We start from the raw sequence: 144,179 nt of genomic DNA on the forward strand, positions 1-144,179 counted from the left end.
GATAGACTCAAGAAAATGCATTTCAATCTGTATTCAAGAAAAGACAACAAAGGAGTGTTAAGCTACGGGGGAAAAAGATGCTCAACCCAACTCTGTAATTTGTTTTATCACAGAAACATCTATCCAAATCTGCATTTAAATAAGATTGTTTCATTGTTTGTTTTAAATGCTTAAAGATTAACATAGGGTTAGTTCAATTCCATTATATTCAATTTCTTAATGCAATTGCATTGTAGACAAATATTGGGAGTGAGAAATGCACTGAAGTAGCACAATGGGGCTGGTGTTGAGTGTGTGCAAAGGTGAGAGGGTGGTGGGTGGTGCAAGAGTTTCTGCTGCAGTGCCTTCACCCCAGTCTGCAGGGTGGGTTGCCAATTAGAGCCAACAAATATGACACACTTGACTCTCCCGCTTGAACCATGGCTGGAGATAATAGGCCTCTTCCTGCTGCACGATCGATGACATTGTGTCCCAGGGTGCAAGTCTGCCTTGGCGCGCACAAAAAAAAAAAAAACCTGGGCGAGCGCACACACTTCCCTCACTCTTCTCTTACCTGTCAGAGAGTAAAATGTCAGCTTTCTGTTTCTTTCAAGGAAATATACAAGAACGAGACACACTCTCAAAAATGGCTTTCTGCCCTCTTTCCATCACTATTTTTCAAACAATGAATTTCAACAAGAAAAAAATAGACCTTTTCATCCAACATGTTAAAAAAAAGTAACGTGAGAAGCCGAGATGCATTGTATAGCTCCAAAGTTAATCCATCATCTGAGTGTGTTCTCAGCCTCACTAACACCGCAGGGGACGTCTGGCTGTGGGAGGACACCTGAGTCATGGGGATTACACATATTACAGTAATGGATATCTGCTCTGCTTAGAGAAAAAAAAAAAATCAGAAAATTTGTTGTTACACTTATGGCTGGGGTCATTGCGGCTTAGGGGAAATATACAAGCTACAATTGAAAAGCTCTGTGTGATGCAAAGCCACTCATGAAATGCCATACCCTTCAGCTCTGAGCTCTTAAGAGTACAACAGTTTCTGTGGGCCCATCAGGAGGAGGGATAGGGAGAAAGATATTTAAAAGGAGTTTGTATGGCTTTTTTGGTAGTCGGAATGTGGGGTGGGGTTGGTTGTGGTGGACGGGGGGGGGGGGGGGGGGGTTGCAGCAAAGGAGAGGAAGGGGGTGGGTTTCAGGGTAGAGTTGACAGTTGTATGCATGTGTGAGGCTAATTTGCCTCCATCAGCTGTCACAATCGGCGATGTCAGGGCTAGTTTGGCTCTTGGTCTTCATCTCTCTCTTGCCTCCTCTTTCCTGGCAATGTCATGTTGTCAGCCCACATATGCTTGTCTGTGGTAGGGGGGAGGGAAGTTCAGATGGGGGAGGCTCCGTCTTTTTCCTGTCGCTGTCGACACTTGTCTTCTTGTTTCTGTGCCACTAACAGTGGTCACTTTTAACCCCATCAACTGTCTCTGTTAGGCCACCCTGCTGCTTATCCCTCTGTGCACATGATAATATACCATAAGAGCGGCCTCGCAACGTAAATATATCACAAATACAAGTGACATACATATAGTCTTATTAGTGTTTTCTTATTCTGTTGCATTTAAACATTACAAAACATTGTAATGTTACACTCTCTTCACTTAATACACCTGTAAAAATGTAAAAGTAAAGTAAAAAAATTACTAAACAAATGTTAATTGATGCTCACACAAAGACTATTTCTGGATAATAATTTAAAAAAAACACACACACACACACACTGTACAGATCCGATGACTGTAAAATCTCAGGAATATCAAGCGCTCAAGAATATAACATACACGAATAATAAGTTGTCACACCAAGATGATGTCACATGCTGTACATTTCTTTTTTATAAATACAGTACACTCACTCATCACAACAGTATATAACTAAACAATTATATGTAATACAAGAGTTGAATTAAATATTCTGCTCTCAAGAAAACAATGCTCAGTTGTGATGCTTTTGGTACTGTGGAAGAGATTTCATATCAAATTGTGTTGCAGTGGCGTAGAACTGCACTCAGTAAATGTATCTGTCATTAAATTGTGACTCGGTTGGTCTGCATGGTCTTTTCATTAACTTTTCATTGTGTGCCAGTGTTTTGTGTACTGCCCATGTTATGGAGCAGATAAAAAGATAAATAAAAGACAATGTTATTAAAAAACAAAACAATCATCATATCATTTTGAAGTATGTAAATGTTCTTTCCTCGTTCTACAAAGTAGAAACCAGTGGCCTTTTGTGTCCCGAGCAACATGGCAAAGACATCAGTCAAGTGTTGTGTATGTACTGTATGTAGTATATACAATCTACCTGCCGATCAAAAATTGCTTAAACCCCTCCTCCAGGTCCAATCTGAGGACTGATAGGGAATGTCTTGGATTGGCCATTTACACACCATCCCCCCTATCTTTCCATCCTCCGCATGAGGACCATAGGCTCTATTTTCATGACTGGCATAAATCCAGCGCCGCGCCTGGTGTAACGCTGCGAAGAGGCGGGTTAGACTCGGTGATGGCAATTTTGTGGACCGGCATAAGGTGGCGCATTTAAAAGTGGGACGTCTGTGCTGATCTGGGTGTGTTCACAGCCGAATTCAATCTTTTCCAATAGAAGCGGCTCCTCTCATTCCCTTTAAATGCAGCGCGCTATTTGTGCACTGACAGTCTTTGACATGGCGGAAGAAGAAACTGATTTGCTGAAGCACGCAAAGTACGTTCATAACTGCAAGCAGACCTGCACGGGCGCATGATGTAAAGTTGGATTGGGAGGAGATAAGCTATGATAAGATATGCGCCGTGAAGTGGGCACTTGGAGACCACCCCCCACCCCGATCTTTTGTGTCCGTATGCCACCCTGCCCCATTGCTGTGCTGCGGCCAGTGAGATGATTTTTAAAAAGATTATGTTGATAAGAATAATAAAGCGTTCAATGGATTGATTTGTAGAATTATTCAGAGGGTTCGATGCACACTGTTCATCTATTTATGAAGGGAATACTTCTGATCCACCACACGTCTGCAGAGCTTTTGTATCTAATTCACCAATATTACTTTAGACCAGTGGTCTACCCTGCACCGAAAGTTAGACGTGGTCTGAACAGTAAGTTTAGACCTACTTTCAGCCATCATATTGTCACATGCGCCAGACTCCGAAACGTACTTTCCAAAGTGTTTAATGAATCTATAAAATGTATGAGTACTGAAATAAATTGACTTTTCAACCATATTCTAATTTATTCATATGTACCTACTGTATATTAAAAAAATAAATCATTAAATATTTCACTGAGGGTCTGTAGTCTGTAGTGCATCTTTATTACACAAGTTTCACTTTTTGAATTGAACCTCCTAACTAAATTAAGCTTTTGACACTAATTCATTGAGATGTAACTGTTTGTAATTACTTATTTGATTAAGACAATCCATATTAATCAACACATCAGCAAAAAGGCATTTATATAATAGGATTATATAATCCGATCACCGATCACCGATTCGGTCACAAGATTGATCAATGTGTCACAAGATTGATCAATGTGTCAATTTAAATGACTTGTTCATTTACTGTATATACTTGTGTACTTAATTGCTCAAAACATTATATTTACAATAAATAATGTATCTTTGTTCATATATATATGCCAGTGAGGCTACATAACGTTATGGTGCCTGCTTAAAAGCTGATTCATATTAAACGTAAGTGAACATACCTCAAGCAAGCCTTCAACCAACGTCGTCTCCCGAGCACCGGTGACCACCAACACACGTTGTTCCCCATTTTGTTCTTACAACCCCAATTCCAATGAAGTTGGGACGTTGTGTTAAACATAAATAAAAACAGAATACAATGATTTGCAAATCATGTTCAACCTATATTAAATTGAATACAAAACAAAGACCAGGTATTTAATGTTCAAACTGACAAACGTTATTGTTTTTAGCAAATAATCATTAACTTAGAATTCTATGGCTGCAACATGATCCAAAAAAGCTGGGACAGGTGGCAAAAAAGAGAAAGTTGAGGAATGCTCATCAAACACTTGTTTGGAACATCCCACAGATGAACAGGCTAATTGGGAACAAGTGGGTCCCATGATTGGGTATAAAAGTAGCTTCCCTGAATTGCTCAGTCATTCACAAGCAAAGATGGGGCGAGGTTCACCTCTTTGTGAATAAGGGCTTGAGAAAATAGTCGAACAGTTTAAGTACAATGTTCCTCAACGTACAATTGCAAGGAATTTAGGGATTTCATCATCTACGGTCCATAATAACATCAAAAGGTTCAGAGAATCTGGATAAATTACTGCCTGTAAGTGGCAAGGCCGAAAACCAACATTGAATGCCCGTGACCTGCGATCCCTGAGGTGACACTGCATCAAAAATCCGACATCAATGTGTAAAGGATATCACCACATGGTCTCAGGAACACTTCAGAAAACCAATGTCAGTAAATAACAGTTCGGCGCTACATCCGTAAGTGCAACTTGAAACTCTACTATGCAAAGCAAAAGCAATTTATCAACAACATCCAGAAATGCAACCAGCTTCTCTGGGCCCGAGCTCATCTAAGATGGACTGATGCAAAGTGGAAAAGTGTTATGTGGTCCGACGAGTCCACATTTCAAATTGTTTTTGGAAATTGTGGACGTCGTGTCCTCCGGGCCAAAGAGGAAAAGAACCATCTGGACTGTTATGAACGCAAAGTTCAAAAGCCAGCATCTGTAATGGTATGGGGTTGTGTTAGTGCCAATGGCATGGGCAACTTACACGTCTGTGAAGGCACCATTGATGCTGAAAGGTACATACAGGTTTTGGAGAAACACATGCTGCCATCCAAGCAACGTCTTTTTCATGGACGCCCCTGCTTATTTTAGCAAGACAATGCCAAACCACATTCTGCACGTGTTACAACAGCGTGGCTTCGTAGTAAAGAGTGCAGGTACTAGACTGGCCTGCCTGCAGTCCAGACCTGTCTCCCATTGAAAATGTGTGGCGCAATATGAAGCGTAAAATACGACAACGGAGACCCCGGACTGTTGAACAGCTGAAGCTGTACATAAAGCAAGAAAGGGAAAGAATTCCACCTACAAAGCTTGAACAATTAGTGTCCTCAGTTCCCAAACATTTATTGAATGTTTTTAAAGAAAAGGTGATGTAACACAGTGGTAAACATGACCCTGTCCCAGCTTTTTTGGAATGTATTGCAACCATAAAATTCTAAGTTAATGATTATTTGCTAAAAACAATAAAGTTTATCAGTTTGAACATTAAAAATCTTGTCTTTGTAGTATATTCAATTAAATATAGGTTGAACATGATTTGCAAATCATTGTACTTTGTTTTTATGTATGTTTAACACAACATCCCAACGGCGGCACGGTGGACGACTGGTTAGAGCGTCAGCCTCACAGTTCTGAGGACCGGGGTTCAATCCCCGCCCCCGCCTGTGTGGAGTTTGCATGTTCTCCCCGTGCCTGGGTGGGTTTTCTCCGGGCACTCCGGTTTCCTCCAACATCCCAAAAAAAAACATGCATGAATTGGAGACTCTAAATTGCCCGTAGGTGTGACTGTGAGTGTGAATGGTTGTTTGGTTGTATGTGCCCTGCGATTGGCTGGCAACCAGTCCAGGGTGTACCCCACCCCCTGCCCGATGATAGCTGGGATAGGCTCCAGCACGCCCACGACCCTAGTGAGGAGAAGCGGCTCAGAAAATGGATGGATGGACAACGTCCCAACTTTATTGGAATTGGGGTTGGTGCGATCCATTTTATAGCAGTAGTCTGACATAGTCAATCATGAAAGATCAAATTTGTCTTGTAGTCTGTTCCAAGAATTGCGTGTTTTCTGTCCCACACCGCCGACATGTTTTTTAAAATAACTTTATTGGTGGTCAGATATTTACAGTACCACGTCAAAAGACACGCAAGGCTAAAACTGAACTAGCTTTTGGATTCAAATATATTGTACACGATGGCGACACGGAGTAAATGTCTTTTGTCTGCACTAAGTAGCTCATTGAATGTGGTGTAGCGTATATTGGTTTGGATAAAAGCTTAATTAATCTCCTCTGCTCTTCTCTCTCTACACGAACGGCTGCACCTCAGCGCACCCGACTGTCAAACTCCTGAAGATTGCAGATGACACCACTGACCATCGGCCTCATCAAGGATGGTGACGAGTCTGCATATCGAGTGGAGCGGCTGGAGCTGTGGTGCGGCCGACACAACCTGGGGCTGAACACACTCAAGACTGTAGAGATGATCGTGGACTTCAGGAGGCATCCTTCGCCACAGCTGCCCCTCACGTTATCCAGCTGCCTTGTGTCAACCGTCGAGAGCTTCAAGTTCCTGGGAATTACAGTCTCTCAGGACCTGAAGTGGGCGATCAACATCAACTCCGTCCTAAAAAAGGCCCAGCAGAGGATGTACTTCCTGCGGCTTCTGAGAAAGCACGGCCTGCCACCGGAGCTGCTGAGACAGTTCTACACAGCGGTCATCGAATCAGTCCTGTGTTCTTCCATCACAGTCTGGTTTGGTGCTGCTACAAAAAAGGACAAACTCCGACTGCAACGGACAATCAAAACTGCTGAAAGGATTGTCGGTACCCTCCTACCCACCATTGAGGACTTGCACGCTGCCAGAACTAAGACAAGGGCGTGCAAAATCCTCTCGGACCGTCTGCACCCCGGTCACCAGCTCTTCCAGCTCCTTCCCTCAGGTAGGCGCTACCGATCAACGCAAACTAGAACTAGTAGACGTTCCAACAGCTTCTTCCCTCTTGCGATCAACTTCTTAAACACCTAACCTATAATTTCATTACAATAAGCTGGCAGTTTTTGACTTGAGTTCGTTGTCACATTTCTGTGGGGCCAATTATGTATTACTCGTGCACTCACTGTAGTTGTCTCGCCATGCTGCACTATTTGCATATACTGGCCACTCATGCCAGAGTAGCATCTGCCCCCTTTGCACACTGATTGAGGAGTATCTGTAACATTTGCACAACCAACATTGTCCCAGATGATCGCACTACTCGTCACTTTAAACCGCATACACTCCTTGAAGTCTCAGCGCCCTTTGCACTATGGTCATTGCACCGGACTATCGGAATATTAGTCATTCGAACTGCCCTAAGTGCTAGAGGACTCTGCATCTTTTTGCACAATTGTTTTTTGTCAATGTCTTTCTGTCTCCAAAGTGTTCTGTAAATTGACTGTCTGTTGTACTGGAGCGGCTCCAACTACCGGAGACAAATTCCTTGTGTGTTTTGGACATACTTGGCAAATAAAGATGATTCTGATTCTGATTCTGATTCTGAGAAAGACAAAAGGACTCGGTCTTTTGTACTTCGAGGGAGTTGTCCAAAAGACCTGAGCGGGAGAACAGACCACACCTCTGATATTTAATTTCACCATAAATTTATCTATGGGCTACAACCCAATGTATCTCAATTAAGAAAATTAATTCCCATCTTTTGCATTGTCTCACACACCATGGTTAACATATGCAATGTGTGTTTCAACCTTGTTTGGTGGCAAAGAGTTCGTTGTCACATTTCAGTGTCAGTGATGTAACATTTCGTGTCGTCTGAGGTAAAACACAATCATATTATTTTTTCCAAACAGATTTAACAACAGACGTGTATAAGAAAATAAATGGTAAATGGTCTGCACTTATATAGAGCTTTATCTACACCATCACAGTGCCCAAAGCGCTTTACAAAGCCTCACATTCACCCATTCACACACCAATGGGCGGCTGCTGCCACACCCACTAGGAGCAATTAGGGTTCAGTGTCTTGCCCAAGGACACTTCGACATGCGGACAGTTGGACCCGGGATTCGAACTGGCGACCCTTTGGTCAATGGATGAATCGTTCTACCAATTGATCCACAGCAACCCGTGTCATTGGTGACAATGGTGACATTGGTATCACAATATACACTTGGAGCATGCAGGGTTCGTAAACAGACATTTAACACGCTAAATCTGTAGTTAGGAACATTCAGCTTGCAGTGACTCTTAAGCGCCAGCGGGCGTCGCCCGTACTCCACCAATGATCCCAGAGAGTCCATTGTAATTCCTTTGTTAAGTTCATGCAAAGGTCGGTGACTAATAAATCCTTTGGGGCCTGTCTAACTAATAAATCCATTGTCGTCAATTATTCCGAACTGTCAAATTTAATCAGGGGGTTTCCAATATTCTTGGTCATTGAGTCAAGTCCGCAGAAAAAGGTCTTTGTTGGGGGAAACATTAAAATGGCTGGGAGGATGACTTTTAACCAGTTTATGGGCTCAATTGAGATAGACCAGGTTTCCTGTGTCCTGCAAAAACTTATCGGCTGGCCGAGGGTCAGGAGGCAGGAATGAAAAGGTCATTAGCTCTTGGGGGTGCCATCGACAAATGTATTTTATAGGGGGTATTCGTTACAGTGGCTTCAACTATACTAATATTTACGTTAGTGGTTCATGTTGATGATGTCATTCTGTAACCTGTGCTGCGTATATTACCAAGTAATGGGTATGGTTAAGCTAATGCTCTTTTTGTACTGTGGATAAGTGATATTCCTGCCACTTGACAGCTGATGAAAGTAAGTTAAAAGTTACTTGTAATTAACTTAGTTACTTTTGAAATCAAGTAATCAATAAAGTAACGAGGTTACTTTTTCAAGGTTACTGTGGGAACACTGGTTGACATGACCATAAAATTCCTTGAATCTCTAGAATATAAACTCAATGGTCACGCACGTCCATTGCGCATTTGCGCCCCCAAAAGGCACATTTATTTGGCGGCATCCGCATTCAGTTAATGGCATCTAGATCTGGGTAGACAAGCCTTGCCCTGCGTCATACACGACACGGCTTCTAATTGGCCAACCACAGCGTCATAGCCTACAGAACTTACAAATTAAAAGCAACAATATTAATGTTGATCAATGAGGAAAAGCGCTATTGTAACACAATAATCAACAAGTGTATGACACACTGTATATACATTAGGATGTATAATATATATATAATATATGTACAAGTATGTAACAAAATTAAGATTGACAGTATTCTTGCATGAGTGTGGTTATGTTATTGACATGCGTACGTGTGCGTCAGTGACATGCGTACGTGAACATGTTTGACATGCATGTGAGAGCGATAGTGACACGCGTGAGTTTTATGAGAGCAAGACTTTTCAGTTGTGTGTATGAAAGTGTTAGACTAGTGTTTATAAGAGCATTTGACAAGTGTTCATGTGTGTTTGACTCGTATTTATGAGAGCCTTTTAGTAGTGTGTGTGTGTGTGTGTGTGTGAGAGAGAGAGAGCGAGAGAGAGAGAGAGAGAGAGAGAGAGAGAGAGCGAGAGAGAGAGACAGTTTGAATAGTAAGTGTGAGAGCTAATCCTGAATAATGTCCCTAACGGCCCCTCATAAGAATACATAGTACACATAGTATAAATAGTCACTCTGTTTCTGTCTCACACACACACACACACACACACACACACAGTTACACGCACACGCTCACACACCCCTCACGCCTCAGAGTATTCTTGCCTCAAGTGCTCCCTTGCTGAAGTCTCCACAGCAGGCAGGCTGGGAGACAGTCTGAGTGCTTTACTGTAACACACACAGTCATCACTGTCAGAGCCATTGATTTGTCAACAACAACGATGTGATACACTGTAGATAGATTTTAGCTCATCTTGTGTACAGTTGCTGCATGTTGCTGAACAGCCAAAAAGCATCTGTTGTTGTTTTTCCTCCTCTCTTTCTTTCCTCTACCTCAAAAACCTCCTTCTGAACACCCCTACCACACGCACACACACACACACACACACACACACACACACACACACACACACACACACACACACACACACACACACACACACACACACACACATCCATGCAGTTTGAAAACAATAAAAGAAAAGCAATGTGTCGTGCTCTGCTACTAAATAGCTTTCTGCTTTGTCTCTGCAGGTAGCTGCACATCAGCGACTCGTTCATCTATCACACGCAGCATGGCTTACAAACATCCTGCTATACGGATGATAGATACTCCAGCTTCAGAAAAGGCCAGACAGCGAGATGGATGGATATGAAGCGAAAGGAAAAGCTTGAGGTATTAAAATAGAGAGGTGGAGAGAGAGGCAGAACTGGACAGAGACAATATAAAATTGAAGGTGAAATAAAGTCAGGAAATTGTAAAAGGATGCAGAAAATAGATACAAATTTAAATGCACCTGATTGTCGACATATATTTCACTACCAATCCACTATTTGACTAACAACTAAATCCCTTCCTATTCCCACTTTATCTGGGTTGTGGCTGCATAAAGGAGTTGTCCGCTGTGACTTATAGACTACTGCCTGCTGCCTCTGATAGCATTCCACTTTGCGTTGGTAAATAAGAACTTAACTAAACTGAGACAATTTAAACAGTCTAAAAGTAAGAAGATTAAAGCTGGCCAAACACTGGCAGTGGACAGTAATGCGTGATTGCAATAGTTATGCACTGCTGCAAGGATCAGAGACACACGCACGCATGCACGCACACACACACAGCGTTGTGCACATAGCAAATGGACATTCCAGAAAGTCAGAGAGAAAGACAAGCATCGAGGACACACAGAGAATGAGAGGTCAGCGAGAGGCAGCCTTTTGTTTTTTTTTGCTGCTACTGTGCCCTCTGACCTACAAAGAAACCGTCTGCAAAATGTCGTACAAAACCAAGTGCGCGGCTACAAATGGCACGAGACAGACAAGCAGGATGGACCCGGGGACACGTTTCCGCATGGACGCGCTCGTGTGTGCAGCCGGTCCAGCCCCGTTCTGCCCACAGGCCCTCCCCGACAGGCCGCTCGAGTGAGTGACCCACCCTGACTCTAACACTGTGTGGCAGGGGGACCTCGAGACAGATGTTCCCTGCCACCGGCACGGTGCTGAGGAGAAGACGCTCTCACTATGTGTCGATGCGACAAAGAGAGAAATGGAGTGCTTGACTGGTAACGCTGAGAAAGAAAAAGGAGGAGCAGTGGTGGCGGTGCTGTAAATGGAGAAATAAATCAACAAAGAGCCATTCGTGGCGATGGCTACTTCAGTGCCATTAGGAATCCAGTCATGCGGCCGCTCGTTTGAACAGTCAGCAGGTGCCGAGTGACACCAAGAAGAAGAGGAGGACTTTGAATTTTCACCCCTTAATCACTGTTTTACCTCCCCTCCGTTTTTAATGACCACACTCATCCTACCAATGCATGTAACCTCCAAACTATGGTTAACCCACTGGCCTTGCCTACTTTCAACGGCTATCATGAGATACTGCTGAGTAAATGTCTTGAATACTAATTTTAGTCTAAAAAGTTTGCAAAATGGCAAATCTGATTAAAAATATACCATCTTTTGTTTTAGCGTTAATTTCGATTTAATAGTAATTTGTGATTTACTTGCTTTGAAATGGAAACGCCACTACCCGCCCCCACAAGTTTCCAATTTTTTTTTTTTTTTTTAATTTTACACTTTTAAATGTGTACAAGTGCTTTCTCTGGGTAGCCTACTCCATCTGGCCTCCTCCAACATTTCACACATTTACATGCATGTTAAGTTCATTGAATACTCTAAATTGGTCTTCGTGAGGCGGCACGGTGGACGACTGGTTAGAGCGTCAGCCTCACAGTTCTGAGGACCCGGGTTCAATCCCCGTCCCCGCCTGTGTGGAGTTTGCATGTTCTCCCCGTGCCTGCGTGGGTTTTCTCCGGGCACTCCGGTTTCCTCCCACATCCCAAAAACATGCATAAATTGGATACTCTAAATTGCCCGTAGGTGTGCATGTGAGTGCGGATGGTTGTCTGTCTGTTTGTATGTGCCCTGGGATTGGCTGGCAACCAGTTCAGGGTGTACCCCGCCTCCTGCCCGATGACAGCTGGGATAGGCTCCAGCATGCCCGCGACCCTAGTGAGGAGAAGCGGCTCAGAAAATGGATGGATGGATGGATGGATGGATGGATGGATGGTCTTCGTCAATATGAGTGAATGGTTGTTTATCAGTCACTGATGGTGTAGTGGTACACTCGCCTGCCTTTGATGCGGGCAGCGTGGGTTCAGTTCCCACTCAGTGACAGTGCGAATGATTGTCAGTGTCTATATGTGCCCTGCGACTGACTGGCGACCAGTGAAGGGTATAGTCCGCTTTTCGGCCGAAGTCAGTTGGGATAGGCCCCTGTGACCCTAACCAGGATAAGTGGTAATAATAAGTTGAAAATGGATGGGTGGATGGTTGTTTATCAATATGTGCCCTGCGATTGGCTGGCGACCAGTCCAAGGTGTGCCCCCCTTCAGCCCAAAAGTCAGCTAAGACTTTAAAATACAAAAATAAATCCGTAGCTGTTGTTGAAATAATGTCAAGTAAAAAGTTAAGTTAACGTGAGTGTGGTGTTGTAGCAACAACTATACATGAATGAATGTAATCAAATCAACTAACAGCGTTAGTTGACTTGTTTTGTACATGCAGTTGTACAAAAAGATGAAAGTGTGAGCACTACATGGAGGATAATGCAGCACATTTCTCCTCGCAGCTGCCACTTTAATGAGCAGTCAAAATGGCCACACTTGAATAATTAATATGCGGGTCCATTAACAAGGCATTAGAATGCATTCTATTTCCTATTGATTTTTTCCTTCCTCCTCCTTCCATCCCTTTTTTTCATCAGTGGAAAACTTTTACTCCGCCCGTAGACCACTGTGCATCCAACGCGGAGAGTGAAATATGGCTGCTGCTGTTTAAATGTCAGCTTTGTAATTACACATGGAGCCACGAGCCGGGCAATCCCCCGGCCTGGGGGCCTCTGATTTATGGTTGGCCACTGAAGGCAACAGCACAGACACATACAGACAAATGCATCCACACATCAAAACCACTTCACCAAATGCACACATACACACTTACACACACACACACACACACACACGACACGCACCTGTAGATGTACACACACAAGCAATACTTTTTATTGGCTGCGTGAGCTGTATCCAATAGGTTTATGCCTTGGCATAGTAACAATAAACACAGCAGCAAAACATATTTGTGTTATTTTTAGAGGACACTTGACATAATTTGAAGTTTCTTAGAACAACATATTTACACTGTACTGAAAGATGATGGCTGGCACGGTGAAAGACTGGTTAGCACATCTGCCTCACAGTTTTGGGGACCGGGGTTCAAACCCCGCCCCCGCCTGTGTGGAGTTTGCATGTTCTTCCCGTGCCTGGGTGGGTTTTCTCGGGGCACTCCGGTTTCCTCCCACATCCCAAAAACATGTATGGTAGGTTGATTGAGCACTCTAAAGTGCCCGTAGGTGTGAATGTGAGTGCGAATGGTTGTTTGTGCCCTGCGATTGGCTGCTGACTGGTTCAGGGTGTACCCCGCCTCCCGCCCGAAGATAGCTGGGATAGGCTCCAGCAGCCCGCGACCCTAGTGAGGAGAAAGCGGTAAAGAAAATGGATGGACGGATGGATGACAGATGATGATGATGCTCTTCAGGTACGGTAAAACATGACATATACTTATTTGGTGTAAAATGATGAAGTGTTGCTTTGCACTAAACACAAGCACCTACAGCAAAATTATTCATATGGTGGTTGGAGTTTGGGTGAAATATTTGTTGAATTTTCTGGCTATATATACACATCTATTGCTATCTTAAATGACCCTGGTTACTTCCAATCAAAGGCATTTAAATTTTTTGAAAAACTAATATGCACGTAAATACTTCTCAGGTTATTGTTCAGCAATAACATAATGTAGAAGTGATCAGCAGCATCTGTAATCAAAAGAGAATCACATTCGCACAGTCAACATTTGTCTCCAAAACTTAGTTTACAATACAAATTAACTTGACTGAAATTAGATATAGAAAATAGCCTTAGCACAGTCCTTAACACAATGTCTTGCAGCCTTGTTTGTGTGTCATTCCCAAAACATACCCATTTGGCAAATAAGAAACCCTCAAAGGTCTTTATTTCCAAAAATGTAACTCACTCATGACAAAAATCCAGAACTGCTAAATCAAACACAACGTAGAAAAAAAGAGACTAACCTGTGCTCACAGAGACCACACAAGCCACGACAAGGATTTGTCAAGAGTTGAAAAAAGTAAGGAGCTAAAATTAATACATTCAGACACGATGATATACAGGTGAGCAGGACACGAGGGGTGGGAAGAGCTGATACAAGGTAAAAGGAGCACTGCAGACACAGGAGAGAACGGAAAAACAAGTGAACCGACAGATAGTAATGACACAGGAAAGTATGCACAATTAATGTATCAATTTAACAATACTGTATATGTTTATTATTGATATTTACATTGCATATGGTACCTTTGCAGTGGGTACCTACCAAAATTAATCCACCACTACCACATCGCAATTATAGAAATAATCAATAATATACACAAACACAATATAACAGCACACAACTGTGCCACTTGCATCTGGAACTCTTCACAATCAATATTTATCTAATAACATGACAGAAATATAAAAATGGAAATAAAATACATCGTTCTCACCACAGATGCTAATAGTTTAATGTACTTAATGTGGGCATATCGCTGCAGATGTGTTTTGCTCGTCAAACTAACCAATAAGAAGGGGCGGGGAATGCTGACATTATATTAGGCCGGCGAGCTGGACAGCTGAGGCGAATTTGAAATCTCATTGGTTAAAGAAACAGTACCATTTGTAATATAGTTTAAGTTACCTCAGCCAACACTACTAATTTGGAAGGCCTTGGGCCTATTAGACGGACATGGCAGTACATAGAAAAAGAACTACAGCTTGCATTCGCATGCTTCTGATAGTGTGTTTTTTTTTTTAGAGAAGGCCATTAATGGTTACTTAGTAGTGCTGAACCGCATGCATATTTTGCGATTGTCGTTTAGCTACAATTTAGCTAAAACACCTAACTCAAGAGAGAAAATAGACCAAAAGTTCCAAGATCCAGAAATTCCAGTTAGGTGTAAGTATCAGCTCCATAAAGGTTTATCTGAAGCTTAACGCACACATTCATTATCTGGCATGTATAGATTGTATTTAGTTAGAATCCTCTCAAATGGAGTTAAGTCAGCAATTATGCACCTCTTTACTATTGCAAGCTGTCAAAACATACTCCACAAATGTGAGTATTTCAGAATCAGAATCAGAATCATCTTTATTTTGCCAAGCATGTCAAAAAACACACAAGGGATTTGTCTCCAGTAGTCGGAGTACGACAACAGATCATGTTGCAATGGAATTGTAAGTTAGCTGTTTCAGAAGTTGATGGCAAGAGGGAAGAAGCTGTTGGAATGTCTTCTAGTTTTAGTTTGCATTGTTCGGTAGCGCCTACCTGAGGGAAGGAGCTGGAAGAGCTGGTGACCGGGATGCGGAGTGTCCGAGAGGATTTTGCACGCTGCTGCGTGTGGATGAGGTGGCCTTCCCCAGCCTCACCTGCTGCGTGCTGCCCGTCAGGAAGCTGTAAATCCACTGGCAGATGGCAGGTGAGACGCTGAGCTGGAGAAGCTTGGAGGAAAGGAGTTCAGGGATGATGGTGTTGAACGCTGAGCTGAAGTCCACGAACAGGATCCTCGCGTAGGTCCCCGCGCTGTTGAGGTGTTCTAGGATGAAGTGCAGTCCCATGTTGACTGCATCATCCGCAGACCTGTTCGCTCGGTAGGCAAACTGCAGGGGGTCCAGCGGGGGACCTGTGACGCTCTTGAGGTGGTCCAGCACAAGGCGTTCAAAGGATTTCACAGGCGTCAGGGCGATAAACCTGTAGTCAATCAGACCCGAGATTGCAGGTTTCTTGGGGACTGGGATGATGGTGGAGCGTTTGAAACAGGATGGTATTTTGCACAGTTCCAGAGATCTATGTGAAGACTGGAGCGAGCTGGTCCGCGCAGACTTTGAGGCAGGATGGCGACACATGGTCTGGGCCTGCCGCTTTGTTAATCTTTTGTTGTTTGAAGATGCGTCTCACATCCTGTTCGTGGATGGTCAATGCAGAAGTCAGAGGTGTGATTGTGGTCGGTGGTGCGGTTGGGTGGGTGTGGGGTGTGAAAGTGTCCTTTTCGAATCTGCAGTCGAAGCTGTTTAAGTCGTTGGCTAGTCTACTATTGTTCTCAGCTTGGGGGGGGGGATCGTCGCTTGTAATTGGTTAGCTATTGTAATGCATGCCAGACTGATTTAGAGTCGTTAGCGCTAAAGTGTTTTTCCAACTTTGCTGCATAGTTTCTTTTTGCATTGTTATTTTCTTTAGTCAGCTGGTTTCTAGTCCAATTATGCGGGGCCCTGTCCCCACTTCGATGTGCGTCCTCTTTAGTTTGGCGAAGTTGCTCAAATTTGGCAGTGAACCACGGCTTGTTGTTATTGTATGTGCGAAATGACTTTGTTGGTACACACACATCTTCACAGAAACTGATGTAGGATGTGACAGTGTCCGTATATTCATCCAGGCTGCCAGCTGAATTTTCAAAGACACTCCAGTCTGTGCAGTCTAAACAGTTTTGAAGTTTTTTCTTTGCTTCATTGGTCCACTTTTTCACTTCTTTTGGTATCTTTCGGTTTAATTGTTGTATGGTTTGTTTATTCCTGACAATTCAAATGTCCAAAACGTTTCACTGCATTGCTACAAAACTCATCTTTGTTTGTGTGTCACAATTTTGTAGCCGTTTTTGCTCAGTGATCTAACTCATTGCAGTGGCACGTGTAATGCTGTGGTTCAATACAGCCCCCCCGCCACACACACACACGCCGTCCATCAGCCAGATTGTAGGCACAGATACCTGCTGGGAAAACCAATCTATATGTGCACAAATGGAGGAGGAGAGGCGAGGCTCAGATCAATGGGCAGATATTGATACACGCAGCCACGCGAGGAGAGTACAGTCCTTCTCAAGTCATTCTCCCTCTAAGTGAAAAGATTAGGAATCTAGATGAGATGCTGAGTAAGATATATTTGTGCGTGCGGGGGTGGTCTGATGTGAAAGGCTGCAAGACACATACGAGATCAGGTCAGATAAGAAGAAGGAGGCGGCAGCTCATTGTTGAAATGGACTCCCCACTGTTGAGCTCAGTGGAATTGTGAGCGCTGAGCGTCGATAATAAATACCTCCATTACACTTGAGCGAGGCGACTTCTCGACCCCTGCCAATTTCCCCTCGTCTACCTTCAATTACGCTGCATCCAACGCACCACTTGCACCAAATTACACATGCTGCCGCACAGTCCATTTTGAGGAGGAGAATTGGATCGCTTTAGAATTCCAGATTTTGCTTTTGTAAGCTGCAAGCCTCTCTTCAAAAAAGACATGGCTGGACATCCAGGTGTTTTATAGAATATGTGCCTCTGATCATTCATCGAGCTGATCGATCACTCTCCCAGCAGCTCTTATTAATGATCTTGTCAGGCGGCCTGCTCTTGGGTGCAGTCGCTTGTCCACAATGATCGATCACGAGCGAGTCTGCCTACTATTTATTCTCTCGTGACCTTGTCTCTCCATTGTGGAGTAGGCCAACTTATGAGAGCTCACGCGTGATAAAATCCACTATTGATTCTCTGTTTTTTGGGACTGTTCAACTGTGAAAAAGTGGTGCTTTAATGCTGTCCTTTTCTCTCCATACTGAATCAAAGATGAGTGGAAGAAAAGAAAAACATCGGCCTTCATATTCTAATGGGATCCAAAACAAGAACTGTAACTAAAAAATGAGCCTACAACGAAAACAGTCCTCAATTTTTGACATTTTCAGAGTGGGATTCATTCAACAATAGACTGTTGTGGAGTGTATTTCTCCAGTGTTGTAGGTGTACTATAGGTGTACTACTACTCACAGCACAACTAGAAAAGACGACTTTTAAAGGTGGTAGTCTCACAGTTCGTTAATTTGGCCTATAAATGTGGAATGAATGCTCTGCCTTTTGAGCTAAGCGTTGCCTTTTCAGTGGACATTTTTGAGAAAACACATTTGTTTTGGCAGACATTCCGGTAAGACGAGATTGTTTTGATTCAGCATTTATTTGGATTTGATTGATTTGTGTTGTTTTTCTGGTGCGCCAGCTTCCTCCATTTCAAAAACATGCATGTTAGGGTATTTGCAAACTATTTTCCTTCATGTCAATATGAGTGCGAATGGTTGATGATGGATTTACTGTAAAATGTTGCGATTGTCTGTTTTACATATATATGAAAATATTTGAACTATGTGAAACACGTTGTAAGCCCTGTCTGGGAAAGGTGCTATGTAAATAAAATGTACTTACCTACTAGTACTAATAACAGAAAACACACCCCTCTCATGTACACACACACACATGTACACACACTCACAACTACTGTACCCTGCCCACATTTTGAGATGTAAATTGTCATGCTCTGTGTTTTGGTTTGGGTTGTGGTTAGTTTTGTTTTTAATGTTTTACTGCGTTCCATGTTGTTCATGTCGTGTGCTCATTTCGTTATTGTGTCCATCTGTTCTCGTCAACCTTCTACCTTGTGTCGACCAATCAGCTCCCTCCAGCCACTCGTGTCTTGTCCAGGTGTTCCTCGTTGTCTCGTCCATCTGTCTGTATTTAGTTCCCTGGTTTCCTTCCGTTCTTGTCGGTTCATTTCCAGGTGTCGTTGTCTCTGTCTGTGCCACATCATAGTCGCCAGCTGTCGCTCAATCATTTCACCAGTTATGTTTTATTATAGGTTTATTCAAGTGTTTCTTTGTTACTTTGGTTATCAGTTGGGGGACTTTGTCGTGTTTGGTTTTTCCATGTTCGCCTTTTTTTTTTAAAATTAAATATATTTTTTTAAGACTCCTGCAATCCCGCCTTGCCTCCCTGCATCCCTGCACTTGGGTCCTCCACGTTTTTGCCTTGCCTTCCTCACCTAACCGTGACATAAATGACACAGTGGCAAAATTCCATAAGGTGTCATGTTATGAGAGATGAACAAATATTAAAATATTTTTTTACATTTTAATTATTCATAGCCTCGTGAGGATAGGCAGTACAGAAATTAAAAATGTCCCGGGCAGCATGCTGAATAGTGGTTTGCATGCCTGCCTCTTACTTTTGAGGTTAAGTGTTTGAATCTCAGCTCTGGCTTTCCTGTGTGGAGTTTGTGTGTTCTCTCTGTGCTTATGTGGGTTCTCCAGAGTGTGTTTTTAAATTAATATTGCTTAACACAACACCTCGCAATTTCCCCCCCCTCACTTTCTTGTCATTTCCAGCCAGAAGGTACAATTCATTTAAACTGAAGAAAGTCCATCAAAACCGAGCATGATTATCTTTGGTAAGGCAGAATTGTTTTTACACTTCTTGTACTGGGTCTCATTTGATGGTAGGGTTACAGTTGTCCTAAAAGAAGTGTATGCAGAGCAATGAGTCAGAGATTGAAAGTTCACAAGACTGGAGTGGGAAAAGGTCAACAGCGGTGGAGGAGGAAATATATATATATATATATATATATATATATATATATATAGAGAGAGAGAGAGAGAGAGCACGAGGCTGAGCCAGCGATGTGAATGCAGCTTTAGAATAAACATGAGCAGCGTGTAAACAACAAGAGGCCACCTACAAGCATCTACCAGGCACCCACACAGGCGTGCTGGGGGTCTGGCTTCACGATTTGTGTATATACAAACTGTGAGTGTCCCTGAGGCTTGTCATGCTCTCATCCCTCCTCCTCATCCTATACACACCTCCAAACATAAAACCCCTTGTGGTCAAGTAGCTGCAGGAATAGAGCCTTTTGTGAATGTCAAAAGTGTGCATGTGTTTTGACTGTTTCTTTGTGTGTGTGTGTGGTATATAATGGGTCAGCAGGATGTGGGTGCTCTGCTGTGAATCCAGAGGCTTTTCTTTGTGTTGTTTGTTAGTCTGTGTTTGAAGAGGAGTGATGCGAGCAACTTCATGACAGATTTTTGCAGCCCATTGCCTTCAGCCACAAAGTAAAACAATGCACTAAATTAGGTGCCGTGCTGAAAAACTGCACTGAATCATCCAGAGTAGTGTTTCTCAATACTTTACACATTAGTGAGGGAAATGCAGCACAGCTCTCAGCATGATGCAGTGCAGTGCTACACCATTGCAAATGACGACCACGACAATAAACGTTGTTAAATCAGTACCTCTCTGACGGTCTTCAGTCTATAGCGAGCATTGTGTCTCTAAGACAAATTCTAAAGCGCACATCTCACTGGCCTCAAAAAGCAGTTAAATAAGAAAATAACTTTTCTAATGTTTTTAATTTTGAGAGCTATAATAATAATAAATACGGACCATGTGAAACATTGACAGCGGCAATGTTACCGTACGTAAAATGCAGAATTGTATTACAACAGGAAATGTTGAAATCCCACACAGTGAAGAATTTAGAACACAATTCAGTCTTTAATTAACTTATCATATATTTCTGAATATGAGATGAAGTCAGAGTATCAGGAGAAAACAAACTCTGAATCTCAGAACTCTTGAGGCAGAGGTGCTAACCAGCCGTTCACTATGGCACCACTGAATAAAATATGTTAAAAAATGAAAATAAATAATAGGCTCAACAGTTTTAAAGATAATCAAAAAAATTATAATTATGTGTACAAGTCCCTGCAGTCTGCTCAATGACACACTATCGGATGAACCAGTGAGGAACATAATATAGTGCTTAATTTATTTTTCTCTCATGAAAATACTATGTTTCCTGCACATGCTTTCATGTTTTTGTGTGTGTGTAAGACAATAGACAATATATTTGAAGCCTATTTAAAGGATAACATGTTAACTGTTGTGCATATGTTTGTGTCAGCAGATTTGTCTTAACCAATATGAATTTGGAAAAATGGCCGCAACAGATGAGTCCACTCAGGGATCCAAGGAAGTGTCATTTAAACACTGTGAACAACAAAATACCATTTGTAAATGTAATGCTGTTTCCATTTTTGGCGCATTTGTGAAGCCAGCAGGTTTTCTGTTCAGGCCTAATGTGTCCCTCATAAAATCAGCACACAGGCACACTGCTATAAAAAGCAGAATATTGGCAAAGGAGCACCAAAACATCTCAATGTGAGCTATTTATGTATAACACCACCCGCATGTGACCAAACTCTGTGCGTGTCCCCCATAAGCCATCCTCTTGGACCCTGGGGTCCAATAAGCAGCCATCTGCAGACAACATCTTCCACCATCCACCAGCAAACACAGGAAGAGGTGTGTGTGTGTGTGTGTGTGTGTGTGTGTGTGAGGTGGAGTATAGTTCAAGGGCACGAGTACTCGATCAAGCTTCAGTCAAGGGAATAAACAGGCTCCCCTCCTCAATGTGAACATTGTAACAGGTCCTGAGCATAGCCCCCCCCCCCCCTCCACACACACAACACACACGGCTATAATGCTCCTAAACGTGAAAGGCGATGCCTTGCTGCCTGTGGCCCTGGCTCACTTCCAGCTGCAGCGTGGGTGGTTGGGTGGGGCAGCGGGGTGGGATTTGGGGGCACGGACGCCGTCCTCTGGTGCTCCTGTTTGCTCATCCATCCTAGTCTGCCAGCCCACAGATCGATAGCTCTGCTCTCTTAATCAGGTCTCTGGTGGCTGAGGCCAGACCAGTGTGTGTGTGTGTGTGCATGTGTGTAGACAGGAGCTTGTTCCAAGTGATGGTTGCACTTGTATGTCTTTCCATCTTGGAATTTTCTGACTGTTCGTTAGGTATGTTTATCTTGACTGGATCGTCTTTCATCCCCCTTTCTTCTGCCAATATTTCTGATCGTCGCGCCTTCTCATAACTCCTCTGTGTCTTTTCTTTGGTGCCTTCGCACACCAGGGCTCACTCAAAAAGGCATCTTAAGTCAAGTCGGGCCCCCTACAATCTGTTCGGAGTCGTGAAGAAGACGGAGGAGGCCAAGTGTTTGGGAAATTGAGATGAGAAAGGATGAGAGGTGAGAAGAGCCTGCAGTGCAAGAGTTGAGATGAAGTGTTGGGCATCCAGCTGTGGGTGCTGAAGAATCTGCCTCAAGGCTTTCGTCGCACCTGCGTCACCACAGCTGTGTGCGTGCGCGCGCACACACACACACACACACACACACACACACATACACGCACACTTGTATAAAACATTCATCCATCCATTTTCTGAGCCGCTTCTCCTCACTAGGGTCGCGGGCGTGCTGGAGCCTATCCCAGCTGTCATCGGGCAGGAGGCAGGGTACTCCCTGAACTGGTTGCCAGCCAATCGCAGGGCACATAGAAACAAACAACCATTTGCACTCACATTCACAACTATAAGCAATTTAGAGTCTTCAATTATCCCATTAAAATAAAATTAAATGTGTTTCGCCTGGTCCTTCATGTTTTCTTAAAAGACATTTTTTTACAAATTCTGCCTGGTTAATCAAACATATGAGCACAACTGTGTGCTTTCTCATTTACTAAATAAAAGTAGGGCTGTGAATTTCAAAGTAAGAGCAAGTACATAAAAAAGTAAGTGTTCAAATAAAGTGCTTAACTTCAGAATAATTCTTTGAAAAAACGGACAAAATACAGATAATACTTCATGTTTTGATCGTATGGGTAGAAGCAAAATCATGGATTGTAAAAATGCATTATACATAGGTTGAAGGGTTTTCCAGAATTTTGAGGTCAACTTCGGGGTTGCGCATTATACATGAGAAATTACGGTAAGTAAGGGCAAGGTTTCATTTGAAAGGTCTTCAGTCTTGCTTCATTTGATTTGGAAAGCTGTGATTTTTCCAGCTTGCTATTCAAGTTTGCAATTTAGCATGAACTTGTAATCACAAGCACACATTTGACCTCTTCAGCAATCCGTTTACTGCATATACAGTACAACAGTTAGGTGGAAGGGACTTTTTATTTGCAACATGCTCTCATTTAATGAGAATGCATCAATTTTACAGTCCTCATTAGGGTCGCAGGTGAGCTGGAGCCTTTGGGCTAAAGGCAAAGTACAGAAAAAAAGGTTACAAAAGTTACCTCTTTTTTTTTTAAGCCAACATACCTCATTAGAGGAGGCCATGTTCTCGTGCTGTGAGGTATAAACATATAGTACATGTAAAATATGTCATACAGTTGATTGTGGTGCCTTCATGGGAAAAATAGTCTGAGGAGGTCCTTCTTGTTGACCTTGCCCATTTGGTTCCTTGGTATCTCGTCCACTAGAAGCAGGCCTGTGGGGATGGTGTAGGGCGCCATGTGCTCTCTGCAAAGACATCGTCAATACACACGGACGTTAATGCACTTGTTTACTGCTCACTGCCGAGAGGAGATGCACAAAAACAAACACACACAGGCTCAGGATGGCAACACACAAGAGTGGCGCGTGCACACCGGTGTCAATAATTGTGTGCGCACAAATGCAACAACAAAGACAACAAGAATAGAAAACAATTGCACAACAAAGGCGAGGCCTGTGGCAGAGTAATTGAGATAAGAAATGTCCTTCATCCCTCGCTGTAGCTTTCCTCACTAATAACCCAAATTTACCTTCCAGACACAGACAAGTCCCTCCCAACAAAACAATATAATCGTTATGAAATTATAAAACAAAACCCCCAAAAATAAATAAAAGTCAAAGGCAAAACAGTAGGCTCGGCTAATTAAAAGTGTATATAAGTGTAAGTATTCAGTGCATGGTTGTTATGTTGAGTCAAGTTGGAGCCTGGAGCTTTTCTATTATCTCTTAACCTACTTTGTGTGCATGTGCGACATGTTGTGTTGTGTTGTGCTGCAAGTGAAAAGAATGACTCACACACTGCGCTCTCAGCACGTCTGAGCAAAGTGTCACTGGGTACATGCGCATGCCTACACATCTGTAATGGCGTTAGCTTGTGTTGCCAACTTCTTTGGGGCAGTGTGCATGTGCTCGTGCGTGTATACATGCATGGTGAAGCCTGGGCACGTGTGACAGAGATTCAGACTGACAGATGCAGCCAGGGCACTGAAGAGTGAGCATCCATCTACTTGTTTATGTCCCATCTTATCTCCTTCTTCCTCCCTGTTAGTATGAACTCACTGGCTGGCGGCAAGTGTGCTTGTGCTGCCCATCCGTTGGCTGCACCCCTGGCTGAAGTGTGTGTGTGTGTGTGTGTGTTTTAGCCTTATGGGTCAGCACAAAAGCAGTATTGCAGCAAGTTGGACGAGTAAGCCATAACGTTGAACACACCACCATATGGACCACAGCTATGACACGCACGCACGCACGCGCACACACGCGCACACACACACACACACACACACACACACACACACACACACACACACACACACACACACACACAGGAGGGGCCTGCAAGGATAGGATATAATTCAGGATTACCTCTCATACACACAACTGAAATCAATCAATCAAGCTAAACTTTCTGGGCACCCATAAATAAGCATTATGGGTACCCAGAATTAATTGTGATGTTTTGACCTACAGTACTGTAGTGTACATTGCCTATGAGGGGCCGTTAGGGACATTATTCTGGATTAACTCTCACACTTACTATTCAAATGCTTTCACACACACACACAAACTACTGAAAAGCTCTCATAAACACTACCCAAACCCTCTCATAAACACTACTCAAACACTCTCATACGCACAAGTTTTGCTCTCATAAACACAAATTTGCACTGCTCCTCATACTCACGGTCCCGGCAGTGTAGTCAGCAAAAAGTATACCCAGGACCCAGAATTATTTGCGGTGATGTTTTTAACTACAGGACAGTAGCTGTAGAATATCAAGCTAAAGTTTGCTCTTCACTTGCATCTGTTCCTGTTGTTATTGTTACGAGTGAGAGCATTAGCCATTCATCAGGTTAAGGTTGGTATTTGTGAATTTATTTCATAAAACTCTGGCGGTGGCTTGTGTTTTAAACGGATAGGTTAGTAAGGTTTCTTTATCTGCTAAGGACATTAGCCCAATTCACTCTCTGTGAGTCACTGCTGCCTCATTTAAATCAATTGGCATATAAAGCTGACCGTATCGGAGATGTGCAGGTGAGTAATTGCACTACATTGACCTTTGAAAAAATCTGCGATGAAATGAACTGCGATAGAATAAGGGGTTACTGAACTGCATACTACTGAACTGCAACTATACGTGTCACATCTTAAAAGAAAGATTACGTTTAAAGGAACAATACCTTGCCCATGTCTTCAACTCCGGCAAGGTCAAACTCTGACCCTCCTTCAGCTGAACCACTGCAGTGACCTTTTGCCCCCATGTATCATCTGGTGCCCCGATCACAGCGATGTCTTTACATTGGAAAGTGGCGATGTCACATGAAAAAAAAAAAAATTTTTGTCACTCCACTGCTGATATTTAATAATGCTGTTGGTGTTTATTTCATTGTCAACTGCTTTTCTTTTTTCTATTTCTTTTTACTTGTTTCTTTGAAGCATGAAATGTTGCTGACTATCATTGTTACATACAATATCTATTCCTGCATATTTGCCACTGACGCTGTTGACTTTGCTCAGTCTCATCTCCCGGTGTTGTAAACATAGACAAAGATATTTTAAGCTCCTGTTGTATGCTGCTAATGTCCACTTTGTTGCTGTAAAGGTGGAATTTTCCCTGTGTGGAACTAATCAAGGCTTATTTTTTATTGTGAGCAGAGTTGAGAGCATTGTTCAGACTTTCACTTGTCAGTGACATAGTTTGGATACAAAGGCTCACAAAAGCATTCTGGTTGTTTTTATGTTTTTACCTATGATGTCTGGATGGGCCAGGAGGTGGCGCTCCACTTCGAGGGCGCTGATCTTGTAGCCGCCACTCTTGATGATGTCAACTTTGGTGCGGCCCATGATCCAATATGCACCATCTTTAAATACTGCTGTATCACCTGTACGTCAAATCAAATGAATGTTAATGTATGTTCAGGTCACAAAATGGAAAGATATTATCATAACACTCCAATAAGTCCTTCATGAACCAAAAGAGGTAAATAATTGAAACAGAAATGTTGATTTTTGGTTGATATTACTCAAACAAGTAAAGTACAAATAGAGGTTAGTTTCGAAAAACAATGGCGACCATTGATGTAAATCCCCATTAACTCTCATTTGAATGACTCATAGCGTTCCATTACAATATTATATTGATTACTTGGACACATTTAAATTAGCCAACGTCAATAAGTCTGCATTGATTTGGATTCCATGCAGTCATCAGGAATCAATACAGAATGATTTATGACCGTTGTGATAAAATGGCATAGCCAATAAAATAAATCGTAATAGTAATCTAGTAACGTAAAATGAACAGTGGTGCATGAACATTAGTTAAAATTATATGACCTAGAGTGCCCTGAAGGCAGCACAGTGGGGACAGTCTCCCTCACAGTCGAGAGATCTCTGGTTCAAATCTCAATGTGTGTTCTCACTGTTCTTGCGTGGATTTTCTACATGTATTGCAATTCCTTGTGTTTTTTTTGGACATACTTGGCAAATAAAGATGATTCTGATGTACTTTGGCTTTCCCCAAGATTCCCCAAAAAAATGCATGGTAGGTTAATGATTATAAAGATTCAAAATTGTTCATGGGTGCGAATGCGACTCTGATGATGTGGTTTGTTCGTCCATGTGTCCTGTGATTGTCACAAGACCAGTCCAGGGTGAACCCCGCCCCTCATCCAAAGCCAGCTGGGATGGACTCCAGCTCACCCGTGACACCAATGAGGACAAGCCTGGCAGAAAATGGAAGGATGAATGGATAAAATTGCTTTTGACTATGTGATGAAATTAAAAAAAAAAAAAAAAAAAAATTGGCTAACTTGGCTAAATCGACCACAAAAATTGGTTAATCTAATATTTGCGCCGCCCGAACCCAGTTTGCATCGCCTGGAACATTTGGCCACTGTCCCTGTACTCGACAATATATGTATAGGTTAATCGATTCTAAAAAGATTCAATAGTGATAGCCCTAGATGACATGTACATTTAATAAGATTTCTTTCTAAAAGTGGATATTACCTCGTTCATGATTTGTTCTACTGTTTATATCCTGTTTGTTATGGTTGAGCTGGAGCCTATGCCAGCTGACTTTGGGCAAGAGGTACGCATCCCTTCACATTCAAATTCACACCTATGGGCAATTCAGAATTAATTTCGCATATTTTTTGAATGTGGGAAGAAGGCGGTGTACCCGGATATAACCCAATGCAAGTTAGGGGAGAAGATGCTGGAACAGGAAGGCCTGTGAGGTAGACACGCTCACAATACGCACCACATGCCACTTTTAGAAGAGATGCCAATTTGCTGATTATTTGTGACATAGATAACAACAATACAATAATAAACAACACAAATGGGACACACAGTAGACTGAGGGATATATTTTCAGACCTGACCTAGTAGTAAAATAAAAAGCACCTAAAAAGTAAAATTCTGGTGTAAATACTCCATTAGGGCGGCACAGTGAACGACTGGTTAGCACATCTGCCTCACAGTTCTGAGGATCCGGGTTCAAATCCGGCCTCGCCTGTGTGGAGTCTGCATGTTCTACCCGTGCCTGCGTGGGTTTTCTTGGGTATTCCGGTTTCCTCCCACATCCCAAAAACATGCACGGTAGGTTAATTGAAGACCCTAAATTGCCCGTAGGTGTGAATGTGAGTGCAAGTGGTTGTTTGCTTATATGTGCTCTGCGATTGGATGGCGACCAGTTCAGGGTGTACGCCGCCTCTCGCCCGAAGATAACTGGGATAGGCTCCAGCACGCCTGCAACCCTGCTGAGGACAAGCAGTATGGAAAGTGAATGAATGAAATACTCCATTAGCAAATTATTGTGTTACAATAGAGGATATAATTAGTGCATTTACAAGCAGACAGAATGCATCCACTTTCTATAGCACTTGTCCTTATTAGGGTCATAGGTGAGCAGCAGCCTGTCCTAGCTGACTTTGAGGAAGCGGTGGAGTACACCCTGAACTGGTTGCCATCCAATCGCAGGGCACATAATTACATATAGGCAAACAGCCATTTGCCTGGGGACTATTTAGTCTTCAAAGAACCTAATACACGTTTTTGGAATTTTAAACGAAGACCGCGTACTCGGTAAAACTATTCTCAATGCTGCAACAGATAACATGTACATAATGAAAAGTACATCCTTAAAGCAAGTTTTAAGTTCAACAGTCGTTTCACTTCGACCTGCCTAAAGACCAATTCAGAGTGCTGCATCCACACACACACACAGACACACACGCAGACACACGCACACATCGGGGACAGGTGTGGGGACAACACGTACAGTTTGGAAGATCTCAGCTGGGCTAGGGGACAGCAAGCAAAGAAAATGGGACATTACTGGAAGATGTTCCTTTGGCTTATTACAGGTGGTGCATTCACAGCTGGGACTGAGGAGGGGAGGGGGAGAGGTGCAAAATGAGTCACGATTGAGCTTGGGTGGTGGAATGAGAGGTCAGCAAAATACACCACACACGTACTACTGCGACACCGTGCAGCATTGTTCTGTATTGAGGAAAAACTTACTAATGGGATAACAATGTGGGGCACGCAAACATTGCAGCGATACCAGAAAGTGACTGGGACCAGCTAATAAATAATACGCTTCACTTTCTAGCCCCCCCCCCCCCCCCCCCCCCAAAAAGAAAAATAAATTACGTTTTCACGCTCCAAGGATAAAAATAGTTGGGTCTCTGCAGTGCCTGCCCACCAACAAAGAGTAAAATTAAACAACTAAGTGAACCCTTTTGTTATCTGCTTATTTTCTGAAAATGCAAGCTTTTCTGTACTTGGGTAACAGTGGGGCTAATTTACATAACAACAACTCCCACACAGAGGGGTTATGGTTAAATCAGCCAACAGTGGCTATGTGTTTGAAAATGCGCCACATACACAGTATTTTGAATGAAATTTTGCCTCCAAGAGTTACATTGTTTCGAGGGCTCTCACTTTTTTTAGCCCCCACACAGGGCTTTGCTTCTGCCAGTAGAAGCAAGCAAACTGCTGCATTGCAAACTGCTGCTAAGCGACGCGGAAGAGACGGCGGCGAAATGTTAACACTCAACTGCCGCGATCCAGCGCACTGAATGTCACTGTAACGAAAGTCGGACTCGCCTTCGGTCCAGGGGAGTATTCCAGCAAGCAGGTTTTGTGAAAACCCTGAGATGAGCCAAAGCCTGATCTATCCCATTCCACTCTGGAGTTTCCCACGGTGCGGGGCGTCGAGCAGGTGTGGGCATACTGATTGCCCCCCCGGCTCGGCGCCTTTACGGTGGGGTTCATCCCGGTAGATGAGAGGGTAGCATCCCTCTGCCTTGAGGTGGGGGGACAGGTCCTGACTGTTGTTTGTGTCTATGCACCTAACAGCAGTTCAGAGTACCCATCCTTCTTGGAATCCTTGCAGGGGGTTCTGAAGAGCGCCCCTACTGGCGACTGCCTCATTCTTCTGGGGGATTTCAACACTCACATGGGTAATGACAACGACGATAACAGCCTCCCCGTTCGGAACCCGAGTGGTGTTTTGTTATTGGACTTCAGTGCTCAGATGGGTACCAGCTGGTCAAGCGGAATGCAGCTTTGGTGGTCGCTGAGGCAAAAAGTAGGGTGTGGGAGGAGTTCGCTGAGGCCATGAAGAACGACTTACGGATGGCTTAGAGGAAATTTGTGTCCACCATCCGGCGTCTTATGAGGGGGAAGCAGTGCACCGTCACCACTGTGTATAATGGAGACGGGGTGCTGCTGACCTCAACTCGGGACGTTTCGAATCGATGGGCCGAGTACTCCCCCCCAAATCCACCGACATGCTTTCCTATGAAGAAGCAGACGCTGTGGACTCTGAGGCCGGTTGTCCTATTTCCTCTGTGAAGGGCCGCGGGGGTGAATGAGATCCGCCCAGAGTTCCTGGAGGATTTGGATGTTGTGGGGTTCTCTTGGCTGACACGCCTCTGCAACATTGTGTGGACATTGGGGACAGTGCTTCTGGATTGGCAGACCAGGGTGGTGGTCCCCCTTTTTAAGAAGGGGGACTGGAGGGTGCGTTCCAACTATAGAGGGAATCACACTATTCAGCCTCCCTAGCAAGGTCTATTTTGGAGTGCTGGAGTGGAGGGTCCATCGGGAAGTTGAACCTCAGATTCAGGAGGTGCAGTGTGGTTTTTATCCTGAGTGTGGAACAGTGGACCAGCTCTTCACGCTCCCCAGGGTCCTCGAGGGTGCATGGGAGTTCACCAAACCAGTCTACATGTGTTTTGTGGACTTGGAGAAGGCGTTCGACGGTGTCCTTTGGAGGGTCTTGTGTTTGGTGCTCTGGGAGTATGGAGTACCGGAACCCTTGATAAGGGCTGTTCAGTCCCTGTATGACCAGTGTCAGAGTTTGGTTCGCATTGCAGTAAGTCGGACTCATTTCTGGTGAGGCTTAGACTCCGCCAAGGCTGCTCTTTGTCACTGATTATGTTCATTACTTTTATGGACAGAATTTCTAGGCACAGCCGAGGCGTAGATGGGGTCTGGTTTGGTGGCCTCAGTATCACATCGCTGCTTTTTGCAGATGATGCGGTTCTGATGGCTTCATCAAGCCGTGATCTCCAACTCTCGCTGGAACGGTTCGCAGCCGAGTGTGAAATGGCTGGAATGAAAATCAGCACCTACAAATCTGAGGCTATGGTCCTCATTCACAAAAAGGTTGAGTGCCCTCTCTGGGTCAGGGAGGGAGTGAGGGAAGAAAGGCGCAGGAGATTGACAGGTGCATCAGTGCAGTGTTTACAGTGATGCGGACTCTGTATCAGTCTGTTGCGGTGAAGAAGGAGCTGAGCTGAAAGGTAAAGCTCCCAATTTACTGGTCGATCTACGTTCCTACCCTCACTTATAGTCCCAAGCTGTGGGTCGTGACCGAAAGAACAAGATCGCGGATACAAGCAGCCGCAATGTGCTTACCGTGCAGGGTGTCTGGTCTCATTTAGAGATTGGGTAAGAAGCTTGGTAATCCGGCAGGGGCTCAGAGTCGAGCCACTGCTCCTCCGCATTGAGAGGAGCCCGATGAGCTCTTATTAGGATGCCCCCGAACGCCTTCCTGGTGAGGTGTTCCGGGCACGTTCCACCAGGAAGAGGCCCAGGGGATGATCCAGGACACCATGGAGAGACTACGTCTCCCGGCTGGGCTGGTAGCGCCTCGGGATACACCTAGAAGAGCTGGACGAGAGGGAACTCTGAGCTTCCCTGCTTAAACTGCTGCCGCTGCGACTCAATTCTGGATACGTGGAAGAAAATGGATGGATGGTTATTTAAGTTAACTTAAGTACATTTTAAAATGAAAATAAATGATAAACTGTTGCATTTTTATTCATAATTATTTACTTTTTATTCATCTAGTTATAACATTGGTTCATTGATTTATTGTCAAAAAAGGTAGTAGTATTTTATTTTTAGTATTTTAATAACATTACAATAATAATGTTGTTTATTCATTCTTTTTATTCATGTATCTAATAAATAATTGGTGAATTGATTTATTGTAAATAAAATCAACCAATGCAGCACAGTGCACGACTGGTTAGAACATCTGCGTCACAGTTCTGAGGAGCCGGTATCAAATCCGGCCTTGCCTTGATTGGGTTTTCTCCGGGTACTCCGGTTTTCTGCCACATTCCAAAAACATGCATGGTAGTGCAGTGATGCCGGTAATGTGTTACAAATGAACGCGTTACTCCAAAAAACACACCATTTCGATTCAAGAGCAAACTAACGCATTACTTTTCTCAAGAAAGTAATTAGACTACAGTTACTTCATCTGACCAGCAATAGTTACATTTACATCATCAATGTCTCTCACAAAGTACTACTTTACAGCTGGTGTTTCGAACAAAGAGCAGTCCAGCTATGCAGAAGCATTTAACAGAGAGACCGCTTTTTTTTTTTTTTTTTTTTTGTCAACAAATCAAGGAAAGCGATTGGGAAGTGATTGTTTATTACACAATGCAGAGTGCAGTACCATAAATGTGCAAAGAAATGCACAATTTCACGGTCGCCACACTATGTTTTGTGATTTTTCTTGGTAAAAGGTGTATTTGATTGTTCTTACTTTTTTATTTACACATTAAGAATAGAGTTTAACTGGCGTGTTAAACGTGCAATGCATTGTGGGCTAATTATTCATATCAAAGTGCATGGTCATAAATCGGTCATGGAGGGTAAGGACTGACTCATTGAAGGACTTACCTTACTTAGCTATTACTAAGTAGACTAATTCATTAATACTTAATATTTACAATGAAAAGGGAGAACTTTCAACTTCGTCTGGAGTCCTGACTGTGAGCTGGTTTAACGCACTGCACGGCTGATGTCACGTAGTAAGTGCTCCCCCTGTCAATCACCCACAGCTTTGCTAGTTAAACAGCTGGTTAAGCTTGTCACTGGGAGTGAAAAAGTTTTCTCGCACTTCCCATCACAATTACTGTGGTGGGAGTAATGGTGTGTGTGTGTGTGTGTGTGTCATTCACTTTCACATTTACGGACACGCGCGCACAAACGCACCCACGCACACATACACAGTTGCCTTCATGGACCACAATCGGCATCTATCTATCCATCAGTTAAGAGTCTTTATAGAAGTGTACTGAGAACGGTGTACTTGTTTACGTTTAGTTACTTACTGTACTATGTGGGCAGTTGCTGATTTAATGTGGCTTCAACTTCACTAATATTTAAGTTATTGGATCATGTTGATGACATCATTCTATAACTTGGGTGGAGTAAATTACCAATGGGTACGGTTAAGCTAATTCCTTTTTTTATTCTGTGGATAAGTGATGTTCCTGCCCCTTGGCAGCTGCTGAAAGTAACTAATAAGTTACTTTGTTCTAACATAGTTACGTTTGAAATCAAGTCATCAGCAAAGTAACTAAGTTACTTTTAAGCTCAAGTAATCAGTAAAGTAACTAAATGACCTTTTCAAGGTAACTGTGGCAACAGTAGGTTAATTGAAGACTAAATTATGAATAGGTGTGAATGTGAGTATGAATGATTGTCTATATGTACCCTGTGATTGGCTGGCAACCAGTTCAGGATGTACCCCACCTCTCGCCCAGTGTTAGCTGAGATGGACGCTTAGTGAAGATAATTGGTACAGAAAATAGATGGATGGAAAATAAAACAATATTTTTAAAGAACCCGACATTATTTTATCCATCCATCCATTTTCTGATCTGCTTCTCCTCACTAGGGTCGCGGGCGTGCTGGAGCCTATCCCAGCTGTCATCGGACAGGAGGCGGGGTACACCCTGAACTGGTTGCCAGCCAATCGCAGGGCACATACAAACAGACAACCATTCGCACTCACATGCAATCATTATAGTAAATCATTTTTAACTCTTTCATTTGATTTCATCGACAAATGACCTGGCCCATCTGTCCACTTTCAAAATCCAATTTAGCCCTTGAGCATAAAAAGTTTGCTCCACCCGTGCAGCCTAATTGGATGTCTTTTTGGCTTCCACATGTGACGTGTCAGGGTCACGTCATTCATATCCCATTTAATTTACTGTGTATTCATATAGACTGTTTTGGGTCTACAAATCAATGACACAAATATGTAAAAAAATTGCGTTAATATAAATATGTTGAATATTAAATCAATATTTACTTTATTCATAAATGTAAATTAGTATGAATACAATTAATGCATTGAAACTTCCACTCATGCATCAATTGCTTCACTTTCCTTCACTTTTGCAGCAGTGTTACTTGTTTTATTTTTTTTAATGGAATATATTGTCATACCACTAAACAAACCGGCATGAGCACCTCAAATTCCAAATGGGAAGTAAGTAACTTGACGTTTCTATTGGTTTCCATGGTGAATCGACATCGCGGCTCCATTGATGATGTCTTTTGGTTGTGGCCGTGAACGAGCTTAGCTCAAGGTGAGTGCACTTAGACTTGATTGAACTAATTCAGATCAGCTGTTCTGGACCTGAATGATCCCAGTTTTTGAGTTCAGGGGAGGTCAACTCAGAACTGCATCCGCCATTACAAGGTTGATGCAGTAAAACATTAAAATAACAAATACTAAAACTATAATTTTTTAATGATTACGATTATAGAGTAATGATTGTTGTGCAATTGAATAGTTTGCAGAAATCTTTTTATCCTATTACATAAAATAGTGCAACAACTGTTCTGCGGTAATGTTCTTAACATAATTTTAAAAATATGGAAATTCGGACAATATAGATCTATAGATTGACAGCTCGACATAATAATAATTGGCGCAGTCATTTCTTACTGTGTTTTGGTTTTCGGCCTTGATTTCCTCATTTTCAGTTTTGGCCAAGAATTTTCATTTCAGTCCATCACTACTTTCAACATTACCTTATTCCATGCGTATACTTACTGTACCTTACAAATGTGCCTGCTTTTATCAACTGAGAATAAAAGAATGCTATTATTCAGTGCATTGATAAGGTATACTTTTCAAATGTACTAGTTGTACCGGTACTCTGTATCGGAAAGTACTCAAGAGCGGATAGCTGTACAGGTACTGGTCGGAAAAAAAGGTGGTATCCGACATCCCTCGTCAAGACAATACCACTGTAGGGTATTTAGATTCTCCTGGTGTACTTAATGTTGTGGCCGCTGCCTTTATCAGACTCTCCTGTTCCCGACAAATGCACCTCTTTTTTTTTTTTTTTCCTCACATCATTCATCCTTTCCTCCGACCTCTCCAAAGCATCTCTCATCACATCATCTGTTTCCTTCTCTCCAACTATCATCCCATCTCCTCCTTCCACTTGCCTATATGCCTCCGCATCAATAGAGGGCCCATCTGCTCCCATACATCATGCACTTCATTTCAGTTTATTAGCTGGGATAAATCATAAATATTTCATTATACATCACGGGCGGCTGTCGCCTGCACACCGACAATTTATCACCGCTCCTCTCTCTGCTGGCTTGCCACGGTGGCTATAAGCTTTCCAGTCTATTAAACAAGATTGATACAGAGTGTAAATTTAGATATAGGGAATTTCTTCACAGACCACTGCTTTGCACTGATAGGCCAGGATAACCGGGGAGGGGAGGGAAGATGGGAGTAAACCAAGGGGGGGATGTGGGTGTTAACAGCAGTAAAGGGGTTGTTACACTTTCTCCTTTTCTGTCTTCCACTTGCTTTCAGATGAGGAAGGAAATCAAAAGATAGAAATAAGTTGCTCCAAGCCTTGTAGCTATCGTCTCTGACTGTGGTTGTCTGGGTTGATAGGTGTTTGCAGGCCTCTTTGTTTGCAAGCTGAGGCTGACAAATTTTATAACCTTCACTTTGTGTCAAAAATGAATAATGCTTTTAAGTAATCACAAAAACTAACGCTCACAACATACTTGTGTTGAGTTTGAAGTTCTTCACCAGGACTCTCTGACCTTGTCTCTTTAAGGAGGGGATAACTTGTGCGGGAACAGCATGTTCAGGGAGTGGCACAAGTGGGAATTGTGATTGGAGAACACTGGCTGATAAAAATAATAGGTAATTAAAAAAAAAAACCAAGCAAGACAGAGATGTTGGTAACTGTGTTACTGGGCCACACAAACACCAATACATCATATACACAGTATTTACACAGGCAGTAAACACACACACACACACACAAACACACACACACACACACACACACACTACTTCAGGCATCAGAGACGCTGCACCATTTATGCGCTGTGGCGTCAGAGGAAGATATGGCCGAATGGCTTTCTTAATTAAAACGATAAGAAGCCTAATTGCACTGGGCTTTCATCTCATTCAGAGGCATTAAAGAAAGTGAAGGCAAAGAAGAAAAAGAAATAAAAACTGATTAAGACCAACTGAAAATGGAGGGCAGAGAAAGTTTCCCTTTTTCAAGAAAACTTAATTCAATCAACAACTAGAAAATGAGAGACGTGGGGAACGCAGGTTATGAAAAAACAGGTGTATAATTACGCAGTGAAACTAGTCGCTGTCTAAATAAAAAGAAGCATCTCCAGTGCTTGCAATTTTTCTTGGTGTTGGGATAAAAAGTTAAATAACAGTAGAGGCAGCCCAGTGAAACAGTGGCCCATAGGTGAGAGTGGGAGTGGTTATTTGTCTATATACTGTATGTCCTGCGATTGACTGGCAAACAGTCAATTGTACCAGGTGTACCCTGTCTCTCACCCAAAGTCAGCACAGCTGGCCTCCAGCAAAACCACAATTCACATGAGGACAAACGGTACAAAAAAGGATGGCTGGAATAACAGTAACAGCAGCGACACATTGAGTCGACAGCGTCTATTGAGAATGCGTTTGAACAAGCCTATAGTGCCACTTACAGTAAAATAAGCACAAAAAATTACCTGAGCAGCTAAAGGTTTGCAGCCCTTCTCTGTGGTTGAAGATGTGTGGTTTGGTCACTTCAAGAAAACGCTCGACCCACATTATGTTGTGTCTGTGCACATTTCAGTGACATGTTAAATCCCAACCTGTGCATTTTAGTGTAACAGTTGGATTAGGCGTGGGGATGGGGACCCATGCCTTTGTGTATTGTTATTAAGGGTGTCCCGACTGTCCGATATCAGCAAAAAAAAACGAGTATCGGATTATATCGTACCATTCTCGGCGCCATGACTCGGGAGAAGTCGGCGTTCCCAACACACAAAGCATTTTGGTCGTAAATATTGAACAGGTTAATTATTTAAGATTGTCGGCCCGACCTGTTTCGGACCCTATAATGGGGACGAATTCACTCTTAACACAAGTCAGACCTAAGGACAATCTTATAGGATAGTCTTATAAGACTTAAGATTGTTTGGCGTTTGACATGCTTGGTCGGGAAGGAGCAAAATCAACACAAAAACAGACCAATTGTCTTTATCAGTGGCCGGGCCTAAGTCCAAAAAAGATGTTGCAGATGAGTGCAAAACTTGTCATGGACAAATTTCCTGTGGAGGCACAGAACAGGGGACCAACTTCATTGCGTATTTGAAGCAGTCACAATAAACAACATGAGATTTTTCGCAAGACCACAGAGGTGAAGACACTAACCTCTCGCTCTCTCAAACAACCAACGCTGACCTAAACATTTGCAAAACGTTGCAAACACCCGTGGGACGGCAAGAAGGCACTTGTGAGCAATGTCGGGTTTAAATACCTAATTGAGCTCCTTGAGCCTCGCTACATTATTTCTATCCACCAATACATTGTTGACAAAACAATGCTCCAGATGCATAAAGTGTGTTGCTGCAAGAGGAGAACGCAAATGCTGTTCCCATCATATACTGACTGTTTAAAAAAAAAAAAAAAAAAAAAAATCACTTAAGTGAACTTATTTTGCACTTTAATTGAAAACCGATTCCTTATAATGACCATACATTTTTTAAACACCTTTTTTGTTATCAATCATAATGTTGCTTGGGTTCTGTTACCACTCAGAATGTGGGTGCAAGTGGTTGTCTGTGTCTATATGTGCCCTGCGACTGACAAGCGACCAGTTCAGGGTGTAGTCTGCCTTTCACCCAAAGTCAGCTGGGATAGGCTCCAGTGCACCGCGAACTTGAACTGGATAAGCGTTATTGAGAATGGATGGATGGATGGATAATTTACAGACCACCAAAACCAAACAATGTTTTATCCAAATATTTTCAGCATGTATGACACATTTAATCTTAAAATATGACAAAGTTCTCATTTTGGCTGATTTTAACATTCATCTATGTTGTCCATCGCAGCCTCTTCTCCGCTGACTTTTTAGACATGGTGGAATCTGTTAATCTTACCCAGGCAATACAGGAACGTACCCATTCAAAAGGCCACACTCTGGATCTTGTTTTACACTGTGGCCTGGACCCCTATAATGTATTAACTAAGGATATCTGTGTGTCAGACCACAAACTGGTTTTCTTTAAAATGGGTTTATCCCAGCCAGTTTCTATCAATAACACACCTTTCATCGTGTTTTGAATTCAACGTCTGCTAGCAGGTTTTTGGAGCTTTTTAAAACTGCGTCTTTAACTGCCTACAACCCAGATCTTAACACAGAAGAGTTCACCTCTCTTTTTAATGACTTATCCACACAGTTGGTCACTAACTGTGCCTTGGACTATCTTTTAAAATAAAGCAAGCATCTAAAACACAGCAGCCCCGGTTCACAGAAGCCAGACACTCATTCAAGAGAATCTAAAGAAGAAATGAAAGAAAACGGAAGAAAACAGGGCTGCAGGTATCTTACAATAACTGGAAAGAATCACTGAAAAATTACCAGAAGGTAGTTAAAGACGCAAGGGCAGAATTTTATTCAAATTTAATTTTATAACACCACTCAGACCCTAGAATTTTATTTCAAGTTTTACATTCTTTTACTACCCCCCGCCCCCAATTCCTCATTTTAATGACCCCTCCATGGAACTATGTGACAAGTTTTTGTCCTTTGTGCAGCTTTCGACAGTCCACCACACTATTTTGATACTCTGCATCTTTTGCACAACAAAAAAAAAAAATTGTACTGGCATTACCAGACAACTATTAACCCTTTATTGCTCAGTGACTGTTTTTTGTCAATGTCTTTATGTCTCAAAAGTGTTCTCTGTCAATTGACTGTCTGTTGTCGTACTAGAGCGGCTCCAACTACCGGAGACAAATTACTTTTGTGTTTTTTTGGACATACTTGGCAAATAAAGATGATTCTGATTTAATAAATCGGATTAGACACTGGTGGGGTTTAGGGTTACTCCACTAAATTGGTTTTATTCTTATCTTTTACAGCGAATATTTGCGGTCACCATAGTTAACTACTGCTCAATTACCTCGACCATTGCTTGTGGTGTACCGCAAGGTTCGGTTGTAGGCTCAATTTTATTCTCTGTCTACGGAATATGTTGCCACTTGGCCAAATAATTGAGTGCCATAAAGTATCCTTTCACTGCTATGCAGACGACACAGATATATACCTTCCCCTGTGACCAGAGAACCCGAGAAGCCTAGCTGCTGTTAATGAATGCCTCTCTGACATAAGTTTCTGGATGGCGCAAAATTCCTACATCCTAATAACTCCAAATCCGAAATAATTCTATTGAACTCCGAAAGTACCACTGAAATGATCAAATCCAGCCTTAGTTCCTTTTCCGACAACATCACCTACACAGCCAGAAACTTAGAAGTCATTTTTGATTCAGATTTCACTATCACAACGCATAATAAAGTTGTCCAGTCATGTTTCTTTCACCTACGTACCATAGCCAGGATAAAATCAACACTTATCAAACAAGATCTTGAACATCTGAAGATTTCACTGATCACTTGTAAAGCACGGTTGGGCCTAGCTCTGAGCTACATAACTGAACTTTAAACGACGTATGAACCAGCCCGCAGTCTCACATCCTCAGGTCTCACATCCTCCCTTCTGGTTGTTCCAAAGTCGAGGCTTAAAACTAAAGGTGATAGAGCATTTTCCATCAGGAGCTGGACACTCAGTGGCGTCTTTTAAATCACTTCTTAGAACACACTTTTTTTAGACTGGCTTTTACATGATGTCATCTTCTTCCCGATTTTTATAATTTTTATCTACTAATTTCTTGACTCATTTGTTTATTTTTTTTTTATGATGATCGCTATTTTTTAATATACCGCACCATTTTAGGTCTTTGTGAGTTCTAAAATGTAACTTCCACATAAACCCCCTTGTTCTCAGTTGGTGTCCACCAACGGGTTCGGGGATTGCCGCCACGACAGGCACCGGCACTACCTTACGCCCACAGCTCTGGTCGGCCGCCTCGACAATACCCCAGGAGGTGATTTGTTAACAGCTCCGCCCCTCTTTTCACCTGAGTGTCCAAGACATGGAGCCGCAAGTCTGATGACACGACCACAAAGTCAATCATCGAACTGCATAAGCACAAACAACAGTCAGGACCTTTCCCCCCACCCGAAGGCGGACGGAGGATTTTAGGAGTCGTGCTTTGGTCCCTCACCAAGGAACTGTTTGCCATGGGTGAAGCCCCAGACATCTTAGCTCCTAGGATCATTGGGACACAAAACCCACCACCACGAGGGGGTCTCTGGGTCTCTCTCTCTCTCTCTCTCTCTCTCTCTCTCTCTCTCTCTCTCTCTCTCTCTCTCTCTCTCTCTCTCTCTCTCTCTCTCTCTCTCTCTCTCTCTCTCTCTCTCTCTCTCTCTCTCTCTCTCTCTCTCTATATATATATATATATATATATATATATATACACACACACACACACATATATATATATATATATACATACACACATACATACATACAGTTGGTCACTAACTGTGGCACTGGTCATTTTCACAGTAGGGAAAATGCATACAAACACAACAGTTGAAACTACAAGTGATATTTGTGGAGGAGTGTTGTGCTCGTTGACACTGGTGAAGTGTGAGCTGCATGACTTTCCTCTTAGACGGCGTACAAGTGGAGTCATGGTTGCTCACAATATTCAGCAGAATCTACGGCAGCAGGTTCAAGCCGAGTGCCCTCCATTACTGAGAGGAGGAAACCCTTATCTGCTCAAAGACTAGCAGTGTAAATGTGAGTCCTGCCTCTTTTCAGAGGGACTGTAAACACTTAGCATACATGAATATTAATGTCCTACATTAACGCCCCAAAGCCAAGATGGAGGAGTTAATGAGGATAAATAACAGACAGCCAAAGCGCTGAAATCTTAGCTCTGACATTATTTATCATCCTTAACTTTTGTCACAGCTCCTTTTTTGGTAATTAATATCACACAAAACAGCACTTTGCACTTGGATGACTGATCTAATTTGTTTAATATAATGCAATTAAAGGAGCTTGAATTGCTTTATGGTAATGTTTCTGATGAGATTGCTTGCTCTCTGCCTCTTCACAAGCCGATAACAAGCTGAACTTGAGGATTGATGTCTGTCTCAGATCTGCAACGCCCATCGAGAAAACTACTTAACTACAATTGACATGCTTCTGTTCTACAGTCAAACACACAAATCTGAAGGTGGAAAACATGACGATGACATCCGAAAGCTGAGACACACTGATTACAGTCCTCACTTTGGGCTAGTAGTTCTTTATCGACTATGTGGATATACATAAGAAGAGCACTCAGACAGTGAAGACCTCCACCAAGGCCAATGTTTGCCACCGAGTTGCACACAAACAAACAAACCCATGCCGATGAAAACAAAAAATGCCACACAGTAATATACTGTATTCTTAGAAAGAATAGAAACAGAGCAGTATACCGCTGATGTGGAAGACAGCCAGTCAAGTCAAGTCAAGTTTATTTTTATAGCCCTTAATCACAAGTCTGTCAAAGGGCTTCCCAGGCCCAGGGTTGCCAATAATTGACGACATCCCCTGATCTGAACCCCCCCAATTGGGGGTGGAGGTGGTGGGGGGCTGAGCAGGTTGCAATGGCTGCAAATGTTTGGAAAGTTGGAAATCAACCAATAGGAAACAAAGACTGCCATCTGTGGATCAGTGTTTTTACAATGGATCATATTTATGAATCATTTAAAAAGTCCTGGATATGCAGTAGAATTAAATTCCTCGGTTCTTGCCATACCCCTTCACACAGTAGACTAGTAGTACACGGACAGGGACAAAGCAGGAAGTTGCACAATCACACACACACACACACACACACACACACAAAACACATCTGGTCACACGTTTTCAGAGGCATGTGTTTATAAGGACATTGCTTAAGTTGTTGGAAACAGAAAATGACTGGTGCCTCAACTGTTATTCAGATGGAGTACAAGAGTCACCTACTATTGAACAGGACAAACGGTAGGAAAATGGATGAGTGGATAAAACAAGAGAAGTAAAGGAACACAGACCTCCGCCAAGGCTTGACATCTAAAAAAAAAATAGGAATTAACAGCTTCAACCCTGGTTCTTAATAGCTAAAAGAAGCCACTGCTTCATCCAGATCCAGAAGAAATTCTAGATCCAAGGGAACAAAATGTAATTAGATCCTAAAACATTGACAAATTAAATCTGATCTGATGAAATGAAGGTATAACTGCATGAACATGATTAATTTATTTGCTGCCACATTTGCAATTTGGATCTGATCCTGATGGAACTTGGTTTGACATACATCTTACGCTGCATTGACATTTAAGTGCTATATGCAGTTTTTTATGATCAAATCACTTCTCACCAAAATATAACAAGAGCATCTTGGGAAGAGAAAAGCCCCAAACTGTAGAATGCAGCCAATGTAAACTCTTGGGTAAAATGGTAAATGGTAAAGAGTGTACTTATATAGCGCTTTTATCTAAGCCATCATGGGGCCCAAAGCGCTTTACAGAAGCTCACATTCATACACCAGTGGGCGGCTGCTGCCATGCGAGGTGCTGCCAGGCCCACTGGGAGAAATTTATGGTTTAGTGTATTCTCGCCCGAGGACACTTTGACACATAAAGTCGGAGCTGGGATTCGAACTGCTGACCCTCTACCACCTGAACCACAATTAACAAAACTCCATCTGTAAAATAGTTGACTTGCTTGACTTGATGGAGAGTAAAACCAAGATTAAACAGCTTTTTTTTTTTAGGCCACTGTAAACATTTGGCGCCCAAATATTATGTAAGTAAACATATCAAACTTCTCATTTTGAACGCCTGCTAGAACCAACCAGATGTTATTTGACAATGAACTCCAAAATTGAGATAATTGTTCATACTCCCTCTCCATGGCTTATTTACAAGTTAATCAATTTATTTATGGCTCCATTAGCAGTGTTTTCTGGAGATGGGACTGGCGTACGTCCATGCGCAACAACAACAGATGAGCTGCCACTGGAAGCGCTGCGTAACTCTGGAAAGGATGGACAGACGCGAGCAAAGAGCACAAAAGGGGTGTTAAAAAAAGTACAAAAAAATCAATGTGCTTAGAGATGTTTGTGAGGTTGAGTGGAACGAGCGAGCACTTGGGGGAAGGCGACAGCTTCCCTATAGAGCTGCCAGTCAAGTTCTACAGGCCCACTCACACTGGTGGAGACACCTCTAGCCTGCTGAGGAGCTATTGATTTGAATTCTCAAACTTCTTTTCTTCTTAAATTCCATGTTACTTTGGCCAGTTCATCTTTTTTTGCGCTTGTCAGCGTCTTCAATGAAGCGCCTTTCGACGAAGACTTAATCTTGCTCGCTGGGTTTTGGCACAAAAACAATGATTTTTCATTTTCTATGGCCAATGAGTTCTTTTCTTTGAACTCAACAATTCTGCTGGTTTATCTAATACAATGCACATTTGCTTGGCTCAGAAAGAAGGAGCCAGCAAAGTTTCATATTGTGTGTGTGTGCTGAATGAAGATTACGGTACACTCATGGAGCAGTGCTAAGAGTAGCAAGAGTACAAATGATAAGGATGAATGTAATGATATTTATAGCTAGAGCTATTTATAGCAGATGCGGTGCACTTAATTATATGAGCAAATCATTCTCCAGAAATTGGATCTGTAGACCATCTCCACAGTACTCCACAGACAATTATTCGACCTAATATTCAGTCGGCCTACATACATCTGTAATGTAATTCTGTAACAGTTAATTATTCTTTTGAACTGATAGCATGAAAAAAAAGTGAAAATAAGAACATTAGATGAATGTAACTAATAGGATACATACATTTGATTTATTGATTTTATTTTTTTAACTAAGACATGCAAGTATGCCTTAAGACCCATAAAGTAAAGAATGGCCTATCCAGTTACAGAATTTTCGTCAGGATAAAAAAAAAGTATCTCTCTCACCAAACCATTAAATCTGTTAAATGCTTATGTAGAGCAATCCAATTACAAAATCTCTTTGAGGGTGCAACAAAGGCTCCCGGCTCTTGTTACAATCATCACATTGATGGAGGGGTTGCTTGAAAGCAAATGATGCATAAGATACATAAAAACACAACTTAATCAGATATCTGGAAAGCAGTGGAGTGCTGTGCGTCACTCAATTCTCTGCGATCTTACGGCAAGCAAATCCTAGATGACTTCGAAAAGGCAAAATAAAAAGCTCAAGCTGAGAAGCGATCAGCTGAGAGTCAGAGAAGTGTGAGGACCAGACAGAGAAAGCCTTGCCTGTGAACTATGGAGCAGGTGTGAGAGTAAAGAGTGTGGGGGTGAAGTGAGGCATAAGCAAAGAACAGTGCAAAGTGTAAGATGCCGAACTCCAAATGACCCATGTAACCAGTTTAGCAATTTTACACGATGATTTGCCTGCACACCATACAATGTACAGTATATCTACAAATTCTGACGCCAGGCTGTTCAGCAATTCATAGTGAGTAATAAACTAAAAGCTATCAATTTTTTTTATAATCACTGGATTCAATTGTGGCGGCACGGTGGACGACTGGTTAGGGAATCTGCCACACAGTTCTGAGGACCGGGGATCAATCCCCGGCCCCGCCTGTGTGGAGTTTGCATGTTCTCCCCGTGCCTGCGTGGCTTTTCTCTCCGGGCACTCCGGTTTCCTTGCTCATCCCAAAAACATGCATGGGAGGTTAATAGCAGACTCTAAATTGCCCGTAGGTGTGAATGTGAGTGTGAATGGTTGTTTGTTTGTATGTGCCCAGCGATTTGCTGGCAACCAGTTCAGGGTGTACCCTGCCTCCTGCCCGATGATAGCTGGGATAGGCTCCAGCACGCCCGCGACCCTAGTGAGGAGAAGCGGCTCAGAAAATGGATGGATGGATAGTCACTAGTAGTAGAGCTATTATCTTAAAGGTCCCGCATTTTGGCTATTTAGACCTCCATAGAGTGACCCTCTAACATGGACTTTGTATAAAAGTGTCAATTTCATAAAAAAAAAAAAAAAAAAAAACACCTTTGTTTTGTCATACGAGTGTCCAGAAAAGGCCCTATGACAGCTAATTCTGTTTGACCCAGTTTTGTATCAGCTTTGTCCGTATTTGACTAAGACGCCCCCTTTTTGGCAACATTGGTTGCCTCCATGTAGAAGACCGACTTGTGAGAGTACACACGTTTGTTATGTTGACAGCGCTGGCTCGGGAGCAGAGAGGTTAGCGGAGAGCTTTGCTAGTTGACGTGGATAAGCTCGAGAAATTGGAATGACCTGATTTCAGGCCTCTCGGCAGAAAAAATTCTAGAAATCAGGAATTCATGGCCGATTTTAATTCATATTTCACATTTACTGAGGCACCATAGAGACAATAATACTTCCCAAATACTAGAAAGTTGGTCTGGCAAAATATGTCCCCTTTAAAGGTGTGCTTAAAATAGGGAAAGAGATAACTCTATACTTTCAGAGTGAGGCTTGATATACGTAGCTTGGGTGAAAATGAGGGCTTAATGTTGAAATCCAACTGTGATGTATCCCAACTGAAAGGTCAAAATCCTATCCCGACACAGGGGTCATTTGTTTAATGGACCAATAATACAGTCTACACTTTCAATCATGTGTTGAAGTTTCTTTTGTGTATAACCTTATCTAATGTATCAGATGTAAAAATAAATCGGCATTCTGCTCAATTGCAAAATCATAAGCGTTAATAAATTATTAACTTTGTGACTTCATGTCATGATAGCTTAGCAATTAGCAGGTTTGGCGACTGTTCAGTTTGGATATGCGTTTTTTTATTTTTTGCAATATAGTGTACACGACTCCACATTGGCCACAGTTTTTGCTTGCGTCATAACAACATCGTCGACAGAGGTGGGGGTGGGGGCTAACTGTAAATGTTTTGGGCCCAAAACTGCAATCGTCGAGCGGGTGTGGGGTGGTGGCGATTGAATTTTTTTTTGCTCCAAAACGGAATCGTTGATAGGGTGAGTGGGGCAGGTGGGGATTCTGTATCACATTTTTGTTGTGCATATTTTGTTGTAGCACTAGCTGTATTTTAGCGTCTTGTGTTACTTTGTGCTATTTCCACAGTTTTTGTTTCCTCTCTATTCTCCCCTCCGTGAACGAGCAGTGTTTAGTTAGGCAGATAGATATCAGCTCTCCAAAGGAGAGGCAGTGTTCTTTCAACACAGCATCAGTACCTCGAGTATAATATACAGCAAGTCCGCTATCATAATGCTAAAACAGACTATGGGAAACGCCATAGATGGGCTAAACGAACAACTGACGCATGCAATAACCCGCTTCAACAACTGACAGTCAACTACTCGGATCAACTCTACCCGTGTGCACACCAGAGGGGGCAGAACACTATGTGTAATACGTGTGGCTTATGTGTGAACAAAACGTTTTTTTTGTATTTTATTTAGTGGGTGAGGCTTATAAACCGATGCACTCTATACAGTGGGAGGAAAAAGGATGTTAACCCTTTTTTTTTCTTAGATTTCTGCTTAAATGGGTCATAAAATGTAGTTTGATAATCTAAATCACAAGAATAAACACAGTCACTCAAACAATATGTTTTCATATTTTTATTGAAAACACCATGTAAACATTTACAGCACAGGGAGGAAAAAGTAAGTGAACCCTTAGAGTGAATAACTGGTTGACCCTCCTCATGCAACAAAAACCTCAAGCAAATGTTTCCTGTCGTCGCAGATCAGACATGCACAATGATCAGGATGAATGTTGGCCTATTCCTCTTTACAAAACTGTTGCAGTTCAGCAAGATTCCTAGGATTTCTGGTGTAAAATAGCTTTCTTGAGGTCAAGCCACAGCATCTCAATCGGGTTGGGGTTATATACACGTATCTAGTAACTAAAGCTGGAAAAGGTTACAAATGTATCTCTAAGCGTCTTGACGTTCATCAGTCCACAGTTAAAAAAAAATTCTATATCATAAACGGAGAAACTTCAGCAGTGTTGCTTTTCTTCCAAGGAGATGCTGTCCTGTTAAGATGGCTGTAATAGCACAGTGCAGAATGCTCAAAGAAAGAAAGAAAAAAAAAACTCGAGTGTCAGCTGAAGATTTACAGAAATCACTGGCACATGTCAACATCTCTGTTGACAAATCTACCATACCCAAAACAATAAACAAGGATGGAGTGCATCGGAGAACATCAAGGAGGAAGCTGTTCCTAAAAAAACCCAAAAACAAGCAAAAAAAAAAAAAAAAACATTGGTGCACATTTGAAATTAGGCAACGAGCACTTGGATGTTCCACAGCACTACTGGAAAAATATTTGGAAAACAAGGTTACATTGTTTGGGAGCAACACGCAATGCCATGTGTGGAGGAAACCAGCACACCAACATCACAACCTTATTCCAACTCTGAAGCGTGGTGGAGGGACCATCATGGTATGAGCATGCTTTTTGCTAACTCAGGGCGTGGTCAATGGAAAAATGTATTGAAAATGAAAATGAAAGAGGATGTGTGTTGCAACACGACAATGATCCAAAACACAAAAGCAAATCAACAACAGAACGGCTTCAGAACAAGAAAATATGTGTCCTGGAGTGGCCCAGTTAAAGTCCTGACCTCAACCCGATTGAGATGATGTGGCGTGACCTCAAGAAAGCTATTCACACCAGACATCCCAGGAATCTTGCTGAACTGCAACAGTTTTGGAAAGAGGAATTGTCAAAAATTCAACCTCATCGTTGTGCATGTCTGGTTATTTCTGTCAAAGCAGGGTCAACCAGTTAAGCCCAAGGGTTCACTGACTTTTTCCTCCCTGTCCTGTGAATGTTTACATGTAAGGTTTTATAAAAATATGAAAACATAGTTGTGTGGTATTAGTTTAAGCAAACTGTTTATTATTGTGATTTGGATGATCAGACTACATTTTATAAGCAATTTATCCAGAAATTTAAGAAATTACAAAGGGCTGAAATACCTTTCCACCAACTGTAGACCTCAATTTACATATAAGTAAATGCCTTTTATTCTCATCTTCACGGCTATATAACGTAGTCATCTGGATCTCTGAATAACCAAAACTCACGTTTTTAAACAGACTATAAGGCAACACAGAAGCATTGACTTGTTGTAGCTTAATTCCAAGTTTGTTCTACCAAAATGCTCAGACTTCTTAATGACCTGTTTTTGCTTATATTCTTGGTTAACTGACATTCTCAGTAAACTTTAGACCGTACACAGTAAACAGACTCTTTTAGGACTTTTTGCTGTGTTTGATTCCACCTTTGACATTATATAGTGTGTGTGTGTGTGTGTGCGTGTGTGTCTGTGTGTGTGTGTGTGTGTGTGTGCGTGCGTGCAAGTGTTTGCGCATGGGTGGCTTGAGGTACTGACCAGTCTGTGGGGAACTGATTGCTCAGGCACTTATTATGTGGCCAGTGGCTTAAATGGAGTGTGACAACAGCGTGCTGTGCTCTGGGGATCTCTGTCCTTCCAAGGTGCAAGGCCAATTAAACACACTCTGCCCTCCTAACTTTGCTCTCCATCACTGCATTGCTGCTTTCCAGCTCCTACCATCCACTAGTCATCCGCACCTTGTCCGAGCGGACTCTTTCTAACTCCTCCTCCATAAACCCTTCTCCAAGCTCATCTTCCAGCTCGCTATTTTCCTCCTTTTGTGACTCCTTCTAACAAGAGAGAATTTATGCAATTCGTGTCAGAATTCACTTTATCCAAGGAAATGTATGTGTTTCTGTGTGTACATGTGTTTGTGTATGTATCCAGTTCAAGAGTAAAGTACATACATAATATGAAGGAAGACAGTGATAGAATGAGAGGAGACATCTCGGGCTCTATAGTCGTAGACGTGTGCTGGAGTGCAAATGGAGTATATCTTGATATTCATGCCAACGCAAGGGTCACGGCACGTGTTTGCCTATTTTGGAGACCGCTCTCCGCCAAACTGGGCGGTGTCGGCGCCGCGAGGGTGTGTTCTATGGCCTCTGCACAGAGACAAATTTGGTGACTGAGGGTTCTATTTTCAGTGATGAATTTTTTGTGCAAGCACAAGACTGTGTACATGCAGACGTACAGACACGCAAGGTCATCAGATGTGTGTGGTGTATGATAGACTTATTCCAACGGTGGGCATCCAAATCTATTAATCATTATAGAAATCAATGCATTATTATTGTCATCATCATTACATATTTTTTTTAAATCGAGGTACTGGCTGGTACGCCGCTATTGGGGGGCCGGGGTACACGATCATCAGAAGGGATGTAGCTCAATGAGGTCCATGAACACATTTACATTGCCAATGATTTTTCATCAGCTCTTCCTTTAATCATTACTGTAGAACTACAAATGATCGTAAATGGAGGCAATTCAGGTCTAGACCCTCCTCTGCGGTGAGAGTCTAGCCTGCCTCCCCGCAGAGTGGGCAAACAGATACACGAGCTACGCGTAAATGTGGGCTGGATCAGACGTATTTCATTCATAAATATGTGAACAGTGGACATCGAACCCTCTGAAACTTTGTCGAAAGCCGTTCATTGAACACATCATTATTATTATCACCATGCACAAACGATCCTTTATGGGTGGGGGTGGATTCATGTGCTCCGCAGCCATATTTCGGTCACCTGCAGTTATCACCAGCTCATACTGTATTTAATCAGGTTGTCTTTTGCCACACCGGCCAAGTTATAATGCTCCAGTCATGCACAGCTCGCTCTCTCCATGCATGCGAGATCATCATTGCACCTCACTTAAAGGGAATGAATGAAATTAGCCGCTTTGATTTGCGGCAAATAAAGTCGGCTGTCTTTAGGCCCACCAGCGCAGACAGCCCCTTTTATTAAATACAAAGGCTGCACGCGTCTGCGAGTTTACGACAACCCAGTCAACCCCCACCCACCCCTCGCAGATTTACGCCACACGCTGCGCCAGATTTGTGCTAGTCACGAAAACAGAGCCCAAAGTGTTTGATACCTGTTTTAAACCAGCCGTCATCTGTAAAAGACTCTGTGGTGTCTTGAGGTTTGTTCCAGTACTCCTTAAAGACAGATGGACCTCGGACCAGGAGCTCCCCTTCCTTCCCAGCTAGACCTGGCCGTACCTGCAATATTGAGAGGGAGGGAGAGACCAAGACAGTTTAAAAGGAGAGTTTTTGACTACTAGGCAAGAGCTGGACCAAACTTAAAAGTTTGTCTTTACAAAGATAATGTTTTGGGATGCACTGGTACCAATGTCTGTAGTACGCATACTCTCTGACGCGAAAAGATTTTCCGGGAGTACACACTGATACCGCTTTTCCCACCTGACATATAAATTCACGTAGGTGGAGTAAGAGCAATGTCTGCTTTGTGGAGATACTTTGAGGACATGGATAACAACACTTTTAGGAGATGACAAATTATTATTATTATTATTTTGGACGATCTGCGCTCTACACTGCTTGGCTTAGGCTGAGACAGCCGCGTTTCCGTCACGAAGCTGTGACGCAGAAAACCAGGCAGGCGAGGCGGCAAATCCAGCAAAGTAAGCGATGGTGTGATAAAGTAACCCTTCATTTATGACACACTTTTATTGTATATCATGCTATTCTCAAAAAGCAGTCTTGGATTTATTTTTACCCACATTATTTTGTAGTTAACACAGAGAGGTAACAGGGCATCCTATGGGTTTACTACCAGACTGCATTCTTGTTCATTTCTTCTTAATTCTTCATGCGCTCTCTACTGTATGTGTGCTTCTTCTGCATCGTGTCCACTAGTGTTCAGACTGAGACACCACATAACTGAAATCTTTGTTACACGCTACATTTAAGTGAAATGTGCGGCAAGACCTTTAGAATAATGCAAATGGATGTTATAATGGCAGTAATGACGAGTTGTTACTCTAAAAAGTGTTATATTTGAGTGAAACGTATGTCATGCTCATGATGCTGTGTTTTTAAACAATATTTGATGAAGATAAAACACATTTTCATCAAAATCGCAAGATATAAGTGTCGGTACTTGATATTGGCGAGTACACTTATTTAAGTACTTGTACTCATACGCGGTCTGAATAAAGTGGTATCGGTGCATCCCTAGTAATAATACTCAATTACACTGTTTGAAAGGTATTCATGTACTGACACATTTTATTATATTTGTTTTACTTTGCTTGATATAGAAATGCAAACTTGAGGATGACTATTGTTGGGTGTTTGCGTGGTGACAGGCGTGCTGCTGCGTCCTGGGACCGTGTTCTCCTCTTTCCTCTCCCCTGGGCGCTCCGCTGCAGTCATCGCCCCTCTCTCCCTCGGACTGTGTGAGGTCCCCGGCTGACTTGGGGCTTATGGCAGGGTGTCATGGGCTTAACATGGGCTCACACCTCTGTCTGTCCCCTAAAACTCTTTTCTGTCTGGCTGCATTTTCAATAAACATCACAATAATTACAAAAAAATTAAAAATAAGCAGAGGCAGTATTTCAAACTCCCCTTTTGCACAGCAAAACTGTTCCAGCACAAAAGGCTGTAAGAAGAGCTGGGCAGTATGGTTTCACAGCTTATTCAAGGTCAGTGAGATGTTAGTTGCCAAAGGACAAACTGGGGACCCGCTAACAGACTTTGGTCAACAGATGGATGACACAATTAAATACTGTCGGTCTGGTGCAGCCACACAGCCTTCTGAGACTCTGTTGTTGATGGGAATCCGGCTGGAGTGTCTGCCCGACAATCTTATGGACCTGGTCGAAGAAGGCCAGCATTGCATCTTTGACATCAGTGGGGGCATAGGCAACGACAACTGTCATCTTGCCAGGCTGATAGAGAAAAGCGGGTTGTCAGTAGTCTGTCGCTCACCATGTCCAGCTGATGAGCGACTTGCAAATAGGCCACACCGCCTTTCTTTGTTTTAGCCAGTTGAAATAATGCACGCCTGCGGTGTGGGTTCACCGTCGCCTTGCTACCCTGATTTGCAGAGTCCGGCCAGGGTTATGTCGCGGTTGGGCTCTCTCGACAGTGCGGTGGCCGTTCTCTGGCGAAAGAGAAAATTGACATTCCATGCAACACGATGTGTGTGTGACGATGGTCAATCTGTACTTGAGCTGTCGATCTGTTTGTCGGTGGCAGATGTGCCAACATTCCGTGGGTATAGAACCTCCCTGAGAGACTGGCCCGCCAAGTGTGACCTTACCAGGAGCAATCTCCGGGGAGTAACGCTCTCTGGATCATTAGAACACATAAGCCTATTGTTGTGGCTGGAAACTGTATATTAGCCATTAAGGCATTATTTATGTATTATTCAAAATTATTACCTACCTGACTTTCTCTGTGGTTTCCCTCTACAATTGTGGTGTTGGTTGTGTTATTCATTACAATTCGCACTTCCACACCTGGCAGCGGCAACCCTACAGCTCCTGTCACACAGATGTACACACACACACACACATGCGCACGCGCACACACACACACACACACACAACGAAAAAGACACAAATGGATGCACACACACAAACACTAACTAAGTGCATAGTCAAAGACATCATCTCTTTTTGCTCATGCAAACCAAAATAATTACAGTGTATTTACCCTACCTAATGTAGTAGGGAAGTTGATAAATTGGAAGGGTCTTAAACATTTTAGAATAATTGCCATTCATTCAACAAAACTGAAGAGGTGATTTTTGGTCCATATTGACCTCTCAAATAAAATATATGTCAACATGTTCTCAACAAAACTACAGTCTGTATTGTGCAAACAAAATCTCTAAGGTGGTGGACATGGCAGACCACGAGTTATAAATAAAAAAAAAAAAAGGACCAGCGGCATCCAATAAACATCAGAGTTACCATCATGAACTGCTTTCTCCACCACAGAGAGAATGCTCTCCTCCAGGATGATATTAACCTCCACCCACAGGGCGAAACTGGTCACAAAATAGTTTGCTGAGCTTGGAAAATACAATGACCTGAAAGCCGTTCATCTCAGTTGGCACCAGCCTGCTCAGAAGCAGTGCTAAAGTTGCTGTTTGGACCACAAACTGGTAACTCACTGTTTAAAAGGATACTGTCAGATTTGTGCTAGCTTATAAGAATGCGAAACGTATGCAATAGTCTACACAGACCATTTATTTGCCTCAACAGTCAAGCATTTACCTAGAACATTAACTTACCACAAAAAAAAAACAATACACACTTCCTCAGACACAAAATGCCTGTAGTACGTCACACCTTTACAAAACCACTTAAATTGGCTCTACTTTTGCTCTCAAACCTTTTAGCTTGCCTCTTTCAACACTGCCTGACTGCAGCTGAGTGCCTGACAAGGCCTTTCCGTGTAACGCAGTTTTGTTAAAATTGTTGAATTAAGCGGACAAGCTTAAAAAAAATAATAATAATAATCAGGTAACCTGCAATCAGGTTTTAAGTAAAACAAACAACATATTCCGTTTAAACATACAAAACTCAGTTTAAACATACAAAACTAAAATGGGAATGTTCTGAAAGCCAAGTCTTACTTCAGCAAATCTAGTGGTGACAGTACAGATCTTCTGCACTTGTATGTATGTGTACTACCTCGCCTCAGGACCTTATTGTATACTTTTTCATTTGCGATGACCACAAACATAAATAGATTATTATGAGAACTGATGAGGTTTTGAAAGAGTAGGGCATATTTACACAGCAATATTGTTTGAATGTTGGGTTGGTAGTTGGAGATATCTTTGTGAAAAGAAACCCATTTGTGCTTGTCATCATGGGGCTTATTCAAACAAGTCTTTTGAACACCCTTTGTCAGCGACGAGGAGGGTTTACAATTGGATGCATACAAGTAATAGATCTTTTCACTTTTCACAGTAGCAGTAAAGAACATTACAGCTAGAGAATATAAAACTGATTATCTTGAGCAGCAGAGACTGGTCCAGCATTGTTGTCACGCCTACAATGAACACTTAACACGCATGTGTATGGTACAGCTGACCATTTTCTTATCTCACATCAAGAAAAAAAATTTATTCTTGAAATAAATTAATGTAATCTATGTGACTACAATATCATTTGCCACGACAGATATACAGGTGACACATTGGCGCATCTATATTTTCATGGGATGCAAATCATGAAGATGAGATCATCCCACATATTTACATCTCTGCAAGGGCAGTATGACCTAGAATCACATATGTTGTTTATCTGGAATGTTCTAAAACTGTAAGACACACAACAAAAATAGGCTAGACATAGATAGATGCCCCACATACAGAGAGGAATGTATAAAAAACGTCAACAAAGTGTGATAGGACCTGTCTTTTCTGTTTTCAGAGGATGAAAAGAAAAAGAAAAATTGGATGAAACAGAGCCACAGAGGGTAGCCACTTCTTTTTCTGTTTCCTCTTCTTGCTATTGATCTATTTTAACCTACTTTAAGACAAAACAATAACAGCCCCACTCCAACATGCACCAACCCATGCCTTTTTTACGCCACAACTGTGCACATTTCTTCCGTGAACGTGCTTGTGCTGCTGTGAAAGCATCCATAGCAAAGCAAATGTCTCCTCAAACTAATACTAATAACCACCTGAGAGGAATCAAACGCAGCCTGTTCTGTTTCTGCCAAACAACACATGACCGACAAACAAAAACAAAACCCCCATAAAGACACTAGACAACCTGCAAGCTAATTAGGTTTACCTGTCAGTGGGAGAGGTGGCCAGGGAATGGCGGAATGAAAAAGGAGAGGGGAAGTGGAGGACAAGGTGGAGGGAGTAGAGGAAGAGATGTTGAAGAAGAGAAATAAGAAGAAAGCCGCTAATGCGACCTCATTTCAAGACTTTGCTTTTATTAGTGCATGTGTGAACAACGCATAGATTTGGGATCATGGGATTTTACCTGACTGTGGATAAAATACGGCGTATGAAAATGCTTGCTGTGAAACGTTCAGAAACATCAGTCAAGGGTTCCACTGCTCCATGCTGCAGATATGGCCAGAACTTATCTTTTAGTGCTTAGTTTTAAATGACACTGTTCGACAAAATACTTGTATTCATTATGGTTGTTGTTGTTTGCAGGGAGTTAAATTACACTGCATTACATTCAGAGTTGTTTCAAATATTTTTCTCAAAATGCACCACTAGTATCACATCTGCCTCACAGTTCTGAGGTTCGATTCTCAGGTCTGGCCTTCCTGTGTGGAGTTTGCATGTTGTACATACAGTAGATGTGAGTATTAATGGCTGTTTGTCTGTGCCTGCCCTGCGATTAACTGGCAACAAGCCAAGGGTGTACCCCACTTCTCGCCCAAAGTCAGCTGGGACTCCACCTCACCCACAACTCTAAAGTGGTATAGAAAATGGATGGAGGGATACATGGCTGCAAATGATTTTTGATGACCCATTTTAGACCCATCTCAACTCTCCCTTTCATTGCCAAGACTGTTGAGAAAGTTATTTTTAACCAATTCAGCAAATCTTTTTTAACTTAAATGGACTTTTTGACAAATTTCAATCAGGTTTCCGAACTCATCACAGTCCAGAATCCGCGCTTATCAAATTGCTAAATGATAGGTTGAATACTGACTCGGGAAAGGTGTTAATTCTGGTCTTGTTGGATCTCAGAATCAGAATCAGAATCATCTTTATTTGCCAAGTATGTCCAAAAACACACAAGGAATTTGTCTCCGGTAGTTGGATCCGCTCTAGTATGACAACAGACAGTCAATTGACATAGAACACTTTGGAGACATAAAGACTTTGACAACAAAACAGTCACTGAGCAGTAAAGGGTTGCTAGTTATCTGGTAATGCCGGTACATTTTTATTTTCTTTTTGAAAATTGTGCAAAAAGATGCAGAGTCCTCTAGCACTTAGAGCAGTTCGAATGACTAATATTGCAATAGTCCGGTGCAATGACCATTGTGCAAAGGGCGCCGAGACTTCAAGGAGTGTATGCGGTTTAAAGTGACGAGTAGTGCGATAATCTGGGACAATGTTGGTTGTGCAAATGTTGCAGAAACTCCTCAATCAGTGTGCAAATGGAGCAGATGCTACTCTGGCATGAGTGGCCAGTATATGCAAATAGTGCAGCATGGCGAGACAACTACAGTGAGTGCACGAGTAATGTATAATTGAGAAATGTGACATCACAGAAATGTGAAATCTCAGTGCGGCTTTTGATACAGTAAATCATTATATACCGCAGAACAGGTTCAAAATGTGGGTAGGACTAAATGGAACAGACGTTAAATCTTTCAGGTCCTACCTGGAGGAAAGGAGTTATTTTGTAACCATTGGAAGTGTTCAATCTCATCGAATGGCAATGACCTATGGGGTCCCTCAAGGGACAGTTCTTGGACCCCTCCTGTTCAGCCTGTATATGCTATCCTTTTCACTGACTCAAATTCTTCATAACTTTAATTTTGACTATCATAGCTATGCAGATGACACACAGTTATATCTAGCAGTGTCTCCAGATGACTACAGTTCAATTGAGGTGTTGTGTCACTGTCTAAAACAGATAAATAACTGGATGAGCCAAAAACTTATTCAATTAAACCAAATCAAAACTGAGATAATTGTTTGTGACAATAAAGAAAAGAGGATTGCTGTTAGTAAATATCTGGAGTCACTCTCTTTAAAAACCAAAGACCAAGTCCGAAACCTTGGTGTACTGATAGATTCCGACCTGAGTTTCAACAGTCATATCAAATCAATTAGTAAAACTACCATCTGAAGACCATATCCAGAGTGAAAGCTTGCAGGTGCCAAGCAGACCAGGAGAAGCTCATCCATGCTTGTATCTCAAGTAGACTTGACTATTGTAATGGTCTTCTGACTGGACTCCAGAAAACGAGCATTAAAAAGACGCAGCTTATTCAGAATGCTGCAGCTCGGGTTCTGACCAGAAAAAAGAGGTCAGAGCATATTACTCCAATTCTAAAGTCTTCATACTGGCTCCCAGTTAGCTTTAGAATAGATTTTAAAGTTCTGCTACTGGTCTATATACCATATTCAGGTCCTGAATACATGAAATAAATGCTAATCGCATATAAACCCAGGAGGGCTCTGAGATCAACAGACTCAGGTCAAATAGTGGATCACAGAGTCCAAAGCAAACATGGTGAAGCAGCATTTCGCTATTATGCTGCACACAAATGGAATAAGTTGTCAACAGAAATGACGTCAATCCCGAGTGTGAATGTTTTTAAGTCCAGATTAAAAAAAACTTTTTTCTCATGCTTTTTAGAGCATTTCCACTTTTAAATTATATTTCTTGCACTGTACGCTGTTTTAATTGTACTTTTATCTTTTTTCTTTGTTTTTAAATGTTTTTAATCATGTAAAGCACATTGTGTATGAAATGCGCTAGCCATCCATCCATCCATCCATCTTCTTTACCGCTTATCCTCACTAGGATGGAGCCTATCCCAGCTATCGTCGGGCGGGAGGCGGGGTACACCCTAATCCGGTCACCAGCCAATCGCAGGGTACATAGAAACAAACAACCATTCGCACTCACAGTCACACCTACAGGCGAAAACCCACGCAGGCACGGGGAGAACATGCAAACTCCGCACAGGCGGGGCCGGGATTTGAACCCTGGTCCCCAGAACTGTGAGGCAGATGTGCTAACCAGTCGATCACCGTGCCAGCTGAAATGAGCTATATAAATAAATTTGCTTTGCTTTGCTTAAACTCAGGCAGGAATGAATATCAACAGCTCCTGAATATTTGTTTGTTACAGTAAGTTGTTTGCGTGTTTTAAACATGTATGTGCGTGTGACCCATGTGAGTACCTGGGATGCGAGGGCCCTTCAGAGGGTTGGACAGTGCCATGCCAATCTCAGTCATGCCGTAGCGTTCCAGCAGTGTGTGCCCCGTGATGTCCTCCCAGCGCTGCAGAGTGGGCAGCGGGAGAGCAGCAGACCCAGAAACCATGAGTCTGAGGAGAGATGGTTAAGGTTTGAATCTGTCACCTGATATTAATGTGCGAGTGATAGAGAAGTAGTAATAGTAGAGTAAAATCAAATAAAGCATTAAATTATACTGTATGTTGTCACTTAAACCTGCACTTACAGGCCACAACATTAGGTGCATCCTCTAATCAAATGCAAGAAAAACATTTTTTTTTCTAATGATAATAATGCTCTGAAGAATTTCCCTGCATCATAATGAGAGTGTTTTGGTTAACTTATTTAACTGTATGACGGTGTCAACGACAAACTTCACCCACAATGGCAAACATGATCAATTAAGTTAATAGCTCTCTCGAAAGCAACTGAACTGGACATCTTGTCATTTTTACATAACTTGTGCCAGACTACCTCGAGTTGTGTCCACTGAGTGTCTACAAATTTATTTTCTTAAATATCAGTTGGTATTCACACACGTTCACGCCTGCATGAACTGGGTCTTTTGTTAATTTCACAATCCATACCTTATCCTCTCTTTGCACACTGCTTTGACAAAGTCCTTGACATGGGGCTGAGTAAAGTGCTGATCGTAATAGTCGATCAGTTTGGAGTAGATAGTTGGCACAGCCATGAAAACATTAACCAGTGGAGCTTTGGAGTTCAGCAGCATCTCCCATACCTGGGAAGAAAGGGAGGGAACGGGGCAAAAACAGAGATGAGCTTGACTTCTGACTGAAGAGGGCAGAAGGAAGAGGGTGATAAGGACAGTGATGGACAGGACCAATACAAACATCCACATTTGCATGCCATTAGAAAAGTGCCTTTTTGTTTCTTTTGTTCAATGCAAATGCTAGGCAGAGGTGGAGGAAGAAGCTTCATATTAAAGCTGTCAATGCACACACACAAAAAAAGGAAGCTTTTGAAAAGGTCACAGAGAGGAAAACAGGAAACTGCTGTTGGGCACAACTGACACATTGGTCAGTTGAAGGGTCTTTCATGCAGCTACCTTTGATAAATGTGCTTTTTTACTTCATAGGAGAGGCTACACATGCCCTTTTACATATAGAGGAGCTGCTTCAAACATGTTTTCATTAATGGAATGGACAAGCACATACATTATACACAAATGTTGTTCAAATAACGTAAAATTCTCATGAAGGACAAAGCATTTATAAAAAAAAAAAAAAAAAAAACACCCCTTCTCACGCATCGCATTACAGCCGGATGGGAAGATGAGACGGCAGCATGAATTAAGTGAAGGTGAACGACATCTTCTTTAAGTCAGTCTCCTCTATCTCTCTCTAGAAGACAAATGCTCCTCCCCAACTGTCTCTGTCAACTTATGCTCACTTCATCTACATTAATTCTACCTCAATTTACCAAGTGATGTACTTCTTTTTCTTCTTTACTTCCTCTCCTTCATCTTCCTGTCTCTGCTCACTCCCACCAGTCTCTCGCTCACTCACCTTAACACATCCATTCATGTAGTCACTCCTTTTCACTGACTCCAATTTCACCTGTTCAGCTAATTTTCACTTCCTGGACTTAAAAATTGCTATACGGCGATAGCAATTTTGAATAGGATCCAATAGACATTTCCAAAAGTGGTAATATGGGTATTATTGTGGTAGTAAATTATAGTAGTATAGAAGTGCACCACATTCTACATATTTCCCACTCTTTTGGATTGGATCTGATTACAGAGCTGTGGACTGCAATCACAACAACAAAAAATGTTTTTAAGACTTTCACAGATTTTTAAGACAAATTTTCACAATTCATAAAATGAAGACGACACCATTGAGATTTTATAATCCTCTAATCAGGTCCTCTTTTTTTAAATCACCTCTCACATTTGCTTCCTTTTATAGCACAGTCGTATTTACAAGCTCCTCTAAACAGGAGGGTGTGCCTGCTGCCGGTAGATAGTGACTGGCGAATTATTAACTGGCTCTGACTTGACCACTGTGGGTGCTGTCCATCAAGTCCAGTCGAGCGCTTCCCCCAAGTCCACTCAGAAGGGGAGAGGAAGGCAATTTATGTCCGTCAAAGAGCTAGCGTCCACCTCTGGGACAGGATGCAGTGAGAACCTAAACGAATGGGCTGCATGCTGAATACCTCTGGGAGCTGCTGGAACCTGCACTCAAGGTGGGAGTGAAATACAAATGCAGGCTTTTCCTATAAAATGACACAGCTTGCATCCAAAATGTGCTGAAAGCTGTCAGTGGATGCAGCCTCAGGTGATCAAAATCATGTTTGAATATATTCTATAATATATGGATTGTTTTTGTTCATGAAAAAAAACGCGTCATGTTAAATTATTTGAAAATAGTTGGTAGCTAAAACAATAAACAAAAAGTCATTGCGTGTATTGAGACACACTTCACCCATCATGATTGTTGTAAAAAAATAAATAAATAAATAAATAAATAAAAAAAATGGCAGGATAGATACAGTATATAATTTGAAGTTTCCCGGTCACAAGATCAAAGAAAGAAAGAATTAAAGAAAGGAGATTGCATTGCATTTCTTAGTCTTTCAATGTAATAAAGAAGAAAAAAGCCAACTGTTGGTTGAAATCATGATGGACATTTTTCCAATATCTTCTAACGTTTTACAGCGCTATAAACTGATTATGAAGATCAAATTAAGGAGTCCGGAGATTAGATGATAACGGAAGAACTCATTGACTGCAGCCACTTGTAATACCGTTGCATTAAAACAATTAAAATGTAAATGTGTCAGTAAATCATTGAAATATTAAATATCTATAACAGCCACAGCCATAATACCAATATTCCTGATAGTTGATTTGGAGCAAGACATCCAGTAAAAACAATCTGCCCCATCTACAGTATATTGTGGTGTCAATGACAAGAACATTTTGTACCTCTAGAGGACTATCTTTAAAAAAGTACCGCCTGGCTTACCCTTCAGGGAACTTGAGGGATAAAACAAACAGATTCTCGAGCATTTCATCAAGCAACTACAATTTCAGGGGAAGGACAAAGAATATTTTTATTCATCTATGAATGTGCTTTGTGGTCTGGTACACAAGGTCAGGGATAACAGTCAAATACTGACGAGTATGATGAGAGTGTAGTAATGCCTTTCTGACAGATCCAAGTGTCCTTCAAGGGTCTTTTCTTCCCATCTATGCTCACAGCCATTAAAGCTCTTGAGGTCCTACAAAAACACCTATATGTTGGAAAAGAGTTGAATCGTCACTCTTTTTGAATTCTGAAGACACACACACCTTGCTCCCCTCCTTTCTCAGGGCCAAACAAGCGCCATCATTCTTCAATGTCAGCTCATCGATTGATCTGCTTGCTGCTTAAGCTCTTACCGTGAGTCGGCATTGGTCAGATACAAAGCCACAGAGGGCAATTAATCACTGGGCCCAAAACACTTAGTCTGACAGCATGCGAGGGATGGAAGGAGGGGACTGACAGAGGAGAGCGGAAGAGGAGATGAAGCAAGGAGAGAAAAAAAGTAGAATGGAGAAAGAGAGAAACTGATAACCATATAGGCTTACAGATGGAGGATATCATGTTGAGTGAGTTGAAACTCTCACGCGTGGAAACAGTACCAAGAAAACAGTGGTGATAAGTAATTAAGTACAAACACTTCGTGACTGTACTAAGGTAGATTTTTCAGGTACCTTTACTTGATTATTTTTCTGACAACGTTTTACTTTTACTCCCTAAATTTGAAACTAGATTCTGTACTTTCTACTCCATAGAGACAGGGTAAGTCCATTGCAGTCAAAATCTTAATTGACCTAGATCTTTGGGCTTTATAAGGTGTATAAAAAAAAAAGAAAAAAAGGCACAGCAGGAACATGGAAGAACACGAACTGGTAGGTATTAATGATGACAATGTAACAGATTCAGAGAAACAAGATATTCCCCATCCATGGACTTATTTAAGAGAATAGTTTGATGTTATCAGCTACAAGAAGGTGCCAGCCTAAAAAACACCAGCTTCTGGTGTTAAAAACTACCCCTCTAATCTGAAAAAAGCATTTTTTTTTAGCATTTCATATTTGTCAGTTCACAACAATGGCAAAGCTAAGGCAACACGTTTTCAAGCGTGCCCAGTAATTTTTTTTTCTTTCCTTCTCAGTACAACCACTGCAAGTTAATAAAAAAGAGAAACTTTTCCTATTCCTATATCCATTTTGTAATTTCATTTTTACATTTTAGGTTTATACTGAAGTTCATTTAAGAAGTTGAATCAGTACTTTTACTTTTGCCTACTACGACTAGTTATACTTTTTTTTCATACTAGTATCTGTACAGTGTGTGACTACGTTTGCCACCTCTGCAAGAAAAGGAGTTGAGAGTAAGAGAGCGCAGTCTCAACCTTTTGAGGATGGAATTCAGGCAGCATGACGCAAGTGGCGCCGACCCAGAGAGGGCACAGCAGCTTATTTACAATGCCGTGGACATGGTGGAGTGGCAGCGTGTGGAGAATGATGTCATCTTGGGACCACGCCCACTCAGAGACCAGACACTCCACCTGAGGAGGACAGAAAAAGTCACGATTGTTAAATGGTACGCTTTCAGATTAAATAGATGTTGCAATAGACTTATTTGAATTCCTTGCAACAGTAACATCAAGAATGCTATTTGTCCTTCATGTGAATCCTGACTGTAGTGATTAACACAATTAGCATGATTATCATGATTCAGGGGTACCTCCTGGAGTTAACATAATCAGGTCATTGTTGTTCCTATGTCGAATCATTGTTTGTCTATGGGGAGCTTCTTCTGAACAATAGTGAACATTTAAATTTGCCATCTCAATTTATAAACCATTTGTGTCAATTCATTAAGTGAAGACATAAGGTCGGGTGAGTAATAGAAATTAAAAGATCATCTTTGAGTGCTTTTTCCTTTTGGTTGCGTTGAAAAGGTAGTAACGAAACTCTGAGCCTTTTCAGCATTGAATAGCCTCATATTGTTCAAGTGTTTTGGTTTCTGTACAAATATGCACTAGTGGCTGATACTATTTAGTATGCAAACAGACATTTCCACTCTTTCTGTGAAAGACTTAAATAGATTCTTGATCACCACTGATAGATTTGCAGGAACACTGGTACATATAGGTCGGAGCTGGAATCTTAGCACGCGAGAAATCCCACCACTGGCCACGGTGGTATGTCAATCCAGAAACTAATCAGGCAAATGTTGTTCATTGCTCGCTATTGTTCCTGGTGGCACGTTTTATGGTCATGCAAAAAACACAGTGAATGTGCACCCGACTAATAAGGCGAGGAAATTGGCAAACACTTCTATTTCCCCCACAATTACGTGAACAAATTGCAGCAATGCTCAGTGTGTGGGCACTGCAATTAAGGCAAGGGGATGTGAAAAAGAAAAACAGGGATGACAGACAGATGGATTGATGTGGAAATGTCAAAGGAGTCTTTTTCAATACTACAGCACCACTTAATCAATTAATTAATCAATGTTGGGCTGGATCCGTGAGTTCTTCTGAATGTAAATCATTTAATTTGCCAAGACATTTTGCTCCTCTTCTGTTCCAGCATGTGCAACATGTGCAACAAAGCCACGTCCCAAAAATGGTTTCCATTTGGAAGAACATGAGAACTCTTACCTCATCAAACACAATTGAGTCCGACATCAGACCTCACAAATTTCCTTCTGCATGACAAAAATTCCCACTCTGAAATCTTATAGAAAGTCTTCCCATAAGTGTGGAAGCCTTTGTATAAGGGACCAATTCCATTTTACTTCCCATAGATATAGTAATTGAAGCCTTCTTAAAGCAGTTTAATTTGTTCAGGTATGTTTAGCTGCACTGCAAAAAGGAAATTAACAATCATCCTTAATTCCAAACATGATGGTGAAGTTTTCCTGGAACTTGGATAACTTGAATTTGTTCTGTTCCAAGAAAACACTCCTTAATCTAATCATTTCTTCACCACCACAGATCAAGCAGAGACAGATGAAGCTCTGACATCATTTGGAATGATTTGATTTTCCACACTAATGGACAAGTGGGTCAATTTGAATTTAAAACATAGAGCAAAATCTTTGTGAGATCTTTAATGGCATAAATTAGAGCCAATTAAGAAAGCTAGACTGGAACAAAAGCGGAATTATGCTAATCAAAGTGTGTGTGTGTTTGTGTGCATGTTGGAGGTGATGTGACGATGTCTACACACCGTTCTTGAATTCAAAAATATGTTTTGAATTAATGGGATAATGAAGTGGAGCTCTCCTTCATGCCTGACACGTTCTGTAGAAGGGCTCAAAATTAAAAATAGCTATTTGAGGGTCTTCAAATTTTTTAATGTGAACAAAAGTAGTCACTAGGTACTTGTCTCATAAAAATGCTCAATGGGTTATTGTAACAGTAGTACCGCAGAATTTTATTTTAACTTTAAATATAAATACACGTTGATTAAAATATATCAGTATATTATGATATTAAAATTGCCTTGATTGATGTAGTGAGATATAGCCACGGTAAATTATTCAATTTCACTTCAAATAAAATGATCAATTATGACAATTAATGTATTAGTTAAATGATCTACGCCAGGGACATATAGTGACAGGCATAACAGTTAAATGCGATTCCACTAGATGGAAGAAGGTACAGTACTATTTACTACTTTTTGTGATTTTTTAGTTTGGTGCTGTGAGATTTTTTCCCCCAATGTAAAATATGAGCCTTGGTTCAAGAAAGGTTGGGAAACACCACAATAGTGTACCGAGACAGTCACCAAAGCCTCACCACTATTTCAACATGTTAAAATGTTCATGGGCATGATGCCGATGTCCCGAATTCTACTGTGCTGCTTCACACCCTCCAGCAGTGACTGGACTCTCTGCACGCAACACTTCCGTGTTTGGGGTAAAGAGCCGTGGTAACTTCCCGTCACCATGCAAAGGCATAGTGGCAACATGGGAAACGTTTTGAAACTCAAAACCAAGTTGACGGTGAACATAGCGACACACCGCAGTGTTGGCTCGAGGAGCTATCTTTTCCTCTTTAAAAGTAAAATCCTTTGATGAAATGTCACCCTGGAAACGTACCAGTCCCAGACTAATGAATATACCTATTATACAACCCCACGTTTAAAGAATGAGCGAGGTTATTTTTCCATCAGATGGCGTCCCAGTAGGTAAAATATACGGACAACGGAAACTGGTATACCTCCTGACTTTTCCACTTGAAATGTTTGTGTTGCCTTTGTATGATTACCAATTGTCAAACTCAATGGCACATGGTGATGGAAAAGAATAACTACAATAAGATTAAATGAAGAATGGAAAAGAATAACTAACTAAGGTAGAAGACACTATTTACCATAGCTTGGATGCTGCTGTGTGTATGTAGAACACCCTTGGGCCTCCCTGTAGTACCACTGGTGTAAATAACCATGGCCGGCCTCTCAGCCCAGTCCTTGCTGGCCTCCTCCAAGTCTTGGGTGTCACTGTTGTGTAACATGCTGAGTTTTGAAGAAGGGGGAAGTGTCAGACAAGGCAGACCCAGTCTCTGTGCCAGGGGCTCCAACGTTTCAGCATAGGGGTCCCCCGCCACCAGCAGGGCAGTCTGGGAATCTGTGATAATGTACTCCAGTTCTGATGGTGGGTGTTTTTTGTACAGTGGAACTGCTGTCCCACCACTCATCCAAGTCGCCCACTGGGCCACCGTATAAGAAGCATCATTAGCACACAAGAAGGAGATTGGTTTACCTTCCAGCCGTCCTAAGTCAGAGTGTAGTGCGGCGTTGATTCTCCCTGCAAGGCCCAAGCTGTTAGCATACAGCTGCTTGTAGCTGTGGCTCCCACTACTGTCTATCACGGCTGTTCTGTTTTCAAATGCTGGAGCTCGAGCAAACACCGGCTTCCGGCTTATCCTTGATGAGGGTGCTCTCATCCATGTATGAGTTTTCCTCTGGACTACATTTGCAAAAAAGCAACACCTTGGATTGGAAGACCAATAATTAATGTCAACATTAGATTTCCAGCAACACTTCCACTTCAGAGAGTTGCGTGCAACGACACATCTTGACAACATGGTTGAGGTAGTTTGTTCAGAATGTTCAGACTTTAAAAATCATGATGGATGACGTCTTCTCGTTATCACGTATAGTAGATGAATGTCAGGATAACACATGTTGATTTAGAAGCAATCAATCAACCTTTAACTTTGGTGGACATTTCCTTAAATAATGCACAAGCCTCCTCCGCATCTGATCAGAGAGAAATAACAAGATAGTTAGGTTTTATTATTTTAAATTCAATATTAAGGCACATATGAATAGGTATAATATAATGTAATGTAATATACACGTAACCATTATTTATTCAATTATAAAAGACTATATATATATATATATATATATATATATATATATATAAAGAATATTTGTCTACTGGCAGTTAATCATGACATCGCTTGTACTCTATACAGTCACGGGTGAGCTGAAGCCGAGCTCAGTTGACTGGGCAAAACGTGGGGTACACTGTGGACTGGTTGTCAGTCAATTACAGGAGAAAAAGTAACAAACAAGCATTCACACTCACACTGATGAACAATTTAGCGTGTTCAATTGACGTAACATGCATGTTTTTGGACCATGGAAGGAAGCAGGAGTACCCGGAGATAACCCACGCAAGCAAGGGCAGAAGATGCAAACTCCACACAGGAAGGCAGGAGCCGAACTGAGAGGCAGAAATGCTAAACACTTCGCCAACCGTGCTGCCCAAGTCATCAAACAACTTAGTGTAAAACAACAACAGCAATGCAACAGCAACAACAACCAAAGTATATTTCATGATTTAGCACAACTAGTAAAGACAATTTGTCCTAACCCCATTCGGAGCAACACCGACTATACGACATGTATTAATTACCTAAAGCGTCACATTAAAGAAAAAGCTTCAAAAATGGATCATGATCGATCATATAAAATCATGCTATATTAATTGAGAGAAGACTCATTCTTGGAAGATTACACTATTTCATTTTCATTACTTCAGGACTGTATTATCACGATCTGTATGGGGTTTTACTTTGTGTCTGTAATGTGTTAAACAACAAGAGGGGTAAATAATAATATATACGAACCCCCCCCCCAAAAAAACAACCTTTAAACTCATTAAATTGTCCCAGAGTAAATCTAATTTTACTCCTTACACTATTGCAGAAATGAATGGAAAATGCGACGGTTTGACATTTAACAAAATAAAATATCCTTTAACGTGTACAAACATAAGAAAATTGTGTAATATTCTGTCTGACAAAAGATCACTACTGTTAACATGCCACCTTGTACATTACAATATTATTTTCACCTTACCTAGACGCCGGTAGCCTTATGGTGAAGAACGGTGTAACCAATTATAGTGCCGGCTCGAAACACGAACACGAGCGACATATGGTTCCTACTTGTGTGAACACGATTATCAGAGCTTTCTGCGTCGAGGCCACTGCAAAGTAGGTCAGAAAGACTCATGAAATCACATTTTCAAAAACAATTTATATATAATGGTTCATACTTTCAGTGTTGTTTTATTTTGAGTTCCTCACAAAAATAGCAAAATGTTAAGGATATATATATTTTTAATTGGTTTCAGGTTTTTTCCTCATTATGTTTTCCAACTTTCCTATCATGAATACAATAAAAGTGCTTGATGACTTTCAAGCTGTGTCAATACTGTCAATATGAACTCGCATTATTGAAGAGCTACAGATGCAGTGGAGAGGTGCTCATCAGAAAAGAGGGCGACATGAGAGGGGTGAGTACTGCATATATGTAGCCACCACAAAGAGACACATTTGGCTTTACATCACATGTGAGTGCGCCAACTAGCTTGGCATCACTGTGAAAGTAGGCGCATTCAGCCGCCAGCTGGCAGTCGAGGGCCTCGCATAACAGAATGGTACAGACATGGCACACATTCAAAAAGTTTTCACTTCCCTCAAAAACCCCCTACACCGCAAACGATGATGGCATGTTCCTAATGAATGTGGATTCTTTGTATCAGAGAACCCCTCCGCTCTCAGGAATAGTATCGCCAACCCTTCCCATTTGTGGGGAATCACTATTCAAGAGGATGCTATGCTACTACAGTAATAACGTTGTTTCTTAAAAACGCATTATTTATTGTGATTTTTCCCTTCGGTATTTCTCCTGGAGATGAAGGTGACGAATTTTCCGAGGATACAACCTGAGGATGATTGAATGTTGCCTCCTGTGAGCAAACGACCAATGTTTTGGGATTTGTTTCCTGGAAGTCAGCCATATTTTTTGCTTGCGGGCACAGGAATCGCAGCCATCAAGAGGCTCGTTTAAACAACAGGAGGATGTGTTGGCATGACAGAAGACTAGAGGATCATGACAGGCATAGTTTATATTTATGTATGAGTGGACATGATGCTTTAAGGATAAGTGGTAAAGGTTATATTTATGTATGAGTGGACATGATGCTTTAAGGATACGTGGTAAAGGTTATAGTGACATGATGGTACCAAGTAAAGCTGCAATGGCCTGCTGCCAACACATTATTCGACAAGGACTACCTGAAACGTTCTCGCTGCCGATGGGCAGAATCGCGGTAAGCAGGTGCCAGCTTCCATCTTGGCAAAGGGCTGCATCTGAGGAAGAGAGGACCCCCTACAGATTCGGGAGAGAGGCTGATATGGTACCGTGAACCACGGGGACTACCCGAGCATGTGTCAGGTTGGCATCAGTGTGAGAATGTCTTGGCAAGCGTCTCGCACACTTCCCTCCCACCCGGCTCTCACACAAACACACTGTTGCCCTGCTTGGAACACATGGTACATCAGCAACGGCATCTGGCCGTGCTGACTCCCGGCAGCTGCGCTGCGTCTTTGCCAGTTGGGAGTCTTGGCACTGCCACTTCATCAACTACCTGTGGCTCCTCTAGGGTAAAAAAGCGGCCAATGGATTATTCCAATGCTGCAGCTGCAAACTTGACTTTAATCCAAGGCATTCATTGTCAACATATGACTATCCTACAGAGCACATGTCATCCACATACTAATGCATGGCTGAAATCATGGCATGTTATGTGATGGTTCATTTGAGGTAAAAGATACTACTTTTGTATGACTGAACGTCTGGATGAACGTCATGGTTTGAAAGAGGAGACTACACCAAAGTAATATTTGGATTACCACAAACTAGTGTTTTAAAACCTAAACAAAATATTTAAAAAATAATGCAGCAATAAATAAATAAATCAATAAAATAAAAAGGAATTAACATTACTTTCACTTTGTATCAAAAATTTGTTTGAAGTGATAAGATAAAAAGAATAAAGAACATATGGATGGACCTCAAATCCATGATTATTGCCTCACATCAGTTTTCTAATGAGGGTTTTGACATATCAAGAACGTTTGGGGAGAATCCATTTTAGCTTTGACACCACAGCTTGCTGGGAAAGAGTGTAGCAGCTTTATGTGAAGATGACATCAACTTACAAAGGAGTTAGACATGCTTTCGAGACATGATGACTGTGATATGAAAAGAAAGGGTTGGTTAGCAACTTTTCAGTGGGCTCCCTTTTTTGTGCTGGAAACTGTATAATTTTTTGTTTGTTGTTTTTTTAGCATATGTGGAAAAGATAAACCTGTGAGCCTGTACCGGACGCAATAATATTTAATGTTTTTCGTTATATTCCTACTAAAAAAAAACATCAATGAAAGCATAATTTCCTTGATGGAAGTAGCCATAAGGTCATATGAGATACATGTATACAGATGTAAGGGGAAAAACGCCCCAGAATGTGACAACGAAGTACAAAAGTACCGTTTTTCTAAATTCTTGTTTTCCTTTCGAATGACCCAACAACACTCTGACACATGTTCCCACATTTTTCCGAGGGTGTAAGTCATCTGACAATGACCCAGTGGGAGTTTTTTTCTCCATCTGTGTCTGCCTGACCCATTTTAGCCGTCGGCCACGTCCAACTGTTCCATGTCCCAAACATATGTGCGGTGGCAGGGGGATAAGCAGACCGCCGCCGTGCGGGACCTGCAGACACACACGGTTGATATGACACTGGACCCTACATCGCAGTCTGTCTGCTTCCCACCACGTCATAACTGGCTGAGAAGATTTACACCTTGGTTATTTGACCAAAGGTCTATCTGTTTCAAAGCATTATCTTACTGTGTGTTTAAGTGAGTATTATTAAGTGAGTTTTGCTTTTTTTTAAATATAATTTCTTTTACAGTATTTACAGTTGTGCTTTACCTCAGTTGACCTCAGTTGGTTTTTGCTTGCCACCCTTATATACATTTTCCAACTTGACTATCATGAGTTAGGCATTGTTTTTAGCAGACACTGGCTACACTATCTGTCCAGATCCTGACATTAACCAGGAAGGGCAGACGCGGGAAACCAGAGGAAGGATTGGGGTTTTTCCAAGTGGCCCATGTTGGCAGATGAGATGGTATCACTGCACAGAGCTGGAACCCACTGGGGACCGTGGGGTGTGAGGCACATATGGGGTACCAGGCTGCTGATGAGCTGCTTAAACAACCCTCTCATTGTGGCCTTGGAGAGAGAGAGAGAGAGCGAGAGAGAGAAGGAGAGAGAGAGAGAGAGAGAGAGAGGATCTGAAGTGGCTATATGCTGGGGGTCTGAATTGTTTGGGTTGGCACAGGATTTTGCTTTCCAACAGCTTAGAGAGCACGTATGTTCGTCTGCAAGTTTTTCATTCAGTTTACTATAAAATTGCAAGAACAAGTCACTGGGAATACTTCGAAAATACAGATTATTTCCCCTGTAACGTGTTATTCTAATTTACTTGGTCTGTGAATAACAGAGGCAAGCTGTGTGGTCAAATGGACAGAATAAAGTTGATTCAACTGGAGTCTTAAGGTAACTCGCCCTAAATAAATGCTGTCGAGCTTCCTGGCCTTCTGGCTCTAGTAAGGTTCAGAATTTCTTGATGGCTTTCCATTAAAGCCTTATTGATTCTCTTCTTTCCCTTTTAACTCCCACACAAGGAAACGGAAACTATTCTGCAGGCAGATGATCAGGACTTCCGCTCCTTGAGTCTAAATCAGCTCGCTGCCTTTGTCTGAATCTCTGAGTGTCTGCAGCCTGCCAAGATGAGAGGGTTACAGCATAGAACACAAACAAAATTGCACAAGCTTGTATTACATCATTCACATGCTTATCTTTTCATTTTCTTTACTTTGCTATATTCAGATGATGCATGACACTGAAACTGTTTCTGAAAGACTAGTTCATGATGTGGCCATTTTATATTCACTTACATTTCATATTGTAATTTATATTTGCTCAATTATTTTCTCTTTAGAGACTCAAGAACCATTTTGCTCACTCTGTCTCTCCCACAGACGACACACGTGCTCCGACCACTGCCAGGCAGCTTGGGTGCTGCGTTGTTCTCTTGGAGACAATGCCATATGTTGTCTAGCCTCTCAGGGAGAATTGAGTTTACCGCTGTATGATTGTTCACTCCCTAAGTGGTGCCAACTCACCTACTGTCCAAAAAAAAACTCCCCTGAAAAAAATAATTTATATTTACAATTTTTTTTAACAAACAGATAATGTTAATAAATCAAATCTGATAGTGTGATGTTTTTGTTGTTTTTTTACGAACACCAGGAAGACATCTTTTTGTTCTGCTTGAAAAGCCAGACAAATGCCACCTGAGGTGCACACAAAAAAATCTGAAAGCATTTAATATAATTTGTCCTCGCCCACTCTTTTTGCATTTGTTAATTGTTTACATACCTGCAGTTTGCATTCATGTGAGTGCCTAGTCCCTTGGCACTGTATGAAAGGCAGACAGCTAAGCACCACTAGCAGTGTGAACACAAAATGTAAACAAAGAGCCATTTAGATGGATTCTGCACAATGGCTGACCTTGCGTTGGGAGAACTCATAACATCTGCAGAAGAAAAAAAAATCACAATAACACCACAAAATGTGAAAAAAGGCTTTTGTTTAGAGGGGAAAATGTATGTCTTTTATGGTGCATGGATTTGTGTTTTCTCTCTTTTGGCAAATGGAGTGAAACACAGTGTAATCTCAGACTGCAAAGGGATTTAAGTGTTTGGGTTCCTTTGCTCAGATGTTGGTGCGGTACACGTGCTTGTGTGTGGAGAGAGGCCTGAAGGAACTACAGGGAGCAAAACTGTGTTTGTACATTGACTTGAGAGGTAAGGGATGCGTGTTCAGAATTGATCTCATCTATGTGTTCATTACTACTTTGCATTTGAGGCTGAGATCTTGGTTACTCCGCTAAATCGCAGGACTGATTGTTAGACACGCGTGTTATTAATTTTTTTCAGGGTCCCTGTGGCGTCTGTATGAATCTTAATGCTGCTGACTGGGCTGCAGCTTTATCGACTTTCTTTAAAAAATGAAGAAGCTTTGCTGGAAGCGCCTGAGGTCATTAGCTGAAGAGTAGGCACAAATCCTTCACCGAGCCTGCTCCAGCTTCGCCATGTTAAATGTGCTCTTAAAATATTCATAATCATACTCTTGCCTGCACACACTGACTTGCACACACATACACAAATGCACTCACACATTTTGCAGACAATGCCCCAGGGACAGCAGGAGATCAATATTAAAATATATTCCTGTATGGTGTGCTGTTAATTAGCTGCGGTTCTTTTAAACCATGAAGTTTGCGGACAGATTAACAGTATCTTTTTATACAACACTATAATATTTACCTCTGCTTTATCCGTGGAAACATACATGAAAAATATTAATGGATGTTGACATATGCAAATGTTTTTTTTTTCTCTTTATTGTTGCAAATTCTTTTGGGGATTAACTGTTGACGTGAAATATGCAATTGTCTGCAATTTGTATAGGCAAAATATGCTTGTTCAAGACACTGTCAATTTGCATTAAATTTGTCATCCAACGATTCAGTGTTTCTGATTTGATGTTTATGGATGTTTATGTCTTAAAATAAACATTTTAACAATAGCTGCTAGCAGCAGCTTGATCAATTGAATAAACAATCCTGTCAAATAGACATTATCATCAGTCAGTTTTCACTTCTTCATTCAATGGCTTGAGAAAGTCTGCTCCTCAATGAATCACATTGTGGCAGCAACAGCCCTGCAGAGTACCATACAAGTACTGTAAAGAAGGAGGGGGCTGCACTGTATCATACTCAGACATGTTTCTAAAATTTAATTTAGCTATGATGCAGAGGACTGTGGCACCTCTCAAGTTTAAGAAATATATTATTGTTAAATTAAATCATCACTCTGACAGCGTCTAATAAAGCTAGCCATTATTATATTTAATATGGCAGGATTTTTCAAACAGAGCTCCAATTCCAAATTGTGCATTGTGTAATGTTGTGACAAGAGAGTATCAACACGAAGCAAGGACTTCAGTGATTTTGGATTTATATCAGACCATATATACTGTATATGTATACACACACACAGACACACACACACACACACACACACACACACACACACACACACACACACACCTATTCACATTATTGGCCAAAAGTTGTAACGTTATCGTTACCATTGATTACACTATGGGGCTGCTATTACATTATAGGCTTCTGCAGGTGTGTCTCGAGTTTGGATTTGAAGAGGGTTAATAATTCTGTGTTTTGGCGGTCAGGTGGAAGTGATTTCCAAAGGCGGGAGGCAGAGCGGCTGAAGGCTTTGTCCCCCATGGTGGATAGACAGGCAGAAGGGACAATGAGGTGGATGGAGGATGAAGATCTTAGAGACCGGGAGGGTATTGCAACATGACGGAGGTCAGCAAGATATGGCGGCGCAAGGTTATTGATGGCCTTGAAGGTCTTGATGGCCTTGATGGTGCAGATCAGATTGTATTGTGATAATACCGGCAACAGAGTTCTGGAGAAGCTGTAGTTTTGTAGTGATTTGTGGGGGAGACCAAAGAGGCAAGAGTTGCAATAATCTAGGTAGGAAGGGACGAGGCTATGAAAAAGGCGGCAGTGTGGGGGGTGACGGAAGGACTGAAGCGATTGATGTTTCATAAGTGAAAGTATGCAGACCAAGTGATGTTGTTTATTTTTGCTTGGAAGGAGAGTGTGCTGTTGACGATGACACCCAGACTCTTAACCTGAGGGGAGGGGGCAAACAGAGGAATATTCAAGTGTAAAGCAAAAACACTAAAACTAAAACTGTCAATTTTGGCTAGCGTGGACTTGGTACCTATGAGTAGGAAGCCAGACTGGAATTGTTCATCGAGATTGTTGAAAGTGAGGTTGGAGTGGAGCTTGGTGATTTTTTTTTTCCAAAAATCTGAGCGAAATGGGAGGTTGGAGATGGAACGAAGGTTTTTGAAATTATTTGGATCTGAAGTTTCGAATGCTGTGGGGAAAATACCAGTAGAGAGACGAGTGGATGATGTTAATGATGAGGGGGACAAGGGAAGGGAGCCAAGCTTTTACCAGAAAGGGGTCAAGTTGGCAAGTGGTGTGGTTGGATCAATTTGCTGATTTGATGATTTCTGAAATGTCCATGGCAGAAGGTAGAGCAAAACTTGAAAGCGAGTGGACGGGTAGGACAGGGGGATGCAGTGAGGATAGACTAAGGCAGAGGGAAGGAGAAAGTTGCTGGTGAATCTATATGATTTTTGCATTGAAAAATGACAAAAGGGAATTACAGAAAACAAATGAGTAGGGAATGGGGAAGTGGGAATGGCGTGTGGTGGGCCTGAAATATTGCCGAGCAGGGAGAAGAGTGCCTTGGAGTTGCTTTCGTTTTTATGGATTATGGTTGTGTAGTAGGTAGATTTGGCTTGATTTAAAGTCTTAGTAGTGAGCGACTTTTTTTCAACAGGATATGTGTTACTGTGTTCTTAACAGTGATCACCTCACAAACAGTCCATGCTGCCCTCACTCTTCTAGTTTGACCTGTAAAACGTGATCATTAGCTGAACATGACCTGTGTGCATCCCGCTATTTTTAGCAGAGGGTGGGTTCAGTTACAGCACGTCAAAGGATGTTTGAGACAGGTAATGAGCCAGAGGCCGGGCCGAAGCAATCATGACGCCAGAGACTGCGACAAGCTGCCTAATTGATGTCTCTTTGTGTGCTGCTCGACAATGTGATCAGATATATATGTGCTGCAAATGATATCAACACAAAGACAGAGAACAACACCATATCAGCAATGAAGGTGAGGCGAGCAAGCCCACATGTCCTGCATGTCCAGGGGAAGGGGCGGTTTCTGATATGGGCAATTTATAGTTTTTGGACAGTAAATTTCTCCTGTGTCAATGTACTAGCATGAAATGGTGTAACTGTTCCCACAAAGTTAGGAGCATGGAATTGTCCAAAATATTTGCTCCTTAGTTCCAGTGAAAGGGACTTTGAAGGATTCAGCATACCAACACCTTTGGACAATTCATTGCTCCCAACTTTGTGGGAACAGTTTGGGGATGACCCCTTCCTGTTCCAACCTGAGTGCGCACCAATGCACAAAGCAAGGTCCATAAAGGCATGGATGAGAGGGTGTGGCGTGGATGAAATTGACTGGCCTGCACAGAGTGCTGACACTAACCTGATAGAACACCTTTGGGAGGGATTAGAGTGCAGACTGAGACAGGCCTTCTCGTCCAACATCACTGTGCGATTTCACAAATGCGCTTCTGGAAGAATGGTCAAAGATTCCTGACATACATTCCTGAACCTTATGGAAAGCTTTTTCAGAAGAGTGTTGTAGCTGTAAAAGGTGGAGCGATGTCATCATAAAACCTATTGATGAAAAAGGGGATGTCACTTTAGATCATATGTGAGTCAAGGCAGGTGAGCTAATACTTTCGACAATTTATTGTATATGCCCCTGAATAGAGAGCCAACAGGAACTGGAATTCAGACGGACAAGCTCGAAAGCGTATTGTTCACGACAGACACTAAAATCGGTGCGATGTATTTAAATATCATATACTGTAATATAGTGGTTCACACAGCTGTTGTGGGATCGATTGCCACCCAATGCCCCATTCAAAATCGCCCTGGAGATGTCTGTCAACCACTGTCAACCAGTTTAGCGTATACTCTGTTGGATGTTGTTCCAGCTCTTGCCTTGACCCTGAACAGGATAAGCGATTTTGAAAATGGATGATGGATATTAAAAAAAAAAAACAATAAACGACACTCCACTGCCTGGCTGCTAACTCATACAACTCAGATGGGTTCGTCATCAAAAAATAACAATGCTAAGTACTAAAAATGTACACGTTGTTATTATTTAGCAACAATGTTTGAGCCCTACATGGGAGTCTCTCGACAGGATTAGTTGTTCTAAACGAACCTGAATGCAAGCCAAAGAGGAGGATTAAATGATTTTTATTTGGTATGAATATTTGAATGAAGAGAGGCTTCAATCTGGTCGACTGATGGTTCATATTGATCTACGTGCAGCATCATGTTGTTCTTTATTGCTACACTGCGGTTAGACAAGCAAGTAGGAAAACTACTTACTTCAGCCCACTGTTATCACTGAATCAATCCATTAGGCGTGCATTGAAAGTGCGGTCACCCTCCACAACACGTCTTGATTGTATATGGCTGCAAATTGAATTATTCACCATGCATTTCAGTTATGAGCAGCATGTAAAAACCCAGATAGAGATGGATGTTTTCTTCTGGCCACAGAAGAAGTGCTTCTATACATTAAATTGAAAATGGGAGCCATGACACGAAGCTTGGAGATGTAATTACATGCTGTTTAAAAACAGTAGGCCCAGAACAGTGTGTGTGTGTGTGTGTGTGTGTGTGTGTTTGTGTGTGTGCATGTGTGTGAGTGTGTGTGCGCATATAGGAAAGAGACCCTCTATTTGGCCTTGCCCCCTGTCCCCTCTTCCAAAGGACTGTGAAATCCCAAATTAAACGCGTTGCTATTGTGAAGCACGTCCGCCAGATACATCTTCCTCTCTTTTAATTGTTTGTTTATTGAAGCAGTACTGAGAGGGTGTCTCTTGTCTGTGGAAGGAAGGTCACATGCCAATTTGAGTAGTGGGGAAAGTGAAATAATAGTAAGAAATAAAGACTGATCCAAGTAGTAATAAAAACAAATGATGGCTATTGTCCCGAAATGTGACCATATGCCGTGGCCTCTCTGAAGTGGCAGATACAGATGATTTGACCATCAATAAAAGGTCCTTAGCTGGTGACACCATACTGACAACTACAGGGGTCGTGACACAGTGACCTTTTACCCTTCTTACTTAGTTCGTCTATTGTTCACTTTCATTCTGTTCAGTTTGCTCCTTTCCCCCATTTACGTAGTTCCACTATTGAGAGAGTAGGGAAACAAACGGGCATCCCATAATGAGTTGATGGAAACAAGACATAAAATGAGAGAGTGACAGCAGTCAGACAAACAGCAGATAAGGGCAGGAGCTGATGTTTGCGCATGTAATCTAACAGATTAATTTAAAGTGCAGTATCTGTACATTTTGATAAAATTATAATGTTGATGTTTAAGTACATTCTAGAATTTGTAGTAATGCATTGGAGCCATTTGAAGTAAATTTGAGAGGTTAACATAGATTAAAAGATTTAATCCAAACTAGGATTTGCAAAAGAGCTAAAAATAGAGATAGAATACTCTGCTCTGAGAATACTTAGTTCCTAGTTTTACACACAGGAGGAGCTAGAACCAGACATCTTTTGAGAGGGATCAGCTGATAGTGAAGAGTATAGACTGAGGATGTTAAGGATATATTAACATTTAAAAGTTTATGGGTAAGTCATTTTTTTGTCACATTAATTGAATAAATTACCTAAAACAAACAAACAAACAAAACAAAAAAACACCGTCTACTCCTAATTTTAACTATAGGCATAATTTCTGTGATTTCTAAGTGAAATTTATTATCTTAATTGCTACGAAATCCACCAAAATCGGCTCTTTTTCCAACTCCTCCGGAAGAGTCTGGATGTCATCCTGATAACACTCAATTCAGTCACACAGTAATTCCTTCAGATACTTTCACCGCCAAGACATCTCCAGTCTCCATCCAACCCTTTCACCTGAAAATACTGCCACTCTTATTCATACTCTAGTCACATGACTCACATCCCTTCATGGTAATTGCAACTCACTCTCACTGGTTTAGCAAAGAAATCAACCCATATATTGAAGAGTTCAAATGCAAAAGCAGACATCTCCATTTTCTGAGTACTTGAGTTAAATGAAGTTCTGTTTTCTGGTTAAAGCTAGTATTTTGGGGGTGGGTATGCTAAGATAATGTGTATTACGCAATTAAGCGGCCAATTTGGAAAAAAGAAATCCAACTTTTATTGAAAAGGTCTTTCAAAGAGTACTTTAATGTCATTTAATTCATTCACTTCCATTTACAGCTATATATACTGTACGTCAAATATGCATGTTAACTGTGAGGGCTGGCAGTGAATGATCACATAACCAGACAACACCAAGGAAATAATTTTGTTTAAATACAGTGAAGTCCAAAATGTTCTTATAAGTATTAAATTACTAAACTTACTTACTTACTTAAACTTAAATTACTAATTACTAAATTACAAAGTATTATGCTTTGTGAATAAAGATTAATAACAGGTGAGTGTATTAGAACTACAATCTCTTGAACTCACACTTATTTCAAATGACCCCATAACCCTTCATAGGGATAGTAAAGTCATATTGATTCGGTCAGTTAATTTCTTCTTTGCTGCTACACTCAAGAGCCTGACCCAATTGACTGCAACCAACATTGGTGAAGGCTTCCTCGAAGAATCTGTGGACCCGATCACTAACAGGAGGTCCAAAATTGTATTCCCTCTTTTTGCACAGTCTACACGTTAAAATTGTTTGTCGATGAAGGAAAGGAACACAAACCAACATACACCCTGCCAGAGCTGGCGGAACAACTTGTGGAGTTGGGGGAACAGAGTGATCAGGGGGCACATACAACAAAAAGGGCAACCATGCTCCTAAATTAGATACACAGCACTTTGATAAATTGCTACATGTAATTATGCTACTGATAAGAGTTGTGAAAACATACCTGGCCAAAGGAGCAACGGGGCACATCACAAACAGGCCAAAAGTGGAGGGGCTCATTCCCTAGTGCCACCCTGATTGCGCCGCCTTGGAGCCTGCTCTTTGAAGTGACAACGGGACCGTTCCTTCGGGACCGATACATCACTACACAGATGAGTTTCGTGACATAACCTTGAACAGTTTCACGCAATCATATCATATTAAATCATATTTTAAACTCACTTTCAACCACAATTGATTGAGCCATGTTTGAGGACAAACCTGACGAGTGATGACATTGTAATGATGTAAATGCATATGGGCTCGTGATTGGCTTAAATGGAGACGACGGTAACTGCACCGAAATGCGTATGGCGCTTGGCGGTTTCTGCAAATAAATCTTTATTTTCAAACAGCTTTGCTTATTAGTGGTTTGGTTTTCAGGGTTAGGAAATGCACCAATGATTTGTGCGTGGTGTAGACATTCTGCTAGTACACGTAGGTGTGGCTCTATTTCTGTCGAAATGGCACTTGACGGCTTTTGCGTTTGAACTTTTGAATTGCAATTGGTCCAAAACTGCCGCTCGCATTCTCACAAGACCGCTCCAGGACAAGTCCCATCACACCTGCTCTATTGCATCTTCACTGGTTGCTCATTACACACTGCGTCACATATAAGATCCTGCTTCTCACATTCAAAGTGATCATTAATCTCTCCCCTCAGTATTGCACAAACCTCCACATTAACAGACCCACCCGATCATTGTCTTAGGTCATCCTCATCTGTTCAACTTCTACCCTGTCTCTGTCTGATCACCCTTGGGTAGAGAGCTTTCACCCGCTTAGTGCCATCACGTTCGGACTCACTCAAAACACACCTCTTTGAAGAGGCTTATTCATTGTTGGTTTTGTCATAACTACTTCTATTTGATTTTATTTGCTTGTATTAGCTGGGCCGACACAGTGGACAACTGGTTAACACATCTGCCTCACAGTTCTGGGGACCGGGGTTCAAATCCCGGCCTCACCTGTGTGGAGTTTGCATGTTCTCCCCGTGCCTGGGTGGGTTTTCTCTGGACACTCCGGTTTCCTCCCACATCCCAAAAACATGCATGGTAGCTTAATTGAAGACTCTAAATTGCCCGTAGATGTGAACGTGAGTGCGAATGGTTGTTTGTTTCTATGTGCCCTACAATTGGCTGGCGACCAGTTCGGGGTGTACCCCGCCTCCCGCCCGAAAATAGCTGGTATAGGCTCCAGCACGCCCGCGCCCCCAAGTGAGGATAAGCGGTACAGAAAATGAATGACTGAATGAATAATAATATATCATCTGCAGTTACTACGGTATTAGTATACATACTGCATTCTTAACATTCACTTTAGATAAAAGGGGATTTGCTTTAACAATAATACATTATGATAAAAATTAATTTTATTTTCCTGGTAAAGAATATTACACAGCCTTGGAGCGTAGACTCATTGGATATACTGTATGGAATGAAATTTTAAACCTCTCATAAATAAATCCAGAGACAGATAGCTGTGTGACAGCTGCAGTGTCTGAGAGCAGGTGATGGGGGGATAGAGGAGACTAATTTAGCCATACACTTGTAGTGCTAACGAGACTTCTCTTCCACTACACACACACACACACACACACACACACACACACGCACGCACACACACACACACGCACACACATACACAGTGCGAATCATCTATTGTGAACCCAGAGCACGTCCCTCCCTTCCAGTGTGTGCACTGATGTGTGTCTTTGTTATATATGTGTATCCACGTACATGCGCCATATGGACTCACCTAGACACCTGTCAATTAAAAGGTAGACAAGAATGGCATTGACGTGTGATGAATAATTCAACTTTAGTACCAAGTTCGGCTGAACTTTCACGGTGAGGTCACAGCGTGTTACATTCTTTTCTTGCACCACCAGGGCAATTTTTCTGCAAACTGCAGAACATGTGCCAGTCGCAATGCCTTGTGTCTGTGACATATACTGCAGATAGTTTTCAGGCATTATCATATAAAATTAGCTCGTTGTAAAGACATAGGAATGTAACCCGGGCTATTGAATTTGCCTCTCTCACAATAGGAAGCTGGAATACAGTAGATCCTAATTCCTACTGCTAAGTATCATTTCAATATCTTGATGGGCACAATCGAGAAAGCATGCTGTTCATTATTTTCACAGCTCTGTGATGCTCCCTTACGAAAAAAGTTAATTAACATTTAATTGAACGTGGGAATCCATTGCCATTATGGTGCCACATTTTCAGGCTCAACCCATCCGTGAATCAAGTCTCCTATACAGTATAAGCAATTAAACAAAGATCAGGAAACAATTGCAATAATGCCCACAATATATTATTGTGATCGAGCCCAAACAAACACAACGATCTGTGATTATGTATAAGATAAAAATGCCTCACATGTAAAAATTACATTCACAATGGATGGTAATGATTGTCATTGTTTGAAGCTCAAGACGTGGAATTGAGCGCACACTGAGCTGTGATGTGAGCGAAATATGATAGAGGAACATGCAGAGTTGGAGAAAAAGCTTTTATACTGGACAGTATGTACCAGACAAAAGATACTGTATGTACATGGAGGAAATACAGAGGAAGGAAAGAGTGATGCTTCCAACAACTGTATCTTGTGTGACGAGCTTGCCTTGCAAGGCAGATGTCAGACCTCTCAGGGCCACCCCTGATAAGAGACCACCTGTTGGATCAAGGCCATCTGGTGGGTGGGCCATTCTGCATAAGTCTGACCTAGAACTGCACACAAATGATGCATGAGAGGATACATCCTCGTGCCCATGCTTGGGTGACTGCTTGAGTTCTTTATTGTGTCACATTGCGTCATCTAGAAATATGATGTACTTCATATCAAACATTTACATTGGTGCACCAATGTGAACCCGTGAGATGTAGTCTAATGGGGCCATTATTAATGAGCCATTGTTAATGAGAAACACCCATGCTTTGTATATTAGACCAAGTCCCAAGATCAGGGCTCGGCAACTAATTTTGGCCCCGGGCCAAATTGTTTCCTGACAATTCAATCGCAGCCCTAAATCAAGTTTTCATCAGGCAAACCCTGCTTTTCCTCATAAAAAAGCTTCTTTTCCTCATTTGTACTATTATATCGTGTACAAAAATGTACTTTAATGAACTTATTAATTTAAAATAAAGGAATTTGCTACAGGCTGTTATTACTGTGTTACTGCTGCGGCTCCTCACAGTGTCGTGAAACAGATAGTAACCTGGCGATAATGAGGTGGCTGTCTTTAATCACTTACACACACTGTCTTTTAAGACTTAACGGTTACATAATTACATTTTAAATAATAAACACTTCTCTGAGCTTAATTAATGTACAACGTATTAGTCATTTAAATGAGATTTAGGCCTACTGTAATGATTTTGGCTATCCATTAATAATGCTGCCTACTCTCACGTGTCATCTTGATGCTGTTGGTTCTTTATGTTGGGATGACGTGTGAGACATTAGCTCGAGATTACTAGCTACCAAGCTAGCAAAATATCACTGTGAGCAAATGTATAAGGAGGGTTACTAAAAATTACAAACAACCAGTTTATCAAAATAGAGGATATCACTGGGATAAAGATTTGAAAGATGAATAAAATGACCCTTAATTTGTAAGAATTGGATAAGGATTAAGGATTTTCATGTTTCATCTGGGAGGAAACCGGAGTACCCGGTGAAAACCCACGCAGGCACGAGGAGAACATGCAAACACCACACAGGCGAGGCCGGATTTGAACCTGGGTCCTCAGAACTGTGAGGCAGATGTGCTAACCAGTTGGCCCTTGTGCCGCCGAGATGAAAATGTGTTGTTTAAACAGGCTGTTTCCACATTTTTCAATGCCGGCGTCCGCTCGAGCCACCTTATTCCTGACCACGCTGAGAACAAACTAATGATTTACATCAAACTACACAGAAAACAAGAGTAATAATAATTTGTCACGTTGCTCTACCTCTCAACGTGTCCAAATCCTAGCAACGTATGATTTTGGACCCCGAAATTTTGATCTTTGTAGGAAGTACAAAGAAGAGTGGAAAGCAAAGTATGTGTTCAATCCTACCTGGGTTTATAAATGTCAAGCCAACTGGTCTTATCTGCAGCGAGGTTGTATATGTATACGGTATGTATATTATGGAAGCATATAAATGGTAAATGGACTGCCCTTACGCTAGTGCCCCAAGCGCTTTACAAAGCCTCACATTGACCCATTCCCACATACATTCATACGCCAATGGGGGGGGGGCGCTGCCACACAAGGCCCTGCCAGGCCCACTGGGAGAAAATGCAGGGTTCAGTGTGTTACCCAAGGACACTTTGACATGCGAACAGTCAGAGCCGGGATTCGAACGGGAGAAACTTTAGTCACTGAACGACACACTCTACCAACTGAGCCACAGCCGCCCCGTATACTGTACAACAATGGTTTTCTGCAAAGGTGCCAGATTGTTAGTGTTCAATATTTCCACACAATAGATTTTTATGATAATTCTCGTTCTAGTATTATCATATTTTCTTGCATGTATCTCTTGTGATATACTGTAGGCATCTTGTTATTTCCACCGAAATCCATGACTATTACAATGCATGCTATTACAGTACACTTAGACACTGCTGTAAATTCTACAGTTATTTACTACATAAATGCAGTAAAGCACTGTAAAGTTTCCAAAGCATCATGAGATTTTGGTTTATGGCACACACTATAAACAGAGAGTTACTATAATTTTTTTAGGTCCTATATTATACCAAACCAACTTTTTCTAGTATTTGGGATGTTATATTGGGTGTCTCTAGAACTCCGAAAGTTGTAGAAAGTCAACCATCACTGCAGCCCTCCACCAGTCGGGGCTTTATGGCAGAGTGGCCCGACGGAAGCGTCTCCTCAGTGCAAGACACATGAAAGCCCGCATGGAGTTTGCTAAAAAAGACACCTGAAGCACTCCAAGATGGTGAGAAATAAGATTCTCTGGTCTGATGAGACCAAGATAGAACTTTTTGGCCTTAATTCTAAGTGGTATGTGGGAAGAAAACCAGGCACTGCTCATCATCGTCCAATACAGTCCCAACAGTGAAGCATGGTGGTGGCAGCATCATGCTGTGGGGGTGTTTTTCCCGCTGTAGGGACAGAATGACCGGTTTCAATCGAAGGAAAGATGAATGCGGTCAAGTACAGGGATATCCTGGACGAATACCTTCTTCAGAGTGCTCAGGACCTCAGACTGTTCCGAAGGTTCACCTTCCAACAAGGCAATGACTCTAAGCACACAGCTAAAATAACGAAGGAGTGGCTTCAGAACAACTCCGTGACTGTTCTTGAATGGCCCAACCAGAGTCCTGACTTAAACCCAATTGAGCATCTCTGGAGAGACCTGAAAATGGCTGTCCACCAATGTTCACCATCAAAACTGACAGAACTGGAGAGAATCTGCAAGGAGGAATGGCAGAGGATCCTCAAATCTAGTTGTGAAAAACTTGTTGCATCATTCCCAAAAAGACTCATGGCTGTATTAGCTCAAAAGGGTGCTTTAACTAAATACTGAGCAAAGGGTCTGAATACTTATGGCTGTGCGATATTTCAGTTTTTCTTTTTTAATAAATCTGCAAATGTTTCAACAATTCAATTTTTTTCTGTCAATATAGGGTGCTGTGTGTAAATTAAGGAGGAAAAAAATTTACTTAAAGGATTTTAGCAAATGACTGCAATATAACAAAGACTGAAAATTTAAGGGGGTCTGAATACTTTCCGTACCCACTGTATATGAACATGTCTTGCCATTAACTTCTTGAACAGTTAACTTATAATTTCATTGCATCGTGCTGCCAATTCTGCACTTCTTTGTCGGGACACTTCTTCATTATTCATGCACTCACTGTTTTATCATGCCGCACCATTTGTATACTGTTTTTGATTACTACTGGCCACTCGTGTTTGAGAACTTTCAATTGCTCTAAATTGCTTGAGGACTACATCATTTGCACAATTGCCCTTATATCAGTATCACCACACTAGTGGTACACTTTTGTCGCTCAATGACTCTCCACACTCGTTTTTTTTTTTTTTTTTTATGTCCTAAATGTCTATTTTGACATAGTGGCTGTTTGTTGTCATAATAGAGTAGCTCCAACTACCGGAGACCAATTCCTAGTGTGTTTTGTAATATACTTGGTGAATAAAGCTGACTCTGATTATTATGACAACAGTTCAACACGCCGCTTCTGCTACAAAATACACTAAGTCAACCAAAATCCCATAGTGCAATGGAAACTGTAGTTAATTACTTTAAAGTATTTTACTGTGTGGTATATGGTAAATAACTGTAGAATTTACAGGAATGTCTAATAGTGTGTCATTTACTTTACTGTCTCGTACTGATGAAGATGAACATATACATTGCTTGAACATATTCATACTCATACAGGCTTTCTTGGGGACTCATTGTAACACACAAGTAGTGTTTGTCTGTTAGTAACAACTAATTTCAACCAATCACATGGAAATAATGGCGGCACAGTGAACAACTGGTGAGCACATCTGCCTCACAGTTCTGAGGACCTGGGTTCAAGTCCGGCCTCCCCTGTGTGAAGTTTGCATGTTCTCCCCGTGTGGGTTTTCTTTGGATATTCTGGTTTCCTCCAATATCCCAAAACATGCCTGGTAGGTTAAATACAGACTCCAAATTGCCCGTAGGTGTGTATGTGAGTGTGAATGGTTGTTTGTTTATACAGTATGTGCCCTGCGATTGGCTGGTAACCAGTTGAGGGTGTACCCCGCCTCTCGTCCAGAGTCGGCTGCGATCGGCTCAAGCAAGGCCGCGACCATGGTGAGGATAAGCGGGACTGAAAATGTTTGGATGGATATGGAAATAGTGAATATCATGCATTCTGTTTAAGGCCACTTTGAGAAGTTTTACTTCTCAAATAATGCATGTTTTGGACTCCTTTCAAATTGCTTTCAGTCAAAAGCATTAATTTAATTTGGCAGCCCCGCAGAGTAATTTGTAAAACTATTCAAATCACAGTCAAGAGTAAAACAGGACCATGAATGCCTTGTGTGCAACGGCAGTCAATTTGAATGACTAAGTCGAGGAAGGGACATGGCTCTTTTTTGTCCACCCACCGAACATTAGGCACATGCAAAGATGAATTTTAATGTGAAGAAAGTGAACTAGTGATTTCAAATTGGAGTTAATTTCATTAGTAATTGTCGTGGTTTGACAATTTCAATATTTGAAGGAAGATTTGAATTACATTATGGTTACCCTTCCATTAACTACAAACTTTATGTTTTCCTTTAAAGGCACTGCCATGACTGGATGTTTATTTTTACACCCCAGTCACTGCTCATTACATCTCTTTAATACTCACATGCATGCTTTTAAGTGTTCTGGTGTACAAACACACAGTATGTCTGTGTGTGAGCCTGTCTGTGTACTGTATGTACATATATTTGTATGTGCGCATATGTCAAATCTTTCAGTGAGTGTATATTTTTACTTGTCTATTTTGGGGCCACATTTGATAGGCTATTGAGTGATGTGGCAAGATGAAATGACAGCTTGTCATCAAGCAGGTCACGAGGCAGTCACTGTGTAGGCGGCACTCTGCGATCGTGTACTGGGTATAATTAGGTGTTCATTACCATATCAGTCAATTACCAACAAGCATTCTGGCTTCTTTCTCTCAGGAATCTGCCCTTCTGGACACCAGCTCCCAGGAAGGACATATTTTCCTGGCTGCAGAAGTAATTATTTTCCCCGTCCTTCTCCCTCCTTCCCCTTATTATTACTGCTAGTGGTAAAACAATAGCTTAGGTTTTGTTGTGTTGTGTTGCTGCGGGCACCATCTGTGGTAGTGAGGGGGAGGCACAACAATACTCGTCCATATGGTCAGGGCATCAGCAGCCAGCTATATCTGCTCATCAAGTCCTGTCATTGTCATCAGGCTCTGCTCATACACAAGTCCATGTTCATCTGTCACACACACACGCTCGCACACACACGCGCACACGCACGCACACACATGCGGGAGGGACTGACACAGCAAGAAATGGACTGATGAACTGATTTATGAGGGAAAGATGAGGTGAGCAATGAGCAGCTGTTTTGTCGAAGCGACTACATAAATGTTCATCTCAAATGCTAAATGTACACATATGCACATTAAATGGAACAAATTTCTGGATACGCATCTTTTGCTTGATTGCTAGCCATTTTGCTTACAGGAGGACACTATCATTGTCACTTAAGTGGATGTCAAATTAGTGGTACGATATTTTGCTTGGTCTTTATTGTCTGCTGCTAGTTGTCTGAGTGTCATATCTTGTCAACAAGTTTCATCTGTACGACTGAAACGTGTTACCTCGTTGACATCAATCTCGATCTGTGATGAGTGATTGATGATGGGAGCTTGGGGCATTATTTAGACATACCTATCTGTTGTCTCGCACCTCCTAATCTGCAACGTAGTGCATTCACGCTAATATATAATTTAGCCAGCATCATCTCCCATGTGGAGTTACTCTACCTGTTTTACGTTTTGTTCGGCCGTACATGTATTCATCGTTGTTCGTAAAAACACAGAATGCTCTTAATGGTCCTTAGAATTTGTCCAGGTGCGAGGAAGTGTCATGGTTGTGCTTTGGTGCCATACTGAGGAAATGCAGGTGGCTATGGAACTAAAGAACAACCTTTCAAGAATATTGCATGGCAAGAAGGTAAGAGACATTGGTGGGATATAATCAGATAGTAGAATGAGCATGTTAAATTGAAAGACGACACGGGGACAAGGAATATGGGAAAAACAGATTACTTGGGAGAGATCTAAAATGATAGAAAGACAGAGATAGAGGCAGTGGAACGAGGGTAAAAGAAGGACAAAGCTGAAAGGCATGTGAGAGCTGAGATAACTGGTTATCCAGCATCATCTCAGCCCATGTTTATCTTAGTCGGCGTCACGTCCTATCTTTCCCCATCTCACAGTCTCACCAAATAATAGAAACCTTGAAACAAAGCTCAGTGTGACTGGGACTTTTAATTGGTCTTCAGAATCCATAATTAACATTGCCCTAGCGTGCAGTCAGCACACTTCCTGCATTCACTTGTACTAAAAGGTTGCTTTTGCGTACAACACATCACAGTGAATGAAATTGCAAAGATTGTCTTTATTTAACATGCTTCAGAACAATCGCTTTGAATCCCACACCAACAGAAAAATAAAAGCGAGGTACATATGTGGAGTATAAATTGGTATGACACTGTAAGTATTTACCTTAATGTTAGCCCTTGAAATGAAGAGGTTTATATTGAAAATTTGCCCTGTTATTAGACTGCTACGTTAAGTAAGTACACTCACTTTTTGCAGAGGACACATCAACTATTTCACATATTAGTCATACATACTGTATAGAAATTACAAAATCACATTTAACATTATACTGTTAATACAAGAAAAAACAAATCAAACAAATCAAAGCCAAATAAATAAAAATGTGCATCCTTTATAATCAGAGAAGCCCTGTGGCCACACGAATACTCAGCAGATCACAAGGATTGGAACATTGTTTATAGGATCAGATGAACAACAGACATTGGAGCTCTCCTCTTTCTGCGAGCGTCATTGCCTCAGGCTGTGCAGAGGTCCTGCCCCACCGCCTTTCACCATCTTCTCCTGTCCTTGCGCATCCCTCCAACCCGTCCACCTCTCCTCTCCAGTCTGCGACTGTTGCAAGGCCAACTGTCCGGATTGTTTTTGTTGGACCAATCAGTGATGTTTGCCCTCTAGTCACCTGGCCTCATGCCACAGCAGAGGGGATTTATGGATGACAGTTGCCCCTGGCGACACCAAGACAAACCCCGGGATAAAGTGGGTGATGGGACGGGCAGGCTGCGGGGGCGGGTGGGTGCAGTGCACCCTCAGTCAGTTCCAGCCCTGGGAGACAGCTGGACTACCTCTCACCTCTTGGCGAGTGTAGTCCGTCCTGGGTTCCACAACCACAAGGAGCAGATCCTGGCCCCGGAATATGAGCAAATCGGCCCGATTAATACGCATCAGCAAACACCTCTCACCTAAGCATTTATGTATGTATTATGCTGGATTTACACCATTACATGCTGAAATGTTTCATTTTAATATTAGAAACTACTGTGCTAGAATATTACATATCATAAGGGCAAAACCCCTGACACCTTAAAACTTGTGCTTGTGAACTTTCTCAGAGTACAGCTGTGTTTTCCATCTTTGGATTGTCTCACACATTATTTCCTTTTTTTATATCACACTTCTTGAATGGTATAATTATGTCGGCCCCCTTGAAACATCGCCGGTGTGTTTGCACGTGTTCATGTGGTGCTCAGCACATATAATTTAATTTGAATTCATTACTCCCCCTCCTGTCAGTTAATATATTCATGACTTCCAATTCCCTCAGAGCTGTCCCACCACCTGGAGTGTCCTCCCTCATCTGTGTCACTCCTCCCCCTTCCTCCTCCCGATACGTCCTCCTCCTCACCCGTCCTGGCCCTGCGGGATCCCTCGGGACCCATGAAGGGGTGTTAGGGCCAGGGTCATAGAGGCTGGGGGGCCCGCTGTCATTAGGGTGCAGTGGAATGTGTTAGCAGGGACCAGCTGGGACCAGCCAACACTGTCCCGACCTTTTCTGGACTTGTGCTGCTGGTTTTCATGCGTGCTTCTGTATGTGTGTGTGTGTGTGTGTGTGTGTCTATGTGTGCGTATGTGTGTGTGCACTTACGTGTGTGCATGTGTAGGCACTTATAGTTAACCATTATGAACAACATAACTAAAGCTAAAATAGTTAAACATTTTCACCTATAATATAAAATAAAACCACCCGACTGTTTACATCGGTTAAAAAAACAAACAAATAAAACCAAACTATAATTGTAAATTTAAATTGTAATTGTCCTTTGCTTTTGTTTTAAGTCAATTCATTTCATACATAAGCTTTTCGGGTTGATTTTAAATGTGTTTATTTTTATTCTGCTGGTTTTACGACAGCTGTACGGCCGTGACGTAATGTGTTGACGTTCTGACCAGATGGGTAAAGAAAAGCTTGACGATAATGGCGGAAGGTGATAAAATCTCTTTGCGACTAACTGAAAATGAAAAGTCTAAATGAACTAAAAACTAAAACAAATGAAAAATCCCTTGGTGTGTGCTGGTGGTGCTAGCTTTGAAAAAAATCCCTAATTTGGGAGTTTGTTTCCTTGTTGACTTTGAAAGATGCTAATAATTCTCACTTTTCTATTATAAACATGAATTTATTCGAACATTATGTTTATTATTTGCCCTGGGATTGGCTGGTGACCAGATCTGGGTGTACCCGGCATCTCGTCCAAAGTCAGCTGGGATAGGCTCCAGCATGCCCACGATCCTCGTGAGCATAAGCGGAACAGAGGATGGATGGATGGATGTTTATTATTTTGGGTATGGTTTGAAGTTGCACTGACAGCGTTTCATGTTAATGTTTTTGACCCTTTCATAAAAAATAAATAAATATTACAATGACGAATGACCTCTGAGTAGAGTAGAGATTGTGGAGTTGGTTAAATTGTCTTTCCAACAACTCAACTTTTCAAAATATATACAAGAATGACAGTTTTATTAAGGAATCAGTATCATTTTAATCTCTTAGCCAAACCAAACACATTATTTATCTTTTTCAGAAACATAATTCTACAACAAAAACAAAACCAAATGACAATCAAACGTTTGGGTTGAGGACTACGCCGATGCATGTTTGTGATGGAAGAGCTCAAGCCTTGGACCTACTTCAAAAATGTTTCTCTCCTCCTTTCATATTCCCTCTAACTTTCATGTAGCACCTTTGTACCAGGCGCTCGACCCACAATGACTGAATGTGTACCCTCTGTGTGTTAAATATTTCATGGTGGGGTGCAGCTCAGAGTTTGATCTTTGCAGGGTGCCAGTGTTGGAGTTCAAAGCAGATGCTGGTTCCTCTGACAGCCAGCAACACGAGCAAGAAGGAGGAGGAGACGCCGAGGTGGGCGGGGGGAAGAAAGCAGAAAGGATGAGGCAGTGCTCGCATGTTTACTTGGAATTCAGCACCGCCGATATCCTGGACAGCTCCCTTGGTTTTCAACACAATGGAAAACAAGAAGCTGTGAAGTCATATATTTATCAGTGTAAAAATACATCTACAATCCAGACAGGAAAATTGTTCAAGCAGGCCATTAGTACTGGATGCGTACAATGTGCCTGACGGCTCATCTTTTAGTGTATTTGTTCATGCACGTACTGTATTTGCATGTTTCTGTCTGTGTGTTAGAGAAGGAAGAGAGGGGGCTTCATTATTAATAAGCGCCCAGGCTTAATGACTGAAAATGAGCCGTAATTATGGGCTGTCAGTCTAGCCTCTGGATCCCCCCTGCTCCTCCATCTCAGGGGTCCTTGTCCTCCCTCCCCTCTGCTGCACCACACCCTATCTATCTATCTATCTATCTATCTATCTATCTATCTATCTATCTATCTATCTATCTATCTATCTATCTATCTATCTATCTATCTATCTATCTATCTAGTTCTCTCTCTCTCTCTCTCTCTCTCTCTCTCTCTCTCTCTCTCTGTCTGTCCGTCCGTCCGTCCCTCAGTCTGTCTAAAATTTAACGTGACTGAAGTGCTACTCTAGGTTGTGATTAAAATATGATGAAAACTAGTGACAAAAATCGCATCTCCTGACCAGACAGTGTTAAATAACAGTTTCTAATAATAATACCACCTTATTGTTGTCGCAATAACGATGATCATTGTCATTATCATTGTGCTACATGCTGTAACGGAGTTTTCCATTCATGGATTAAGTGAATATCTTTCCATAGGAATGTAAAGAAGAATCCAGAACATCTACACCTATGGTGTCATAATTCCACAGCATAAACATCTATCTTTAAAGCCGCAGTTGGCATTTTGTCGCTCGAGCTGGATGTTAATGTTGATTTCACCTTTTGTTTTCTTCCCCATCGCTTCCTTGTCTCTTTCTTCCCCTCACCCGCCCTTCCTGCTGCGCTGTGCACTTAAGCTCATCGTTATGCGGCGTGTGGTTTGTCAGTGCTGATGATGAATTTGTTTATGAGTGGAGAGAGCTGATTTCCCCTGAGTGGTCTTCCTCCCTCTCTCTTTCTCTTTCTTCTCTGCTATGCTTTTCTTTCACTCCTTTTCTCTGCATCATACCAACCTGTAAAACTATGCTCACCTTCCCCGCCAGTATTTTACACTAATGCAGGCAGTCCGTCTTTAGCAGGAGGGGTCAATATCCACTGGACTGCAAGGACACGGAAATGCCACTTGGATGCATTTTTTTCTGTGGTATTGCACAATAACAGTGTACAACATACTCATCGGAATCTCTTTATTGCTCCCCACCAGTCTTGTTAATGTCAGCCACACCGGCTGAGCGTAAGGCTAACAATAAAAACAGTCAAACTCACATGTAACAATAGAACCCAACAGTGGCCCGAAAGCTCTCATGAATGTGTAATATGTTTCTTGTGTAAGTCTTCAACATTTGTGACGAGACGGCTAGTTTAAAAATGTCATTTCTGTGCTATTTTGACGCTGCAGACAATACAAACCATCATGTCTGACAGGTCCCCCTCCTGGGCCTTTCAATATAGGCATGCTGTTTTGAAGTGTGCCGGCTCACACGCACACACAAATTGCAGAAACATAGGCAAGCACAGCAGCACACATGCATACACACACTAATATCCCTGTCGGAGGTGGTGGAAGTTGCAGCGATAATCAATTAATCTTTGCAGTTTTTTTATTTCTCTGGCTGAGCGAGCTAACATATGGTTCTCTGTCAGCCACTGCTTTTAATTTACTCTTACTTCTGCTGTGAAAACACACCAAGATCCCATCTAAATTGCTGATTTGATAGCTAGAGTATACAGGGACAGTGGAGGTATACACACATACAGTGTATCATGTGTGTAATCCATGCACGCAGCCATTTAAAAAAAGAGCGAGAGTTTGCACACGTGAAATGTTGTTCCACCGTAATTACCACACACTTCTTCGCCTTTAAGCTAATAGCAGGCAGCCAATATCATTGCGCAAAAGCCTTCCACTTCAAATTACAAAGATCCTAAATATTTTAAATGAAATCAATTGATCATGTTACACGCTAAAATCAAATACTAACAACACGTATTAATAATTTAAATCAGTGGTGGAAAGTCGGGGCCAGAAAGGCCTTCATTCTCTTCATTTCGTAGTATTTCTCTTGGATGCACTGCTTCAAGAACTATTGGTATGTGAGTTTTTTTGTCCAATCAGATTCCAGCCTCCGTGTGCTGCCATGTCAATCTAATGTGTCCAGGGCATTCAGAATCAGTCGTACTGGCCCATGCAACTTCAACTATTAGCAATGGAACTCTTTCTTTAACCAATCACATTTCAAATATGTTCTAACAGAGACATCAGGCTAGCCCACATTGACATCAGCATTTTTCTCTGATTTGTTGGTCAGGGTAAAAATTGTTCCAGCAAACTTCAAGTAGCAAAACCTCATCACATCTGTAATGAACACCGGTAATAAATTCAATAATCAGCGTCTCTGGTGAGTACTTGATCTAAATTTCATATGTTTTTGTCACGTTATTCATTATTTATTGATTTGAAACTGCACCAGATGATGTACGTGGGAACATTATGTGCTGTTGTGTTGTGTTTTTGTATAGTATTGATGTTTTCTCTAGTAGCTACATGAAAGTGGTGGTATTAAGAGATTGATTAAGTCAGGTAAGTCCTCTCTTATGGCCCAGGTACCAAATGCATGCTACTGAAGAAAATTAAAAAAAACAAAAAAACAGGACAAGAAATAATAATAATAACAATAATAAAAATAATTATAATAAATACCTCAACACATGTATACAGATACCGTACGTGGTTCCCCAATCCTTAAAAGACCCTGACAGGGAGGGAAGTCGATGCAGGGTTTATCAGTGTTTAAAGTATCTTTCTTTTAGTTGAGAGTGATAACCTGCACATGCAACTGTAACTGATGATATTTTGCAACACAACAGTTCTGGTGGGCACACCCATTGAAAAATGTTGTTAATGTATGCAAAAAAGTGTGAAATGTTTTCTTCGAAAACTTTTCTTCGTGTTTTCTTGTGCATCCTCTCTGTTATTCCTCATTGTAACAGTGTGTAATAAATAGTGCAGCAAGATGTGAATAGCTCAAGGTTATAGTTGACATGGCTACATATAGTATGCCGCTTTCTAAAGCTGTGGGAGGGGCGCAACGAGGCCAGCTATTCTCTGTGCTGTGTTGTGTGGGTGTCAAAAGGTGTAGAGGTGAAGATAGAGAGGTCATTGTTGTGGTGGAGGAGAGGTTAAGGGCGGATGTACAGTATGTGTGTGTGTGTGTGTGTTTTTTCTTTGTGAGACGTGAAGGTCTCAGGTGGAATAGGAAATGTGTGTGTCGGCGTGCTGCTAAGGTGAAAAGTGTATGTGCATGTGTGAGGCGTGGTGCATCTGGCAGTGATGGATGAGGTGTGCTCATGTGGTCTCTCACCACACATATTATGGTCAAACAGTCAATCCATCAGTAGGTATTGGACCAGAAGATTCTACCACTCATTGGTACTGTGCACAGCTGTACGCATGCGTAGTGGTCTCCCCACACACGTGAATGATAAAAGCTCTGATGTGTTTTTAAATGCCTCTGTGTTTTCCAAACAGAATGCACACAATTCATTTAGTTCAAATATTTCCTCAGTTCATGTAGTAAATTACACATAAGATTTTTATCAAAGATACAAAGTCTTAACTCTTGATGCTTTAAGATGTTTTTATGATTTAAAAACTTTTTTGTTCTCAGTGGAACAATTGGTTAGTACAGTTAAAGGATCTAGGATTAAATCTTGGCTCTGACCTCTGTGTGTAAAGTTTACAGCTTCTCCCAATGCTTGCATGGGTTGTCTCCGGGTACTGTACTGTATGTGCCCTGAGATTACTGGCGACCAGCTCAGGGTGTATCAGAACGCTCGCTAAACGTCAGCTGGGATAGGCTCGCGCTCACCTGTGACCCTGAACATGATAAGCAATACAAAACTGAGGGACCACAATCAGAATTAGAATCATATTTATTTGCCAAGTATGTCCAAAAAACACACAAGGAATTTGACTACGGGAATTGGAGCCGCTCTTGTACGACAACGGACAGTCAATTGACAGAGAACACTTTTGAGACATAAAGACATTGAGAAAAACACTCACTGAGCAATAAAGGGTTGCTAGTTATCTGGTAATGCCGGTACATTACATACCACAGTTTGTAATTATAACTGAAGATGAATTGTTTGGCTTTCTGGAAACAACTCAATTAAGGAACTCACAGGTATTGCACTGAATGTTCATATTGTATTTCCAAATTCATTTAAAAAAAAAAAAAAAAAAAAAGCACTTTGCATAAAAATGACATGCGTGTTTTATATCCTTGAATACATTGAGGCCGCTTGTTCAGTGTCATCATGGCGTTCATTTGTACTTCCAATGGGTCATGCTGCCTCTGATGCTTCTTTGCATGCGTGCCAGAACGATGGCAGCTATGAGGCAGCATTGAAAGAATTGTAATTGGTTTTAATTTTTATCAAGGATGATGCGTGTGACTGTCATGGTCAGTTCTTGTTTCTTAGCTATAGTGATTGCAGGAATGCAAATACAAAAAAACTGGATGGTCAATGGTAAAACTCAATAGAGCTTAGCTTAATAGAGTGATGTACTAACTAATGTTTATATAAAAACATACTGTGACTCAAATATAAAATCATACCCCAAATTTTTTATTTAAACTTCCAAAAAATTCCACATGCAAAAAGATTGAATTGAGGTTTGTTTCTTGTTCATTTCACCTTTTACTCCAAAAAGCTTCTTCAGTACAACTTTTTAAGAGTGAAGTCTCCCTATGCATATGTCTCTGTAGTGTCTGTCCCCTAACCCTAACCCTAACCCTAACCCTGGTCACAATGGAGTTGTTGTTCTTGTCCGACCTAGCTCGTGAATGACCCCAATTCCAATGAAGTTGGAACGTTGTTTTAAACATGAAAAAAAAAACAGAATACAATGATTAGCAAATCATGTTCGACTTATATTTAATTGAATACACTACAAAGACAAGATATTTCATGTTCTAACTGATAAACTTTATTGTTTTTAGCAAATAATCATTAACTTATTTTATGGCTGCAACATGTTCCAAAAAAGCTGGGACAGGGTCATGTTTACCACTGTGTTACATCACCTTTTCTTTTAACAACATTCAATAAACGTTTGGGAACCGAGGACTTGTTGAAGCTTTGTAGGTGGAATTCTTTGCCATTCTTGCTTGATGTACAGCTTCAGCTGTTCAACAGTCCGGGGTCTCTGTTGTCGTATTTTACGCTTCATAATGCACCACACATTTTCAATGGGAGCTAGGTCTGGACTGCAGGCAGGCCAGTCTAGTACGCGCACTCTTTTACTACGAAGTCACGCTGTTGTAACACGTGCAGAATGTGGTTTGGCATTGTCTTGCTGAAATAAGCAGGGGTGTCCATGAAAAAGACGCTGCTTGGATGGCAGCATATGTTTCTCCAAAACCTGTATGTACCTTTCAGCACTAATGGTGCCTTCAGCGATTTATAAGTTACCCATGCCATTAGCACTAACGCAGGCCCATACATACTTTGCGTTCATAACTGTCCGGATGGTTCTTTTCCTCTTTGGCCCGGAGGACACATATGTGTAAATGGTGATACCACCACAATGTGTAAATGGCGATACCATTTACACATTGATCTTGGTTTTTGATGCAGTGCCGCCTGAGGGATCGAAGGTCACGGGCATTTACAGTTGGTTTTTGGCCTTGCCGCTTACATGCAGTGATTTCTCCAGATTCTCTGAACCTTTTGATGATGTTATGGACCGTAGATGATGAAATCCCCTAATACCTTGCAATTGTACATTGAGGAACATTGTCCCTAAACTGTTGGACTATTTTCTCACGCACTTGTTCACAAAGAGGTGAACCTCGCCCCATCTTTGCTTGTGAATGACTGAACAATTCAGGGAAGCTCGTTTTATACCCAATCATGGCACCCACCTGTTCCCAATTAGCCTGTTCACCTATGGGATGTTCCAAACAGGTGTTTGATGAGCATTCCTCAACTTTCTCAGTCTTTTTTGCCACCTGTCCCAGCTTTTTTGGAACGTGTTGCAGCCATAAAATTCTAAGTTAATGATTATTTGCTAAAAACAATAAAGTTGATCAGTTTGAACATTAAATATCTTGTCTTGTAGTGTATTCAATTAAAAATAGGTTGAACATGATTTGCAAATCATTCTATTCTGTTTTTATTTGTTTAACACAAAGTCCCAACTTCATTGGAATTGGGGTTGTACATACCAACAGGTCGTTTGTCTGCCTGGTTGCAAAACAGCGCATTAGAGCCACCCCTCCCAAGGAATAAGAAAATCTTAGTGGGAGAGATATCAGCACATTGTTGTTGGCAGACTATCGGTGATGTCTGTTTAGAGAGGGCCTTTCTATCTGAACATACAGTAGATGGTTTCATTCACACCGCTTTCAAACCAGTGGTGTTCCCTATCCAGAATTCAGACATTGTTGTCCTCAAAGGTATGTCCCTTAACTTTGAGATGCGAATTAATTGCTGATTCTGTACCCAAGGAAGCTGCTCTTCAATGTTGTACCATATGTGTGTGTAAAGGCTGCTTGGTCTCGCCAATGTAGAGCTCCTTACACTCCTCACTGAACTGCACTGCATGAACAACATTGCTGAGTTTGCTTCTGAGTAGTTTGTCCTTGGGGTGAACAAGCTTTTGTTTAAGGATGTTAGTGGGTTTGAAATGCATGGCCATTCTTCTCCTTAGGGACTTGACAAAGGCGCAGTTTGGTTACCCACAGTTAGTAATAGCCTTCCTGATGTGTGTCGCTCTTGTTTTCCATTGTTGATTATGGGGATCTTCTCTGCTCTGTCCTCGAGGATTCTGATACCGCCTGGCTGGTGTTCTCGTGGATGATGGGAGTCAAAGTGCAGCTCCTGGTTTGTGTGGCTAGGTTTTCTGTAAACCTCAATAGTAAGGCTTCTGTCCTTCCCTGCCCACAATTTGCAGTCCAGTCCTTTGATGTCTTTGATGTCTTCCCGAGTGCAATGGATGGTCCTGTCCACAGAGTTTGTGTGTTCAGTTAACAAATCTACTTTGCAGGCTTTCTGATCTTAACTCATGTGTCAACCTGAACCAATGACTAATAATCTACACAGACTTAAGTCCAAATGTACTGCGTTTATACCAGGTATCCATCCATCCATCCATCCATTTTCTGAGCCGCTTCTACTCACTAGGGTCGCGGGCGTGCTGGAGCCTATCCCAGCTGTCATCGGGCAGGAGGCGGGGTACACCCTGAACTGGTTGCCAGCCAATCGCAGTATACCAGGTATTACTTTAAAAAAAAAAAAAAAAAAAGAACAAATTGACCATTAAAAGCTAAACTGTTGACAAGCTACAAGACTCCAACCATGTAGTTCAACCAATGCAAAATGTGCATTTGCGGTATGGAAACATTCAATTCATAAAGTAACATGTGCACGGTCTCCTAACTGCTCTGAATTCCCACGACAAGCAGACACGAGTACAGCAATGATGAAGGCCTTGGCAAGCTGTAGCAGTTTTGATAGAAACATGGGTGACCGCTGAGTTGCACTCAGGTGCACAGCGGTGAAGGCCAATCATCACAAAGTTGCTCCTGACTAATGAAAGGATCTCCATGATCCAGCATCCAGGGCAGGACACCCTGACCCTTATCCACCAGTACTCCTATCACGAGACTCCAGCTACTAAAACTCACTCCTGATATGGGCTGATTATAGGGGAGGTACACACTCTGTCTTCCAAAATTGGAGGTCGACTTCCCCTCATCTAACCTCACGGTGGGAATATAAGTTAATGTAAGAGTAATATACTATTTTCCTTTTCTAGACATTCTTTTCAGCTTTTTCTGACTGAAAACGATCGAGGTTCAGCTAAAACAAACAAACAAACAAATACATACATACATACATAAATAAATAATTTCCATCAGTTGTGCCAAAATGTGTGATGGTGTGATGAAACCAATGATTAAATTTCAAGATGCAGGGAACGGTTAAAATATTTTTTTTTTAAGAAAACCCTTATGGTGTCTGCTAGAAAACTGAAGAGGAATTTAACCTTTTAGCTGGATCATCACAAAACAAAACAATTTTTTTCTTGAAATGGTGCAGTCATATTGCCGACCTAAATCTCATTGAAAATTTGTGGTGCAATTTTTCAAGGAAGAGTGAGCAAACATTGCAAAGAACAATGAGTCCTTTAAAGGGTGCTCAACAAATTCTTAATTTTAGGATGTGCATGCTGGTGTAAACACGTTTTATTTTCATTCATTCATCCATTTTCTGTAATGCTTATCCTCACTAGGGTTGTGGGCTAGCTGGATCCTAACCCAACTATCTTTGGACAAGAGGCGGGGTACATCCTGAACTGGTCGCCAGCCAGTCGCAGGGCACAAATAAACAAACAACCATTTGCACTCAAATTCACAGCTACAGGCAATTTAGAGTCTTCAATTAACCTACCATGCATGTTTTTGGGATGTGGGAGGAAACTGGAGTACCCGGAGAAATCCCACGCAGGCACAAGGAGAACATGCAAACTCCACACAGGCGAGGCCGGATTTGAACCCGGGTCCTCAGAACTGTGAGGAAGATGTGCTAACCAGTTGGTCACCGTGCTGCTGTTTTATTTTCATTTAAAAAAACAATATTATTTCATTTTTCTCTATCTAAACTTTTTATAAACTTTCTCTATCAACTGTAGCTGCCTATATGTGGCTTTGTTACCCAGTGCAAAGAACAAACACACACCAATAAAACACCTATTTTTGTTCATCACCAACTTTATCAAGTCAGATTAACATTCCTAAAACTGATTACATTTTGAAAAAAACAATGTTAGAAGATGGAGAAAAAAAAGCACGAACTATAGTGGTGACATTGTGAAGGCTTTTAGTCCAATATAGTCCAACACAACAATTCATAATAGTTTTAAACAAAATTTGAACTGAACTGAAATACAACTCCATAAATTATTATATTTTTTAATTACAGGTTGCATTGAACCAGGCCATTACTGTACATACCTGTATCAGAGGCTTGAATTTCATGCCTAATGCAAATCTAGCATGTGGCGCAACTGCGAGCGCCGGGTTAGAATGGATAGTTGTAATCTCGCAAATGCACGCAGCCGGCGTATTTAACAAAAGGAGCTGTCCACACCGGTGCATGTAAACATAGCCGACTGTATTCGCCGCTAATCAAAGTGGCTTCTTTCATTCATTCCCTTTAAGTGAGGCGCTATGGCGGTCTCACATGAGTAGAGTTGGGCATTGACAATCGAGAACCGATTGGAACCGGGACTGACGTTCCGGTTCTCCCGGAATCGCTCAAATGCAAAAATGTCGGTTCCCTGTTTCGATGCCTCGTCCTCCAACCACGAAGAAGAAATGGTAAACGAATGGCAACGAAAACCAATGAAGAAGAACGCGCACGACGATGTGCTTGTGCCCAACGGCCGTGGCGGCGGACAAAAGTGTGTCTAAACTCTGTTAAAATGAAAGACCAGTCGTCTCAGTGCAACACTTGGAATAAGATTACATTGTGAAAAGGAGGCTTTCACAATGTGTAGCCTCTGACGCGCTCCAAGCCTCAACCTACACCGCGCAGAGCTTCAGTGAAGTCAACTCTCAGTCAATTAGGTGAGTGAAAGAATAAAATATGCCAACATTGAGACAGCTAACAAGGTAAATGGTTGCTTGCACTTTTGCATTGATGGTTTTTAGCGTTTATTTTAGTCTTCAAACCAATGTAAGCGCAGATGACAAAATTCACATAAAGTATCACAAACACAAACCTTGTGCTTCATTGGTGGGTAGCGAAAGGAATCAGCATTGTATAGCATTTTGTTCCATCCATTTAAAGAAAAAATAATAATTAAAAAATCAAAAACAATCACCGGTTACTTTTCGTGCCAAAATGCTGAGTTCCGGTGCCTACCCTTCAAAATAAAAGGCTACAAACTTAAAACAAGAAGTCACGTATAAACCATTTGACGTGATGAAATAGAATGCAGGGGGCAACTATATAGCACTGTTAATATACCGTATTTTCACGACCATAAAGCGCACTTAAAAGTCTTAAATTTTCTCCAAAATGGACGACGCGCCTCATGTGTGCACCGAGTTCCAAAATCTATAAATGTTGTTGTGTGATTTTGATGAGCGCTCCGCTTGACTGACTGGGAGCATTTCCTGCTTATATAGAGGAAAGGCGGACGTGACTGAGGACGGCATGCGGACGTAAATTTTAAAAAAATGAGTATTTTAAAACAAAATAACTATTTTAACAATGCTATCAGTGAAGTCAACTCTCAGTCAACTGGGTGAGTGAAACAATAATATAAAATAGTTAAAACAGTTAACATAACTATTTTAACAATGCTATATTTAACTTTTTTTTGGAAACATTAATTAATGAATATTAAGTCAATTGGGTTAGTTCCACACACATTGCCTTTTAGTTCATAGGTTTGATATTGATACTGGTTATAAAGAACCTCGAGTCAAATGTTCATTTTAGTCTAGGCTGCGGGCTGCTAAGAAAATGGATGTTCATAATTTGGACCCCTTAAAAGAACCGGAATCGAGAATCGTTTGGAGCCGGAATCGTTCAAATTCAAACGATGCCTAATCCTACACATGAGTGATCTGTGAATGACTGGAACATTGTCACTTGGCCAGTAAGGCAAAAGACACCGTGATTAAATACAGGACAAGCTGGTGATAACGGCGAGCAACTTGAATACACTGTATGTCCGTGGACCTCATGAATATATCCCCACTCATACACGATTGTTCATGCATGCCCCCCCCATACCCCCATAGCTGCGTACTGGCTAGTGGGGTGAGTTAAAGAAATACAAATGGGCTAATAATAATGATACATTCAGTGAATTGCTTTCTGCAATGTTTCCGAGGGTTCGAGGGTACTGTTCACATATTTCTCGTGTATCATCTGCCCACTCTGAGAGGAGGCACGCTAGAACAGGATTTTGTACTTTAGTGGACCGTTGTATCCCCAGCACATTTGAAATGGAACGCCTGTGCTGGTGTGGGCATCACCACACTTCGATCCTCTCCAATTGAAGTGGGTTTTTGCATACCCTTTAAAAGTATTGGTAATAGTCTCGCATATGGTGATGTCATAGACGTGGAAGAGGACTCAGCAATCCGTACGTGACTGGCGCATTGAACATTGGCGGTATTCCCTTATTATACAGAATGAGCTGGTGCAATTTCGCTAGTAACTTCAATGTGTCCGCAAGATCTCACTGATCTATGTTCCTTCAAACAATCGTTCGTTTCCAGCCCTCACACCCCCCACACTGACCCCCATAGTGGCGTGCCGTCCAGTGCATGGATTGAAAAAACATAATAATGATGATAGTCAGAATAATGCATTCAATTAATTGATTTTCTACAATTATTAAGAGGTTTGTTGTAAAACATGACAGCAAATAACTAAACACAGCGGCTAGTTAAAAAACATGACAGCAAATAACTAATCACAACAACAACTAAACACAACAGCAAATCAAAAAACACATAAAATAAGTAATCATAACAACAAATATCTAAACACAACAGCTAATCCGAAAACACAACAACAAATAATCAATCACAATGACAAATAACTAAACACAACAGCAAATCGAAAAACACAACAACAACTAACTTGTCACAATGACGAATACTTACACACGTCTGAGGACCTCGCGTGTCTGTCTGCCCGCATATACACCGATCAGATTCAGCAAAATCGCATTAATTCCCCTGCGTCACAACTTAGACGTGGTATTAGCAGGTCTAAGTTTCGACGGACTTTCTGCGCACCATGATTTCACTCCATCAAGCGCATCTCCAAGGGCACACCCTCTTGCGCTTGCACGAAAATGAAGATGCATCACTGAAAATAGAGCCCTCAGTAACCACAATGTCACAAAGGACACAGCCGCTGCACAAACACCATCTCGCTTGGGGCAAACCGGTTTCCCAAATTAGGTAAACTTGCGCAGCGAGCCTTGGACTAGCACAAATATCAAGATGCTCCAGCGCACGTTGTGCAGTTTACGAATATGGAGCCTGAGATGTTGACAAGAGCAACAGTAAGGCAAGAAGGTATTGTTTTTAAAGTATCAAGGTAAATATGTAAAAAGTATATAATTTAACTGCATGTTTTGCCGAGTAAATATAATTGTGGGAAAAAGACTAAAGTAGTTGTAATTCTAGTGAAATAAATGTCATAATTAACAGCTTCAGGTTTACAATAACCGCAAACAAACACATTTTACTTCCATCAAAACTCACAGTAGTCAAACAAATTAATTGATTTCATATTTTCTTCTGTAAGATACATTCAGCACAGGCTTTTATAACTAACATCGCCGAAAAGATAGGAAAAAGAGCGAGGGTTTTTGTTCTTAAATACAAAAGTTACAGACTTTCTAAGGCAGCAAACCTTGAGATAATTCAGTGAAGGAAATGTAATTATGCTATTCAGAACGCCACCTTCTGCAAACTCATGACTATCTTACCCATGACGTTTCCCGTCAAATCTCTTTTAATCAAAGAAAATAATAGAATTTATTTTGTTTGGAAGCAGATAACCTTTCACAGAAATACTGCACATCAAATGATATTGATATTTAATTATATAGTCAGTATCATACGTACAGTAGATGTTAATACAGAATGTATCAGCCGACGAATGAACATGGAGTGGCCCAATGAAGAAGGATGGCCGCTAAATAGCTCAATAAAAAAATGTGTTTGTTTCAATGACTTTTTGGAATATGTGAAGACACGCTTGTCATGATTTCTGTAAATACTGTGTTGCAACATTTTTATTTGTATTTTGTGTGAATCAACGTTTTGCCCTCCTGTTGTGCTTTGATGCTTCCCCACGGTTGGGTCCCCCTACTTTTGACAAAATTAAGTCTTGCTCTACAATATTTGTCGGAAACAACAATAGATCTCATTTCATGATCGAGAGAAGTCAAAAATACTAGTCTGGAGGAAATAAGTTTATCATTTTGGATATGGAATTTATTTTGTTTTGTAATATAAAAATAGATAAAACAAAATATTTTGTTAATATAGTCAACCAGAGCTGCGAGGAATGCAAAGTTATGAATGTCCTTTCACCATCGTTTCTATCATACTGTGTTGCGTGTTTTTGTTTGCACATTAAGGACAAAAATCCTGTCTTTGTTTTAATTACTTATTTTAAAAAAAGACCATTCAAGCAGCACGCTTTCCCTCATGGGTCGAAAGCTGCACCTGGCTCCCAGTGTGGACTGAATGGGTGGTAACGATGGGAAAATGAAATGCCAGTATTTTGTGGGTAATAGCCCGTCAGCAACATAGTGAGAAAAACAAAAAATAACTTTGGACTAGTTCATTTTTGGAACGGTGAACTGAACATTGAACTAGGTCGCATAGAAAAACAAACTTTCCCAACACTGGTACCACGCGTGTCCAACATAGAAGACTATACTTTCTATGCTTGACTTAAGGAGAAGGTGTCTCCACCATTCTCTGGTGAATTGAAGACACAAGCAAACAGTGCTTAAGCATTTGCCAAAAGAACAGAATCGTATTAATGGAATTACCATATGCATTAGGAAAGCAATCCTGTCACTATTCATTTTGAGGCCATTGTTGAAAGGTTAGTTGGTGCTTATTAGGACCATCTATTCAACACTACTGTGACAAGGCCACAGTCAATTGTGCAGTTACTTTGTATTCAGGCTTTATACTTGTGACGTTCCCCCTCTCACAACCTCCTCTCTTCACATCTTCTCATCGCCAACATTTCACTTTTATTTACATTGACGCCCATTGTTGTTCAACATTTCTGTGCACATTATTATTCTTATATGTAAGTGGACAAAAACTCAGAGAGAATCACTAGAACGCTGCAAAACATCTCCATAATGGACTTCAATAATTTGAACAAATGTGCAAACAAATGCTTCTATGCAATCAATTATATATAACAGTGAAATACATATTGGATCAGCTTCAAAGCTAACTCTAAAGAAGATGATGTGAAGAAGGAGCTGTTTTGCTTCACTCCTTTAGTTTGTTATGTACTAGCGAGGACTACTAGTGTTAAAATCAAATTAGCAAAACAAATCAACCATATGATGCAGATTTGCTGATGGCTGCTGTCCCCCCCCCCCCCTCATTTTATTGCCATTTTTTCCCCCCTTTTCCCTTTCTTTACTCCTGAAGTTGCAGCTCTCGCCACAAGGGTCCCTGAGGACCACACCAGATGTTCCAGGCAGCACACTTCCCCACTCACTGCCTCATGGAATATTCATAGGCAACCAGGCACCGCAGAGCAGCACAGCACCACGCCGCACAGACCAGAACCTGCCTATTTATTTATTTATTTATTTCATCACCATGCTGCCTGGCAGCCTAGTGCACAAAAAGGGTGCAAAAAATATAAAATCCTCTTCTCGACTTTTCCCCTTCCTCCTCAGACGTCGCATCCCGATTTGCTCTCAATGTTGTGGTACTATCAACAGACACACGAGCGTGCCTTATTTAATATTGGTTGATACTTTATTGGACTTTGATCCTCCTCAGTCATCTTTATTTCTTTTATGTTTGTTTTGAGCTCTTGCTCGCACTTTTTTTCCCTCTTGATCTCATTTCATTTGGCAGACGAGAGGGGGATGATGAATAACTGATGTTTGTCTGCAAAGCCTAATGGTGGTGCTTAAATACAATACAGTTATTTACAACCCCACCTGACGCAGTGGGACACTTGAATTCTTTCTGTGGGCTAATTGTTCTCCAGTAATGCATCTTGATGGGTTGCAAGTGGCATGTTTTTTGTTTTTGTTTTGTTTTTCAATGCATGGGCTTTTTGCTGAGTTAGAGAGAGTTAAAATCCATTTCAGATGTCCCGACATTCTGGATTGCTTCAGCTGGTCAAGCAATTACACAGTCAAAATCAAGGCCAAATTGTCCTCTTTCACCTGAAAATTGAAAAAAACAAAAGCACCCTGTGACTTGCTGGGTCAAGAGAAGACACAAGCGCCAAGAGACGGAGGACATTTTCAATGCACTGGAAAAACAAAAGAGCTTTCTGGGTGCACAAGGAGGCACGGAGCCAGGCGGTACCTCTGCTCCACTTGACTGCGGTCCAAAATGACAGCTGACGGCTGGCGCAGACATCATGGACGAGCAGATGTGGAGGCAGCTTTCCAAGTGCAGCAACACTTCATCCCTCCGCTCTCACTCTCGATTCCCTTCTTCTGCTGTTTCCTTTTCTTCTCCCTTTCTGCCTTCGAGCAGATGCTCTGGTGGCACGTCTCTCCATTTGTCAAATTCTTCTTCCTACTGTATGCTTGTCTCATTTACACACTTAACAGTCTTTCCTTTTTCGCTGCCTAACATGTTTGGAACAGGCAACACGAACGCTTGTGTTTATAAAAAGACTCGTGTTTTGTTTCTGACTGATCCTTCAGTCTCCCAGCATGCACCTGTGTTAAAGAGCACTCTCCCAGCTGAGGCACAGCTGACTACTCTCTGGCCCACATCAGGCACTATTTCCACTCAAGCTAATCAAAATGCTTTCATCACTTGCTAATTAGCAACAAATATAATTCTTCAATATTACCTTGCCTAAATATTGAAATGGCTGCCGTGCATGCATGTTGTCTTTCATTTCACTTTTGAACCCTCTTTTTTTGACAGCGAGTGAGCCTATCTGCATCTGGCATCTCTGCCTAGGTAGACTTCATACCAATCGCTCAATGTTTATGGCCACTGCTGGTCCACAAGATAGTAACCCTAGCAGCAACGAAAGAAAAGCAGGGATCCTCAGTGGGTGGAGTTTATTGGGAGTGGAGGTCAACTAGGCCAGTTAATAATGCTGTTATCTCACAGGCAAGGGGGGAAGGATGCACAGAGGAAAGTAAATAAAGTACAAAGAAGAGGTTGAGAGAGGAGGAGGAACAACTAAAGGAAGGAGGTCCATTAGGAAATACTACCATAGAGAGACAACCTGGTTTGGTCCATGCGGGAGGGGTGGGAGGGGGGGGGGGGGTCTTGGAGTGTGTGTCCCTGTATGTCAGATGCATTTTATTGAGTAAGGCAGGTCACATTCAACTACACCATTGCTATAACATTCTGGGAGGATACAGATTTTTGTCCCTCTCTACATGCACCTCTTTCTTTAGTCCTCTCTTTCACCATAGTGCCCTGCCTTCAGAGTAATATTTGCCTCTCATTCTCTTAGATTTAAGTATAAATGGAACCTCTGAATAAAGCATTTGCTCTTTATGTGCCAACGCATTAGTTTTATCACAGCAGAAAATAGATCTCAGCAGTTGGTAAGCAGAGGCGAACCGTTGTTCCTGAAGGCACAATTGTGAAGAGATAAACGAGTAACAAGGGTTGCTATCTCTGGTGTAAAAATAAAACACACACACACACACACTGTAGTTTAGTTTTGGGCTTGTGAATTAGAATAGGAAAAAAGCTTTATAAAAAAAATCTCCTCACAGTGATCCCTCACATTGAGACAAACCTCATAAGATATGGTTGTAGTGTTGAGAAGAAGGCATGCTCCGCAGAACAAATGGTGTTAATTTGCCGCGCCTCTCTGAAGCTGCACATTAGAGAGAAGCCTTTAGGGAACCAGGGAGGGAGTCGGAGATGTGGGGTTGAGGGGATGGGTGGGGGTGTGGTGGTGGCAGGCAGAGGATGGAGGGAGGAGGAGGCAGCAGCTGTGCTGGAATTAATGTCTGCATGCCAAATTAGAAACACCATGCATCTCCGTCAGAAAAAAAGGAGGGGAAAGAGGAAGAAAGCGTGTGCGTGTGCATGTGATAGATAGATAGATAGATAGATAGATAGATAGATAGATAGATAGATAGATAGATAGATAGAGATAGATAGATAGATACATAGATAGATAGATAGATAGATAGATAGATAGATAGATAGATAGATAGATAGATAGATAGATAGATAGATAGATAGATAGATAGATAGATAGATAGATAGAGATAGATAGATAGATAGATAGATAGATAGATAGATAGATAGATAGATAGAGATAGATAGATAGATACATAGATAGATAGATAGATAGATAGATAGATAGATAGATAGATAGATAGATAGATAGATAGATAGATAGATAGATAGATAGATAGATAGATAGATAGATAGATAGAAGGATGCACCTGTGTCGTGATGAGTCTGACAGAAAATCCTGGCAGCTGGACAGGTAAGGCCCACCATGCAGTCCCAGTGGCGCACCCTAGAGATGGAGCATACATGGCATTATCAGGCAGAGGATCAATAATGAGAGTACAGGCTCTCCCTAATGATGGCTGCAGGCCACAGGGCAGGAGGCCTCAGGGTAAAGAGCTGGCAGGACAGCCCTTATGAATACAGGATCAGACTGCAACAAAGTGTGTGTGTGTGTGTGTGTGTGTGTGTGTGTGTGTGTGTGTGTGTGTGTGTGTGTGCGCGCGTGTGTGTGTGCTGGACACAGGTCGAGTGCGTTTGCGAGCATGTGTGAGTGCCCGTATGGATGAGAAGTATGTCAGATGAAGGACACAGAGAGCAGATGGCTAGTTGGAGCTGTATGAACACCTCGCCTCATCTCTCCCTGGACATCATTCAGCACTAGACTTTTCCCACTGTACTTCACTCAGTCCAACAGCCCACATTAAACTTTTTATACGCTGTTATTCCAAATTATTCCAAAGTATATATATATATATATTTTTTTTTTTTCCATGCCAGAGTGCAACCTGGTGAGAAATGAGGTGCCTATTCGCAGAGCTGTATCAGGCTTTATCTTCATGATCTTCCTCAAATATATACCAACCGGCCGCAAAAGCCACTATTGCACCACACACAATCTAACAGTAACCTACAAAACAAAAGCTACATCAAAACTGGTTGTACTGAAGAAACTTCAAATTGATGGATGGAGTTACAGAGCAGTAGTGTAGAACTGCAATGAATTCAGCTGAGAGCTGCTCATAACATTTTTGTTTACCTCATTTAGCAACATGCGAGAGTCAAAATGTAAGACGCAACTCTCATAATGATGGCGCTGAGTTCTAATGCTGACAGTGTGAATAAAAACTGAATATTTTTATTGTTTTTTTTTTAAAAAACAATAATAGTGAATGTCCTTAGATTATGCAAGTGGTCATAATTTGGTGTGTCACATGGCACAATAATACAAAAGGGCAAAAGCAACATGCTCATTAGCTCATTTCTTCTCCTTCTCTGCTGTGCTAAATTAACCATCCAATTTCTCTCCTTTGTGTGTCCTCTGTTGAAACAAAGCCATATGCCCCCCTACCAACATCCCTCCTTCGCTTCACCCCTCCCGCTGCCATCCCCTCCCTACACTCGCTACCCATCCTGTCATTGCGACGTGTGCATCCCCTGTCTGACCGTTCTCCCCTTTCCTCACCCCCGCTTCACACCTCCCTCCTAACTCACCCCTTACCCCATCCCCCCCAACACACATCCACACACTCCCCCTCTCTTACCCGCCCTATCTTCTAATCACCCCCCGGGAGGTGACATCTGCCAGGATGCGCTCGGCTGGTTCCAGATGCACCGCCGTCTCTTCCACCACCACTGCAGCCGCCGCCGCTCGAGCGACACCCAGGCGCTCATTTCAATTCCATCACCCTCTCCCAATCATCTTGCCTCTCCCCAGTGCAACATTAACAAGCCTCTTTCATTTGAATACATAATTAGTCGCCCGAGCACTCTGCTTCACTAATTTTAAGACAAAGAGATGGAGGAGATGAGAGGGGGGTGGGGATTTGGTCGGAATGCGAAATAGTGTAGGTGGCATGCAGTATGAAGAGGTTGTGGTGAGTTATGATTTTTTAAAAAAATAATAAAAACATTTGCATTTTAACTTCCTCAGGCAAAGGAGAGTTGTTGCTTTCTCAGAAACCCTCTCTGATCACCTCTCTGTTCTTTTCCTGTTCCCTCATCATATCCACATTTTGGATCGTGTTCGGACACATTTTTGTAGCATGTCACCATTCGCCTTTCAGTTGTTCAAAGTGTGAGTGTGTGTGTGTGTGTGTGTACGCATTTGTATGCATGTGTGTGTGTATCTAAATGACACTGCAAGTGTGTGTATGCATTCATCAGCAGCCCTGGGGGCATGCGGTACTCCCAAGCCAAAATAAACCCCACTTACTCCTGCACAATAAATCATTCTTCTCAATGAGCCAAAGTCAGCTTAGAGGCTCCTTAGAGCATTACAATATCATCTACATTCATTGCTCCTTTTGCCCTCACTGTCTCTGATTTTGTTAGTAATTTCAGCCTTGAGGCTTTTCCTGCACACTGACTGCACATACAAACATTAATGATCATTCATGAGCACGCTAACCCCTTGCAGCTCAATAATGAGGTCGAGCTCCAATAGATGATTTTGCATGTTTGTATGCGTATGTCTTTAAACAAATAGAATGACAGTGAAAAGCAGACCAGACGATGGCAAGAAATATTGCATGAGCTCAAAAAAAGAGGCTGCCACTATGTGGACTTACGTAGGTAGCTTGTGAAGGTGATGACGTTTCCTTCCTTCTTGGTGGTGTGCCAGGCCTGGCCTCCTGTCAGCCATTGGGGGAGCCAAATGACAGCTTTGATCCTATTAGGATCTGCGCCAAATCAACACTTTACTCATTAAGGGCCTGCACATGCCAGCTAACAGCGTGTCCTCCTCTCATTGCGCTCTATAGCTCCATCGTCTTTGCCAAGCAGTCACGCAGCACGAGTGCCAGGCTCACCTGTCATCGCAGGGTGAACCAGGACCGCGGATCACACACTCTGCACAGTCACTGCTGACTCAGCTTTAAATTGGACGATACAACTAGAAGGTTCTGCACAGCAAATCGATTGTAATGGGAAATGCTGATGCCATGAAAAGCTACAGGACATCAATTTTTTTAATCACTTTATTCGGACTAGTACAGAAGTAAGTGTAATAGGAGTATGCAAAATGGAAAGTGTAAAAATGAAGTTCTGAAGGGGGGGGGGGGGGGGGGGGGGGTTAAATAGCAAATGACAGAAATAGAAATAACCCATTCCGGGGTCAAGAGAAAAGCAATTCTAAATTAGTATTTGAACATTGTGATTGATCATTCACACGCAAATAAGTTAACAAGTGTTCATGGTAACAGAAAAATAACAAAACAGTCTTACATTTTTTTATTTTATTTTTTTCCTAATGTTAGAATACGAGTAACTGAGTAATATGAGTAATACGAGTAACAGAGTATCATCTTACACATCTTATTTCATGAGTGTATAAAGAAGTAAACCACTGGTCAAATATTAAACACTACTTTGTCAACAAGTGACAACCTCTCTGATAATGCTGGAGTCTATCTGCTCCCAACATGAGTGTTTATTCTTTTCCCCATACATAACTGCTTTAACACTCATTGTTGAGGCTGGTCCTTCTGGTCGGAGGACGAAAAAAAAAAACAACATGTAATAAGGCCAAAGAAATAGCAAAATAATGTTTATCTAGCAAGAAGCTGTATCTAAGCACATGTTCAACATTTCCCCTGACCCTCACACGACATGGCTCATCCACCAACCCCCTCCAAAAATGGAACTTTCCAGTAGACTGCCAACTTATTGACACGTTATTGGCTATTTGGCAGCTCAGGGCCAGGTCAGGAAGGTCAGCGCACAGGCTGCGGGTTGGATTGACACAATCTTGGGAGACAAAAACACCCTCAGTTCCATCTTATTTCATGTTTCAGACCAATCTTTGTCAATGTCTACTGTCCTCTACCTGGGGAATATATGTACAGTATATATAGATCGATTCTCCGAATTACTAAGGAGTAAAAATGCCAAATGCTGAAACCACACACAACCTACAGTATGTGCATAATTCCCGTACATATATAAACAAGAGACCTATTGTAGATATACAGTTGAGACGTTTTATTAAATTATTCATATTGTGGTCCAATCTGGAGTGTATTTATTGAATGGGTATCGTCCTACTTGAAGTGACTTAAGAAAGTGGCTGAAGACATGAATGATGTTCACCATTATTATTCATTATTACATTTTGTCCACTGATCTTGGCTGACTATTTAGTCTGAAGTACCCCTCCTCTCACCCAATGTCAGCTGGGATAGGCTCCAGCTCGCTCATGACCTTAATTAGGGCAACCGGTATAGAATGAACTTATTATTATATTATCACGTCTGTGTACCCAGTCACAGAATAAAAGCCATTGTAAGTGAAAACTTTGGAAAATCATGGGTGGAACTGTAAACTTGAGCATTTATACCAAAGACACACTTATATAAAAGATTTACAGTTAGTCAATAGTCACATTTTATGGATGGGTATTATTTTTTTGCTAGTATTAGAGTACACAAAAAATAATTTAACATATATTTAATGAATTAAACATGCCATTTGGTCTCTGGTTGTTTTGTTTACAGACTTAGAGACTTAGGGATTCCAAACATTATCCTGGAAGGGTTAAGCCCATTTTCAGCGCGTTGTCCATACAACTGTGTCGTCGGCTCTGCATCAATGTACATTATGTACTCCTAATTTGCATACTGCCGTGCGAGCTCAATTAAAATGAACTTTTAATTTCTTACAAGTAAATGAGTTTTGCATGTGATGCGTGCAAATGTCGGAATAATGGCTGCTTTTTAATGAGCTCACAAGCTGAGTGCACCCGATCAGCTCCTGCGGCGAAGAAGAATGACGCAAGGGGCATTACACCCAAGCTCCGTACGTCACCATTGCGACACACTGTTCACATCTTTTGTTTGACTGCCTCTCTGTCTCACTAAAGATTTAACGCCATCCTTACAAACATAACTTCACTCCTGAATCTTCTTTCCATTCTCTGTCTGTGTGATTCACCTTCATCATCCTGCTTTTCGTCACCCCTACACCGTCTCTCACCCATTCATACTTGCCTCTCCTATCACAGTACACACTTTACCAGCTCTTCCACCCTTCCCGAAGCCCTAATTCACTCTCCCCTCCTGCGGCTCCCCTTGTGGGTGCAGAGGTGCTCTTTGTGCACTGACTGCTTCTGGCCTCAGGGCTGCAAACAGGTGTGCAGACAGAAAGAGCCCCGTTGTTGTGGCATGACGTCTGGGTAAACAAGTGTGCCAGAGGTCTTTGGCGCAATGTGGCACCCACCCACACAGACAAACACACACGCACAGCTTCACCAATCAGCCGCACACTCAAAAACATCAACAACAATTCAGTTCAGAGGAGTAGATTTGTGCAGAGTGGATTTCAAGACAGCGAGGAGAAAAACACAAAGGGACATTACAATTGTGGCATGACACATGCACACACAGCTGTGTGAGCATACGTATGCTACTAGAGCACAAATTGATCCTTTCTGGGCTGCCAGGGATGTTACTGCAAACCTCTATGGGTCACAAAGCTATACCAATGGACTACATGGAAGTCTGTTCCCTCACCACACAAGCTGCACACCTTTGGGAAATAACTTCCCATAAAATCTTGAGGTAGTATACTGTAGTTCAGTTTTTCCCTAACTTTATTGAGCCAGGTTCATATTTACTTTACATTTAAAAAAAATCTCCCAGCAAGCCACCAGACAAAAATATTGCAAAAAGTGTATACATACATTTCGGACTTACGCCTTCAGTGAGGACTTAAGTGACCTGATCCACAGCACCAGTATCATGTCACAATTTTACAAAATAATATCCCAAACACAAAATATCAATGCATGGCATGACAGAGCCGGCGAGAGAGGCATTTCGCGTATTTGGGATGAATAGCATTATTGCTGTAGCAAGAAACAGCCTTATCTTCCATCAAACAAGCCCAAACCTCTCCACTACAATACAATTTGGAGCAGTTTACAATCAATATTTATGCAATAACATGACAAAAAACATTAAAACTAAATGAATAAAAATTGGGATAAATTGTACTCAACAGATACGCTGATTATGTACAGATCATCAAAAGCCATCCTCCTTTCTTTGCTCCTCAGAGCTAGTTAGTTAACTGTGTAGTCAGCGCATATACAGTACGTGCTTCTCTGGAAGTGCCAAATAAATCCTTTTCCAAGCCATCCAGCAACTGTGTTGGCTGACATATCCTCACAATGTCCATTTTTTCTTGAAAAGCCCACACTGAAAATGAATTTATAATTTATTCATGTCCGATATTTGCCCTCCCCCATCACCAGTTGAGCACATCGCAAGACTATTTAAGTCAACAAATCAGAGGATGGAAAAATGCCGATGTCAGTCTCAGTCAGCTAGCTTGCCTTGTTTGGTGAATTGAAATCTGATTGGTTTGAAAAAAAACAAAATACATTATATATATATATATTATATTATAATATATTACAGTACATTAACCTGGAAAAAAAAAATAAAAAATACTATAAACTGGACAGCCAAGAGAATGGCTTTGTTTATAGTAAATAAATAATATTTTTCAGACCAATGAAGTGAAATTTCCCACAGCACACATGATGATCTATGATGACACACTAATGTGGCGCGGCACAGTGTTTGGGAATCACTGGTGTAGTTAATTATGGGTTGGCAAGATACAAGACATTTTGGACAATTGTAAGCTTCCAACTTTGTGGGCACGCGCCTTTCGGCTCAATCATCTCTGTCCCCAGTGTACAAAAAAAGTTCCGTGAAGGCATCCTTTGATGTGACTGACTGGCCAATATCAATGTCTGATCTCCTCTGAAAGATTTGCCAGCAAGTTTCAAAACTATTCCGAAAGTCTTGGAAAACGCTGTTGGAAGACCAACCCTCCATATATTTGTCCATTTTCCCTTCTTGTAAATGTAATGGACATGTTTTCTAATAGCTAGTATCTCACTTGTAAATTCCTTTTACTTTTTACACTTTTCTTTTTTGTTTGCCTCACTCTCCCCATTGTGTATTTTCTTCTCTGTGTTGGCATCTGTTTTCCTCCCATTGTCTCAGTCTCATCTGCATCCTGTCTCCAGGCCACTCACCATTTCACACTTCCTCTCGCACCCTTTTCCTCCCTCCTCATCATTTTCTCCATCCCTCACAGCCCTTCCCTATTCTTCTCTGCTCTCTCGCTGTCTCCACTCCACCCTCCTCCACCGGGCTGCACAGCTGTGCAGAGGCAGATTAATGTGTTAGTACCTGTGAGGCAGAGGCATGGCAAGCTGCATGCTAAAACCCAATCAGCTAATGTTGATAAAGGAGGCGGGGTACGGACATCTGTTCACACAAAACACCAAACTCATTTGAATCACAAGATGAAATGACTCACATCTGCTGAATTGGAAAATATCTTTTGGCCCGCTTTGTTTTAATTTGGGTAGAGGTAGCTATACCCAGATGCCAATGTGATGCGTAGAGTGACAGGCCTTTCCATATGTAAATATCTGCTGTATGTTTTTCTCCATATGTGAACATTTTCATTGTGACTTTGTTTTTTCTAAAATTCATACTGTAGCATCAATTTTGACATTGCAAGAAGATAAGGCTATTTCAGCATTTGAATTATAACGAGGAGTTGCCTTAGCATAAAACTGTGTGAGGCTCCAACGGTGCCGATGGGTGTGCCTGTGAGAGGATGGCATAGGAGTTACACCTTGTCAGTCATGCCTTCTGTCGCTGTTGTTTTTCTTTTCCTCAGACGCGGTGATGCCCCCCCCCCCCCCCCCAAAAAAGACAACTTCCCTTTAAACAAAACAGAATGATACAATACATTCACAATGCTACTTTATAATTAAGACAAAGGATAACATAATGAAAAAAATTGTATGTACATTTACAGTGAATATGACAGAAGAGTGAGCCATACTCAAAAGAAGAAATAGCCCAGTATTTGTGTAAAGTTGTATTTCGAACAAGTGAATGTCAAAATTCCCAACATAAATGCATCCGTCATAAACTATCCTTGTAGTCCCTGTTTTGAAGCTTGGGTGGCGCTTTGCGCCCATCTCGCCCTCTCTCTCTCGCTTCCCTGTAATCAGCACCACCTTGGCCGCGCACCTGTTTTCAAGCAGCCGTCATCATCTCTGTCTGCATAAAAGCCTGCCAGATCCTGGAAACCCCCGCCAGAGTATTAACGTTCATCCGTGTGCTCCTTCCGTGTTCCCCGCCTTGCTGACCTCTTCCACCACGCTGCCAAGCCATCCACCTGCTCACATCACCGCCTGCCGCACGTTCCCTGTCTCGATCACCCGCCATTACGCCTCAAACGTCGAATTCCCAATTTCCTTTTCAATAAACCATTCACCACAAACTTCTCAGCCTCCGCTTGCTTCTGGGTCCAGTCACAACTGACACCTTCATAATTGAGATATGCACACTATGCACATGTGATCCAAACTTGACAATGTGATTTGATGGGTGCAATAAGTCAATCCTGGATAGCAGGATCTGTGTCACAAATATTTACACGCTGTGTTTTTCAAGAATAAATCCATCCAGTACAATCGAGGCTATTTTAACAATAACGTAAACCTGACACACGTGATCAGATGAAATGTCAATCCATTTTGTCGATTGTTCAACTTTAAGAATTAGCTTAGCTAATGGATTGTTCATGTGACCAGTATCGATTCGGCAGGAAATGAGTCTAGTCAATCTTTACTTCATCACAGATAAGTGTTTTGAACAATAACTGCTGCTTACTTAGTATTATGTGTGCCACATGGCAGCGAACAGAAAAACAGCAGCTTTGGGAGACAGATTTTAAATCAACATAAAACACAACATAACATATAGTCAGGAGTTGGCATTTCCATTTTGTAAATGTTTGTAATTCTTGTGAATTATCGTCTAAATGAAGCTTAAATTGCTTCAGATTAGACCTGCACAATGGTCGGTCAGGAGGAATTTTGGATGAGTCCTCTTCACAAAACTGTTTTAGTTCAGCAATACTCTTGGGATATCTTATGTGACTCTTTTGCTCAGGCCAAAGCATCTCAATCAGGTTGAGATCAGGAGTCTGACTGGGCCACTCCAAAAGGCATATTGAGTTACCTCTGGCCATTGTCCTGTTGCATCACCCATCTCCTTTTAAAGTTTAATTGGCAGACAGAAGTTAAGTTCTCTTACAAGATGCCTTAATAAACTTGGGAATAAATTTTTCCATAGACGATGGCAATGTGTCCAGGACCATTCTGGGCCATGCTTTTGTAATCATCTTTACAGGACCGACGTTCCTACGGAGAGGAGCAACAATGCTGAATTGACCTCATTTATAGACAATCTGTCTAACCACGGACTCATGAATATCAAGACTTTTAGACATATTTTGTTAACCCTTACAGCATAACGCAACTAAATTGTAGATATTCGGAGAGCTATTTGTGAGAGGCATGGTTTACATTGGGCAATGCTGCTTCAAAATAGAAAACTCAAAACTGATGCATGATTTTTTTTACAGGACAGGCGAGCTTTAACAAACACCTCAAATGTCATCGTCTATCTATGGAGAAGTCACTAGTCTACTTCACATACTTTATTCCATCCTTCACTGTGAATGTTTCCATGTGGTGTTCAATAAAACCATGAAAATATGTATATATTTTTTTTACATTCCATGGACCAATTCATGCAGAACTCGAGGTATTTCCAAAGGGTTCATATACTGTACTTTTTCTTGCAACTTACTGTATTCGTTTATTTAATGATGCTCTTTTTATCAGTGCAACTCTGCTTGCACATGCACAAGCTCAAGGGGTGCATATTCTCTTTGTACATGAATGACGATTAGCGCAGCTCTTCCAATCATTATAATTTACATTAGATTTTAAATTAATTTTAGACTTTTCCCCTCTGTAATTATGTCAACAGCTGCTATAAAGCCAAGACGCACACATGAATTTTAATTTCTTTTAAAACCCCCAGAAACTTTGAAGTGAAAATCACAACATTAAGGCAGCGTGATGGCACTGAGTGCGAGAGAGGGAAAATAATCTCACCAAGCTTCATACGTGTCTTTTAAAACATCTGTTCATTCATCTAGCTATAAAAAGCTTCAAATGATAACCATGTTTTTCTTTCTGACATAATGTGTTGTTGGATACGTACTGTAGTACAATGTCATAATGTCTTCTAACTTTTGGCAGTTAAAATGAAATAACTTCATTCTTTATTTTAAGCAGGCTATAGTTGTACAGGTAATCTGGCCCTCACTTGTGATCAAATTTAGAGAAGAGCTGATTATCAGATGTCGCCGAAAGATTATCTGAAGTGATAATCCATAATCTGATGAGAGTGATTTTTCCTCCGCGAGCTGGTCAAAAAACGTTTGGGGCCAACTATCGTAAATGTTAAACCTGTTCATGATTTCAACTCGCATATCCTCGTGTGTGGTCAACAGTCAAGGCCTCTTTATACTCCCGCGGGCGACAGCGGCCTCATTGCATCACGAGACTGACGCATTGCGCCGCGCGACCGCTATGTGGCCCCTTTACGACACTTGACCCGCACACGGCACAAATTGTCGCAGTGCGCGGAATACCGCGGAGATAATCTCTCGTTATTGCTGTGATGACGTACTCAGCTACTCAGCCGCACTTACCACCTACGCTGCCGCCTTCTTGATCGATTTTGCAATATAATTAAATGCATCATCTGGTCATCTAATTCCATTTGTTGTAGCAGGGACTGTTCCACGTTGCCATTGTTGTTGCGATGTTCCTTCTTCCGGAAAGTAAAAACGGCTACCGGAATTGGGCATTAAATGCAGAGGACACTCCACCCTGTGGTGACCTAGCCAATACCAGCTGTGGCGACACCCCTGACTTGGAGGAGAACTGCAGCACATTTTCAATTTGTTTTCTTTTAATACTACTCTTTTTTTCTTCTTTGTATTTTGCTGCAGTCTGGATGCTCTATTGCACCATGTAGCCTTTCAGAGCTCCGTCTTGCTACTATGACAGTTATGGTTATGCGTGTGATCTCTGTGTTGGTCATTTCAAGTACAGTACACACTATAAGAGCATGAGTAAGTTCGCACACAGGTGGTAATTTTTTCCTCAACCAGTCTGCGGTCTCTCACATTTTAAAATTTGGTTAAGATGTTCTAAACCACTTCGTGTATAGCTTTGCTTTATCAAGAAATTTGGACTATTGTAAAGTTTGAGGAAAGCCCATTTCTTTTCCAGGATGACTGTGCCCCACTGCACAAAGCAATGCCAATGTTACAGTATAAACGTGGATGACTACCTGATTTGCTTAATACAATATTGAACTTAATTCTAGTCTCTTTATTGACTCTCTTCACAAGCTCTGCAATAAAAGAACCTAAACTCTACAAACGCATGAGTTTGCGTGGTAGAACATGACAGCTTCCATCTCAACACCATCAAAAAGTATTAGGGCAAACTAGAATAGAAATTGCAAACCTCACCAATGATCTTCTGGGGAAAAGGACAAAAATTGCAACAGGCACACTCCAAGATCTTGAAGAAAGTCCTCCATTTTGTATTTTCCAACACTCTGGTGAAAGACCTTATAAAGTGATTTATCGGATTTGTTTCTAAATACATTAAATATATTTGAAGATAAGTGCTGAAAACCTGCAAACACACCCACAGCGGACACGCCCACAGCGGACCTGTTCACACCTATGGGCAATTTAGAGTCTTTAATTAACCTACCATGCATGTTTTTGGGATGTGGGAGGAAACTGGAGATTCCGGATAAAACCCACGCAGGCACGGGGAGAACATGCAAGGTCGGGATTTAAACCCCGGTCCTCAGAACTGTGAGGCAGATGTGCTAACCAGACGTCCGCCAGGACCCTCACATATTTCTTCAAATTTGGCAAGCTTGTTAACAACACTCTTCTCTGTGGTGTATCAAATCTACAAGACATTTTATTTTCACCTTACAGGATCTTTTATATAGTGTATGCTTAGTTAAAAAAAAGACACCCGTTCCTAAATATAGTGTAGGCTTCGTTAAAAATATCAATCAATCAATCAATCAATAAATAAGCCACTAGACATTTCTAGAATGTTTAGACCCAAATCTCCTTATCAACACATCAAATCCCTCCATGAGCACTTCTCAGTGTTCCTCTATTTACTTGTCGAGGAATACCATGCTGGGCCAAAATATTCAGTATATGTTCTTTATCTCCATGTCACTGTTGAGGCTCTAAAATGGACCCTGCTGAGCATCCTCACGTACCAGCATTGACAAAGCTGACCAGACCAGTCACAGCCCTGCATGTGTCCACCGGCCCCCTGCTGGGTCGGACATTTGAGTACGTGTTTACCTCAGAGAGAAATGCATACAGTAGCTGCAGTTGCTGGGAGTGTTTTAGTGTGTTTGCATGGGAGTGGGACACTGGGATTGAATGAGTGACAGAGCAGAGTTAAGAGGCAACAGGGAGGAGGAGAAAGACAGAAAGCTCATGAAAAAGGACACAATGAGAGGCAGGATCAAGGGGTCATGATTGAGGCAGTCAAGCTTTCATCTCTACACAACAGGGGGCTCGCAAGCAGCAGCCCTGCAATTACATAGCCATTTAGGATAGACAGGGAGGAAGGCCCTAACCCCCTTACGAGGGTCTTTAGCTGTGCAACCAGCAGCTTAAAGCAAACTCCCCACAGACCACATGTTGGATGTAGATGACTTTGATCCAATTCTAAATAAGGCTGGTAAATCTTTTTTTGTTTTGGCCGTCATCCCTCGACGTTAAATTAAACATCTCCCACCCAGCGTGAGACCAAGCTCACATTGTGTTGAGGAAATGAACTTGTAAACTACACTTCCCTTTCCAGTAGCTGTAATAATACAAAAGGGAGATTTGGTATTTATGGGCAATGGCATGGGATCATGGCCTTTGAAATTTAAATCCAATCTAACTGATTTTTGTACAGCATACACTGGAAGAAAGAGTTCGTGTTTAGTCCCAGACTAAACTTTTGTTTTTTAATCATTCAACAATGCAGCCTGAAGTTTTACCTTTCATTGACATTAATAGAAAGTGTTTGAAAGTGTAACCCTCCTTGTACCTAAGCTGAGCCTACTCCTGTGAGCATTTAGAAGGATAATGCACACAAATTGTTACTTGCTTATGATGCCTTAACCCTCATCATAACCACATTTAAAAATGTTTTATGCTGTTGAACAAGCATGGGACCAAATTGGACATACTTTTTGCAAATCTCTTCCTTAGCACTTTTATATGTGATATAAAATACTGAATAAAGTACCGAATCTAATAATAATAATAAGAAGAAGAAGAAGAGGAAGAAGATGATGAAGAAGCATAATGTAGCCTACATAAACACATTTTCCTTAATTAATAATAACTAGGCACAGGTTTTGATTAATTTCTATAAAATAATGTGTAAATAAAAAATAAAACATTCACTAGAGAAAATGTGTCAGTGTGACAAGAGTTAAATTTCACTAATGATGTCAAGTGATTGAAAACATTCGATAGCATGCTTCGGAATATGCGTTTGTATACAAGCTTTCTTTCGGATAGATATACAGTACATAGAAGATACCAAATAAGAGATACCAAAACAGCAAAATTAATCTCAAACCCAGGTCCTCGGAACTGTGAGGCTGACGCTCTAACCAGTCATCCACCATGCCGCAATCTCAAATTAATCTACTTAAATTTAGTTGTATGTTATACACATACACACACACGCCAGCCACCTTATTTGCTTTCACTACATGGGTGTGTTGGTCCAAAAGGCATAGACTGTGTGATGTCAATGTGAGGCCGTTTGAAGAGACAAGCAGATCACAGAGTTTTTTCACACAGCGCCTTGCTCCTCTTGAGGACTCAATCGTGATCAATCACACCAAAGATCTATTGATTGACGGGGTAATAGAATAAGTCTCCACTGGTGAGCCATGTGCAGGGCCAGGTGATAAGGACTCTGGCCTCTTCTGCCCTCCCTCCTTGTCTCACGCCATCAACATCACTTAAATATCATTTGCTGTTTCACACACACACACACACACACACACACACACGCGCGCACGCACACACAAACACGCGCGCGCATACGCAGACATATGCACACGCACAGTTTGTTCACATAGGCCTCCATCTTGATGTCTCTCAAATTTAGTCACACTCACTTTGACAGAAATAAAGAACCAAAAACAATGAAACCATCCATCCATTTTCTGAGCCGCTTCTCCTCACTAGGGTCACGGACGTGCTGGAGCCTATCCCAGCTATCATCGGGCAGGAGGCGGGGTACACCCTGAACTGGTTGCCAGCTAATCGCGGCGCACATACAAACAAACAACCATTCGCACTCAAATTCACACCTACGGGCAATTTAGAGTCTCCAATTCATGCATGTTTTTGGGATGTGGGAGGAAAACGGAGTGCCCGGAGAAAACCCACGCAGGAACGGGGAGAACATGCAAACTCCACACAGTGGGGGCCAGGGATTGAACCCCGGTCCTCAGAACTGTGAGGCTGACGCTCTAACCAGTCGTTCACCGTGCCGCCAAACAATGAAACCATCTTGCTCAAAAATCACATAGGATGCTTTCTTACCACATGTTTACAAAGAAAAAGAGAGAGCATCATAGATAATACATAAACTTTCTAATTTTCCTTTTTTGTGCGATGAAACATAATTCTGACACCATGGTTTTTCTTTAATGTTTAATAGCTTTTGTTTATGTAATTCCTTCTTCCAAAAGCTAAACTGATGTCTTCTCTTGATGGACTGCCCTTTTTGCACAAGAAATACATACAGATGCATTCAAAACACTGCCATAGACATTTAATGAAAAATAAATGAAAAACACATTCTTATACTTGATAGACTTTTTTTTACTGGTATTAGAATGTTTTGTAATGTACAAACGTATCTATTAAAACTATTTAATTTCTTTATATTCATCATGTACTTTATCATTACCCTTTTAGTGCCATTGTGTTGTAAGTTGTTGTTTGTATTCTGCTTCCAATTGTTAATGCCATGGACATCGACTAGCCACAACATTATGACCACTTGCGAAATACAAGGGTTTTATCTGCCTCATGACGACAGGTGGGTCTTATGGTATGTTAGGGGTGAAAAAGAAAACATTAGGCACAGCTCTCACTATGAAGAAGCAAAGTTCTGCAACACTACAAACTACAATGAGAATTATAGACACTTAGCTCAATTAATACTTCACTGGACTCTAACACTGGCAATCAAAATCCCAGCATTATTATTTTGCAAATGCATAAGAGTATAATTTAGTGCTTGTATTTTATGTAATTATATTGTAAAAGCGGTCCTAATGTTGCTGGTCGGTTTATAGTAACTTCTCAGTTGTGGGCTGTTAAATAATGCACTGTGATGTTGTGTGTCTGCTTGCAAACACACACATACAGATACACGGACAGGCAGTCACACACACACACACACACGCACACCTATAGGAGAAGACACAAAATAGACAATAGCAGCAGCACCACAGTGGTGAGGTTCAAATACCACTCAACCTCACTGGGGAGGCTGGTGACCTTTAGCAGAGCAGCAGAACCTGTCCCTCTCCTCCCGTCACTCCGCAGCCCCGCCCCCCCCCCCTCCCCCCCCATCACTCCTCTCATACATGAACACTTTATCAGACTCACTTATCCTTATCTCTCCCGAGAGAGCTCTGGTCCTACCCCTGTAACACCAAACCCACCCCCTTCCTCTTCACATCTTTTTTGTTACCTTGAACCTCTCTGACAGCAAGGGCCGCTTGTCATCTTTCCACGCGTCATATATGTGACAGTCACTGTACACTGCTCAACTCTGAGGATGCAATTGATGGGGCATACTTTGAATGTGATCAGACTGGCTACTTGTAACCCAGGATCCAAAATGAGTATAACTGTTAAAAGTGATACTTGGTGTAGTTATTGACGTCAACTGAGATGCAGCAGATCGTGATGGAGCAAATACTTTGTCCTAACTTCCCATACAGTATGACACAAGTGGTTGTAGCAGTCAACCGTGCTACAAATAGATAAGTCAACAATAGACATCAAAAGGGGGCTCGCTCCTGGAATGCATTTTTCCTCATATTCTCCTTGGAATGTCACCTTACTCATGGCTGTGCTCCAACATCCCTTCCATTGGTGTGTATTTCGATCTTTCATGCATCCCGCAGGTGTGTAGGAAGGACGCCAGTGCTGGGACTGAAGAGTCAGTGGCAAGTTCGGAGAAGATGGCAATGACTCAGACAGGGTCCGAGAAGGAAATGGGATAGAATTAGGAGAAGGGGTTTATAGTTTGGGAGGGTAAGTGGGAGGGGGGGGGGGGGGGTACGGGTTACAGCACCACCTGGTATTCCTTTACAACCAAGGAAAATGCCTGGAGAAATGATAATAAAATAGAGAGAAGTCGTTGAGCCTTCTGTTGCTGACAGGAGCTGTGTATGTGCCCTGCGAGAGGCAGTGTACGTGTGTGTGTGTGTGTGTGATGAATAATTCATAGCCCTTCATTAAGGAGCGAAAGCGTGAGCGGGTGATTGTGTGTGGGCGTGTTGTGTGTGTATGTGTGTGTGCACGTCGTTTATCCATGCCACGCTGCCTGCCTTGTGGCTGCCATCTGGCTTCACGCCATCAGAGTGCCACCCTCCACAGCTCTCGCTCCTGCAAACATGACAGGAGAGGAGATGCGGTGGAGGGACAAGAGTGTGGTGGTCGTTGTTGTGGGGCAAGGCGGGGGGGCGGCTGAAGGGGTAGGCGATACGGGATAGAGCCTTGAGTTACCTTCTCAGTTTTACTGATATCATGTGACGTTCACAGTCTGGTATAAAGAGATGTGCAGTTGGATGTGAACCGTAATGACAGTCCATCAAATGTGATGCAAAGTGATGCGTGTCATGTCAGTTTATCCCTTCCTCTGTTCTGAATAAGGTTTGATGTGTTTCATTAGAATATTCTGTTTTCCGCTCTTGGCCCCTCGGTTGAGTTCATAATAGCACATAAATCATTCGAAGTAACCAAAAACAAAATTCACTCATGCGTTACTACACCTGCTCAATCTAATTTGACCAAATACCACAGCTGTATTAAAAGATACTACTGATGAACAGTATTAATTTAACAATATGGTTACTGTTGTGGCTGTAGACTGCAGTGGTATAGAACTACGGCGAATCATACTGACAGCAATTTCTAATACTTTGGTCATTCTACGGATCAATAAGGTAATTAAATAGGAAAAACAAATACAAAGCACTGTTTGATCCATTCCAGCTCTAAACAGCTTGGTGATGCACCTAAATTTAATATATTCACATAATATGACTTATCAACCCTTCTGTTATGTGTGGGATCCCAACAGCATAAATGCCTGGACCGTAGACCTAGGTGCTTCATGGGTCCACCACTGAGCTTTTGACATAATGGTTCCTGGTATTTCTCACGTATGTTTTGTAATGCAGAATGAGTTGCATTTGACAAGATACAGTGGGGAAAGAAGTATTTGGACAGCAACTACTTGTGCAAGTTGTCCCACTTAAAAAGATGAGAGATGTCTGTAATTTTCATCATAGGCACACTTGAACTGTGAGAGACACAATGTGAAAAAATAAATCCAGTAACTCACATTGTATGATTTTTGAAACAATGTATCTGTATATTCTTGCAAAAAATACATACATCTATTAACCAGCAATAAATCTGGCTCTCACAGACCTGTTAATGCCATAATGCACACCACGTTTGGAGGGGAAATGGCACTGCACATCACCCTAAAAACACCACACCAACAGTGAGGTTTGGAGCTGGGAACATGATGGTGTGGGGCTGCTTTTCAAAAAATGGTACTGGTAAACTTCACATTATTGAAGGAAGGATGAATGGGCAAATGCACTGAGACATTCTTGACAAAAATCTGCTGCCATCTATGAGAATGATGAAAATGAAACAAGGGTGGATATTTAGCAGGATAATGATCCAAAACATACATAAGGAAACACTCAATTGGTTTCAAAGAACAAAAATAAAGCTGCTAAAATGGCACAGCCAATCATCCATCCATCCATCCATTTTCTGAGCTGCTTCTCCTCACTAGGGTCGCGGGCGTGCTGGAGCCTATCCCAGCTGTCCTCGGGCAGGAGGCGGGGTACACCATGAACTGGTTGCCAGCCAATCGCAGGACAAATACCATTCACACTCACAGTCACACCTACGGGCAATTTAGAGTCTTCAATGAATGACTGCATGTTTTTGGGATGTGGGAGAAAACCGGAGTGCCCGGAGAAAACCCATGCAGGCACGGGGAGAACATGCAAATTCCACACAGGCGGGGCCGGGGATTGAACCCGGGTCCTCAGAACTGTGAGGCTGACACTCTAACCAGTCATCCATCGTGCCGCCCGCGGCCAATCACCCAACTTGAATCCAATTGAAAATCTATGGAAAGAACTGAAACTAGGTCCATAAAGGAGGTCCACAGAACCTTCAAGATTTAAAGACTGCTTGTGTGGAGGAATGGGCCAAAATCACACCAGAGCAATGCATGTGACTAGTTTCTCCATACAGGAGGCATCTATATATATATATATATATATATATATATATAGATATATCTATATCTATATATATATATATATATATATATACCTGAGACTTTGGTCTATATATATAGATATATATAGATATATAAACTGAAGCAGTTGAGACCTTTCATTATCTTCAAGTAATCTCAAACTTTTACCTACAGTGGGTAAGTATTCAGACCCACTTATATTTTTCACTCTTTGTTATATTGCAGCCATTTGCTAAAATCATTTATGTTAATTTTTTTCCTCAATGTACACACAGTGCCCCATATTGACAGAAAAAAAACAGAATTGTTGAAATTTTTGCAGATTTATTTAAAAAAAGAAAAACTGAAATATCAGTCAGCCATAAGTATTCAGACCCTTTGCTGTGACACTCATACATTTAACTCGGGTGCTGTCCATTTCTTCTGATCATCCTTAAAAGGGTTCTACACCTTCATTGGAGTCCAGATGTGTTTGATTATACTGATTGGACTTGATTAGGAACGCCACACACCTGTCTATATAAGCCCTTACAGCTCACAGTGCATGTCAGAGCAAATGAGAATCATGAAGTCAAAGAAACTGCTTGAAGAGCTCAGAGACAGAATTTTGGTAAGGCACAGATCTGACCAAGGTTACAAAAATATTTCTGCTGCACTTAAGGTTCCTCAGAACACAGTGGCCTCCATAATCCTTAAATGGAAGACATTTGGGACCCTTCCTAGAGCTGGCCGTCTGGCCAAACTGAGCAATCGGGGGAGAAGAGCCTTGGTGAGAGAGGTAAAGAAGAACCCAAAGATCACGACCCTAAGCACACAGCTGAAATAACGAAGGAGTGTCTTCAGAACAACTCTGTGACTGTTCTTGAATGGCACAATCAGAGTCCTGACTTAAACCCAATTGAGCATCTCTGGAGAGACCTGAAAATGGCTGTCCACCAATGTTCACCATCCAACCTGACAGAACTGGAGAGGATCTGCTAGGAGGAATGGCAGATGATCTCCAAATCCAGGTGTGAACAACTTGGCGCATTATTCCCAAAAAGACTCATGGCTGTATTAGCTCAAAAACGCGCTTCTACTAAATACTGAGCAAAGGGTCTGAATACTTATGGCTGTGTGATATTTTAGTCTTTCTTTTTTTTCATAAATCTGCAAAAATTTCAATATGGGGTGTTGTGAGTACATTAATGAGGAAAACAAATTAACTTAAATGACTTTACCAAATGGCTGCAAAATAATAATAAGTTAAGTTAATAATTTAAGTGGGTCTGAATACTTTCCGTACCCACTCTATATACAGAGCTTCGGATGGCCCAATCCTTGCATGCGTACATGCCGCAGAGCTGCTGACTCCACATTCTATCTGCGGAACATTTCTTCATCTCATCAGTTCATTTCATCTTCCTTATCCTGCAATTTCAATTCCAGGACTGTCCATTGTTTTATCAGATCAGATGTTGTATGTTTTCGATGCAGAAAAGTAATTTTCTTTTTTTCTGCATCATGTAGACTCTTTTGGACCTTTAAAGCTATTTCATTATTTGCTTATGACTATAGCTTCAATCAGACAGTGCAGGATTAATTTGTATTGATAGTTCTATAATCTTAAAAATATGCACTCACAGTTCACATAATTAGATGCATATGTGATCTATAAAACTCCACCTAAACAACTACATAAAGTATTGTACCTTTTGATTGGCATTGTCAGCTACAAATTACATAAATCCCAAATCCAATGAAGTTGGGAGATTGTGTGACATGTAAATAAAACAGAATACAATGATGTGGAAAAACATTTCAACCTATATTCATATTTGCGCTTCATAATGTGCCACACATTTTAAATTGGAGACAGGTCTGAACTGCTGGCAGGCCAGTCTAGTACTTGCACTCATTTTACTACAAAGCCACACTATTGTAACACATGCAGAAATAAACAGGACATCCCTGAAAAAGATGTTGCTTGGATGGCGGGATCTGTTGCTCGAAAACATATATCTTTAAGCATTAATGGACCCGTCACATTTGTGCAAGTTACCCATGTCTTGGCCACTAACACACCCCCATACCACCACAGATGCTGGCTTTTGAACTTGATAACTGATAAAAATGTGGACCGTAGATGATGAAATCCCTAAATTCCTCGCAATTGTATGTTGAGAATATTCTTCTTAAACTGTTGGACTATTTGCTCTTGCAGTTGTTCACAAAGCAGTCAACCTTGCCCCATTCTTTATTGTGACCATATGAGCGTTTCAGGGATGCCCCTTTTATACCCAATCATAACACTCGCTTGTTTCCAATGAACCTGTTCACTTGTGGAATGTTCCAAACAGGTTGCAGGCATCAAATTCAAAATGAGAGAATATTGGCAAAAAAAACAGTCAGTCAGTGAGTTCGAACATATCAAGAAATATCTTGTCTTTGTAGTGTATTCAATCGAATATAGGTTGAAAAGGATTTGGCATTCATTATATTCTGTTTTCATTCACATTTTACGTGAACGTCCTAACTTCACTGGAATTGGGATTTGTACATACATTTATCTATTTACTTTATTCTCATTACGATATTGTGTGATGAGCCTATCACAGTTGCCATGGGTGAGAGGTGGGGTATGCCTTGGACTGGTCAACACCCAATAGCAGAGCACTTATAGACAAACACAATAGACAATTTAGAGTCTTCAATGAACGGAATATGCATGTTTTTGTAATGTGGTATGGAATACACTTTAGGCACAGCAAGAATGTGCAAATGTGCACTGCTACACTGTGCTACCTCAGCTATTTCTTTTCAAATATATTTACTGTGGTGGTTGGAGTTTCCTGCTGTAGTTTGTGGTTGTATTTATCCGACACTGCATCATACTGAGAGGTGTTTCTGTTCATAATTTCACTTTTACAGTATTTATCTAACGAAGGCAGCGGTGTCCAAACTACAACGTCTGCACTGATTGCTAAAAATGAACAACTGACATGGCACATGTAATTTGCCTGCATTGTTATATGGTAGTACTTCCAGTACTTTCTACACTGGGTAGAAAGAGAGCAGAAGACCAAAACACGAGGAAGAAATTTGTTCTCATCGCTCACATCCACCAATAACACATCATTCAGTACGATCTGCCTGTGAATGAAATTAGTTAAAGGTGAGTAATGTGTCAATATGGCCCTTGTATCCTTCGTTTCTGTTTGCTGCCCTTGGAAGAAAAAGTTTGGACACCTCTGAACTAAGGTAATAAAAGCATTAGAAACAACAGGGAAGTGGAGATTTTGTCCTGGTGGATGGTATTTTTAACATCACTAAATTATGTCTTGTCTAACCAGCTGCTGGTTATTGGTCATATTATTTTATTTGAATGGGAGATTATAGACTGGAACTCAGGGGCAGAACTACAAATCTAGAGTACATAGATATTCTTATTTAATTTTGTGAACACTTAAACATTGTTTGAATGAAGCCTCCATTACCCATATTATCTGACCGGTATCAGTTCCTGTAAATTACCCGGTGAGAAGCTATGAAGCCGTGACAGATGACTATTTGTTAGTATTACTGATATGTAATGCATGTGTATAAGTGTGTGATCAACACATGTGGTTGGCTCCACTATAATGTAGTGTATTGAAATATTTTGCCAGGTGTTAGTGTAGTCTACTGCCTGTGCGTCTGTGTGTATCCATCTGGAGGGGTCCGCCAGGTCACAGTAATCTAGCACAGCAATCTCAGTGTGCAATCATCGCAGTGCCCAGCAGGTGGTCCAGCAGAAGGCTGGGGAGAAAAGTTTCTGCACATCGACTTTAAGCCACCTAAAACCATTCTGTGATGCTCAGCAAACTTAAACAAACAGGACACTGTCATACATAAAGATGGGCAACACATTTTCATATCACACCTCCTCACTCATCAGCATTTGTGTCTTCACCACTACAGTCACAGTCATCAAGATGTATTACACTATGTTGAAGGTGCCCTGGAATCCAAGGTGACAGATAAAAAAGCTGTAAGAATAATTTTGTAAAGTCTACGTTCTTTTTATTCAGCAGATGGAGGTATTAAGTAAATACCAGTGCTGTATCGGAAGACCTAAGCCTTATCCGGCCAAACACACAAAAACTATTTTGGTTTGTGTGTGCGTTTATGTGTGCTCTGTTTTACCTCCAGAATCCAAAGTGTGTCATAGTGAAGAGTGCATTGATGTGTTCGCCTCTGCACTTAAAGGTCAGAGGACAAAGATTTTCAATTTTTTCTTGATAACTCTAGAACCCCTTTACAAACCACATTTGCCATTTCGAAGTGATTAAATAGCAGATATACAGCAGTTAAATCGATAAATATGATGCAGAATGTGCCTCCCGGTCTTGGTCTCTTTCCAGCGCTGTGACATCACACAAGCCAAACATCCTGTTCATTCGCCATTGTGTGCTGTTGTTCCATGCTGTTGTTCCGTCCTTGTATATTTGTTGTCGTATGATTTAAAGATGTCACGGTGGTTTATTGTGTGGCATTTGGTTGTACAAATGTTTTGTTTTTTTTGGCTTTCCAAGTGAAAAAGAAATACATGACCAGTGGATAGGGAAAGGCGGCACGGTGAGCGACTGGTTGGAGCGTCTGCCTCACAGTTCTGAGGACCGGGGTTCAAATCCTTGCCCCGCCTGTATGGAGTTTGCATGTTCTCACCGTGCCTGCGTGGGGTTTCTCCGGGCACTCCGGTTTCCTCCCACATCCCAAAAACATGCATGGTAGGTTAATTGAAGACTCTAAAATTCCCCCTACGTGTGAATGTGAGTGTGAATGGATGTTTGTTTTTATGTGCCCTGTGATTGGCTGGCAACCAGCTCAGGGTGTACCCCGCCTCCTGCCCGAATATAGCTGGGATAGGCTCCAGCACTCCCTTGTGTGGATAAGCGGCTCAGAAAGTGGATGGATGGATTGATAGGGAAAGTCAATTGACGGGAAGAACCGTGGTCAGCTATGGGTGCCTAGCAAGCATTCCAAACTGTGTCGATCACTTCAAACAATCGTGTTTTGAGAGACTTAGTCTTAGCAGAAAGCATTGGATACAGGCAGAGGCTGAAACCAGCTGCGGTGCCAACTACTTTTCCTACGGCCATCGGGACCTCCACCGCCAGCAAGAGAACTTAATCTCGTACAGACAAGAGGTGAGCATTTCCTTGTATATACCTATGACTCTATTGTGGTTACTATGCACTGGGGAGTAGGAAAAAAAAGACTCACACAGTACTTTTCAATACTGTCATCTGTACTTTTGCCTATATGACAAGCCACTTTTGCCTATATGACAAGCCAACAGACACACGGCGTGTGTCTGTTATAACGCTACTTGAGCGAGGGGCACACAATATATAGGAATACTGCATCCTATGTAAAAGCTTGTGCCATGTCACTGAAACATATTTGAATACATAATACGTATAGTCGTGCTAAAAAATATTGGCACCCCTGGAGTGGCATTATTTCAAGCCATGACTGTATAAAAAGACATGCTTTTGACATACCGTCACATCGAGCCAGTGGCCACTCTCTCTTTCTGTTGTACAGCTGCTACTTGGCTGCTCGTCGTCATCACTGTCTGTTCGGCTCAAACGTACGCTTTGACGATGTCAAGTTCAGTTGGGTGCTCCTGTACGTCGAAATCGTCCTCCTCCACATATTCCAACACGTTGTTTGCCATTGCACTTAGTGTGTAGCGCGCTGTGTTTGTCAATTGCAACGTCACTTCTGGGAGCCCTTGTGATGGATAGAGTAACCACGCCCCGGTGTCTTGAGCTTCGGGTGTGTTCGGGGAGGAGTCAATATGCGTCATAAAAACCAAGTTTTTAGCTAAACTATGGTTGAAAACTTGCTGGAAGTTACGTGCATCTATTACATAAAATAAACAATGCAAATATGAATTTTAACTGACCCCATAACATCTTTGTCATCTGACCTTCAATCACAGTCACATCTTTCAGTAACCCAGAGAAGCGTCTTGCCTCTCAATTGCTCTGTCTGAGGGTACAGAGTGAATTTTTACATATAAAAGTGGTTATACTCTTTCCGTGACATATACTTTACAAATATGTAATATGGTAGAGGAGTAGGTCACCAAATGTCTCTAAACAGTACACCATCGATGTTATTACCAAATTATTTATCTACCACAAATGAGGCAAATTCTGTCAGATCTCCTGATGTACAAAGCCAAGGGACTATCGTTTCCTGTTGATGGAATCCAAAACATTGACCGCTGGATTGAGAGAGTCAAGATCACTTGTCAGTTGTCTTTTTTTTCCTCTTCGCCTGGCTGTTTTGGTGGATACTCGTGACTTCCATGACTAAAAGTCTGTCAAGGTCCACTAAAAACTGTCGATGAATTGCACACTGTCAAAAAAATCTCAGAATCTTGTTGTGTCTTGTGATATCACTGCGGGGGTACTCCTCAGCAAACTTTTCCTCAGCTCACCTTAGTAAATGTTAATTCTTAAATAATATTGGTAATTACGATGCTATCCATCCATTTTCTTCCGCTTATCCGAGGTCGGGTCGTGCAGTAGCTTTAGCAGGGAGGCCCAGACTTCAGTCTCCCAGCCACTTCATCCAGCTCTTCCGGGGGATCCATGAGGCGCTCCAAGGCCAGCCGGGAGACATAGTCTCTCAACCACATTATCTACAAAAAGCAGAGATACAATACCGAGGCCATCAAAGCAGACCCCATCTACGCCTCGGCTGTGCCTAGAAATTCTGTCCATAAAAGTAATGAACAGAATCAGTGACAAAGGGCAGCCTTGGCAGAGTCTAACCCTCACCAGAAACGAGTCCGACATACTGCAATGCAGACAAAACTCTGACACTGGTCGTACAGAGACCGAACAGCCCGTATCAGGCGGTTTGGTACCCCATACTCCCGAAGCACCCCCCAAACGGTCAAACACCTTCTCCAAGTCCACAAAACACATTGGGAGAACTAATATGGACCGTGCCGAGGGTGTAGTCCACTGTTCCACGGCCAGGACGAAAACCACACTGCTCCTCCTGATTCTGAGATTCGACTTCCCGGTGAACCTTCCAGCACCCCTGAATAGACCTTACCAGGGAGACTGAGGAGTGTGATCCCCCTGTAGTTGGAACACACCCTCCGGTCACCCTTGTTAAAAAGGGGGACCACCACCCCAGCCTGCCAATCCAGAGGCACTCTCGCAGATGTCCATGCGATGTTGCAGAGGCGTGTCAACCAGGACAGCCACACAACATCAAGAGCCTTTATGAACTCCGGGGCGGGTGGGGGGTTGGTTGTTGGTGGTGGAGGGTAGTGGTGTAACGGGCAATTGGCACAAACTCTCCAACAAAATGGTGACTCCGACGTGATTTCCTTTGGAAAGGGTGTTTCTGGAGAATCCGTGGTCCACTTTTTCATCCTCAATATCTGACCGGCCAACTATAAGGTAAGGGGCAAACTTGTTTATTCATATTCTCCTAATCTGCTGCAAATCTGATGGAATGAAGAGTGGACTGAATTTTTGTGGTGAAAAATCCTGCGTTCAGCAAGTTGTGTATTTATTATTTAGTATTGGTAAAATCGCGTGTTGGACCGCATCGAATTTGGAATCCGCAGAGTTTGAACTTGTCGGTGAACATGTGGAGGTTTTATTGTCGGCCAACAATAACCTCCAAGAGGTTCGGGACATCATGCCGGGGCCACAAAGTCGTAGTGGGACAGCCGACTCGACTGTCGATCCCAATAGAGGTACTTTGGTGTGGTGGTGCGGGTCTCCAAGACGGGCTGAGTAGACTCCCCTACGTTGAGTTATTCCGTAGGGTGGAGGTGAGTCTCCCGTATCACTGAGTCCAATCCAGAGACCGGTTCAACCAGGGTTGGGAACCCTGTAAAAAATGACAGAAAACTCATAAAAATACAGAAAACCAGAAAATCACAAACACTTTTATTTTATCTTTTGTGTGTTTTGATTTGTTATAATGGAGTTTACATGGAAAGGAGAAAATGTTCAGGTCAACCTCGAGGACATTGGAAATGCCAAAATAACCATCGGTGAACAAGTTGATGTGGTTCAAGGAAATAATGAAGATAGACAAAAAGCACTAGATAATATTAAAAAAACATGCTTAGAAGAGTCAGGACACTGGCTTCTTTCCAAAAGATGAGGGACGAGCCAACCGCTTACAAACTTTGGTCAAAATTTGTGACGCCTTGGGCATGGGGGTAGACGTGGAGCGAGAGGTAGGGGGGGAGTGAGACCGGGGGTGCCAGACAGGTTGTGTTTGCACTGTGGGGAATGGGGGCACTGGGCGAAGAGTTGTCTGTACAGGGGAATGACCTAGCCTGGGTGTTCGTGTGATGCCGTGCCGCCACAGTGGCCAGGCACATCACAACCTCCACTTCCGCTTTATAAACAACCATAGCTGCCACCAACCTGAATTATTCCTGGAACACTCCGATCTTGCCCGTGGAGAAGGTTGCGGGGAAGTATCGCATGGCACACGATCTCAGATGCATTAATTCTATTGTTATAACACCCACTATTCCGATCACAAATCTGTTTACTGCTTTGAGTGGGATTGATCACACACACACATTCCAACCTGGCACCAACACCACCGGGCCAGTACCCCGCCTGCGAATAGGGGTGCCCGGGGAGGCTCGACGTGCATGGCTTGGCAGACCCCTGCATTCCAGTGACTGTGGACGGACATCATCTTTCCATGATGGTCGACACTGGAGCTCACTATACCACTCTCAGCAAACTGCCTCCACAGCTTCCAGTGAGCAACAGAAGAGTCACCTTGGTCTCAGGGGTACCAGAGGCTCTGCCGTTGACTCATCCAACTCCCGTGCAGGTGGAAAAATAAATATTGACTCATTCCTTAATTCCCCCCAACTCCCCAGTGAACCTTGTGGGCCGTGACATGCTTCACAAAGGTGGGCCCAGTATCTTTTGTGGGCCAGATGGGCTCCAAGTGAGCTTACCGGATGGGACTGAAATTGACTGTGAATATACACCAGGGGCGGCACCACGTGTCATGCTCTCTACTGCCCTCACGGCGGATCGAAAGCAATATGCTGACATTTATGGGGTGGCTCTGAAACCTGAGTCTCCCTCCTCCCGTGGTGTGCACATGCTCTATCAACTCTGGTCTCCGTGGCTTACTGGCCTGCACACTTACATTCCGCCCATTGACCTGTTACATTGTACATTTTACTATGATAAGTCACATGACCTAGTCTATCAAGACCACTTCTCAGCTCAAATTGAAGGTCACCAGTGACCACTATTTTCTGATTATTTCAATGACACTTCAGTTGACATAGACTCATATGTTTTTCTTATACAGGAGCAGGGGGACAAATACAAGAGGGCGAAAACGGCTGTGCCACACATCACTTTGGTTATTGGAGCTCAGTATCAGGCGAAAGATTTGGGTCATATGGTTCAGCAGTGTGTAAAAGCCAGTGACTGGGCCAAGACTGCTATTCCTAATGTTGAATTCTCATCAGCTATGTCAGGATATCGGATTTTCGGCCCATGTTACAAATTCCTCGATTCTAGAACATCACATTTTTAGAGCTCACGGTAGAGAGAGAACGGATCACCCTGAGGCTGAGGGGGTTCTTGCGTAGTTGCATGAGGCACAGTGGACCCAGGGCCCAACAGATGTTGGCTTCTGCTCCACTGTGCCTCCCTTTACTTTCTCAGTCTCTTCCCCAAAACCCATCAGGCAGAACCAGTATCGACACACTCCGGAGGCCGAGGAGGGCATCCGGGACACCATCGTGGGTTTGAAGTAATCAGGGGTCTTGGACCCCTCGTCGTCTTCCTGGAACACTCCGATCGTGCCTGTGGAGAAGGTTGCGGGGAAGCATCGCATGGCACACGATCTCGGATGCATTAATTCTATTGTTATAACACCCACTATTCCGGTCACAAATCCGTTTACTGCTTTGAGTGGGATTGATCACACACACACATTTTTCACTGTTATTGACTTACCTAATGTTTTCTTTTGTTTGCCGTTGGCTGAAGAGGTTTGTGACATTTTTTCATTCACCTATGATGGTGACCAACTTCATTACATGTGTATGCCTCAGGGGTTTCTCCTATCCCCTGGCATTTTTTAATAAAGAATTCAAAGCACTTCGGTCCTCTCTCGTTTTGCCATACATCCAGTATGTGGATGACATTCTACTGGCTGCACCCACGGACGTGGACTGTTTGAAAGCTACCTATTTATTGCTGTGACACCTGCTCGCATGTGGCTTCAAGATTTCCAGGGCTAAGGTACAATGTTGCCGCCCACTGTGACTTTTCTGGGCCGTGTGGTCTCTCGGGTAGGTACGGCTGTTTCTCTAGTTCACTGGGAGTCCATTTTGTCCCATGCAAAACCCCGAACTGTGAAAGACATGCTTTCCTTTTTGGGTCTGACTGCCGCAATTATGAAGCTGACTATTGGGAATTGAGGGCCATGATTGCTGCTCATGGGATGCGCAACCTGTCGGCCATTTTGGATTGGAACACAGAGGCTGAGAGTGCTTTCGTTGTGTTAAAACAATCACTCGCCTTGACAGCAGATTTACGCCGACCCGACTACTCCAAAACTCGTTATTTAGACGTGTCTGAAAAAGCAACCACTATGAATGGTGTGCTTTTTAAGAAGGGGGATGGTGAAAGACATGTCCTTATGTACATAAGTGTAAAGTTGGACCAAACTGAAAGACGACACCCACCATGTACTAGATTGGTTAAGATACTACAAAAGACCACACATATTGTGATGTCACACTCCTTGACAGTACTCACGACACATGGTGTAATGGCATATGTGACTTCTTCTGCATTTACAATGTTATCTTTAAGACAGACCCGCTTGGAGAACATCTTGAATGCACCACACATAACATATACACATGAAAATATTAATATGGCAGATACCATCCAGGAGGGAGAACCCCATGACTGTGCTGCAAGGACAGTGGAACAATTTCGGGTGAGACAGGAGTTGCAAGGTGCGCCCTACTCTGACGCCAAGATGATTTTGTACACAGATGGTTGTTGTTTCGGGGATCCGGAGAAGGGTCTTCAGGCAGCATATGCAGTGGTGCAGCAAGATGGACAGGGACACCAATTAAGCATCCGGATGAGATAATTCGGTTACGCGAGGCTTTAATGAAGCCCCACAAGGTGATAAAATGTAAAGCGAATAGTAAAGGTAATGGTTTGGTGGAGAAAGGAAGTGAGGACCCAGATGCCATAGCAAAGCAGACAGCAGGTTACATGCCAACATAGCAGATGGTGTGTGCTGAATCAGGACCAGTTAAATTATTCCCGAAAGTGACTCTAGATACATTGTTAAAGGACCAGAAGCAAGTGTCTCCAGAAGAAAGGACTATTTGGAGGGCAAATAAAGCCTATCTAGACGCCACAGGCTTGTGGCGCCATCCGGAAGGTGGGCCTGTTCCCTTGGCGGTTCGGCTTTGGGTCCTGGTGAAGGAGGCTCGCGGAGCGGCGCATGTGGGTAAGGCACAAATGACACGAGCACTCGTTCACTGGTGGAACCCTCACCTGTAGCATGCAATTGAGAATTTGGTGACAATTGCGAGGTGTGTCAGCTATTTAATATTCGGCCACCTGTTGGTTTTCGTGGACACATACACCCGCTGGCCTGAGGCCTATCCCTATAAAAGGGAGGATTCTGCCTCTGTCATAAAAGCATTGGTTAATAGTTACATTGCAACCAATGGCTTCCCCATACAAATACGTTCAGACAGTCATTTTAAAAATTAACATCTTCAAAAGGTTGAGGCGGTGCTCGGCCTCAAGCATTCATTTGCCACGGTATATCACCCCCAGTCCCAGGGGAAGGTGGAACGCATGAATTAAAATCTGAAATCCAAAATTGCCAAAATCATTGTTGAAACAAAATTGACATGGGTGGATGCGCTTCCCCTGGCACTCATTCGCAGGTCTATGAACTCACAAATGCAGTTCACTCCATTTGAACTCACCAGGGGACGGCAATTTTCAGGTCTGGCGGCTGTGGCAGGAACAGAAGAAGAGATGGAGCCTTTCAGGTACAAGCCGTACTTCGAAGCCCTCAACCGCCTTGTCCAAATGTTTTCCAAGCAGGTGGGGAGCAAGGCGCAAGGGGATGACCATCCAGACGACATCTTTACAGCACCATGGGGGTACCTGAAAGTCTTCAAGAGAAAATGGATAGAGCCGTGATGGACGGGTCCATACAGGGTCATCGAGAGAAGATCACACGGCCTCCGGCTGGGAAAACGGACCACCTGGCTCCACGTGGGGCAGTGTGCCCCTGCCCAAAAGGGGGATTACCTAAAATTTTGGGCATAATCATGGGTTGACCTCAGGCTAGCTAAGGTCAAAAGAGGGACTTGTTATATTATTCATGAATCTTTTGCTCAGTATGACTGACATAGAATTGGAAAGTGGCCTTTGACCACTTGGATAACTGTTTGCAGAGAAAAGTTACTTTGACCACTTGTGTAATCGTTTGTGTAAATATGCTGCTGCTTGTGTAAACTTGTTTACAGACTGGGGAGCAAAAGGGTGGGGACGGCGGAGCAGGATGACCAGGAGGCAAGTGGGGCTCAGTTCACAGCTCCGCCCCTCTCAAGACATGGGGCCGCAAGTCTGATGACACAACCACAAAGTCGATCATCAAACTGCGACGTAGGGTGTCCTGGTGCCAAGCGCACGTGTGGACACCCTTATGCTAGAACATGGTGTTGGTTATGGAAAACTGTGGTGAGCATAGAAATCCGATAACAGAAGACCGCTGAGGTTCTGATGGGGGGGTGTTCCTCCCAATTACACCCCTCCAGGTCTCACTGTCATTGCCCACGTGAGCATTGAAGTTCCCCAGCAGAACGATGGAGTCCCCAGCAGGAGCGCTCTCCAGCACCCCCTCCGGGTACTCTGAACTGCTCTTTGGTGCATAGGCACAAACAACAGTCAGGACCCCCTGCCCGAAGGCGGAGGGAGGCAACCCTCTCGTCCATCGGGGTGAACCCCAATGTAGAGGCGCTGAGCCGGGGGGCAATAAGTATACCCATACCTGCTCGGCGCCTCTCACCGTGGGCAACTCCATAGTGGAAGAGAGTCCAACCCCTCTCAATAAAACTGGTACCAGAGCAAAAGCCATGTGTGGAGGCGAGCCCGACTATATCCAGTCTGAACTTTTCGACCTCACACATCAGCTCGGGCTCCTTCCCTGCCAGAGAGGTGACATTCCATGATTCCGAGAGCTTCTGTAGCCGGGGATCGGCTCGCCAAGGTCCATGCCTTTGGCCACCGCCCAGCTCACACTGCACCCAAACCCTATGGCCCCTCCCACAGGTGGTGAGCCCATGGGAAGGGGGACCCACGGTACCCTTTCGGCCTGTGCCCTGCCAGGCCCCATGGCGCTCGCCTTCGAGCCCGACCTCCAGGCCTGGCTCCAGAGGGGGGGGGCCATAGAAATAGGCAGTAGGGTGGCCGACTGGTTAGAGCGTCAGCCTCACAGTTCTGAGTACCGGGGTTCAATCCCCGGCCCCCACTGTGTGGACTTTGTATGTTCTCCCCGTGCCTGCGTGGGTTTTCTGTGGGCACTCCGGTTTCCTCCCACATTGTAGGTTGATTGATAACTCTAAATTGCCCGTAGGTGTGAATGTGAGTGCGACTGGTTGTTTGTTTGTATCTGCCCTGAGATTGGCTGGCAACCAGTTCAGGGTGTACCCTGCCTCCTGCCCGATGATAGCTAGGATAAGCTCCAGCACGCCTGCGACCCTAGTGAGGAGAAGCGGCTCAGAAAATGGATGGATGGATATTATAATATTCATCATTGGGTCTTTGCTATTACCAAGTTATTGGCACAAAAACACACAGCCTATAAAGTAATTGAAGCAGTATTTTTTTAGAACAGCCCCACAAAAAAAATACCACTCCCTTTGCAATCAAATACATTTTCTGGAAATGTTATTTTTCTACTGCAATAATGCAAGTCGGTTGGATTTGTTGGAAGTGAATAGAATTACACTGTGTTATGACCGTCGTAGAGTCAATGTCAGGGCCCCAGGGGAGAGTATCATTCCTATTTCCTGTGCAATTCCTCATCTCTGAGATTGCTGTGGTGAAAATCTCTGTTTTAATAGTAATAATAATAACTTAGCTTTCTATAGCACCTTTCACGGGACCTAAAGACGCGTTTCATCAATATTGATGCTTTTATCAAGTGTAAATTCATCGATCATATATCGGAGTGAGAAAGAGCAAGAAAAACTGGCCAAATGAAGGGAATGTGAGAAGTGCTAGAGTGGAATGTTGGAGAAGTAACCATCAGGAGTGTGAATGGGCAGAGTGGAGACCACAGAGCCAGGCCTGTTGGCCATTTTCCAGTGGGGATAGTGTGTGTCCCTTTGCCAGCTGGCAGATTGTCTTTCCCATCTGTGGAGCCGAGGAGAGTATGCAGTAATCTCGTGGAGACGGCGGCTCAGCCCAGGCCAGATTTAAAGGGATATGGCCAGCTGGTCATTCATGGACAGGTTCATACCGGGAGAGAAAAAGATAGGACAGGAGAAGGCTGTAGCAAAGAGAAAGGATGACTGATGTGATCTGATGAAGCAGGTTAGCTGCAATGGTGAGGTTGGTGAATGACCTGAGAATTAGTGGTCAGAGAGCAACAATTACAGTAGCACTGTTCAGAATAGTTAGAGGTGACACGCTGATAACGAATTAAAGTGAATGTATTATTCTTGCATTTACGTAACAAAAAAAATAAATAACAAAAGAAAATTGGGCTCAGTCTGCTGCGATGATGTGACCGATATGTCAGTACTGGCTCATGTCAGGCCTAAGTTATACACCTTCTTTGCATTACTTTGTGGTGCAAAACTCCTAAAACTAATTTTGGAAGTTACTCTGAACGCACCCCAGCTAAAGAAATAAAACAAGTTATCCAGCTGTGCTTAGATCTTATTTCTCTTTGGGAATGCCGCAGATGGTGATCAAAGCACAGCCCGTCTGTCGTATGCAGCTTAAGGCCTGCGATACAAGATAGTAAGTTGTTAAATCCAGAATGTGATCATATTTAGAGGCAAACTAAGATAAGATAAATTATTTTTTTTCTTTTTTCAACTTTATAAAAATTATTTTAAAAGTAACACCAAGTAAATCCAATCTTTGTCACATGTAGCCAAATGCAGTGGCTTCTGGCTCACTGTTTCCTCTGCTGAAGTTATATGGTAATGTTCACAATGTCACTATGTAAGTGCAGGGCATAAGTTTTGTATCTGTGTGTGTGTGTGCGCGCGTGTGTGCGTGTGTGTGTGTATGTGCACGTGTGAGTGCGTGCATGCGTGCGTGTGTTGTTCACCTCGCAATGTAAAGCTACTAGTGTCTGATGAATGAGCATATCGATGTGACATTTTAATTTCTGTCAGGGGAGAATAATACAGTCTGAAAATGTTCTCCAGCTGAGACTTGACACCATATGTTGTGGTAAAGGTTTCGCCACTCAAAGACACACCTACAGTCTGTATCAATCAAAGCTAGCACCGTCATCAGAATATCTACAATATACAGCCTTCTATCTCAATGACCATCTTGCATGCATGCAAAACTCACATTACCTCATGAGAAGACACATAAAGACCCCCGTAGCAGTCAAAGAAGAGTAAAAACAAAGCAATACAAATCCCCAGATGTGCAGGAAGACAGGGGGAAGATGAGAAGATTGGGAGGAGGAGTGAAGTGCCTGGAAAGAAGGGTCGGGGGTAATGTGATCGAGGGAGGAGGAGGAGGCTGGTTGGGTGGGGGTGTGGGTAGCAGGCTGTGTGTTTGCTACTGTTTAAAAGGCAGCGGGCGCTGTGTGCAGATTAATAAACAGGAGGTAATAGCAGAAGGACTCTATATTTATTTTTTATCTTAAATGGTGCTTGTTTGTCGAGCTGGATGAATATTGACTGTGAAATTGGGATCAGGGGCGACACATGCCAGTGCTCTGCCTTATCTCTGGGATGCAGGCTGGCCTGGGGCTATTATCATTGTGCCACAGCAGCGTGCCGGCACTCCAGCACTCTCAAAGCCACCACATTCCCTTTGTATCTGCCTGGAGAAGCCTGTTTACCTTTCACTGGCTTGATATTCCTATTAGAGGCGCTGACTATTTACTCACTGCCTCCTCCTCTTCCTCTGCCACCGCCGGGCACTGTACTGTCTCTCATTGCTCCCTCTGTTTTTCCCTCTCTTCTCTTGACAATCCCTAGCTCATTCTTTCTACCCTATTTGTCACTTTGAATTGCATCTTTTGTCCTGCATCTGCATCTGACCTACACTGTTCTGGACACAGCTTTTGGCTGCTCAAAAGTGAGCAAAGACAAACTAAAAGACTTATTTTCTGCTAGTGGATTGCTTGCAGCTGTGAACAGCATCAAACTGTCCTTTTAACCATAAAAGGTGAAATTATTTCTCCAGGGAATTCACACTTGACAGTAATGGCCAAATAATGTATTCAGTCCATTATTTCTGATCCTTAACCCCTGTATCGACGACAAATGCGACATAAGTACATTTTGGGATAGAAGATTTTGCCAGATTTGATAAATAAATTATATAAGAGTATAAAACTCCCATCCAGTAAAAGCATCAGCTGACAGATCTGGGTTCCTGTTGTCATATTGCCCCTGTCTCTAGGACTCAGGAGAGAAAACATAAAGTACCACCTCTGAGAAGCTTCAAAAAGTCTTAAGCATGCTCTAATTATGACAATCATGAAAAGTTTTATATTTTTCTGACAAGGAGCAAGCAATAATGCACACAAAATTTACAATAATGGTAGCCGAAAAGTTGCAACTGAGTGGCGACCAGTCCAGAGTGTACACCGCCACGCTCCCAAAGTCAGCTGCGAAAGGCTCTCGCACACCTAATGGGGACAAGCACTGTAGAAAATGGATGGATGGATGGATGGAAGCATCTACCTGTGGCGCTTCATCTCTTTAAATTGACTCTTGTGCCATCGTAATGAACATTGTACAGGACCATACTATGTGATAAATCTTTCCCACTCGACATCTTTTGCTCCCTGGTCATCCTGAAATGGGGATCCCTCCATCGGTGGCCCCTTCTCAAGGTTTTTTCATTTCTATCCAAATGGGGTTTTGAGTTTTTCCTTGCCCGACTGGGAAGTTTAGATCAGGGGATGTTGTCAGTCTTTGTCAACTGTGAGCCTGTGCAGCCCTTTGAGACTCTTTTGTGATTCAGGGCTATACAAACAACTTCACTTGTAGCAGAACAGCGAAAATCAATCATAACTGTGTTTGACTATGCGATAAATTGCACCAGAAATTAACAATGGAAGCATACAAACTGAACCTGTTACTGCTGTTTGTCTCCATATTTCTTCACCAGCGACCATCGGCCATTTTCTAAAAAAAAACAAAAGTGTGTTTTGGTTCTGTGTGGTGCTATACAATGTTTTGGTACAAATTATATATCAAAAGGTTTACAGTCTGATGATTGGTCAACAGAAAATTGTAATTTCAATGCCAAATGGCATAATCAGTTAAAGAACACACCCAAAGCTAACAAAACAAGCCTGACATCAACCATAATATGGTGTGCTTGCCTACAGTAC

The 144,179-nt window shown here is 42.1% G+C and overlaps 1 protein-coding gene across 4 annotated transcripts; it reads right to left on the reverse strand.

Annotated features, from left to right (window-relative positions):
* Window positions 1–22,572: 22,572 nt before the first annotated feature.
* acsf3 (acyl-CoA synthetase family member 3) lies at window positions 22,573–67,057 on the reverse strand. 4 transcript variants are annotated; one of them, XM_061702319.1, is made up of 11 exons: window positions 67,024–67,057; window positions 65,414–65,913; window positions 65,025–65,278; window positions 62,046–62,201; window positions 58,205–58,359; window positions 57,564–57,709; window positions 52,092–52,189; window positions 49,775–49,901; window positions 25,749–25,883; window positions 25,182–25,293; window positions 22,573–23,250 (listed from the first exon to the last, which is right to left on the reverse strand). In XM_061702319.1, the coding sequence occupies exons 2-11, from the start codon at window positions 65,736–65,738 to the stop codon at window positions 23,136–23,138; spliced, it is 1,623 nt and encodes a 540-aa protein (XP_061558303.1). In that variant the 5' UTR covers window positions 65,739–65,913; window positions 67,024–67,057; the 3' UTR covers window positions 22,573–23,135. The 4 variants fall into 4 exon arrangements, with proteins under 4 accessions (XP_061558303.1, XP_061558294.1, XP_061558312.1 ...); XM_061702310.1 differs by having other exon boundaries at window positions 65,025–65,913; XM_061702328.1 differs by having other exon boundaries at window positions 65,025–65,643; window positions 67,024–67,049.
* Between the last annotated feature and the right edge of the window lie 77,122 nt (window positions 67,058–144,179).

Source organism: Phycodurus eques, chromosome 2 (genome assembly GCF_024500275.1).
Source record: "Phycodurus eques isolate BA_2022a chromosome 2, UOR_Pequ_1.1, whole genome shotgun sequence".
Taxonomy (NCBI): domain Eukaryota; kingdom Metazoa; phylum Chordata; class Actinopteri; order Syngnathiformes; family Syngnathidae; genus Phycodurus; species Phycodurus eques.

Coding starts and splice junctions, on each gene's coding strand:
- acsf3 (XM_061702310.1), bottom strand. CDS start 65,738: ATGTTGTCAAGATGTGTCGTTGCACGCAACTCTCTGAAGTGGAAGTGT. Junction 58,360..62,045: donor CTGAATTCCATCCTCAAAAG/GTTGAGACTGCG, acceptor CTTTCTTCCCAG/GTATGGGAGATGCTGCTGAA. Junction 25,884..49,774: donor TGACGGCTGGTTTAAAACAG/GTATCAAACACT, acceptor TTTGACGTACAG/GTGATACAGCAGTATTTAAA.